Source organism: Mytilus californianus, unplaced genomic scaffold (genome assembly GCF_021869535.1).
Source record: "Mytilus californianus isolate M0D057914Y unplaced genomic scaffold, xbMytCali1.0.p SCAF_2, whole genome shotgun sequence".
NCBI lineage: Eukaryota > Metazoa > Mollusca > Bivalvia > Mytilida > Mytilidae > Mytilus > Mytilus californianus.
In genome coordinates, this window is record NW_026262668.1 from 22,672,303 (window position 1) to 22,804,883 (window position 132,581).

The following is a 132,581-nucleotide window of genomic DNA, read 5'->3' on the forward strand; positions in this document are numbered from 1 at the left end:
GTGGTACTTTGCCTGGAACGAATTTGTCACTTATTTGGCTAACCGCTGCTGGACACCTGTTATTTTTACCTCTTACACTACACCACCACCAGGTCTTTTCATCTTGCTGCCTTTTAACAGTGAAAGAAAAACCATCACTAGAATAAAGCTTATGTTTACCACGTTTGGTACCTTGGTCTAATATCTTGTAAGTAATTGTGGCAGTTGTATCAATGCCCTCCATAGGGTCGTCAACCGAGCTGTCAGACAGAGACCCTTCGTTGACTGGGACCGGAATAACAAACGAGCGATTGTTAATGTCAAATGTATCGTCTGCAGCATGGTCCGAGTCAGAGTTGTCTTCGGTTATGACTCTAGGTGGTGGTCGGCGTCTAACAATATAATGATCTGAATCTGAGTCACTGTCCCTGAAAAGTTTTGGTCTGCCAATAAGTATATCTGGCGAGCTTAACACCGGACCTGTGTCGGAGTCGTTGAAATGGGCTACAGGTATGGCCGGTCTCTGTGAGGCAATATCATGATCTGATTCGAAATCACTGTATGCTACAAGACTTAGTGGTCTAGGTTGTTGCTCAGTTGGTAAGGGTTGGTCCACAATAAGGCAGTTAGAACAACTCCAATCGATATCGGCCTTTGCTTTGGCCGCTTCTCTGTATGCATCTCTGGTAATGCCTGTGTGGCATGTACGATGCTGTTACAAAATATTCTAAATTATTTTTGACTAAAGAATATATCACCATCATGCAAAACTCTGATTCCTTGCCCGAATTTGTATATACTTTGTGTCTTATGGTTTATAAGCTCTTCACTTTTAGCACGTTTTGGATTTAAAATATTTTGGCTTCATTTATTCTCGAGAAACGCATCTGGTGCAGTAAAATTGGTACCGTTAATGTCATTACTATCACTGGGTCAATACCGCTGCTGGTGGACTGTTAATCCTTTATCAGGAAGGAATCACAGTCAAGCCCAGTAGCCAGTACTTCGGTATTGGCATGAAAATACGGATAAAGTGTTTTCAAAATTTGCTGTTGCAAAATTTGGGAAATTATCTAAGATAAAATAATATATCTCCTTCGTGCAAAGCTCTAATTCCTTGCCCGACTTGTCAATTTTTTTTGGGGGGTCATTTTTGCTTTATAACCTCGTTATTGTTTTAAAAACTTTTGGTTTTGCAAATATTTTGGCTTCATTCATTGTCGAAATGTGCATCTGGTGCAGTAAAATTGGTACCGTTAATGTTTTTACTAACACTAGGTCGATACCTCTACTGGTGGACTGTTAGTCCTCGATGGAAACACTATCCCAGTAGCCAGTACTTTGGTAATGTCATGAAAATCATGCAAATACGGATATTTTGTTATAAAAAACATATCAAAGATACCAGGCTAATAATTTTGTACGACAGAGGCGCGTTTTGTCTACAAGACTCATCAATAACGCTCGAAGTTAAAAAGCCAAATTAAGTACGATGCCGAAGAGCTTTGAGGACCCCAAAATTCGAAAGGTTTTGCCAAATACAGCTAAGGTGATCTATTTCTGGGGTCGAAATTTCATAGTATTTCGAACAATTGAAAGTTTTATAAACAGTTAATATATAAATATGACCATATCAATTATATATCATGTCAACACAGAAGTGCTGAATACTTTTATGGTGAAAATTTTAAAATTATTTTGGATTAGGGAATATATCACCCTCATGCAAAGCTTTGATTCATTTCCCGACTTTAGCTATACTATCTGTCTCTAATGGTTAATAATCTCTTCACATTTTGAATAAGTTTGGTTTTTCAAATATTTTGGCCTTGATGATCAAGGAAGAGACATTTATTGTTAGTTCCCGATCGCGAGAGTATCACTAGCCCATGCAGTATCCAGTACTTCAGCACTGGCATGAGAATACGGATATTGTGTTTTTAAAATTTGCAGTCGCAAAATTTTTGATATTATTTAAGATGAAGGTATATATCTCCCACATACAAAGCTCTGATTCCTTGTCGGGCTTTTATATTTTATGTCATTTTTGGTTTATAGGCTGTTCATTTTTTTAATAAGCTTTTGAAATTGAAAGTTTTTGGCTTCGGGCATTACTGAAGACATGCATTGTCGAAATGCGTATCTGGTGTAGTATAATTTGTACCGTTAATGTTGTACTACAACAAAGTCGAAAACTTTGCTGATGGACTGTTAGTCCCCGAGGTTATCACTAACCCAGTAAAAAGTAAAATCACAAAAATACCGAACTTCGGTGAAAATTCAAAACGGAAAGTCCCTAATCAAATGGCAAAATCAAAAGCTCAAACACATCAAACGAATGGATAACAACTGTCATATTCCTGACTTGGTACAGGCATTTTCTAATGTAGAAAATGGTGGATTAAACCTGGTTTTATAGTTAGCTAAACCTCTCATTTGTATGACAGTCTCATAAAATTCCATTATATTGACAATGATGTGTGAACAAAACAAAGAGACATAAAAGGTAAAAATGTCAAAATAGGGGTACAACAGTCAAAATTGTATTATAATCTTAATCACTATGAAAACAAAAAAATATGTAACAAATAAACACAAAAAGACATATAGACAAAGCACATAAGCAAAAATGAAAGACAAGAATACAAAAATTTACCATAGCACAATGACACAATGACGGGATGTATAAGTACCGAGCCACGTCAAATGAATAACCCAAAAAATAGACTAAACAGTAAAAGTAATATTCAAAAAGACAAATACAAGAATACTATAACACGTTATTAAGATGATAAGCAACGTCAGTACCCAGAATCTATACTTCAAGACCATCGTGTTTTATTTGTGAATTTGATACGGAATATTTATCAACAAGGTCTTGGTACCTTCCGATGAACTTTTTAAGAAAAATAACGAGACGTTCTTTGACATACTCCTGGTTCATCAACTTTCTGCTCAGACACTGGTAACGTAAGCCAGTACTTCGGTACTGGCATGAAAATATGGATAATGTGTTATTAAAATTTGTGGTTTTAGTAACAGTAACACACTTTTGGAAATTATTTTAGGAATATACCTCCCTCATGCAAAACTCTGGTTCCTTGTCTGGCTTTGGGTATAAGTTTTGTCTTTTTGTGTATATAAGCTCATAAGTTTTAGATTTTCAAAATATATTGGCCTCAAGCATCACCCAAGGGACATTTATTGAAAAGCACATATGGTGCAGTAAAATTGGTAGCGTTAGAATTCTTTGTAATAATAATTCATGAACTAAAATCTAGACACACCAAGGACCAAGTAAATCTTGAACTAGTTCAGTCGTTTAAGGGGTTAAGGCCTTTGAAACAAAATAAAAAATAAGATAACCGATTTGATCCTTTAAAATATTTTTTACAATCATCAAAAACAACTTTGATTGGCTCATTATCGATGCTCACGATTGTCTCTTTGGTATAGTCTTAAATGGGAAAACAGTAAATGTCTTGTAGACATTTCACAAAATTGTGTTTTGCAGCTTTCTTCACAATCAGGGGAGAAGCGGTGAAAATCTTATAGTTCACCCGTGAGGCATGTATTTGATCTTTAATGAAACCATGTAATGAGTTCTTTGTATATTAAAGGAGAAAGGGAAATAAACGTTGATATCAATACCCAAAAAGCAAATGTTAATAATGCAAATGCAAATGATGTTCTGAACTTTCTGTAACTAATCACATCTTTTATTTTATTATATGCCTAAAATTCAAATTTGTGTCCAATCTTAAAATCACATTTATATGATAAAAGCCAGCATGCTATCATGATGAGATTCCATCTGGACCCAAAGTATTTCGTAAAATGAATATTTGTGTAACCATGACCTTAACCTTTTAACATTTTGACTGGAAATTCAACCAGCTGTATATATAAAAATAAGAAGATGTGGTACGATTGCCAAAGAGACAACTCTCCAATAGAGATCAATAAAATGCTCCGCAGGGCGCAGCTTGATACGACCGCAGAGGTCGAACCCTGAACAGTTGGGCAAGTATGGACACAACATTCAAGCTTGATACAGCTCTGAATTTGGATTGTGATTAAATATTTGACACAGCATAGGTTTCTGACACAGAATGAATGTGGTCTAAGAACTTAAAATTTTAAATTGAACATTCACCTATTATGGTCCAATATCCAAAATCTAAATACATGGTTAGATTCAGCATATCAAAGAACCCCAAGAATTCAATTTTTGATGAAATCAAACAAAGTTTAATTTTGGACCCTTTTCACCTCAATGTGGACAAAGTTGATAATGGGGCCCAAAAATCAAAAATCTAAATACATGGTTAGATTCAGCATATCAAAGAACCCCATATATTCAATTTTTGTTGAAATCAAACAAAGTTTAATTTTGGACCCTGATTTGGACCAACTTGAAAACTGGGCCCATAATCAAAAATCTAAATACATGTTTAGATTCAGCATATCAAAGAACCCTAAGAATTCAATTTTTGTTAAAATCAAACTAAGTTAAATTTTGGACCCTTTGGACCTTAATGTAGACCAATTTGAAAACGGAACTAAAAATTAAGAATCTAAATACACGGTTAGATTCGGCATATCAAAGAACCCCAATATTTCAATTTTTGATGAAATCAAACAAAGTTTAATTTTGGACCCTTTGGACCTCAATGTGGACCAATTTAAAAACGGGGCCCAAAATCCAAAAAACTTAATACACGGTTAGAATCAGCATATTAAAGAACCCCATATATTCAATTTTTGTTGAAATCAAACAAAGTTTAATTTTGGACCCCGATTTGGACCAACTTGAAAACTGGGCCCATAATCAAAAATCTAAATACATGTTTAGATTCAGCATATCAAAGAACCCTAAGAATTCAATTTTTGTTAAAATCAAACTGAGTTAAATTTTGGACCCTTTGGACCTTAATGTAGACCAATTTGAAAACGGAACCAAAAATTACGAATCTAAATACACGGCTAGATTCGGCATATCAAAGAACCCCAATATTTCAATTTTTGATGAAATCAAACAAAGTTTAATTTTGGACCCTTTGGACCTCAATGTGGACCAATTTAAAAACGGGGCCCAAAATCCAAAAACTTAATACACGGTTAGAATCAGCATATTAAAGAACCCAAAGAATTCAAGAATAAAACCCCATTGAAATTGGTCAAGAAATAAGCAATTTATACGAAGTATCTTCTTTTGCACAATACTGTGCAATTGAATATTTCTTGCTATTGCGCAATACTGTACAATTGACAATTTCTTGCTATTGTGCAATATTGTGCTATTGGATATTTCTTGCTATTGCACAATACTGTGCAATTGAAGAGTTCTTGCTATTGCGCAATACTGTGCAATTGAAGATTTCTTGCTATTGTGCAATACTGTGCAATTGAAAATTTCTTGCTATTGCACAATACTTATTATATAATAATTTACACATCCTGTTTGGTGAGTATCTCCTACCATATCATTATTATTTGCTTTTAAATATAAAACAGAAATAACCAACTTAAAATGGAAAATTTAAAAAAAAAAAAAAAAGGAAAAACAGAAAAAAAGGAAAAAAAAAAAAAAAATCCCCCCCCCCAAATTTTTTGAACCCCCTTATGATTCATCACCCCAAAACTCAATCCCAGCCTTCCCTTTGTGGTATGGTACCTTGCAGTACAATTTCAGAGAGATCCATACACTTGAACACAAGTTATTGTCTGGAAACTAGAAAAATGCTTATTTTTTGCCCCTTTTTGGCCCCTTATTCCTAAACATTTGAAGCAATTACCCCCAAACTCAATTCCAGCTTTCCCTTTGTGATATGGAACCTTGTAGTACAATATCAGAAAGATCCATACACTTACACACAAGTTATTATCATGAAACTAGAAAAATGCTTGTTTTTTGCCCCTTTTTTGGCCCCTTATTCCTAATATTTTGAGGCAATTACCCCCAAAATCAATCCCAGCATTCACTGTGTGATATGGAACCTTGTGGTACAATTTCAATGAGATCCATACACTTGAACACAAGTTATTGTCTGGAAACTAGAAAAATGCTTATTTTTTGCCCCTTTTTGGCCCCTTATTCCTAAACGTTTTGGGCAATTACCCCCAAACTCAATTCCAGCTTTCCCTTTGTGATTTGGAACCTTGTAGTACAATTTCAGAAAGATCCATACACTTACACACAAGTTATTGTCATGAAACTAGAAAAATGCTTGTTTTTTGCCCCTTTTTTGGCCCCTAATTCCTAATGATTTGAGGCAATTACCCCCCAAAATCAATCCCAGCATTTCCTGTGTGATATGGAACCTTGTAGTACAATGTCAGAGAGATCCATACACTAACACACAAGTTATGTCTGGAAGTTACAAAAATGCTTATTTTTGGCCCCTTTTTGGCCCCTAATTCCTTAACTGTTGGTACTATAACCCCCAAAATCAATCCCAAACTTCCTTTTGTGGTATTGAACCTTATGGTAAAATTTCATAGAGATCCATTCACTTAAACTAAAGTTAGAGTGCGAAAACCAATGTGTCTTCGGACGACGCCGGACGACGCCAGACGACGACGACGACGACGACGCCAACGTCATACCAATATACGACCGCAAAAATTTTTGCGGTCGTATAAAAATGACATAGAAGTTAACAACTACGGCCTTCAACAATGAGCAAAACCCATACCGCATAGTAAGCTATAAAAGGCCCCTTAATGACAAATGTAAAACAATTCAATTGAGAAAACTAACGGCCTGATTTATGTACAAAACAATGAAGGAAAAACAAATATGATATACAGCAACAAACGACAACCACTGAATTACAGGCTCCTGACTTGGGACAGTCACATACAGAATGTGCCGGGGATAATCTAGTTTGAAAACGCCAACCCTCCCCTAACCTGGGATGGCGGTGTAACAGTACAACATACAACTGTGTCCTTTCATCTATAGGTTTCATTAAATTCCAACAAGTGTACCTATGGTAATTGCAAGGAAAAAGCAAATTGCACTTCTTTTTTTCATATTTTCAGTCTATTTTTTTTTAAAGGACCATTATGAAGAAATGTAAATAATTGAAACATAAAGAATTGTACATATGATATTTAATATTACTAAATATAAATCATTTTATGGTATACTAAAATGAAGTTTCCCTCAAGAAATTTTAAACGACAGATAAAATTGTTTTGTAAAACTATATTAAAGCGATTCACATACATAAGAAATATTGTAAAAATTAACAACTTCTAAAACATAAAACACATACTTAAATCATAAAAATATGAGATGCTGTTTAAAACGTTACATCTTATAAAAACATTTGGATTTATATTATATACAAAATCTTAATCAAAAGCAATAGGTTCACATAGAGTTTAAACAAATAAATAAGAGCTCACAACAAAATGAAAACGATTCTGTGGAAATACATTTACACACGTCAGAATATCTTAGCATATATCTCTAATACATTACTTGACATGTACATTGATAGGATATAAAGAATATTCACCTCTATGTTACTGTACTATGATGTTTGCGATATCAAATGTAAGAGACGAAGCCTTAAAAAATATCGATATAGCACAAGTGACATCAGGGTTTTGATTTGATTTCATGAAACTTTAACCCAAATAATATATTTGTCACTATGTACCCCCAAACTTCATCTATAATCCTTACAAAATATTTCCACTGAATGTTTTAAATTTCCATTTCAAACGTGTATGGTGAATGGTGAACGTTACAGTATATATTGTAATATTTATCTTTACCAAGTGTGAAAGGGTATTGTGTATTATTGTACTTCATGTTAAAATGCCAGATTTTGATTGGTTAATACGAGGGTGACAATTTGTTCTATCCCATGGCAAATACTCTATTACCCTTCACGGAGACACTTGATCAAGTGTGCGCTTTAATTAAATACGGATGATTGTTATGTACACGATGTCATAGTTTATTACTCTGAATTTGAAATTTAATAGACAATAATAACAGAAAATTCAATTTAATAATTAAATTAAACAAGCATTCTGAGAGTATTGCATGGCAATACATAGTCCCCTACAGGTTAAAATTTCATTGTACTGTAACAAAATGCTAACTTGTTCTATAATTTGTCATGGTGTTAACTTTATAACAAATATCGTCAATATCTTCAAGCATGATGAAAAAAAAAGTGTAGAAAACTGATTATTAGTGAATTTTCTATGTCCAAGGACCATAACTCTGCATAAAATCATCAGACCGGAACAAAATTCGAACTTGATCTGTAACTTGTCATGATACAACTATATACCAATTATCAAATCAATATTTTCAAGCATGATGAAAAAAAGAGAGGTGAAAGATACCAAAGGGACATTCAAACTCATAAGTCGAAAATAAACTGACAATGCCATGGCTAAAAAAGACAAGCATTCTGAGAGTATTGCATGGCAATACATAGTCCCCTATCGGGTAAAAATTCATTATACTGGAACAAAATGCTAACTTGTTCTATAACTTGTCATGGTGTAAACAAATAGAAAATATCAAGTCAATATTTTAAAGCATGGCTAAAAACAGTGTGGAAAACTGAATATATGAGAGAATTTTTTCAAGTCCAAGGACCATAACTCTGCACAAAATTATCAGACTGAAACAAAAATTTGAACTTGATCTGTAACTTGTCATGATAAAACTATATACCAATTGTCAATCAATATCTTCAAGCCAGATGAAAAAAGTGTGGAAAACCTATAACACTCTAACATTAGATATGATGTAATACAATGTATATCTATTTTCGAATTACAATCAAATAAAATTAATAGTTCCAAATATTTTTTTTTTCATTTGTCACAAACTAATATAGATTTGTAACTTATCTATAAAATGTCAACAACTTTTATCTACACAAAGTAATGTAATGAAATATATACTTTAATAAAAATAGATTATTATCTAATTTAAGGATTTCACTTAATAAAAAAATATATATATATATATACATGTAGCATTCAGAAAATTAGTTTATACAAAATAACATATAAACCTGCCACAAAATTCCTCAAACAATTTACCAAATTTTAAAAAATGAGTTATCTCCCTTTGTACAGATATATGGTTTAACATAGTACTCTAACATTAGTTATGGAGTTTTTTTATGGACCATAACTCTGGACTAAATCATCAGACCGGAACAAAATTTGAACTTGATCTATAACTTGTCATTATAAAACTATATACTAAATATCAAATCAATGTCTTCAAGAACGAAGAAAAAAAGTGTGGAAAACTGAGTTGCCGGACTGACGGATGGACAGACGGACGGACAGACAGACGGACAGTGGGCAAACCTAAAGTCCCCTTCGACTTCGTCGGTAGGGGACTAATAAATGGGGAATGTGTCCATGGGACACAGATGATGCCCCCGCTTGCATATCATATAAAGTTATAAAGGGACATAACTGAAGAACGGAATAAGTGACGCTACCCAAATTTGTACTTGATCGGAGTTTTGTGTCGATAAGTATTGAGTATAAGTTTCATAACATTTGGTTGAGGCAAACTTAAGTTAGAGAACGGAAATGAAAAATTCAGCAATTTTTCCATTTGTAAAGGGGCATAACTCTAGAACAGTTAAAGGTGTAATACCACCATTGATTTTCCCCTATTAGTCTTTGTTAAATTTGCACTTTTCAAAAAATTGTGCAGAATTTATCTTTGTTTCAAATAAAGAAATACTTGGCATGAGTAAAGTTTGATCCTGTCCAGTACTATAGAAAAAATTTCACATAACATTTCATTGCATATAAGAAAATAACCATCACTGGAAGTTAACCAATCAAATTTTCCCCCTTTTTTAACCTGTGTACAAGCTTTAGTAACCATGTAACCTCAAGTTTCCAAAATATTCTATAGAAACCCTAAATAAAAAAAAAATGGTGCTTTGAAATACCCAATATATATGTTTATGACCAAGAAATGTTTTACTGCAATGAAATGAAGGATCAATTATCTACAACTGTCAAATTCAAGGGAATATTTTTTTTCGACCTATTTTCGACGAATATAGTTCCTTTTAATTAGAGTGTATTTTTTCTTAATTTTTTTTCTTTCCCCTCATTTCTTAGGTTTTTTTGGGTGGAAATAAAAGAAGAGAGATGAAATAATCTTTTGGATGTTGTATTTTAACTGATTTTGATATGGAAAGAGTGATTAGGCCAGGTGCAAAAAGGTGATATTTACAGTTTTCGGAACATCTCTTGACTTGTCCATAGGGGTATGGATGTGTATTGGCTAAATTTGTAAGAGTCATTGGTTCAATCTTTCTGAAATTTGGATATATTTTTGGACTAGTACTATACATTATACACACAAAAGATTTGACAAAAATGCAAGGTGCAATTTTTTTAATGAAACAAAACGTTATAAAGAACTAATAGGGGAATTTAATTGTGGTCTGTGGCCTGTACCTTTTGTGTTTTGTAGCTACAAATAATGGTATCCGGTCGTTCCGTCCCCAAACCGATCCGGCCCCAAGTCGATCCGGCCCACGTCGATCCGTCCCTACGTCGATCCGGCCCCATAATAAAATATGAATAAACTATATTGACTTTGGAGGATTTTGTGACAAATTTTAACAGTATAAATGGAATTTGTAAAAAGTATCGTTGATGGATGAAAACAGGTAAGTTATTGGAGTACCAGTCAAAGAATTATTTTACATCGATACGAAAATGAGTGTGATTGTGTCTGTTTGTAAAGCAGCTTCAACATATTTTAATATGAAGTTATTTTCCATGATAACTTTGAATGTCATGGCGATTTTTATTTTATTTAATTCACACACAGAATAGCTAAATAAATATTTACAGTCCAATGGAACCTATAAAATTTAACTCATCATAATGACTTGTTTAATCAAATCATTAGTCTATAATTGGTTTGTTTATTCAACAATTGTCTAATGAATGTGAACTAAGGTAATGCCACTCGTAATCACTTAATTCAATCAAATCCTGATTGATTAAAGTTACGTAATCAACAAGGTCTTTATAGTTTGATCTTTTGTTTGGTGTTATGTGTTATAATAATTAATTGTATTTTTATTTAAGGTAACATCAGCTAAAGGCTTCTATAATACATGTTTTTTATTTGTAATATCGAATATAGTCAATATATTTTTTTAAAGTTGACAATATTTTGAATAGTTGTGTGTAGATAAAAAAAACAAGTTATATGAGTATCCATTATTCTTTATTGCAAGATAATAACAAAATGATTACACTGAATGCACATTTTCACTCTCTAAAATATAATATCAGCATTACTATAATATAACAATAAATTCATACACACTAACAAACACACTATCTCTGACACTCACATAAATATATATAACTCTTAAATCATTTACACTAACAGTTACACTGTCACTAACATAATATAAAAGGGGTCACACTTGCAGCACTACAATAACATATACAGTAACTATCATACGCAGTACGTATACATATATAATATATATCCATTAATCTTGAAAACTTGTAATGAAAACATAATCAACATAGTTGTTTTAAACTCATCTGAAGAAAATATTTGTCAAAGGCCAATTTTTTTTTACCGCACACCTTTTACATTATAATAAAATTCATAAACATTTATGAATTACAATTAATATATATCTTTAGTTTTATTCCTTATAAATATATTTTTTTATTGGGACGGATCGACTTTAAATATGGGCCGGATCGACGTTGGGCCGGATCGACGTGGGACGGATCGACTTGGGCCGGATCGACGTGGGGCCGGATCGACATGAAAGCCAAATAATTAATGTTGACGAAGTTGGCGAATAGAACATAAAAAAAATAAATGTAGGCGAACTTGGCTAAGTTTGTGAACATTACATATAAAATAATGTTGGTGAATTTGGTGAACAATAATGATTTTGTAAAGGTTGGCGAACTTGGCAAACATTAAGGGACCGTGCAATATTTATCAGGCAGGTAGGACCAGTGCAAATTCTGGTTATGACAAAACACAGTTAATGTCATATACTGATTTGAGCCGTAAAAACTAAATGTCCTATGACATTCATGCAGAAAAAAAGTATTTGGTTGTTTGGTTTTTTACTGTCAAATTTAGGGATTTAATTAATAGGTAAGAAAAAGCTACAATTTTTAGTTTAAATAAATCTTCATGTCCTATGGTCACCAAAGGTGAAAAAGTGGAGACCCTTTGCCTGAAGTGGATGAAAAATATGTTTGTCCAACTATTGTTTAAGCACTAGTCCCACCTGCCTGATAAATATTGCACGGTCCCTAATAATTCGTAAAGGTTGGCGAAGTTGGCGAACAGTAATGATTTCGATAATGTTGGCGAAGTTGGCAATCAGTAATGATTTCGTAAAGGTTGGCGAAGTTGGCAAACTGTAATTATTTCATAAATGTTGTCGAACAGTGGCGAACTTGACGAACAGTAATGATTTCATAAATGTTGGCGAAGTTGGCGAACAGTATAATGAATTCGTAAATGTTTGCAAAGTAAGCGAACTGGGCGAACAGTAAGTGTTGGCGACGTTGGCGAATAGTACTGGTTTCGTAAAGATTGGCAACGTTGGCGACATTGGCGAACAGTAAGGATTTCGTAAAGGTTGGCGACGTTGGCGAACAGTAATGATTTCGTAAAGGTTGGCGACGTTGGCGACGTTGGCAAACAGTAATGATTTCGTACATGTTGGCGAAGTTGGTGACGTTGGCAAACAGTAATGATTTCGTAAATGTTAGCGACGTTGGCGACGTAGGTGAACATTCACATAATCCTGTACCAGAATGCAAATACAGTAACTATTGTTGTTATAAAGTAAATACATTTAAGTGAATGAAAATTACAACAAAGTGTGAATATAAAAATAAGGAGATGTGGTATGATTGCCAATGAGACAGCTATCCACCAAAGTTCAAATGAAGTGGATGTAAGCAATTATAGGCAACCGTACGGCCTTCAACAATGAGAAAAACCCATACCGTATGGTCGGCTAAAAAGGGCCCCGACTTGAAAAATCTGAAACATTTCAATTTGAAAACTAACGTCCTAATTTATAACAAAACAGTTTACGAAAAAAATATGACAGATCTGAAACATTTCAATTTGAAAACTAACGTCCTAATTTATAACAAAACAGTTTACGAAAAAAATATGACAGACATGAACCAACTGCAACCACTGAACCACAGGCTCCTGACTTGGAACAATCACTTAAAAAATGTGGTGGGGTTAACATGTTTGTGAGCGCTCTACCCTCCCCTAACCTGGGACAGTGGTGTAACAGTACAACATAAGAACAAACTACAAAAATCAGTTGAAAAAGGCTTAACTCATCAGATGGATACAAATAGAAATACATCTAACAAAAACACAGAGTGGATGTGGACGGGTACTTATACATCCCAAAAACAAAAAAGACACTAAGTACAGATCTGAGAGTACTCTCAGTTACTGACAGCTTGTTCAAAGCCAATACCAGCTAATGAAAAAAAAAATCTTGTATCTAATACTTGTTTGTCTTGTTCTAAACAAAGCTTATGGTTACAAATACTGGATTATGTAAAACATATCTAAGTTGATTTAGTAATATAAATTTCAGCTTCAAATTGCAAACGTTGAAGACGTTGAATGAATGAATGATTGATATATGGTGAACGTTCAGCGACTAATAATATGTGCATATTAAAGGCAATAAAGTCGAACGAATATGTACAAGAACATTTTACAGGCTGACAATTTAATAGTCCACAGCATCACAGTCTCCAGTTACTTACCCTGAGCAACCAAATTTTTGATTTTTCTCATAACATCATTGGACATAGCGAAAATGAAGAACACATCAATTTCAAAGTACATATTTGGTTTGATCGATCGAGGATCAAACTCACGAACTCCCTAATATTCAAGATGAGCACACAGCTACGCAAATCACAGATGAAGTGTTCAAAACGCTTGAAAAGCCAAAAACAACCAGTGCATAATATTGTTTCCAATGTTTTTTAAAAAGAATGTACAAAACAAACAATAATTCATAAATCGATTAAGTAAATTATGATATGAAAATTAAGCTGGATTTATTTAGGAATAAAGTGGGAAAAATTGTAAATTCGACCACGTAACCATCGTTTTTTTTTAATTCTATTATCAGGGAAAGCGTCTCCCGCGTGATTATGTTGGCGTAAATATAAAAAAAGAGATGAGGGCGGGAGAAGAAGGGAAGCTGAGAGGTAGATGAATCCATGCTTGGTGGTGTTTAATTCATGCAAAACCAATACATTTTGTCATAAATAAAATAAAGATTGCTGACGTGCAATAGTGTAATGTGCTATAGAATTGCCACGTGTTCAATACTCGAAACATGTAGGAATTTTCCAAACAATTCTAGAACTAGGGTGGGAATGATTGGCTAACAATAGATATATGGGAGGAGTAAGCAATCCAAATTACTGTTTTAACAGGTTAAGCGATAAACTTCATCCATCAATCACTTATACTCATTTCAAATAATAAGTTGTTTTGTGCATAGAGGATAAATTGGAAGTGATAAACAATTAAAAATAGCGGTTAACCGATAAAAATAACGGTTAACCGATATATAAATAGCGATTATCCGATAAACATAGTGGTTAACCAATAAAAAGCGGTAAACCGACATATAAATAGCGGTTAACAGATAAAAATAGCGGTTAATCGATAAAAATACCTTTTGAACCAAATGGTACACCATACATCTAAAAACATATGATGTTTAGCGCAGTGAATATGCAAGTATTTCCAAAATTTGGCAACAGCAAATTTTGAAAAGACTTATTTGTATTTCCTTGCCGATATTAAAGTACTGGCTACTGAGCTAGTGATTCCCTCGCGATCGGGACTAACAGTCCACTATCAGTGGTATCGACCCGGTGGAACCATACCAACTACCATTGACTTATCATAAGTGGTTCCCTTTACAATAACCTAAACACAAACTTTAATTTGTAAATGTAACAGTTTCAAAGTTAATGAACCATGCTGAGGGGTGGAGCCATATAACCACCATGGAAAAGAGACTTGCAAATGCTAATACATCTGCACACCAAATACCATTGACTTAAAATTAGTGGTTCATCTAAAACTGATCTAATCACAAACTTAAAATATAAACTGTGCAAAAATTTCAGTCAATAGACCATTACTGAGGAGGCGAAGCCAAATAATTTCCATGGAAATGAGATGTGTCAATGCTAATCTGCATACCAAATATTATTGACCTTCAACTCGTGGTTCCCCTTAAACTCTTAAACTGACATAATCACAAACTAATACATGTAAAGTATGCAAAAAGTTTAAAAGTCAATAGACCATGACTTGGGCGGGGGGGGGGGGGGGGGGGGGGGGGGGATAATCTCAATTGAAATGAGATGTGCAAATGCTAATGCATCTACATAACACACATTATTGACCTACCACCAGTGGATCCTCTTAAACTGACCTTATCACAAACTGATACATGTAAAGTAAGCAAAATGTTCAAAGTCAATAGACCACGATTGAGGAGACGGGGCTAAATAATCTCCATGGAAATGAGATGTTCCAATGCTAATACAACTGCATTCCAAATAGCATTGACCTACCACTAGTGTTCCCCATAAACTGACCTAATCACAAACTATTAAATTGTTGACGCCGTCGGAAACAGCATACATAAGTCTCGCTTTTTTGACTCCATCAAGGCGAGACAAATTCCATATATAGACCTCATTTAGAACCGACAAATGAATGTCTGCACAATAATTATTTGCTATAGATTATTGCCGTTCTTAGTCTTCAGTAATCAAGAAAAGATTTTTAAAGACCAGGGCCAGTATGCATAAAACATCTTATTAAACCTTAAGTGACCCTTAAACTTAGATTTCACAAAGAATTAGATCTTCGCATGTACTCATCCGAGCATATATAATTTCAGAAGTACCGACCCAATGGTAGTAATACCATACACGGTACCAATTTTACTGAACGATATGCGCATTTCGACAATAAATGTCTTCCGTGATGTTTAGGGCCAAAAGTTTTAAAAATCCAAAACTTATTGGAAAGATGAAGAGCATGTAAACCAAAAATGACTGAACATTTGGACAAATTCAGGCAATGAATCAGATATTTGCATGAGGCAGATATATTCCTTTATCTGAAATTATTTCCAAAATTTTGCAACAGCAAATTTTGAAAAGACATTAATTTTGTATTTTCTTGCCAATATCAAAGTACTGGCTACTGAACTAGTGAAAAAGTAATTACAGTAGGTGTAAAGTGATTAAGTAGATTAATGGCACACGACCTATGGCACAGGACCTGAAAAAAATATTATTTTCTCCTTTTTTTTTCACTTTTACATGCAATTGCATAACCCTCCTCCTTTTTTAACCCGGGCTGGTACCTGTTTGGTTTCTGTCCCACTGTTTAGGAAGCAGTTGATGGTAAATAGCTGCTTGAATGGTACCTTTACCACTTTGAAAGTGCCGTCCATATACCAACATTTGGACTTAGACAGTAATTGTAGTTACTGATCTGTGGCTAAGACTATATATCTTTGACCATTCTTTTTGATATCAGCTTTCAGGAAGTTGTCCGGCAGGTAGTATTCTGCAAGATCGAAATCTAGGTGTTTTGGCTCAGGAGGACGATCTTTTTGACGTCTACGATTACATTGTCTTTTTAAATTAGTGATGGCAGGACGACTTGCCTCCGGCAGGTTTACATTAGCATGTGTTGCTAGAATTGTCTTCACAATCTCTGATGATCTAGTAAAAGCATGGGCTGGTAATGCCGCTTGTGCCTTGACAGTTGATGAAATTGTGGCCGCAACCACTGAACCAGGTGTAGAAGGATGATTATGTGGTACTTTGCCTGGAACGAATTTGTCACTTATTTGGCTAACCGCTGCTGGACACCTGTTATTTTTACCTCTTACACTACACCACCACCAGGTCTTTTCATTTTGCTGCCTTTTAACAGTGAAAGAAAAACCATCACTAGAATAAAGCTTATGTTTACCACGTTTGGTACCTTGGTCTAATATCTTGTAAGTAATTGTGGCAGTTGTATCAATGCCCTCCACAGGGTCGTCAACCGAGCTGTCAGACAGAGACCCTTCGTTGACTGGGACCGGAATAACAAACGAGCGATTGTTAATGTCAAATGTATCGTCTGCAGCATGGTCCGAGTCAGAGTTGTCTTCGGTTATGACTCTAGGTGGTGGTCGGCGTCTAACAATATAATGATCTGAATCTGAGTCACTGTCCCTGAAAAGTTTTGGTCTGCCAATAAGTATATCTGGCGAGCTTAACACCGGACCTGTGTCGGAGTCGTTGAAATGGGCTACAGGTATGGCCGGTCTCTGTGAGGCAATATCATGATCTGATTCGAAATCACTGTATGCTACAAGACTTAGTGGTCTAGGTTGTTGCTCAGTTGGTAAGGGTTGGTCCACAATAAGGCAGTTAGAACAACTCCAATCGATATCGGCCTTTGCTTTGGCCGCTTCTCTGTATGCATCTCTGGTAATGCCTGTGTGGCATGTACGATGCTGTTACAAAATATTCTAAATTATTTTTGACTAAAGAATATATCACCATCATGCAAAACTCTGATTCCTTGCCCGAATTTGTATATACTTTGTGTCTTATGGTTTATAAGCTCTTCACTTTTAGCACGTTTTGGATTTAAAATATTTTGGCTTCATTTATTCTCGAGAAACGCATCTGGTGCAGTAAAATTGGTACCGTTAATGTCATTACTATCACTGGGTCAATACCGCTGCTGGTGGACTGTTAATCCTTTATCAGGAAGGAATCACAGTCAAGCCCAGTAGCCAGTACTTCGGTATTGGCATGAAAATACGGATAAAGTGTTTTCAAAATTTGCTGTTGCAAAATTTGGGAAATTATCTAAGATAAAATAATATATCTCCTTCGTGCAAAGCTCTAATTCCTTGCCCGACTTGTCAATTTTTTTTGGGGGGTCATTTTTGCTTTATAACCTCGTTATTGTTTTAAAAACTTTTGGTTTTGCAAATATTTTGGCTTCATTCATTGTCGAAATGTGCATCTGGTGCAGTAAAATTGGTACCGTTAATGTTTTTACTAACACTAGGTCGATACCTCTACTGGTGGACTGTTAGTCCTCGATGGAAACACTATCCCAGTAGCCAGTACTTTGGTAATGTCATGAAAATCATGCAAATACGGATATTTTGTTATAAAAAACATATCAAAGATACCAGGCTAATAATTTTGTACGACAGAGGCGCGTTTTGTCTACAAGACTCATCAATAACGCTCGAAGTTAAAAAGCCAAATTAAGTACGATGCCGAAGAGCTTTGAGGACCCCAAAATTCGAAAGGTTTTGCCAAATACAGCTAAGGTGATCTATTTCTGGGGTCGAAATTTCATAGTATTTCGAACAATTGAAAGTTTTATAAACAGTTAATATATAAATATGACCATATCAATTATATATCATGTCAACACAGAAGTGCTGAATACTTTTATGGTGAAAATTTTAAAATTATTTTGAATTAGGGAATATATCACCCTCATGCAAAGCTTTGATTCATTTCCCGACTTTAGCTATACTATCTGTCTCTAATGGTTAATAATCTCTTCACATTTTGAATAAGTTTGGTTTTTCAAATATTTTGGCCTTGATGATCAAGGAAGAGACATTTATTGTTAGTTCCCGATCGCGAGAGTATCACTAGCCCATGCAGTATCCAGTACTTCAGCACTGGCATGAGAATACGGATATTGTGTTTTTAAAATTTGCAGTCGCAAAATTTTTGATATTATTTAAGATGAAGGTATATATCTCCCACATACAAAGCTCTGATTCCTTGTCGGGCTTTTATATTTTATGTCATTTTTGGTTTATAGGCTGTTCATTTTTTTAATAAGCTTTTGAAATTGAAAGTTTTTGGCTTCGGGCATTACTGAAGACATGCATTGTCGAAATGCGTATCTGGTGTAGTATAATTTGTACCGTTAATGTTGTACTACAACAAAGTCGAAAACTTTGCTGATGGACTGTTAGTTCCCGAGGTTATCACTAACCCAGTAAAAAGTAAAATCACAAAAATACCGAACTTCGGTGAAAATTCAAAACGGAAAGTCCCTAATCAAATGGCAAAATCAAAAGCTCAAACACATCAAACGAATGGATAACAACTGTCATATTCCTGACTTGGTACAGGCATTTTCTAATGTAGAAAATGGTGGATTAAACCTGGTTTTATAGTTAGCTAAACCTCTCATTTGTATGACAGTCTCATAAAATTCCATTATATTGACAATGATGTGTGAACAAAACAAAGAGACATAAAAGGTAAAAATGTCAAAATAGGGGTACAACAGTCAAAATTGTATTATAATCTTAATCACTATGAAAACAAAAAAATATGTAACAAATAAACACAAAAAGACATATAGACAAAGCACATAAGCAAAAATGAAAGACAAGAATACAAAAATTTACCATAGCACAATGACACAATGACGGGATGTATAAGTACCGAGCCACGTCAAATGAATAACCCAAAAAATAGACTAAACAGTAAAAGTAATATTCAAAAAAGACAAATACAAGAATACTATAACACGTTATTAAGATGATAAGCAACGTCAGTACCCAGAATCTATACTTCAAGACCATCGTGTTTTATTTGTGAATTTGATACGGAATATTTATCAACAAGGTCTTGGTACCTTCCGATGAACTTTTTAAGAAAAATAACGAGACGTTCTTTGACATACTCCTGGTTCATCAACTTTCTGCTCAGACACTGGTAACGTAAGCCAGTACTTCGGTACTGGCATGAAAATATGGATAATGTGTTATTAAAATTTGTGGTTTTAGTAACAGTAACACACTTTTGGAAATTATTTTAGGAATATACCTCCCTCATGCAAAACTCTGGTTCCTTGTCTGGCTTTGGGTATAAGTTTTGTCTTTTTGTGTATATAAGCTCATAAGTTTTAGATTTTCAAAATATATTGGCCTCAAGCATCACCCAAGGGACATTTATTGAAAAGCACATATGGTGCAGTAAAATTGGTAGCGTTAGAATTCTTTGTAATAATAATTCATGAACTAAAATCTAGACACACCAAGGACCAAGTAAATCTTGAACTAGTTCAGTCGTTTAAGGGGTTAAGGCCTTTGAAACAAAATAAAAAATAAGATAACCGATTTGATCCTTTAAAATATTTTTTACAATCATCAAAAACAACTTTGATTGGCTCATTATCGATGCTCACGATTGTCTCTTTGGTATAGTCTTAAATGGGAAAACAGTAAATGTCTTGTAGACATTTCACAAAATTGTGTTTTGCAGCTTTCTTCACAATCAGGGGAGAAGCGGTGAAAATCTTATAGTTCACCCGTGAGGCATGTATTTGATCTTTAATGAAACCATGTAATGAGTTCTTTGTATATTAAAGGAGAAAGGGAAATAAACGTTGATATCAATACCCAAAAAGCAAATGTTAATAATGCAAATGCAAATGATGTTCTGAACTTTCTGTAACTAATCACATCTTTTATTTTATTATATGCCTAAAATTCAAATTTGTGTCCAATCTTAAAATCACATTTATATGATAAAAGCCAGCATGCTATCATGATGAGATTCCATCTGGACCCAAAGTATTTCGTAAAATGAATATTTGTGTAACCATGACCTTAACCTTTTAACATTTTGACTGGAAATTCAACCAGCTGTATATATAAAAATAAGAAGATGTGGTACGATTGCCAAAGAGACAACTCTCCACCAGAGATCAATAAAATGCTCCGCAGGGCGCAGCTTGATACGACCGCAGAGGTCGAACCCTGAACAGTTGGGCAAGTATGGACACAACATTCAAGCTTGATACAGCTCTGAATTTGGATTGTGATTAAATATTTGACACAGCATAGGTTTCTGACACAGAATGAATGTGGTCTAAGAACTTAAAATTTTAAATTGAACATTCACCTATTATGGTCCAATATCCAAAATCTAAATACATGGTTAGATTCAGCATATCAAAGAACCCCAAGAATTCAATTTTTGATGAAATCAAACAAAGTTTAATTTTGGACCCTTTTCACCTCAATGTGGACAAAGTTGATAATGGGGCCCAAAAATCAAAAATCTAAATACATGGTTAGATTCAGCATATCAAAGAACCCCATATATTCAATTTTTGTTGAAATCAAACAAAGTTTAATTTTGGACCCTGATTTGGACCAACTTGAAAACTGGGCCCATAATCAAAAATCTAAATACATGTTTAGATTCAGCATATCAAAGAACCCTAAGAATTCAATTTTTGTTAAAATCAAACTAAGTTAAATTTTGGACCCTTTGGACCTTAATGTAGACCAATTTGAAAACGGAACTAAAAATTAAGAATCTAAATACACGGTTAGATTCGGCATATCAAAGAACCCCAATATTTCAATTTTTGATGAAATCAAACAAAGTTTAATTTTGGACCCTTTGGACCTCAATGTGGACCAATTTAAAAACGGGGCCCAAAATCCAAAAAACTTAATACACGGTTAGAATCAGCATATTAAAGAACCCCATATATTCAATTTTTGTTGAAATCAAACAAAGTTTAATTTTGGACCCCGATTTGGACCAACTTGAAAACTGGGCCCATAATCAAAAATCTAAATACATGTTTAGATTCAGCATATCAAAGAACCCTAAGAATTCAATTTTTGTTAAAATCAAACTGAGTTAAATTTTGGACCCTTTGGACCTTAATGTAGACCAATTTGAAAACGGAACCAAAAATTACGAATCTAAATACACGGCTAGATTCGGCATATCAAAGAACCCCAATATTTCAATTTTTGATGAAATCAAACAAAGTTTAATTTTGGACCCTTTGGACCTCAATGTGGACCAATTTAAAAACGGGGCCCAAAATCCAAAAACTTAATACACGGTTAGAATCAGCATATTAAAGAACCCAAAGAATTCAAGAATAAAACCCCATTGAAATTGGTCAAGAAATAAGCAATTTATACGAAGTATCTTCTTTTGCACAATACTGTGCAATTGAATATTTCTTGCTATTGCGCAATACTGTACAATTGACAATTTCTTGCTATTGTGCAATATTGTGCTATTGGATATTTCTTGCTATTGCACAATACTGTGCAATTGAAGAGTTCTTGCTATTGCGCAATACTGTGCAATTGAAGATTTCTTGCTATTGTGCAATACTGTGCAATTGAAAATTTCTTGCTATTGCACAATACTTATTATATAATAATTTACACATCCTGTTTGGTGAGTATCTCCTACCATATCATTATTATTTGCTTTTAAATATAAAACAGAAATAACCAACTTAAAATGGAAAATTTTAAAAGAAAAAAAAAAAGGAAAAACAGAAAAAAAGGAAAAAAAAAAAAAATCCCCCCCCCAAATTTTTTGAACCCCCTTATGATTCATCACCCCAAAACTCAATCCCAGCCTTCCCTTTGTGGTATGGTACCTTGCAGTACAATTTCAGAGAGATCCATACACTGGAACACAAGTTATTGTCTGGAAACTAGAAAAATGCTTATTTTTTGCCCCTTTTTGGCCCCTTATTCCTAAACATTTGAAGCAATTACCCCCAAACTCAATTCCAGCTTTCCCTTTGTGATATGGAACCTTGTAGTACAATATCAGAAAGATCCATACACTTACACACAAGTTATTATCATGAAACTAGAAAAATGCTTGTTTTTTGCCCCTTTTTTGGCCCCTTATTCCTAATATTTTGAGGCAATTACCCCCAAAATCAATCCCAGCATTCACTGTGTGATATGGAACCTTGTGGTACAATTTCAATGAGATCCATACACTTGAACACAAGTTATTGTCTGGAAACTAGAAAAATGCTTATTTTTTGCCCCTTTTTGGCCCCTTATTCCTAAACGTTTTGGGCAATTACCCCCAAACTCAATTCCAGCTTTCCCTTTGTGATTTGGAACCTTGTAGTACAATTTCAGAAAGATCCATACACTTACACACAAGTTATTGTCATGAAACTAGAAAAATGCTTGTTTTTTGCCCCTTTTTTGGCCCCTAATTCCTAATGATTTGAGGCAATTACCCCCCAAAATCAATCCCAGCATTTCCTGTGTGATATGGAACCTTGTAGTACAATGTCAGAGAGATCCATACACTAACACACAAGTTATGTCTGGAAGTTACAAAAATGCTTATTTTTGGCACCTTTTTGGCCCCTAATTCCTTAACTGTTGGTACTATAACCCCCAAAATCAATCCCAAACTTCCTTTTGTGGTATTGAACCTTATGGTAAAATTTCATAGAGATCCATTCACTTAAACTAAAGTTAGAGTGCGAAAACCAATGTGTCTTCGGACGACGCCAGACGACGACGACGACGACGACGCCAACGTCATACCAATATACGACCGCAAAAATTTTTGCGGTCGTATAAAAATGACATAGAAGTTAACAACTACGGCCTTCAACAATGAGCAAAACCCATACCGCATAGTAAGCTATAAAAGGCCCCTTAATGACAAATGTAAAACAATTCAATTGAGAAAACTAACGGCCTGATTTATGTACAAAACAATGAAGGAAAAACAAATATGATATACAGCAACAAACGACAACCACTGAATTACAGGCTCCTGACTTGGGACAGTCACATACAGAATGTGCCGGGGATAATCTAGTTTGAAAACGCCAACCCTCCCCTAACCTGGGATGGCGGTGTAACAGTACAACATACAACTGTGTCCTTTCATCTATAGGTTTCATTAAATTCCAACAAGTGTACCTATGGTAATTGCAAGGAAAAAGCAAATTGCACTTCTTTTTTTCATATTTTCAGTCTATTTTTTTTTAAAGGACCATTATGAAGAAATGTAAATAATTGAAACATAAAGAATTGTACATATGATATTTAATATTACTAAATATAAATCATTTTATGGTATACTAAAATGAAGTTTCCCTCAAGAAATTTTAAACGACAGATAAAATTGTTTTGTAAAACTATATTAAAGCGATTCACATACATAAGAAATATTGTAAAAATTAACAACTTCTAAAACATAAAACACATACTTAAATCATAAAAATATGAGATGCTGTTTAAAACGTTACATCTTATAAAAACATTTGGATTTATATTATATACAAAATCTTAATCAAAAGCAATAGGTTCACATAGAGTTTAAACAAATAAATAAGAGCTCACAACAAAATGAAAACGATTCTGTGGAAATACATTTACACACGTCAGAATATCTTAGCATATATCTCTAATACATTACTTGACATGTACATTGATAGGATATAAAGAATATTCACCTCTATGTTACTGTACTATGATGTTTGCGATATCAAATGTAAGAGACGAAGCCTTAAAAAATATCGATATAGCACAAGTGACATCAGGGTTTTGATTTGATTTCATGAAACTTTAACCCAAATAATATATTTGTCACTATGTACCCCCAAACTTCATCTATAATCCTTACAAAATATTTCCACTGAATGTTTTAAATTTCCATTTCAAACGTGTATGGTGAATGGTGAACGTTACAGTATATATTGTAATATTTATCTTTACCAAGTGTGAAAGGGTATTGTGTATTATTGTACTTCATGTTAAAATGCCAGATTTTGATTGGTTAATACGAGGGTGACAATTTGTTCTATCCCATGGCAAATACTCTATTACCCTTCACGGAGACACTTGATCAAGTGTGCGCTTTAATTAAATACGGATGATTGTTATGTACACGATGTCATAGTTTATTACTCTGAATTTGAAATTTAATAGACAATAATAACAGAAAATTCAATTTAATAATTAAATTAAACAAGCATTCTGAGAGTATTGCATGGCAATACATAGTCCCCTACAGGTTAAAATTTCATTGTACTGTAACAAAATGCTAACTTGTTCTATAATTTGTCATGGTGTTAACTTTATAACAAATATCGTCAATATCTTCAAGCATGATGAAAAAAAAAGTGTAGAAAACTGATTATTAGTGAATTTTCTATGTCCAAGGACCATAACTCTGCATAAAATCATCAGACCGGAACAAAATTCGAACTTGATCTGTAACTTGTCATGATACAACTATATACCAATTATCAAATCAATATTTTCAAGCATGATGAAAAAAAGAGAGGTGAAAGATACCAAAGGGACATTCAAACTCATAAGTCGAAAATAAACTGACAATGCCATGGCTAAAAAAGACAAGCATTCTGAGAGTATTGCATGGCAATACATAGTCCCCTATCGGGTAAAAATTCATTATACTGGAACAAAATGCTAACTTGTTCTATAACTTGTCATGGTGTAAACAAATAGAAAATATCAAGTCAATATTTTAAAGCATGGCCAAAAACAGTGTGGAAAACTGAATATATGAGAGAATTTTTTCAAGTCCAAGGACCATAACTCTGCACAAAATTATCAGACTGAAACAAAAATTTGAACTTGATCTGTAACTTGTCATGATAAAACTATATACCAATTGTCAATCAATATCTTCAAGCCAGATGAAAAAAGTGTGGAAAACCTATAACACTCTAACATTAGATATGATGTAATACAATGTATATCTATTTTCGAATTACAATCAAATAAAATTAATAGTTCCAAATATTTTTTTTTTCATTTGTCACAAACTAATATAGATTTGTAACTTATCTATAAAATGTCAACAACTTTTATCTACACAAAGTAATGTAATGAAATATATACTTTAATAAAAATAGATTATTATCTAATTTAAGGATTTCACTTAATAAAAAAATATATATATATATATACATGTAGCATTCAGAAAATTAGTTTATACAAAATAACATATAAACCTGCCACAAAATTCCTCAAACAATTTACCAAATTTTAAAAAATGAGTTATCTCCCTTTGTACAGATATATGGTTTAACATAGTACTCTAACATTAGTTATGGAGTTTTTTTATGGACCATAACTCTGGACTAAATCATCAGACCGGAACAAAATTTGAACTTGATCTATAACTTGTCATTATAAAACTATATACTAAATATCAAATCAATGTCTTCAAGAACGAAGAAAAAAAGTGTGGAAAACTGAGTTGCCGGACTGACGGATGGACAGACGGACGGACAGACAAACGGACAGTGGGCAAACCTAAAGTCCCCTTCGACTTCGTCGGTAGGGGACTAATAAATGGGGAATGTGTCCATGGGACACAGATGATGCCCCCGCTTGCATATCATATAAAGTTATAAAGGGACATAACTGAAGAACGGAATAAGTGACGCTACCCAAATTTGTACTTGATCGGAGTTTTGTGTCGATAAGTATTGAGTATAAGTTTCATAACATTTGGTTGAGGCAAACTTAAGTTAGAGAACGGAAATGAAAAATTCAGCAATTTTTCCATTTGTAAAGGGGCATAACTCTAGAACAGTTAAAGGTGTAATACCACCATTGATTTTCCCCTATTAGTCTTTGTTAAATTTGCACTTTTCAAAAAATTGTGCAGAATTTATCTTTGTTTCAAATAAAGAAATACTTGGCATGAGTAAAGTTTGATCCTGTCCAGTACTATAGAAAAAATTTCACATAACATTTCATTGCATATAAGAAAATAACCATCACTGGAAGTTAACCAATCAAATTTTCCCCCTTTTTTAACCTGTGTACAAGCTTTAGTAACCATGTAACCTCAAGTTTCCAAAATATTCTATAGAAACCCTAAATAAAAAAAAAATGGTGCTTTGAAATACCCAATATATATGTTTATGACCAAGAAATGTTTTACTGCAATGAAATGAAGGATCAATTATCTACAACTGTCAAATTCAAGGGAATATTTTTTTTCGACCTATTTTCGACGAATATAGTTCCTTTTAATTAGAGTGTATTTTTTCTTAATTTTTTTTCTTTCCCTTCCTCACTCATTTCTTAGGTTTTTTTGGGTGGAAATAAAAGAAGAGAGATGAAATAATCTTTTGGATGTTGTATTTTAACTGATTTTGATATGGAAAGAGTGATTAGGCCAGGTGCAAAAAGGTGATATTTACAGTTTTCGGAACATCTCTTGACTTGTCCATAGGGGTATGGATGTGTATTGGCTAAATTTGTAAGAGTCATTGGTTCAATCTTTCTGAAATTTGGATATATTTTTGGACTAGTACTATACATTATACACACAAAAGATTTGACAAAAATGCAAGGTGCAATTTTTTTAATGAAACAAAACGTTATAAAGAACTAATAGGGGAATTTAATTGTGGTCTGTGGCCTGTACCTTTTGTGTTTTGTAGCTACAAATAATGGTATCCGGTCGTTCCGTCCCCAAACCGATCCGGCCCCAAGTCGATCCGGCCCACGTCGATCCGTCCCTACGTCGATCCGGCCCCATAATAAAATATGAATAAACTATATTGACTTTGGAGGATTTTGTGACAAATTTTAACAGTATAAATGGAATTTGTAAAAAGTATCGTTGATGGATGAAAACAGGTAAGTTATTGGAGTACCAGTCAAAGAATTATTTTACATCGATACGAAAATGAGTGTGATTGTGTCTGTTTGTAAAGCAGCTTCAACATATTTTAATATGAAGTTATTTTCCATGATAACTTTGAATGTCATGGCGATTTTTATTTTATTTAATTCACACACAGAATAGCTAAATAAATATTTACAGTCCAATGGAACCTATAAAATTTAACTCATCATAATGACTTGTTTAATCAAATCATTAGTCTATAATTGGTTTGTTTATTCAACAATTGTCTAATGAATGTGAACTAAGGTAATGCCACTCGTAATCACTTAATTCAATCAAATCCTGATTGATTAAAGTTACGTAATCAACAAGGTCTTTATAGTTTGATCTTTTGTTTGGTGTTATGTGTTATAATAATTAATTGTATTTTTATTTAAGGTAACATCAGCTAAAGGCTTCTATAATACATGTTTTTTATTTGTAATATCGAATATAGTCAATATATTTTTTTAAAGTTGACAATATTTTGAATAGTTGTGTGTAGATAAAAAAAACAAGTTATATGAGTATCCATTATTCTTTATTGCAAGATAATAACAAAATGATTACACTGAATGCACATTTTCACTCTCTAAAATATAATATCAGCATTACTATAATATAACAATAAATTCATACACACTAACAAACACACTATCTCTGACACTCACATAAATATATATAACTCTTAAATCATTTACACTAACAGTTACACTGTCACTAACATAATATAAAAGGGGTCACACTTGCAGCACTACAATAACATATACAGTAACTATCATACGCAGTACGTATACATATATAATATATATCCATTAATCTTGAAAACTTGTAATGAAAACATAATCAACATAGTTGTTTTAAACTCATCTGAAGAAAATATTTGTCAAAGGCCAATTTTTTTTTACCGCACACCTTTTACATTATAATAAAATTCATAAACATTTATGAATTACAATTAATATATATCTTTAGTTTTATTCCTTATAAATATATTTTTTTATTGGGACGGATCGACTTTAAATATGGGCCGGATCGACGTTGGGCCGGATCGACGTGGGACGGATCGACTTGGGCCGGATCGACGTGGGGCCGGATCGACATGAAAGCCAAATAATTAATGTTGACGAAGTTGGCGAATAGAACATAAAAAAAATAAATGTAGGCGAACTTGGCTAAGTTTGTGAACATTACATATAAAATAATGTTGGTGAATTTGGTGAACAATAATGATTTTGTAAAGGTTGGCGAACTTGGCAAACATTAAGGGACCGTGCAATATTTATCAGGCAGGTAGGACCAGTGCAAATTCTGGTTATGACAAAACACAGTTAATGTCATATACTGATTTGAGCCGTAAAAACTAAATGTCCTATGACATTCATGCAGAAAAAAAGTATTTGGTTGTTTGGTTTTTTACTGTCAAATTTAGGGATTTAATTAATAGGTAAGAAAAAGCTACAATTTTTAGTTTAAATAAATCTTCATGTCCTATGGTCACCAAAGGTGAAAAAGTGGAGACCCTTTGCCTGAAGTGGATGAAAAATATGTTTGTCCAACTATTGTTTAAGCACTAGTCCCACCTGCCTGATAAATATTGCACGGTCCCTAATAATTCGTAAAGGTTGGCGAAGTTGGCGAACAGTAATGATTTCGATAATGTTGGCGAAGTTGGCAATCAGTAATGATTTCGTAAAGGTTGGCGAAGTTGGCAAACTGTAATTATTTCATAAATGTTGTCGAACAGTGGCGAACTTGACGAACAGTAATGATTTCATAAATGTTGGCGAAGTTGGCGAACAGTATAATGAATTCGTAAATGTTTGCAAAGTAAGCGAACTGGGCGAACAGTAAGTGTTGGCGACGTTGGCGAATAGTACTGGTTTCGTAAAGATTGGCAACGTTGGCGACATTGGCGAACAGTAAGGATTTCGTAAAGGTTGGCGACGTTGGCGAACAGTAATGATTTCGTAAAGGTTGGCGACGTTGGCGACGTTGGCAAACAGTAATGATTTCGTACATGTTGGCGAAGTTGGTGACGTTGGCAAACAGTAATGATTTCGTAAATGTTAGCGACGTTGGCGACGTAGGTGAACATTCACATAATCCTGTACCAGAATGCAAATACAGTAACTATTGTTGTTATAAAGTAAATACATTTAAGTGAATGAAAATTACAACAAAGTGTGAATATAAAAATAAGGAGATGTGGTATGATTGCCAATGAGACAGCTATCCACCAAAGTTCAAATGAAGTGGATGTAAGCAATTATAGGCAACCGTACGGCCTTCAACAATGAGAAAAACCCATACCGTATGGTCGGCTAAAAAGGGCCCCGACTTGAAAAATCTGAAACATTTCAATTTGAAAACTAACGTCCTAATTTATAACAAAACAGTTTACGAAAAAAATATGACAGATCTGAAACATTTCAATTTGAAAACTAACGTCCTAATTTATAACAAAACAGTTTACGAAAACAATATGACAGACATGAACCAACTGCAACCACTGAACCACAGGCTCCTGACTTGGAACAATCACTTAAAAAATGTGGTGGGGTTAACATGTTTGTGAGCGCTCTACCCTCCCCTAACCTGGGACAGTGGTGTAACAGTACAACATAAGAACAAACTATAAAAATCAGTTGAAAAAGGCTTAACTCATCAGATGGATACAAATAGAAATACATCTAACAAAAACACAGAGTGGATGTGGACGGGTACTTATACATCCCAAAAACAAAAAAGACACTAAGTACAGATCTGAGAGTACTCTCAGTTACTGACAGCTTGTTCAAAGCCAATACCAGCTAATGAAAAAAAAAATCTTGTATCTAATACTTGTTTGTCTTGTTCTAAACAAAGCTTATGGTTACAAATACTGGATTATGTAAAACATATCTAAGTTGATTTAGTAATATAAATTTCAGCTTCAAATTGCAAACGTTGAAGACGTTGAATGAATGAATGATTGATATATGGTGAACGTTCAGCGACTAATAATATGTGCATATTAAAGGCAATAAAGTCGAACGAATATGTACAAGAACATTTTACAGGCTGACAATTTAATAGTCCACAGCATCACAGTCTCCAGTTACTTACCCTGAGCAACCAAATTTTTGATTTTTCTCATAACATCATTGGACATAGCGAAAATGAAGAACACATCAATTTCAAAGTACATATTTGGTTTGATCGATCGAGGATCAAACTCACGAACTCCCTAATATTCAAGATGAGCACACAGCTACGCAAATCACAGATGAAGTGTTCAAAACGCTTGAAAAGCCAAAAACAACCAGTGCATAATATTGTTTCCAATGTTTTTTAAAAAGAATGTACAAAACAAACAATAATTCATAAATCGATTAAGTAAATTATGATATGAAAATTAAGCTGGATTTATTTAGGAATAAAGTGGGAAAAATTGTAAATTCGACCACGTAACCATCGTTTTTTTTTAATTCTATTATCAGGGAAAGCGTCTCCCGCGTGATTATGTTGGCGTAAATATAAAAAAAGAGATGAGGGCGGGAGAAGAAGGGAAGCTGAGAGGTAGATGAATCCATGCTTGGTGGTGTTTAATTCATGCAAAACCAATACATTTTGTCATAAATAAAATAAAGATTGCTGACGTGCAATAGTGTAATGTGCTATAGAATTGCCACGTGTTCAATACTCGAAACATGTAGGAATTTTCCAAACAATTCTAGAACTAGGGTGGGAATGATTGGCTAACAATAGATATATGGGAGGAGTAAGCAATCCAAATTACTGTTTTAACAGGTTAAGCGATAAACTTCATCCATCAATCACTTATACTCATTTCAAATAATAAGTTGTTTTGTGCATAGAGGATAAATTGGAAGTGATAAACAATTAAAAATAGCGGTTAACCGATAAAAATAACGGTTAACCGATATATAAATAGCGATTATCCGATAAACATAGTGGTTAACCAATAAAAAGCGGTAAACCGACATATAAATAGCGGTTAACAGATAAAAATAGCGGTTAATCGATAAAAATACCTTTTGAACCAAATGGTACACCATACATCTAAAAACATATGATGTTTAGCGCAGTGAATATGCAAGTATTTCCAAAATTTGGCAACAGCAAATTTTGAAAAGACTTATTTGTATTTCCTTGCCGATATTAAAGTACTGGCTACTGAGCTAGTGATTCCCTCGCGATCGGGACTAACAGTCCACTATCAGTGGTATCGACCCGGTGGAACCATACCAACTACCATTGACTTATCATAAGTGGTTCCCTTTACAATAACCTAAACACAAACTTTAATTTGTAAATGTAACAGTTTCAAAGTTAATGAACCATGCTGAGGGGTGGAGCCATATAACCACCATGGAAAAGAGACTTGCAAATGCTAATACATCTGCACACCAAATACCATTGACTTAAAATTAGTGGTTCATCTAAAACTGATCTAATCACAAACTTAAAATATAAACTGTGCAAAAATTTCAGTCAATAGACCATTACTGAGGAGGCGAAGCCAAATAATTTCCATGGAAATGAGATGTGTCAATGCTAATCTGCGTACCAAATATTATTGACCTTCAACTCGTGGTTCCCCTTAAACTCTTAAACTGACATAATCACAAACTAATACATGTAAAGTATGCAAAAAGTTTAAAAGTCAATAGACCATGACTTGGGCGGGGGGGGGGGGGATAATCTCAATTGAAATGAGATGTGCAAATGCTAATGCATCTACATAACACACATTATTGACCTACCACCAGTGGATCCTCTTAAACTGACCTTATCACAAACTGATACATGTAAAGTAAGCAAAATGTTCAAAGTCAATAGACCACGATTGAGGAGACGGGGCTAAATAATCTCCATGGAAATGAGATGTTCCAATGCTAATACAACTGCATTCCAAATAGCATTGACCTACCACTAGTGTTCCCCATAAACTGACCTAATCACAAACTATTAAATTGTTGACGCCGTCGGAAACAGCATACATAAGTCTCGCTTTTTTGACTCCATCAAGGCGAGACAAATTCCATATATAGACCTCATTTAGAACCGACAAATGAATGTCTGCACAATAATTATTTGCTATAGATTATTGCCGTTCTTAGTCTTCAGTAATCAAGAAAAGATTTTTAAAGACCAGGGCCAGTATGCATAAAACATCTTATTAAACCTTAAGTGACCCTTAAACTTAGATTTCACAAAGAATTAGATCTTCGCATGTACTCATCCGAGCATATATAATTTCAGAAGTACCGACCCAATGGTAGTAATACCATACACGGTACCAATTTTACTGAACGATATGCGCATTTCGACAATAAATGTCTTCCGTGATGTTTAGGGCCAAAAGTTTTAAAAATCCAAAACTTATTGGAAAGATGAAGAGCATGTAAACCAAAAATGACTGAACATTTGGACAAATTCAGGCAATGAATCAGATATTTGCATGAGGCAGATATATTCCTTTATCTGAAATTATTTCCAAAATTTTGCAACAGCAAATTTTGAAAAGACATTAATTTTGTATTTTCTTGCCAATATCAAAGTACTGGCTACTGAACTAGTGAAAAAGTAATTACAGTAGGTGTAAAGTGATTAAGTAGATTAATGGCACACGACCTATGGCACAGGACCTGAAAAAAATATTATTTTCTCCTTTTTTTTTCACTTTTACATGCAATTGCATAACCCTCCTCCTTTTTTAACCCGGGCTGGTACCTGTTTGGTTTCTGTCCCACTGTTTAGGAAGCACTTGATGGTAAATAGCTGCTTGAATGGTACCTTTACCACTTTGAAAGTGCCGTCCATATACCAACATTTGGACTTAGACAGTAATTGTAGTTACTGATCTGTGGCTAAGACTATATATCTTTGACCATTCTTTTTGATATCAGCTTTCAGGAAGTTGTCCGGCAGGTAGTATTCTGCAAGATCGAAATCTAGGTGTTTTGGCTCAGGAGGACGATCTTTTTGACGTCTACGATTACATTGTCTTTTTAAATTAGTGATGGCAGGACGACTTGCCTCCGGCAGGTTTACATTAGCATGTGTTGCTAGAATTGTCTTCACAATCTCTGATGATCTAGTAAAAGCATGGGCTGGTAATGCCGCTTGTGCCTTGACAGTTGATGAAATTGTGGCCGCAACCACTGAACCAGGTGTAGAAGGATGATTATGTGGTACTTTGCCTGGAACGAATTTGTCACTTATTTGGCTAACCGCTGCTGGACACCTGTTATTTTTACCTCTTACACTACACCACCACCAGGTCTTTTCATCTTGCTGCCTTTTAACAGTGAAAGAAAAACCATCACTAGAATAAAGCTTATGTTTACCACGTTTGGTACCTTGGTCTAATATCTTGTAAGTAATTGTGGCAGTTGTATCAATGCCCTCCATAGGGTCGTCAACCGAGCTGTCAGACAGAGACCCTTCGTTGACTGGGACCGGAATAACAAACGAGCGATTGTTAATGTCAAATGTATCGTCTGCAGCATGGTCCGAGTCAGAGTTGTCTTCGGTTATGACTCTAGGTGGTGGTCGGCGTCTAACAATATAATGATCTGAATCTGAGTCACTGTCCCTGAAAAGTTTTGGTCTGCCAATAAGTATATCTGGCGAGCTTAACACCGGACATGTGTCGGAGTCGTTGAAATGGGCTACAGGTATGGCCGGTCTCTGTGAGGCAATATCATGATCTGATTCGAAATCACTGTATGCTACAAGACTTAGTGGTCTAGGTTGTTGCTCAGTTGGTAAGGGTTGGTCCACAATAAGGCAGTTAGAACAACTCCAATCGATATCGGCCTTTGCTTTGGCCGCTTCTCTGTATGCATCTCTGGTAATGCCTGTGTGGCATGTACGATGCTGTTACAAAATATTCTAAATTATTTTTGACTAAAGAATATATCACCATCATGCAAAACTCTGATTCCTTGCCCGAATTTGTATATACTTTGTGTCTTATGGTTTATAAGCTCTTCACTTTTAGCACGTTTTGGATTTAAAATATTTTGGCTTCATTTATTCTCGAGAAACGCATCTGGTGCAGTAAAATTGGTACCGTTAATGTCATTACTATCACTGGGTCAATACCGCTGCTGGTGGACTGTTAATCCTTTATCAGGAAGGAATCACAGTCAAGCCCAGTAGCCAGTACTTCGGTATTGGCATGAAAATACGGATAAAGTGTTTTCAAAATTTGCTGTTGCAAAATTTGGGAAATTATCTAAGATAAAATAATATATCTCCTTCGTGCAAAGCTCTAATTCCTTGCCCGACTTGTCAATTTTTTTTGGGGGGTCATTTTTGCTTTATAACCTCGTTATTGTTTTAAAAACTTTTGGTTTTGCAAATATTTTGGCTTCATTCATTGTCGAAATGTGCATCTGGTGCAGTAAAATTGGTACCGTTAATGTTTTTACTAACACTAGGTCGATACCTCTACTGGTGGACTGTTAGTCCTCGATGGAAACACTATCCCAGTAGCCAGTACTTTGGTAATGTCATGAAAATCATGCAAATACGGATATTTTGTTATAAAAAACATATCAAAGATACCAGGCTAATAATTTTGTACGACAGAGGCGCGTTTTGTCTACAAGACTCATCAATAACGCTCGAAGTTAAAAAGCCAAATTAAGTACGATGCCGAAGAGCTTTGAGGACCCCAAAATTCGAAAGGTTTTGCCAAATACAGCTAAGGTGATCTATTTCTGGGGTCGAAATTTCATAGTATTTCGAACAATTGAAAGTTTTATAAACAGTTAATATATAAATATGACCATATCAATTATATATCATGTCAACACAGAAGTGCTGAATACTTTTATGGTGAAAATTTTAAAATTATTTTGGATTAGGGAATATATCACCCTCATGCAAAGCTTTGATTCATTTCCCGACTTTAGCTATACTATCTGTCTCTAATGGTTAATAATCTCTTCACATTTTGAATAAGTTTGGTTTTTCAAATATTTTGGCCTTGATGATCAAGGAAGAGACATTTATTGTTAGTTCCCGATCGCGAGAGTATCACTAGCCCATGCAGTATCCAGTACTTCAGCACTGGCATGAGAATACGGATATTGTGTTTTTAAAATTTGCAGTCGCAAAATTTTTGATATTATTTAAGATGAAGGTATATATCTCCCACATACAAAGCTCTGATTCCTTGTCGGGCTTTTATATTTTATGTCATTTTTGGTTTATAGGCTGTTCATTTTTTTAATAAGCTTTTGAAATTGAAAGTTTTTGGCTTCGGGCATTACTGAAGACATGCATTGTCGAAATGCGTATCCGGTGTAGTATAATTTGTACCGTTAATGTTGTACTACAACAAAGTCGAAAACTTTGCTGATGGACTGTTAGTCCCCGAGGTTATCACTAACCCAGTAAAAAGTAAAATCACAAAAATACCGAACTTCGGTGAAAATTCAAAACGGAAAGTCCCTAATCAAATGGCAAAATCAAAAGCTCAAACACATCAAACGAATGGATAACAACTGTCATATTCCTGACTTGGTACAGGCATTTTCTAATGTAGAAAATGGTGGATTAAACCTGGTTTTATAGTTAGCTAAACCTCTCATTTGTATGACAGTCTCATAAAATTCCATTATATTGACAATGATGTGTGAACAAAACAAAGAGACATAAAAGGTAAAAATGTCAAAATAGGGGTACAACAGTCAAAATTGTATTATAATCTTAATCACTATGAAAACAAAAAAATATGTAACAAATAAACACAAAAAGACATATAGACAAAGCACATAAGCAAAAATGAAAGACAAGAATACAAAAATTTACCATAGCACAATGACACAATGACGGGATGTATAAGTACCGAGCCACGTCAAATGAATAACCCAAAAAATAGACTAAACAGTAAAAGTAATATTCAAAAAGACAAATACAAGAATACTATAACACGTTATTAAGATGATAAGCAACGTCAGTACCCAGAATCTATACTTCAAGACCATCGTGTTTTATTTGTGAATTTGATACGGAATATTTATCAACAAGGTCTTGGTACCTTCCGATGAACTTTTTAAGAAAAATAACGAGACGTTCTTTGACATACTCCTGGTTCATCAACTTTCTGCTCAGACACTGGTAACGTAAGCCAGTACTTCGGTACTGGCATGAAAATATGGATAATGTGTTATTAAAATTTGTGGTTTTAGTAACAGTAACACACTTTTGGAAATTATTTTAGGAATATACCTCCCTCATGCAAAACTCTGGTTCCTTGTCTGGCTTTGGGTATAAGTTTTGTCTTTTTGTGTATATAAGCTCATAAGTTTTAGATTTTCAAAATATATTGGCCTCAAGCATCACCCAAGGGACATTTATTGAAAAGCACATATGGTGCAGTAAAATTGGTAGCGTTAGAATTCTTTGTAATAATAATTCATGAACTAAAATCTAGACACACCAAGGACCAAGTAAATCTTGAACTAGTTCAGTCGTTTAAGGGGTTAAGGCCTTTGAAACAAAATAAAAAATAAGATAACCGATTTGATCCTTTAAAATATTTTTTACAATCATCAAAAACAACTTTGATTGGCTCATTATCGATGCTCACGATTGTCTCTTTGGTATAGTCTTAAATGGGAAAACAGTAAATGTCTTGTAGACATTTCACAAAATTGTGTTTTGCAGCTTTCTTCACAATCAGGGGAGAAGCGGTGAAAATCTTATAGTTCACCCGTGAGGCATGTATTTGATCTTTAATGAAACCATGTAATGAGTTCTTTGTATATTAAAGGAGAAAGGGAAATAAACGTTGATATCAATACCCAAAAAGCAAATGTTAATAATGCAAATGCAAATGATGTTCTGAACTTTCTGTAACTAATCACATCTTTTATTTTATTATATGCCTAAAATTCAAATTTGTGTCCAATCTTAAAATCACATTTATATGATAAAAGCCAGCATGCTATCATGATGAGATTCCATCTGGACCCAAAGTATTTCGTAAAATGAATATTTGTGTAACCATGACCTTAACCTTTTAACATTTTGACTGGAAATTCAACCAGCTGTATATATAAAAATAAGAAGATGTGGTACGATTGCCAAAGAGACAACTCTCCACCAGAGATCAATAAAATGCTCCGCAGGGCGCAGCTTGATACGACCGCAGAGGTCGAACCCTGAACAGTTGGGCAAGTATGGACACAACATTCAAGCTTGATACAGCTCTGAATTTGGATTGTGATTAAATATTTGACACAGCATAGGTTTCTGACACAGAATGAATGTGGTCTAAGAACTTAAAATTTTAAATTGAACATTCACCTATTATGGTCCAATATCCAAAATCTAAATACATGGTTAGATTCAGCATATCAAAGAACCCCAAGAATTCAATTTTTGATGAAATCAAACAAAGTTTAATTTTGGACCCTTTTCACCTCAATGTGGACAAAGTTGATAATGGGGCCCAAAAATCAAAAATCTAAATACATGGTTAGATTCAGCATATCAAAGAACCCCATATATTCAATTTTTGTTGAAATCAAACAAAGTTTAATTTTGGACCCTGATTTGGACCAACTTGAAAACTGGGCCCATAATCAAAAATCTAAATACATGTTTAGATTCAGCATATCAAAGAACCCTAAGAATTCAATTTTTGTTAAAATCAAACTAAGTTAAATTTTGGACCCTTTGGACCTTAATGTAGACCAATTTGAAAACGGAACTAAAAATTAAGAATCTAAATACACGGTTAGATTCGGCATATCAAAGAACCCCAATATTTCAATTTTTGATGAAATCAAACAAAGTTTAATTTTGGACCCTTTGGACCTCAATGTGGACCAATTTAAAAACGGGGCCCAAAATCCAAAAAACTTAATACACGGTTAGAATCAGCATATTAAAGAACCCCATATATTCAATTTTTGTTGAAATCAAACAAAGTTTAATTTTGGACCCCGATTTGGACCAACTTGAAAACTGGGCCCATAATCAAAAATCTAAATACATGTTTAGATTCAGCATATCAAAGAACCCTAAGAATTCAATTTTTGTTAAAATCAAACTGAGTTAAATTTTGGACCCTTTGGACCTTAATGTAGACCAATTTGAAAACGGAACCAAAAATTACGAATCTAAATACACGGCTAGATTCGGCATATCAAAGAACCCCAATATTTCAATTTTTGATGAAATCAAACAAAGTTTAATTTTGGACCCTTTGGACCTCAATGTGGACCAATTTAAAAACGGGGCCCAAAATCCAAAAACTTAATACACGGTTAGAATCAGCATATTAAAGAACCCAAAGAATTCAAGAATAAAACCCCATTGAAATTGGTCAAGAAATAAGCAATTTATACGAAGTATCTTCTTTTGCACAATACTGTGCAATTGAATATTTCTTGCTATTGCGCAATACTGTACAATTGACAATTTCTTGCTATTGTGCAATATTGTGCTATTGGATATTTCTTGCTATTGCACAATACTGTGCAATTGAAGAGTTCTTGCTATTGCGCAATACTGTGCAATTGAAGATTTCTTGCTATTGTGCAATACTGTGCAATTGAAAATTTCTTGCTATTGCACAATACTTATTATATAATAATTTACACATCCTGTTTGGTGAGTATCTCCTACCATATCATTATTATTTGCTTTTAAATATAAAACAGAAATAACCAACTTAAAATGGAAAATTTTAAAAGAAAAAAAAAAAGGAAAAACAGAAAAAAAGGAAAAAAAAAAAAAATCCCCCCCCCAAATTTTTTGAACCCCCTTATGATTCATCACCCCAAAACTCAATCCCAGCCTTCCCTTTGTGGTATGGTACCTTGCAGTACAATTTCAGAGAGATCCATACACTTGAACACAAGTTATTGTCTGGAAACTAGAAAAATGCTTATTTTTTGCCCCTTTTTGGCCCCTTATTCCTAAACATTTGAAGCAATTACCCCCAAACTCAATTCCAGCTTTCCCTTTGTGATATGGAACCTTGTAGTACAATATCAGAAAGATCCATACACTTACACACAAGTTATTATCATGAAACTAGAAAAATGCTTGTTTTTTGCCCCTTTTTTGGCCCCTTATTCCTAATATTTTGAGGCAATTACCCCCAAAATCAATCCCAGCATTCACTGTGTGATATGGAACCTTGTGGTACAATTTCAATGAGATCCATACACTTGAACACAAGTTATTGTCTGGAAACTAGAAAAATGCTTATTTTTTGCCCCTTTTTGGCCCCTTATTCCTAAACGTTTTGGGCAATTACCCCCAAACTCAATTCCAGCTTTCCCTTTGTGATTTGGAACCTTGTAGTACAATTTCAGAAAGATCCATACACTTACACACAAGTTATTGTCATGAAACTAGAAAAATGCTTGTTTTTTGCCCCTTTTTTGGCCCCTAATTCCTAATGATTTGAGGCAATTACCCCCCAAAATCAATCCCAGCATTTCCTGTGTGATATGGAACCTTGTAGTACAATGTCAGAGAGATCCATACACTAACACACAAGTTATGTCTGGAAGTTACAAAAATGCTTATTTTTGGCCCCTTTTTGGCCCCTAATTCCTTAACTGTTGGTACTATAACCCCCAAAATCAATCCCAAACTTCCTTTTGTGGTATTGAACCTTATGGTAAAATTTCATAGAGATCCATTCACTTAAACTAAAGTTAGAGTGCGAAAACCAATGTGTCTTCGGACGACGCCGGACGACGCCAGACGACGACGACGACGACGACGCCAACGTCATACCAATATACGACCGCAAAAATTTTTGCGGTCGTATAAAAATGACATAGAAGTTAACAACTACGGCCTTCAACAATGAGCAAAACCCATACCGCATAGTAAGCTATAAAAGGCCCCTTAATGACAAATGTAAAACAATTCAATTGAGAAAACTAACGGCCTGATTTATGTACAAAACAATGAAGGAAAAACAAATATGATATACAGCAACAAACGACAACCACTGAATTACAGGCTCCTGACTTGGGACAGTCACATACAGAATGTGCCGGGGATAATCTAGTTTGAAAACGCCAACCCTCCCCTAACCTGGGATGGCGGTGTAACAGTACAACATACAACTGTGTCCTTTCATCTATAGGTTTCATTAAATTCCAACAAGTGTACCTATGGTAATTGCAAGGAAAAAGCAAATTGCACTTCTTTTTTTCATATTTTCAGTCTATTTTTTTTTAAAGGACCATTATGAAGAAATGTAAATAATTGAAACATAAAGAATTGTACATATGATATTTAATATTACTAAATATAAATCATTTTATGGTATACTAAAATGAAGTTTCCCTCAAGAAATTTTAAACGACAGATAAAATTGTTTTGTAAAACTATATTAAAGCGATTCACATACATAAGAAATATTGTAAAAATTAACAACTTCTAAAACATAAAACACATACTTAAATCATAAAAATATGAGATGCTGTTTAAAACGTTACATCTTATAAAAACATTTGGATTTATATTATATACAAAATCTTAATCAAAAGCAATAGGTTCACATAGAGTTTAAACAAATAAATAAGAGCTCACAACAAAATGAAAACGATTCTGTGGAAATACATTTACACACGTCAGAATATCTTAGCATATATCTCTAATACATTACTTGACATGTACATTGATAGGATATAAAGAATATTCACCTCTATGTTACTGTACTATGATGTTTGCGATATCAAATGTAAGAGACGAAGCCTTAAAAAATATCGATATAGCACAAGTGACATCAGGGTTTTGATTTGATTTCATGAAACTTTAACCCAAATAATATATTTGTCACTATGTACCCCCAAACTTCATCTATAATCCTTACAAAATATTTCCACTGAATGTTTTAAATTTCCATTTCAAACGTGTATGGTGAATGGTGAACGTTACAGTATATATTGTAATATTTATCTTTACCAAGTGTGAAAGGGTATTGTGTATTATTGTACTTCATGTTAAAATGCCAGATTTTGATTGGTTAATACGAGGGTGACAATTTGTTCTATCCCATGGCAAATACTCTATTACCCTTCACGGAGACACTTGATCAAGTGTGCGCTTTAATTAAATACGGATGATTGTTATGTACACGATGTCATAGTTTATTACTCTGAATTTGAAATTTAATAGACAATAATAACAGAAAATTCAATTTAATAATTAAATTAAACAAGCATTCTGAGAGTATTGCATGGCAATACATAGTCCCCTACAGGTTAAAATTTCATTGTACTGTAACAAAATGCTAACTTGTTCTATAATTTGTCATGGTGTTAACTTTATAACAAATATCGTCAATATCTTCAAGCATGATGAAAAAAAAAGTGTAGAAAACTGATTATTAGTGAATTTTCTATGTCCAAGGACCATAACTCTGCATAAAATCATCAGACCGGAACAAAATTCGAACTTGATCTGTAACTTGTCATGATACAACTATATACCAATTATCAAATCAATATTTTCAAGCATGATGAAAAAAAGAGAGGTGAAAGATACCAAAGGGACATTCAAACTCATAAGTCGAAAATAAACTGACAATGCCATGGCTAAAAAAGACAAGCATTCTGAGAGTATTGCATGGCAATACATAGTCCCCTATCGGGTAAAAATTCATTATACTGGAACAAAATGCTAACTTGTTCTATAACTTGTCATGGTGTAAACAAATAGAAAATATCAAGTCAATATTTTAAAGCATGGCTAAAAACAGTGTGGAAAACTGAATATATGAGAGAATTTTTTCAAGTCCAAGGACCATAACTCTGCACAAAATTATCAGACTGAAACAAAAATTTGAACTTGATCTGTAACTTGTCATGATAAAACTATATACCAATTGTCAATCAATATCTTCAAGCCAGATGAAAAAAGTGTGGAAAACCTATAACACTCTAACATTAGATATGATGTAATACAATGTATATCTATTTTCGAATTACAATCAAATAAAATTAATAGTTCCAAATATTTTTTTTTTCATTTGTCACAAACTAATATAGATTTGTAACTTATCTATAAAATGTCAACAACTTTTATCTACACAAAGTAATGTAATGAAATATATACTTTAATAAAAATAGATTATTATCTAATTTAAGGATTTCACTTAATAAAAAAATATATATATATATATACATGTAGCATTCAGAAAATTAGTTTATACAAAATAACATATAAACCTGCCACAAAATTCCTCAAACAATTTACCAAATTTTAAAAAATGAGTTATCTCCCTTTGTACAGATATATGGTTTAACATAGTACTCTAACATTAGTTATGGAGTTTTTTTATGGACCATAACTCTGGACTAAATCATCAGACCGGAACAAAATTTGAACTTGATCTATAACTTGTCATTATAAAACTATATACTAAATATCAAATCAATGTCTTCAAGAACGAAGAAAAAAAGTGTGGAAAACTGAGTTGCCGGACTGACGGATGGACAGACGGACGGACAGACAGACGGACAGTGGGCAAACCTAAAGTCCCCTTCGACTTCGTCGGTAGGGGACTAATAAATGGGGAATGTGTCCATGGGACACAGATGATGCCCCCGCTTGCATATCATATAAAGTTATAAAGGGACATAACTGAAGAACGGAATAAGTGACGCTACCCAAATTTGTACTTGATCGGAGTTTTGTGTCGATAAGTATTGAGTATAAGTTTCATAACATTTGGTTGAGGCAAACTTAAGTTAGAGAACGGAAATGAAAAATTCAGCAATTTTTCCATTTGTAAAGGGGCATAACTCTAGAACAGTTAAAGGTGTAATACCACCATTGATTTTCCCCTATTAGTCTTTGTTAAATTTGCACTTTTCAAAAAATTGTGCAGAATTTATCTTTGTTTCAAATAAAGAAATACTTGGCATGAGTAAAGTTTGATCCTGTCCAGTACTATAGAAAAAATTTCACATAACATTTCATTGCATATAAGAAAATAACCATCACTGGAAGTTAACCAATCAAATTTTCCCCCTTTTTTAACCTGTGTACAAGCTTTAGTAACCATGTAACCTCAAGTTTCCAAAATATTCTATAGAAACCCTAAATAAAAAAAAAATGGTGCTTTGAAATACCCAATATATATGTTTATGACCAAGAAATGTTTTACTGCAATGAAATGAAGGATCAATTATCTACAACTGTCAAATTCAAGGGAATATTTTTTTTCGACCTATTTTCGACGAATATAGTTCCTTTTAATTAGAGTGTATTTTTTCTTAATTTTTTTTCTTTCCCTTCCTCACTCATTTCTTAGGTTTTTTTGGGTGGAAATAAAAGAAGAGAGATGAAATAATCTTTTGGATGTTGTATTTTAACTGATTTTGATATGGAAAGAGTGATTAGGCCAGGTGCAAAAAGGTGATATTTACAGTTTTCGGAACATCTCTTGACTTGTCCATAGGGGTATGGATGTGTATTGGCTAAATTTGTAAGAGTCATTGGTTCAATCTTTCTGAAATTTGGATATATTTTTGGACTAGTACTATACATTATACACACAAAAGATTTGACAAAAATGCAAGGTGCAATTTTTTTAATGAAACAAAACGTTATAAAGAACTAATAGGGGAATTTAATTGTGGTCTGTGGCCTGTACCTTTTGTGTTTTGTAGCTACAAATAATGGTATCCGGTCGTTCCGTCCCCAAACCGATCCGGCCCCAAGTCGATCCGGCCCACGTCGATCCGTCCCTACGTCGATCCGGCCCCATAATAAAATATGAATAAACTATATTGACTTTGGAGGATTTTGTGACAAATTTTAACAGTATAAATGGAATTTGTAAAAAGTATCGTTGATGGATGAAAACAGGTAAGTTATTGGAGTACCAGTCAAAGAATTATTTTACATCGATACGAAAATGAGTGTGATTGTGTCTGTTTGTAAAGCAGCTTCAACATATTTTAATATGAAGTTATTTTCCATGATAACTTTGAATGTCATGGCGATTTTTATTTTATTTAATTCACACACAGAATAGCTAAATAAATATTTACAGTCCAATGGAACCTATAAAATTTAACTCATCATAATGACTTGTTTAATCAAATCATTAGTCTATAATTGGTTTGTTTATTCAACAATTGTCTAATGAATGTGAACTAAGGTAATGCCACTCGTAATCACTTAATTCAATCAAATCCTGATTGATTAAAGTTACGTAATCAACAAGGTCTTTATAGTTTGATCTTTTGTTTGGTGTTATGTGTTATAATAATTAATTGTATTTTTATTTAAGGTAACATCAGCTAAAGGCTTCTATAATACATGTTTTTTATTTGTAATATCGAATATAGTCAATATATTTTTTTAAAGTTGACAATATTTTGAATAGTTGTGTGTAGATAAAAAAAACAAGTTATATGAGTATCCATTATTCTTTATTGCAAGATAATAACAAAATGATTACACTGAATGCACATTTTCACTCTCTAAAATATAATATCAGCATTACTATAATATAACAATAAATTCATACACACTAACAAACACACTATCTCTGACACTCACATAAATATATATAACTCTTAAATCATTTACACTAACAGTTACACTGTCACTAACATAATATAAAAGGGGTCACACTTGCAGCACTACAATAACATATACAGTAACTATCATACGCAGTACGTATACATATATAATATATATCCATTAATCTTGAAAACTTGTAATGAAAACATAATCAACATAGTTGTTTTAAACTCATCTGAAGAAAATATTTGTCAAAGGCCAATTTTTTTTTACCGCACACCTTTTACATTATAATAAAATTCATAAACATTTATGAATTACAATTAATATATATCTTTAGTTTTATTCCTTATAAATATATTTTTTTATTGGGACGGATCGACTTTAAATATGGGCCGGATCGACGTTGGGCCGGATCGACGTGGGACGGATCGACTTGGGCCGGATCGACGTGGGGCCGGATCGACATGAAAGCCAAATAATTAATGTTGACGAAGTTGGCGAATAGAACATAAAAAAAATAAATGTAGGCGAACTTGGCTAAGTTTGTGAACATTACATATAAAATAATGTTGGTGAATTTGGTGAACAATAATGATTTTGTAAAGGTTGGCGAACTTGGCAAACATTAAGGGACCGTGCAATATTTATCAGGCAGGTAGGACCAGTGCAAATTCTGGTTATGACAAAACACAGTTAATGTCATATACTGATTTGAGCCGTAAAAACTAAATGTCCTATGACATTCATGCAGAAAAAAAGTATTTGGTTGTTTGGTTTTTTACTGTCAAATTTAGGGATTTAATTAATAGGTAAGAAAAAGCTACAATTTTTAGTTTAAATAAATCTTCATGTCCTATGGTCACCAAAGGTGAAAAAGTGGAGACCCTTTGCCTGAAGTGGATGAAAAATATGTTTGTCCAACTATTGTTTAAGCACTAGTCCCACCTGCCTGATAAATATTGCACGGTCCCTAATAATTCGTAAAGGTTGGCGAAGTTGGCGAACAGTAATGATTTCGATAATGTTGGCGAAGTTGGCAATCAGTAATGATTTCGTAAAGGTTGGCGAAGTTGGCAAACTGTAATTATTTCATAAATGTTGTCGAACAGTGGCGAACTTGACGAACAGTAATGATTTCATAAATGTTGGCGAAGTTGGCGAACAGTATAATGAATTCGTAAATGTTTGCAAAGTAAGCGAACTGGGCGAACAGTAAGTGTTGGCGACGTTGGCGAATAGTACTGGTTTCGTAAAGATTGGCAACGTTGGCGACATTGGCGAACAGTAAGGATTTCGTAAAGGTTGGCGACGTTGGCGAACAGTAATGATTTCGTAAAGGTTGGCGACGTTGGCGACGTTGGCAAACAGTAATGATTTCGTACATGTTGGCGAAGTTGGTGACGTTGGCAAACAGTAATGATTTCGTAAATGTTAGCGACGTTGGCGACGTAGGTGAACATTCACATAATCCTGTACCAGAATGCAAATACAGTAACTATTGTTGTTATAAAGTAAATACATTTAAGTGAATGAAAATTACAACAAAGTGTGAATATAAAAATAAGGAGATGTGGTATGATTGCCAATGAGACAGCTATCCACCAAAGTTCAAATGAAGTGGATGTAAGCAATTATAGGCAACCGTACGGCCTTCAACAATGAGAAAAACCCATACCGTATGGTCGGCTAAAAAGGGCCCCGACTTGAAAAATCTGAAACATTTCAATTTGAAAACTAACGTCCTAATTTATAACAAAACAGTTTACGAAAAAAATATGACAGATCTGAAACATTTCAATTTGAAAACTAACGTCCTAATTTATAACAAAACAGTTTACGAAAAAAATATGACAGACATGAACCAACTGCAACCACTGAACCACAGGCTCCTGACTTGGAACAATCACTTAAAAAATGTGGTGGGGTTAACATGTTTGTGAGCGCTCTACCCTCCCCTAACCTGGGACAGTGGTGTAACAGTACAACATAAGAACAAACTATAAAAATCAGTTGAAAAAGGCTTAACTCATCAGATGGATACAAATAGAAATACATCTAACAAAAACACAGAGTGGATGTGGACGGGTACTTATACATCCCAAAAACAAAAAAGACACTAAGTACAGATCTGAGAGTACTCTCAGTTACTGACAGCTTGTTCAAAGCCAATACCAGCTAATGAAAAAAAAATCTTGTATCTAATACTTGTTTGTCTTGTTCTAAACAAAGCTTATGGTTACAAATACTGGATTATGTAAAACATATCTAAGTTGATTTAGTAATATAAATTTCAGCTTCAAATTGCAAACGTTGAAGACGTTGAATGAATGAATGATTGATATATGGTGAACGTTCAGCGACTAATAATATGTGCATATTAAAGGCAATAAAGTCGAACGAATATGTACAAGAACATTTTACAGGCTGACAATTTAATAGTCCACAGCATCACAGTCTCCAGTTACTTACCCTGAGCAACCAAATTTTTGATTTTTCTCATAACATCATTGGACATAGCGAAAATGAAGAACACATCAATTTCAAAGTACATATTTGGTTTGATCGATCGAGGATCAAACTCACGAACTCCCTAATATTCAAGATGAGCACACAGCTACGCAAATCACAGATGAAGTGTTCAAAACGCTTGAAAAGCCAAAAACAACCAGTGCATAATATTGTTTCCAATGTTTTTTAAAAAGAATGTACAAAACAAACAATAATTCATAAATCGATTAAGTAAATTATGATATGAAAATTAAGCTGGATTTATTTAGGAATAAAGTGGGAAAAATTGTAAATTCGACCACGTAACCATCGTTTTTTTTTAATTCTATTATCAGGGAAAGCGTCTCCCGCGTGATTATGTTGGCGTAAATATAAAAAAAGAGATGAGGGCGGGAGAAGAAGGGAAGCTGAGAGGTAGATGAATCCATGCTTGGTGGTGTTTAATTCATGCAAAACCAATACATTTTGTCATAAATAAAATAAAGATTGCTGACGTGCAATAGTGTAATGTGCTATAGAATTGCCACGTGTTCAATACTCGAAACATGTAGGAATTTTCCAAACAATTCTAGAACTAGGGTGGGAATGATTGGCTAACAATAGATATATGGGAGGAGTAAGCAATCCAAATTACTGTTTTAACAGGTTAAGCGATAAACTTCATCCATCAATCACTTATACTCATTTCAAATAATAAGTTGTTTTGTGCATAGAGGATAAATTGGAAGTGATAAACAATTAAAAATAGCGGTTAACCGATAAAAATAACGGTTAACCGATATATAAATAGCGATTATCCGATAAACATAGTGGTTAACCAATAAAAAGCGGTAAACCGACATATAAATAGCGGTTAACAGATAAAAATAGCGGTTAATCGATAAAAATACCTTTTGAACCAAATGGTACACCATACATCTAAAAACATATGATGTTTAGCGCAGTGAATATGCAAGTATTTCCAAAATTTGGCAACAGCAAATTTTGAAAAGACTTATTTGTATTTCCTTGCCGATATTAAAGTACTGGCTACTGAGCTAGTGATTCCCTCGCGATCGGGACTAACAGTCCACTATCAGTGGTATCGACCCGGTGGAACCATACCAACTACCATTGACTTATCATAAGTGGTTCCCTTTACAATAACCTAAACACAAACTTTAATTTGTAAATGTAACAGTTTCAAAGTTAATGAACCATGCTGAGGGGTGGAGCCATATAACCACCATGGAAAAGAGACTTGCAAATGCTAATACATCTGCACACCAAATACCATTGACTTAAAATTAGTGGTTCATCTAAAACTGATCTAATCACAAACTTAAAATATAAACTGTGCAAAAATTTCAGTCAATAGACCATTACTGAGGAGGCGAAGCCAAATAATTTCCATGGAAATGAGATGTGTCAATGCTAATCTGCATACCAAATATTATTGACCTTCAACTCGTGGTTCCCCTTAAACTCTTAAACTGACATAATCACAAACTAATACATGTAAAGTATGCAAAAAGTTTAAAAGTCAATAGACCATGACTTGGGCGGGGGGGGGGGGGGGGGGGGGGGATAATCTCAATTGAAATGAGATGTGCAAATGCTAATGCATCTACATAACACACATTATTGACCTACCACCAGTGGATCCTCTTAAACTGACCTTATCACAAACTGATACATGTAAAGTAAGCAAAATGTTCAAAGTCAATAGACCACGATTGAGGAGACGGGGCTAAATAATCTCCATGGAAATGAGATGTTCCAATGCTAATACAACTGCATTCCAAATAGCATTGACCTACCACTAGTGTTCCCCATAAACTGACCTAATCACAAACTATTAAATTGTTGACGCCGTCGGAAACAGCATACATAAGTCTCGCTTTTTTGACTCCATCAAGGCGAGACAAATTCCATATATAGACCTCATTTAGAACCGACAAATGAATGTCTGCACAATAATTATTTGCTATAGATTATTGCCGTTCTTAGTCTTCAGTAATCAAGAAAAGATTTTTAAAGACCAGGGCCAGTATGCATAAAACATCTTATTAAACCTTAAGTGACCCTTAAACTTAGATTTCACAAAGAATTAGATCTTCGCATGTACTCATCCGAGCATATATAATTTCAGAAGTACCGACCCAATGGTAGTAATACCATACACGGTACCAATTTTACTGAACGATATGCGCATTTCGACAATAAATGTCTTCCGTGATGTTTAGGGCCAAAAGTTTTAAAAATCCAAAACTTATTGGAAAGATGAAGAGCATGTAAACCAAAAATGACTGAACATTTGGACAAATTCAGGCAATGAATCAGATATTTGCATGAGGCAGATATATTCCTTTATCTGAAATTATTTCCAAAATTTTGCAACAGCAAATTTTGAAAAGACATTAATTTTGTATTTTCTTGCCAATATCAAAGTACTGGCTACTGAACTAGTGAAAAAGTAATTACAGTAGGTGTAAAGTGATTAAGTAGATTAATGGCACACGACCTATGGCACAGGACCTGAAAAAAATATTATTTTCTCCTTTTTTTTTCACTTTTACATGCAATTGCATAACCCTCCTCCTTTTTTAACCCGGGCTGGTACCTGTTTGGTTTCTGTCCCACTGTTTAGGAAGCAGTTGATGGTAAATAGCTGCTTGAATGGTACCTTTACCACTTTGAAAGTGCCGTCCATATACCAACATTTGGACTTAGACAGTAATTGTAGTTACTGATCTGTGGCTAAGACTATATATCTTTGACCATTCTTTTTGATATCAGCTTTCAGGAAGTTGTCCGGCAGGTAGTATTCTGCAAGATCGAAATCTAGGTGTTTTGGCTCAGGAGGACGATCTTTTTGACGTCTACGATTACATTGTCTTTTTAAATTAGTGATGGCAGGACGACTTGCCTCCGGCAGGTTTACATTAGCATGCGTTGCTAGAATTGTCTTCACAATCTCTGATGATCTAGTAAAAGCATGGGCTGGTAATGCCGCTTGTGCCTTGACAGTTGATGAAATTGTGGCCGCAACCACTGAACCAGGTGTAGAAGGATGATTATGTGGTACTTTGCCTGGAACGAATTTGTCACTTATTTGGCTAACCGCTGCTGGACACCTGTTATTTTTACCTCTTACACTACACCACCACCAGGTCTTTTCATTTTGCTGCCTTTTAACAGTGAAAGAAAAACCATCACTAGAATAAAGCTTATGTTTACCACGTTTGGTACCTTGGTCTAATATCTTGTAAGTAATTGTGGCAGTTGTATCAATGCCCTCCATAGGGTCGTCAACCGAGCTGTCAGACAGAGACCCTTCGTTGACTGGGACCGGAATAACAAACGAGCGATTGTTAATGTCAAATGTATCGTCTGCAGCATGGTCCGAGTCAGAGTTGTCTTCGGTTATGACTCTAGGTGGTGGTCGGCGTCTAACAATATAATGATCTGAATCTGAGTCACTGTCCCTGAAAAGTTTTGGTCTGCCAATAAGTATATCTGGCGAGCTTAACACCGGACCTGTGTCGGAGTCGTTGAAATGGGCTACAGGTATGGCCGGTCTCTGTGAGGCAATATCATGATCTGATTCGAAATCACTGTATGCTACAAGACTTAGTGGTCTAGGTTGTTGCTCAGTTGGTAAGGGTTGGTCCACAATAAGGCAGTTAGAACAACTCCAATCGATATCGGCCTTTGCTTTGGCCGCTTCTCTGTATGCATCTCTGGTAATGCCTGTGTGGCATGTACGATGCTGTTACAAAATATTCTAAATTATTTTTGACTAAAGAATATATCACCATCATGCAAAACTCTGATTCCTTGCCCGAATTTGTATATACTTTGTGTCTTATGGTTTATAAGCTCTTCACTTTTAGCACGTTTTGGATTTAAAATATTTTGGCTTCATTTATTCTCGAGAAACGCATCTGGTGCAGTAAAATTGGTACCGTTAATGTCATTACTATCACTGGGTCAATACCGCTGCTGGTGGACTGTTAATCCTTTATCAGGAAGGAATCACAGTCAAGCCCAGTAGCCAGTACTTCGGTATTGGCATGAAAATACGGATAAAGTGTTTTCAAAATTTGCTGTTGCAAAATTTGGGAAATTATCTAAGATAAAATAATATATCTCCTTCGTGCAAAGCTCTAATTCCTTGCCCGACTTGTCAATTTTTTTTGGGGGGTCATTTTTGCTTTATAACCTCGTTATTGTTTTAAAAACTTTTGGTTTTGCAAATATTTTGGCTTCATTCATTGTCGAAATGTGCATCTGGTGCAGTAAAATTGGTACCGTTAATGTTTTTACTAACACTAGGTCGATACCTCTACTGGTGGACTGTTAGTCCTCGATGGAAACACTATCCCAGTAGCCAGTACTTTGGTAATGTCATGAAAATCATGCAAATACGGATATTTTGTTATAAAAAACATATCAAAGATACCAGGCTAATAATTTTGTACGACAGAGGCGCGTTTTGTCTACAAGACTCATCAATAACGCTCGAAGTTAAAAAGCCAAATTAAGTACGATGCCGAAGAGCTTTGAGGACCCCAAAATTCGAAAGGTTTTGCCAAATACAGCTAAGGTGATCTATTTCTGGGGTCGAAATTTCATAGTATTTCGAACAATTGAAAGTTTTATAAACAGTTAATATATAAATATGACCATATCAATTATATATCATGTCAACACAGAAGTGCTGAATACTTTTATGGTGAAAATTTTAAAATTATTTTGAATTAGGGAATATATCACCCTCATGCAAAGCTTTGATTCATTTCCCGACTTTAGCTATACTATCTGTCTCTAATGGTTAATAATCTCTTCACATTTTGAATAAGTTTGGTTTTTCAAATATTTTGGCCTTGATGATCAAGGAAGAGACATTTATTGTTAGTTCCCGATCGCGAGAGTATCACTAGCCCATGCAGTATCCAGTACTTCAGCACTGGCATGAGAATACGGATATTGTGTTTTTAAAATTTGCAGTCGCAAAATTTTTGATATTATTTAAGATGAAGGTATATATCTCCCACATACAAAGCTCTGATTCCTTGTCGGGCTTTTATATTTTATGTCATTTTTGGTTTATAGGCTGTTCATTTTTTTAATAAGCTTTTGAAATTGAAAGTTTTTGGCTTCGGGCATTACTGAAGACATGCATTGTCGAAATGCGTATCTGGTGTAGTATAATTTGTACCGTTAATGTTGTACTACAACAAAGTCGAAAACTTTGCTGATGGACTGTTAGTCCCCGAGGTTATCACTAACCCAGTAAAAAGTAAAATCACAAAAATACCGAACTTCGGTGAAAATTCAAAACGGAAAGTCCCTAATCAAATGGCAAAATCAAAAGCTCAAACACATCAAACGAATGGATAACAACTGTCATATTCCTGACTTGGTACAGGCATTTTCTAATGTAGAAAATGGTGGATTAAACCTGGTTTTATAGTTAGCTAAACCTCTCATTTGTATGACAGTCTCATAAAATTCCATTATATTGACAATGATGTGTGAACAAAACAAAGAGACATAAAAGGTAAAAATGTCAAAATAGGGGTACAACAGTCAAAATTGTATTATAATCTTAATCACTATGAAAACAAAAAAATATGTAACAAATAAACACAAAAAGACATATAGACAAAGCACATAAGCAAAAATGAAAGACAAGAATACAAAAATTTACCATAGCACAATGACACAATGACGGGATGTATAAGTACCGAGCCACGTCAAATGAATAACCCAAAAAATAGACTAAACAGTAAAAGTAATATTCAAAAAGACAAATACAAGAATACTATAACACGTTATTAAGATGATAAGCAACGTCAGTACCCAGAATCTATACTTCAAGACCATCGTGTTTTATTTGTGAATTTGATACGGAATATTTATCAACAAGGTCTTGGTACCTTCCGATGAACTTTTTAAGAAAAATAACGAGACGTTCTTTGACATACTCCTGGTTCATCAACTTTCTGCTCAGACACTGGTAACGTAAGCCAGTACTTCGGTACTGGCATGAAAATATGGATAATGTGTTATTAAAATTTGTGGTTTTAGTAACAGTAACACACTTTTGGAAATTATTTTAGGAATATACCTCCCTCATGCAAAACTCTGGTTCCTTGTCTGGCTTTGGGTATAAGTTTTGTCTTTTTGTGTATATAAGCTCATAAGTTTTAGATTTTCAAAATATATTGGCCTCAAGCATCACCCAAGGGACATTTATTGAAAAGCACATATGGTGCAGTAAAATTGGTAGCGTTAGAATTCTTTGTAATAATAATTCATGAACTAAAATCTAGACACACCAAGGACCAAGTAAATCTTGAACTAGTTCAGTTGTTTAAGGGGTTAAGGCCTTTGAAACAAAATAAAAAATAAGATAACCGATTTGATCCTTTAAAATATTTTTTACAATCATCAAAAACAACTTTGATTGGCTCATTATCGATGCTCACGATTGTCTCTTTGGTATAGTCTTAAATGGGAAAACAGTAAATGTCTTGTAGACATTTCACAAAATTGTGTTTTGCAGCTTTCTTCACAATCAGGGGAGAAGCGGTGAAAATCTTATAGTTCACCCGTGAGGCATGTATTTGATCTTTAATGAAACCATGTAATGAGTTCTTTGTATATTAAAGGAGAAAGGGAAATAAACGTTGATATCAATACCCAAAAAGCAAATGTTAATAATGCAAATGCAAATGATGTTCTGAACTTTCTGTAACTAATCACATCTTTTATTTTATTATATGCCTAAAATTCAAATTTGTGTCCAATCTTAAAATCACATTTATATGATAAAAGCCAGCATGCTATCATGATGAGATTCCATCTGGACCCAAAGTATTTCGTAAAATGAATATTTGTGTAACCATGACCTTAACCTTTTAACATTTTGACTGGAAATTCAACCAGCTGTATATATAAAAATAAGAAGATGTGGTACGATTGCCAAAGAGACAACTCTCCACCAGAGATCAATAAAATGCTCCGCAGGGCGCAGCTTGATACGACCGCAGAGGTCGAACCCTGAACAGTTGGGCAAGTATGGACACAACATTCAAGCTTGATACAGCTCTGAATTTGGATTGTGATTAAATATTTGACACAGCATAGGTTTCTGACACAGAATGAATGTGGTCTAAGAACTTAAAATTTTAAATTGAACATTCACCTATTATGGTCCAATATCCAAAATCTAAATACATGGTTAGATTCAGCATATCAAAGAACCCCAAGAATTCAATTTTTGATGAAATCAAACAAAGTTTAATTTTGGACCCTTTTCACCTCAATGTGGACAAAGTTGATAATGGGGCCCAAAAATCAAAAATCTAAATACATGGTTAGATTCAGCATATCAAAGAACCCCATATATTCAATTTTTGTTGAAATCAAACAAAGTTTAATTTTGGACCCTGATTTGGACCAACTTGAAAACTGGGCCCATAATCAAAAATCTAAATACATGTTTAGATTCAGCATATCAAAGAACCCTAAGAATTCAATTTTTGTTAAAATCAAACTAAGTTAAATTTTGGACCCTTTGGACCTTAATGTAGACCAATTTGAAAACGGAACTAAAAATTAAGAATCTAAATACACGGTTAGATTCGGCATATCAAAGAACCCCAATATTTCAATTTTTGATGAAATCAAACAAAGTTTAATTTTGGACCCTTTGGACCTCAATGTGGACCAATTTAAAAACGGGGCCCAAAATCCAAAAAACTTAATACACGGTTAGAATCAGCATATTAAAGAACCCCATATATTCAATTTTTGTTGAAATCAAACAAAGTTTAATTTTGGACCCCGATTTGGACCAACTTGAAAACTGGGCCCATAATCAAAAATCTAAATACATGTTTAGATTCAGCATATCAAAGAACCCTAAGAATTCAATTTTTGTTAAAATCAAACTGAGTTAAATTTTGGACCCTTTGGACCTTAATGTAGACCAATTTGAAAACGGAACCAAAAATTACGAATCTAAATACACGGCTAGATTCGGCATATCAAAGAACCCCAATATTTCAATTTTTGATGAAATCAAACAAAGTTTAATTTTGGACCCTTTGGACCTCAATGTGGACCAATTTAAAAACGGGGCCCAAAATCCAAAAACTTAATACACGGTTAGAATCAGCATATTAAAGAACCCAAAGAATTCAAGAATAAAACCCCATTGAAATTGGTCAAGAAATAAGCAATTTATACGAAGTATCTTCTTTTGCACAATACTGTGCAATTGAATATTTCTTGCTATTGCGCAATACTGTACAATTGACAATTTCTTGCTATTGTGCAATATTGTGCTATTGGATATTTCTTGCTATTGCACAATACTGTGCAATTGAAGAGTTCTTGCTATTGCGCAATACTGTGCAATTGAAGATTTCTTGCTATTGTGCAATACTGTGCAATTGAAAATTTCTTGCTATTGCACAATACTTATTATATAATAATTTACACATCCTGTTTGGTGAGTATCTCCTACCATATCATTATTATTTGCTTTTAAATATAAAACAGAAATAACCAACTTAAAATGGAAAATTTTAAAAGAAAAAAAAAAGGAAAAACAGAAAAAAAGGAAAAAAAAAAAAAAAATCCCCCCCCAAATTTTTTGAACCCCCTTATGATTCATCACCCCAAAACTCAATCCCAGCCTTCCCTTTGTGGTATGGTACCTTGCAGTACAATTTCAGAGAGATCCATACACTTGAACACAAGTTATTGTCTGGAAACTAGAAAAATGCTTATTTGTTGCCCCTTTTTGGCCCCTTATTCCTAAACATTTGAAGCAATTACCCCCAAACTCAATTCCAGCTTTCCCTTTGTGATATGGAACCTTGTAGTACAATATCAGAAAGATCCATACACTTACACACAAGTTATTATCATGAAACTAGAAAAATGCTTGTTTTTTGCCCATTTTTTGGCCCCTTATTCCTAATATTTTGAGGCAATTACCCCCAAAATCAATCCCAGCATTCACTGTGTGATATGGAACCTTGTGGTACAATTTCAATGAGATCCATACACTTGAACACAAGTTATTGTCTGGAAACTAGAAAAATGCTTATTTTTTGCCCCTTTTTGGCCCCTTATTCCTAAACGTTTTGGGCAATTACCCCCAAACTCAATTCCAGCTTTCCCTTTGTGATTTGGAACCTTGTAGTACAATTTCAGAAAGATCCATACACTTACACACAAGTTATTGTCATGAAACTAGAAAAATGCTTGTTTTTTGCCCCTTTTTTGGCCCCTAATTCCTAATGATTTGAGGCAATTACCCCCCAAAATCAATCCCAGCATTTCCTGTGTGATATGGAACCTTGTAGTACAATGTCAGAGAGATCCATACACTAACACACAAGTTATGTCTGGAAGTTACAAAAATGCTTATTTTTGGCCCCTTTTTGGCCCCTAATTCCTTAACTGTTGGTACTATAACCCCCAAAATCAATCCCAAACTTCCTTTTGTGGTATTGAACCTTATGGTAAAATTTCATAGAGATCCATTCACTTAAACTAAAGTTAGAGTGCGAAAACCAATGTGTCTTCGGACGACGCCGGACGACGCCAGACGACGACGACGACGACGACGCCAACGTCATACCAATATACGACCGCAAAAATTTTTGCGGTCGTATAAAAATGACATAGAAGTTAACAACTACGGCCTTCAACAATGAGCAAAACCCATACCGCATAGTAAGCTATAAAAGGCCCCTTAATGACAAATGTAAAACAATTCAATTGAGAAAACTAACGGCCTGATTTATGTACAAAACAATGAAGGAAAAACAAATATGATATACAGCAACAAACGACAACCACTGAATTACAGGCTCCTGACTTGGGACAGTCACATACAGAATGTGCCGGGGATAATCTAGTTTGAAAACGCCAACCCTCCCCTAACCTGGGATGGCGGTGTAACAGTACAACATACAACTGTGTCCTTTCATCTATAGGTTTCATTAAATTCCAACAAGTGTACCTATGGTAATTGCAAGGAAAAAGCAAATTGCACTTCTTTTTTTCATATTTTCAGTCTATTTTTTTTTAAAGGACCATTATGAAGAAATGTAAATAATTGAAACATAAAGAATTGTACATATGATATTTAATATTACTAAATATAAATCATTTTATGGTATACTAAAATGAAGTTTCCCTCAAGAAATTTTAAACGACAGATAAAATTGTTTTGTAAAACTATATTAAAGCGATTCACATACATAAGAAATATTGTAAAAATTAACAACTTCTAAAACATAAAACACATACTTAAATCATAAAAATATGAGATGCTGTTTAAAACGTTACATCTTATAAAAACATTTGGATTTATATTATATACAAAATCTTAATCAAAAGCAATAGGTTCACATAGAGTTTAAACAAATAAATAAGAGCTCACAACAAAATGAAAACGATTCTGTGGAAATACATTTACACACGTCAGAATATCTTAGCATATATCTCTAATACATTACTTGACATGTACATTGATAGGATATAAAGAATATTCACCTCTATGTTACTGTACTATGATGTTTGCGATATCAAATGTAAGAGACGAAGCCTTAAAAAATATCGATATAGCACAAGTGACATCAGGGTTTTGATTTGATTTCATGAAACTTTAACCCAAATAATATATTTGTCACTATGTACCCCCAAACTTCATCTATAATCCTTACAAAATATTTCCACTGAATGTTTTAAATTTCCATTTCAAACGTGTATGGTGAATGGTGAACGTTACAGTATATATTGTAATATTTATCTTTACCAAGTGTGAAAGGGTATTGTGTATTATTGTACTTCATGTTAAAATGCCAGATTTTGATTGGTTAATACGAGGGTGACAATTTGTTCTATCCCATGGCAAATACTCTATTACCCTTCACGGAGACACTTGATCAAGTGTGCGCTTTAATTAAATACGGATGATTGTTATGTACACGATGTCATAGTTTATTACTCTGAATTTGAAATTTAATAGACAATAATAACAGAAAATTCAATTTAATAATTAAATTAAACAAGCATTCTGAGAGTATTGCATGGCAATACATAGTCCCCTACAGGTTAAAATTTCATTGTACTGTAACAAAATGCTAACTTGTTCTATAATTTGTCATGGTGTTAACTTTATAACAAATATCGTCAATATCTTCAAGCATGATGAAAAAAAAAGTGTAGAAAACTGATTATTAGTGAATTTTCTATGTCCAAGGACCATAACTCTGCATAAAATCATCAGACCGGAACAAAATTCGAACTTGATCTGTAACTTGTCATGATACAACTATATACCAATTATCAAATCAATATTTTCAAGCATGATGAAAAAAAGAGAGGTGAAAGATACCAAAGGGACATTCAAACTCATAAGTCGAAAATAAACTGACAATGCCATGGCTAAAAAAGACAAGCATTCTGAGAGTATTGCATGGCAATACATAGTCCCCTATCGGGTAACAATTCATTATACTGGAACAAAATGCTAACTTGTTCTATAACTTGTCATGGTGTAAACAAATAGAAAATATCAAGTCAATATTTTAAAGCATGGCTAAAAACAGTGTGGAAAACTGAATATATGAGAGAATTTTTTCAAGTCCAAGGACCATAACTCTGCACAAAATTATCAGACTGAAACAAAAATTTGAACTTGATCTGTAACTTGTCATGATAAAACTATATACCAATTGTCAATCAATATCTTCAAGCCAGATGAAAAAAGTGTGGAAAACCTATAACACTCTAACATTAGATATGATGTAATACAATGTATATCTATTTTCGAATTACAATCAAATAAAATTAATAGTTCCAAATATTTTTTTTTTCATTTGTCACAAACTAATATAGATTTGTAACTTATCTATAAAATGTCAACAACTTTTATCTACACAAAGTAATGTAATGAAATATATACTTTAATAAAAATAGATTATTATCTAATTTAAGGATTTCACTTAATAAAAAAATATATATATATATATACATGTAGCATTCAGAAAATTAGTTTATACAAAATAACATATAAACCTGCCACAAAATTCCTCAAACAATTTACCAAATTTTAAAAAATGAGTTATCTCCCTTTGTACAGATATATGGTTTAACATAGTACTCTAACATTAGTTATGGAGTTTTTTATGGACCATAACTCTGGACTAAATCATCAGACCGGAACAAAATTTGAACTTGATCTATAACTTGTCATTATAAAACTATATACTAAATATCAAATCAATGTCTTCAAGAACGAAGAAAAAAAGTGTGGAAAACTGAGTTGCCGGACTGACGGATGGACAGACGGACGGACAGACAGACGGACAGTGGGCAAACCTAAAGTCCCCTTCGACTTCGTCGGTAGGGGACTAATAAATGGGGAATGTGTCCATGGGACACAGATGATGCCCCCGCTTGCATATCATATAAAGTTATAAAGGGACATAACTGAAGAACGGAATAAGTGACGCTACCCAAATTTGTACTTGATCGGAGTTTTGTGTCGATAAGTATTGAGTATAAGTTTCATAACATTTGGTTGAAGCAAACTTAAGTTAGAGAACGGAAATGAAAAATTCAGCAATTTTTCCATTTGTAAAGGGGCATAACTCTAGAACAGTTAAAGGTGTAATACCACCATTGATTTTCCCCTATTAGTCTTTGTTAAATTTGCACTTTTCAAAAAATTGTGCAGAATTTATCTTTGTTTCAAATAAAGAAATACTTGGCATGAGTAAAGTTTGATCCTGTCCAGTACTATAGAAAAAATTTCACATAACATTTCATTGCATATAAGAAAATAACCATCACTGGAAGTTAACCAATCAAATTTTCCCCCTTTTTTAACCTGTGTACAAGCTTTAGTAACCATGTAACCTCAAGTTTCCAAAATATTCTATAGAAACCCTAAATAAAAAAAAAATGGTGCTTTGAAATACCCAATATATATGTTTATGACCAAGAAATGTTTTACTGCAATGAAATGAAGGATCAATTATCTACAACTGTCAAATTCAAGGGAATATTTTTTTTCGACCTATTTTCGACGAATATAGTTCCTTTTAATTAGAGTGTATTTTTTCTTAATTTTTTTTCTTTCCCTTCCTCACTCATTTCTTAGGTTTTTTTGGGTGGAAATAAAAGAAGAGAGATGAAATAATCTTTTGGATGTTGTATTTTAACTGATTTTGATATGGAAAGAGTGATTAGGCCAGGTGCAAAAAGGTGATATTTACAGTTTTCGGAACATCTCTTGACTTGTCCATAGGGGTATGGATGTGTATTGGCTAAATTTGTAAGAGTCATTGGTTCAATCTTTCTGAAATTTGGATATATTTTTGGACTAGTACTATACATTATACACACAAAAGATTTGACAAAAATGCAAGGTGCAATTTTTTTAATGAAACAAAACGTTATAAAGAACTAATAGGGGAATTTAATTGTGGTCTGTGGCCTGTACCTTTTGTGTTTTGTAGCTACAAATAATGGTATCCGGTCGTTCCGTCCCCAAACCGATCCGGCCCCAAGTCGATCCGGCCCACGTCGATCCGTCCCTACGTCGATCCGGCCCCATAATAAAATATGAATAAACTATATTGACTTTGGAGGATTTTGTGACAAATTTTAACAGTATAAATGGAATTTGTAAAAAGTATCGTTGATGGATGAAAACAGGTAAGTTATTGGAGTACCAGTCAAAGAATTATTTTACATCGATACGAAAATGAGTGTGATTGTGTCTGTTTGTAAAGCAGCTTCAACATATTTTAATATGAAGTTATTTTCCATGATAACTTTGAATGTCATGGCGATTTTTATTTTATTTAATTCACACACAGAATAGCTAAATAAATATTTACAGTCCAATGGAACCTATAAAATTTAACTCATCATAATGACTTGTTTAATCAAATCATTAGTCTATAATTGGTTTGTTTATTCAACAATTGTCTAATGAATGTGAACTAAGGTAATGCCACTCGTAATCACTTAATTCAATCAAATCCTGATTGATTAAAGTTACGTAATCAACAAGGTCTTTATAGTTTGATCTTTTGTTTGGTGTTATGTGTTATAATAATTAATTGTATTTTTATTTAAGGTAACATCAGCTAAAGGCTTCTATAATACATGTTTTTTATTTGTAATATCGAATATAGTCAATATATTTTTTTAAAGTTGACAATATTTTGAATAGTTGTGTGTAGATAAAAAAAACAAGTTATATGAGTATCCATTATTCTTTATTGCAAGATAATAACAAAATGATTACACTGAATGCACATTTTCACTCTCTAAAATATAATATCAGCATTACTATAATATAACAATAAATTCATACACACTAACAAACACACTATCTCTGACACTCACATAAATATATATAACTCTTAAATCATTTACACTAACAGTTACACTGTCACTAACATAATATAAAAGGGGTCACACTTGCAGCACTACAATAACATATACAGTAACTATCATACGCAGTACGTATACATATATAATATATATCCATTAATCTTGAAAACTTGTAATGAAAACATAATCAACATAGTTGTTTTAAACTCATCTGAAGAAAATATTTGTCAAAGGCCAATTTTTTTTTACCGCACACCTTTTACATTATAATAAAATTCATAAACATTTATGAATTACAATTAATATATATCTTTAGTTTTATTCCTTATAAATATATTTTTTTATTGGGACGGATCGACTTTAAATATGGGCCGGATCGACGTTGGGCCGGATCGACGTGGGACGGATCGACTTGGGCCGGATCGACGTGGGGCCGGATCGACATGAAAGCCAAATAATTAATGTTGACGAAGTTGGCGAATAGAACATAAAAAAAATAAATGTAGGCGAACTTGGCTAAGTTTGTGAACATTACATATAAAATAATGTTGGTGAATTTGGTGAACAATAATGATTTTGTAAAGGTTGGCGAACTTGGCAAACATTAAGGGACCGTGCAATATTTATCAGGCAGGTAGGACCAGTGCAAATTCTGGTTATGACAAAACACAGTTAATGTCATATACTGATTTGAGCCGTAAAAACTAAATGTCCTATGACATTCATGCAGAAAAAAAGTATTTGGTTGTTTGGTTTTTTACTGTCAAATTTAGGGATTTAATTAATAGGTAAGAAAAAGCTACAATTTTTAGTTTAAATAAATCTTCATGTCCTATGGTCACCAAAGGTGAAAAAGTGGAGACCCTTTGCCTGAAGTGGATGAAAAATATGTTTGTCCAACTATTGTTTAAGCACTAGTCCCACCTGCCTGATAAATATTGCACGGTCCCTAATAATTCGTAAAGGTTGGCGAAGTTGGCGAACAGTAATGATTTCGATAATGTTGGCGAAGTTGGCAATCAGTAATGATTTCGTAAAGGTTGGCGAAGTTGGCAAACTGTAATTATTTCATAAATGTTGTCGAACAGTGGCGAACTTGACGAACAGTAATGATTTCATAAATGTTGGCGAAGTTGGCGAACAGTATAATGAATTCGTAAATGTTTGCAAAGTAAGCGAACTGGGCGAACAGTAAGTGTTGGCGACGTTGGCGAATAGTACTGGTTTCGTAAAGATTGGCAACGTTGGCGACATTGGCGAACAGTAAGGATTTCGTAAAGGTTGGCGACGTTGGCGAACAGTAATGATTTCGTAAAGGTTGGCGACGTTGGCGACGTTGGCAAACAGTAATGATTTCGTACATGTTGGCGAAGTTGGTGACGTTGGCAAACAGTAATGATTTCGTAAATGTTAGCGACGTTGGCGACGTAGGTGAACATTCACATAATCCTGTACCAGAATGCAAATACAGTAACTATTGTTGTTATAAAGTAAATACATTTAAGTGAATGAAAATTACAACAAAGTGTGAATATAAAAATAAGGAGATGTGGTATGATTGCCAATGAGACAGCTATCCACCAAAGTTCAAATGAAGTGGATGTAAGCAATTATAGGCAACCGTACGGCCTTCAACAATGAGAAAAACCCATACCGTATGGTCGGCTAAAAAGGGCCCCGACTTGAAAAATCTGAAACATTTCAATTTGAAAACTAACGTCCTAATTTATAACAAAACAGTTTACGAAAAAAATATGACAGATCTGAAACATTTCAATTTGAAAACTAACGTCCTAATTTATAACAAAACAGTTTACGAAAAAAATATGACAGACATGAACCAACTGCAACCACTGAACCACAGGCTCCTGACTTGGAACAATCACTTAAAAAATGTGGTGGGGTTAACATGTTTGTGAGCGCTCTACCCTCCCCTAACCTGGGACAGTGGTGTAACAGTACAACATAAGAACAAACTATAAAAATCAGTTGAAAAAGGCTTAACTCATCAGATGGATACAAATAGAAATACATCTAACAAAAACACAGAGTGGATGTGGACGGGTACTTATACATCCCAAAAACAAAAAAGACACTAAGTACAGATCTGAGAGTACTCTCAGTTACTGACAGCTTGTTCAAAGCCAATACCAGCTAATGAAAAAAAAAAATCTTGTATCTAATACTTGTTTGTCTTGTTCTAAACAAAGCTTATGGTTACAAATACTGGATTATGTAAAACATATCTAAGTTGATTTAGTAATATAAATTTCAGCTTCAAATTGCAAACGTTGAAGACGTTGAATGAATGAATGATTGATATATGGTGAACGTTCAGCGACTAATAATATGTGCATATTAAAGGCAATAAAGTCGAACGAATATGTACAAGAACATTTTACAGGCTGACAATTTAATAGTCCACAGCATCACAGTCTCCAGTTACTTACCCTGAGCAACCAAATTTTTGATTTTTCTCATAACATCATTGGACATAGCGAAAATGAAGAACACATCAATTTCAAAGTACATATTTGGTTTGATCGATCGAGGATCAAACTCACGAACTCCCTAATATTCAAGATGAGCACACAGCTACGCAAATCACAGATGAAGTGTTCAAAACGCTTGAAAAGCCAAAAACAACCAGTGCATAATATTGTTTCCAATGTTTTTTAAAAAGAATGTACAAAACAAACAATAATTCATAAATCGATTAAGTAAATTATGATATGAAAATTAAGCTGGATTTATTTAGGAATAAAGTGGGAAAAATTGTAAATTCGACCACGTAACCATCGTTTTTTTTTAATTCTATTATCAGGGAAAGCGTCTCCCGCGTGATTATGTTGGCGTAAATATAAAAAAAGAGATGAGGGCGGGAGAAGAAGGGAAGCTGAGAGGTAGATGAATCCATGCTTGGTGGTGTTTAATTCATGCAAAACCAATACATTTTGTCATAAATAAAATAAAGACTGCTGACGTGCAATAGTGTAATGTGCTATAGAATTGCCACGTGTTCAATACTCGAAACATGTAGGAATTTTCCAAACAATTCTAGAACTAGGGTGGGAATGATTGGCTAACAATAGATATATGGGAGGAGTAAGCAATCCAAATTACTGTTTTAACAGGTTAAGCGATAAACTTCATCCATCAATCACTTATACTCATTTCAAATAATAAGTTGTTTTGTGCATAGAGGATAAATTGGAAGTGATAAACAATTAAAAATAGCGGTTAACCGATAAAAATAACGGTTAACCGATATATAAATAGCGATTATCCGATAAACATAGTGGTTAACCAATAAAAAGCGGTAAACCGACATATAAATAGCGGTTAACAGATAAAAATAGCGGTTAATCGATAAAAATACCTTTTGAACCAAATGGTACACCATACATCTAAAAACATATGATGTTTAGCGCAGTGAATATGCAAGTATTTCCAAAATTTGGCAACAGCAAATTTTGAAAAGACTTATTTGTATTTCCTTGCCGATATTAAAGTACTGGCTACTGAGCTAGTGATTCCCTCGCGATCGGGACTAACAGTCCACTATCAGTGGTATCGACCCGGTGGAACCATACCAACTACCATTGACTTATCATAAGTGGTTCCCTTTACAATAACCTAAACACAAACTTTAATTTGTAAATGTAACAGTTTCAAAGTTAATGAACCATGCTGAGGGGTGGAGCCATATAACCACCATGGAAAAGAGACTTGCAAATGCTAATACATCTGCACACCAAATACCATTGACTTAAAATTAGTGGTTCATCTAAAACTGATCTAATCACAAACTTAAAATATAAACTGTGCAAAAATTTCAGTCAATAGACCATTACTGAGGAGGCGAAGCCAAATAATTTCCATGGAAATGAGATGTGTCAATGCTAATCTGCATACCAAATATTATTGACCTTCAACTCGTGGTTCCCCTTAAACTCTTAAACTGACATAATCACAAACTAATACATGTAAAGTATGCAAAAAGTTTAAAAGTCAATAGACCATGACTTGGGCGGGGGGGGGATAATCTCAATTGAAATGAGATGTGCAAATGCTAATGCATCTACATAACACACATTATTGACCTACCACCAGTGGATCCTCTTAAACTGACCTTATCACAAACTGATACATGTAAAGTAAGCAAAATGTTCAAAGTCAATAGACCACGATTGAGGAGACGGGGCTAAATAATCTCCATGGAAATGAGATGTTCCAATGCTAATACAACTGCATTCCAAATAGCATTGACCTACCACTAGTGTTCCCCATAAACTGACCTAATCACAAACTATTAAATTGTTGACGCCGTCGGAAACAGCATACATAAGTCTCGCTTTTTTGACTCCATCAAGGCGAGACAAATTCCATATATAGACCTCATTTAGAACCGACAAATGAATGTCTGCACAATAATTATTTGCTATAGATTATTGCCGTTCTTAGTCTTCAGTAATCAAGAAAAGATTTTTAAAGACCAGGGCCAGTATGCATAAAACATCTTATTAAACCTTAAGTGACCCTTAAACTTAGATTTCACAAAGAATTAGATCTTCGCATGTACTCATCCGAGCATATATAATTTCAGAAGTACCGACCCAATGGTAGTAATACCATACACGGTACCAATTTTACTGAACGATATGCGCATTTCGACAATAAATGTCTTCCGTGATGTTTAGGGCCAAAAGTTTTAAAAATCCAAAACTTATTGGAAAGATGAAGAGCATGTAAACCAAAAATGACTGAACATTTGGACAAATTCAGGCAATGAATCAGATATTTGCATGAGGCAGATATATTCCTTTATCTGAAATTATTTCCAAAATTTTGCAACAGCAAATTTTGAAAAGACATTAATTTTGTATTTTCTTGCCAATATCAAAGTACTGGCTACTGAACTAGTGAAAAAGTAATTACAGTAGGTGTAAAGTGATTAAGTAGATTAATGGCACACGACCTATGGCACAGGACCTGAAAAAAATATTATTTTCTCCTTTTTTTTTCACTTTTACATGCAATTGCATAACCCTCCTCCTTTTTTAACCCGGGCTGGTACCTGTTTGGTTTCTGTCCCACTGTTTAGGAAGCAGTTGATGGTAAATAGCTGCTTGAATGGTACCTTTACCACTTTGAAAGTGCCGTCCATATACCAACATTTGGACTTAGACAGTAATTGTAGTTACTGATCTGTGGCTAAGACTATATATCTTTGACCATTCTTTTTGATATCAGCTTTCAGGAAGTTGTCCGGCAGGTAGTATTCTGCAAGATCGAAATCTAGGTGTTTTGGCTCAGGAGGACGATCTTTTTGACGTCTACGATTACATTGTCTTTTTAAATTAGTGATGGCAGGACGACTTGCCTCCGGCAGGTTTACATTAGCATGTGTTGCTAGAATTGTCTTCACAATCTCTGATGATCTAGTAAAAGCATGGGCTGGTAATGCCGCTTGTGCCTTGACAGTTGATGAAATTGTGGCCGCAACCACTGAACCAGGTGTAGAAGGATGATTATGTGGTACTTTGCCTGGAACGAATTTGTCACTTATTTGGCTAACCGCTGCTGGACACCTGTTATTTTTACCTCTTACACTACACCACCACCAGGTCTTTTCATTTTGCTGCCTTTTAACAGTGAAAGAAAAATCATCACTAGAATAAAGCTTATGTTTACCACGTTTGGTACCTTGGTCTAATATCTTGTAAGTAATTGTGGCAGTTGTATCAATGCCCTCCATAGGGTCGTCAACCGAGCTGTCAGACAGAGACCCTTCGTTGACTGGGACCGGAATAACAAACGAGCGATTGTTAATGTCAAATGTATCGTCTGCAGCATGGTCCGAGTCAGAGTTGTCTTCGGTTATGACTCTAGGTGGTGGTCGGCGTCTAACAATATAATGATCTGAATCTGAGTCACTGTCCCTGAAAAGTTTTGGTCTGCCAATAAGTATATCTGGCGAGCTTAACACCGGACCTGTGTCGGAGTCGTTGAAATGGGCTACAGGTATGGCCGGTCTCTGTGAGGCAATATCATGATCTGATTCGAAATCACTGTATGCTACAAGACTTAGTGGTCTAGGTTGTTGCTCAGTTGGTAAGGGTTGGTCCACAATAAGGCAGTTAGAACAACTCCAATCGATATCGGCCTTTGCTTTGGCCGCTTCTCTGTATGCATCTCTGGTAATGCCTGTGTGGCATGTACGATGCTGTTACAAAATATTCTAAATTATTTTTGACTAAAGAATATATCACCATCATGCAAAACTCTGATTCCTTGCCCGAATTTGTATATACTTTGTGTCTTATGGTTTATAAGCTCTTCACTTTTAGCACGTTTTGGATTTAAAATATTTTGGCTTCATTTATTCTCGAGAAACGCATCTGGTGCAGTAAAATTGGTACCGTTAATGTCATTACTATCACTGGGTCAATACCGCTGCTGGTGGACTGTTAATCCTTTATCAGGAAGGAATCACAGTCAAGCCCAGTAGCCAGTACTTCGGTATTGGCATGAAAATACGGATAAAGTGTTTTCAAAATTTGCTGTTGCAAAATTTGGGAAATTATCTAAGATAAAATAATATATCTCCTTCGTGCAAAGCTCTAATTCCTTGCCCGACTTGTCAATTTTTTTTGGGGGGTCATTTTTGCTTTATAACCTCGTTATTGTTTTAAAAACTTTTGGTTTTGCAAATATTTTGGCTTCATTCATTGTCGAAATGTGCATCTGGTGCAGTAAAATTGGTACCGTTAATGTTTTTACTAACACTAGGTCGATACCTCTACTGGTGGACTGTTAGTCCTCGATGGAAACACTATCCCAGTAGCCAGTACTTTGGTAATGTCATGAAAATCATGCAAATACGGATATTTTGTTATAAAAAACATATCAAAGATACCAGGCTAATAATTTTGTACGACAGAGGCGCGTTTTGTCTACAAGACTCATCAATAACGCTCGAAGTTAAAAAGCCAAATTAAGTACGATGCCGAAGAGCTTTGAGGACCCCAAAATTCGAAAGGTTTTGCCAAATACAGCTAAGGTGATCTATTTCTGGGGTCGAAATTTCATAGTATTTCGAACAATTGAAAGTTTTATAAACAGTTAATATATAAATATGACCATATCAATTATATATCATGTCAACACAGAAGTGCTGAATACTTTTATGGTGAAAATTTTAAAATTATTTTGGATTAGGGAATATATCACCCTCATGCAAAGCTTTGATTCATTTCCCGACTTTAGCTATACTATCTGTCTCTAATGGTTAATAATCTCTTCACATTTTGAATAAGTTTGGTTTTTCAAATATTTTGGCCTTGATGATCAAGGAAGAGACATTTATTGTTAGTTCCCGATCGCGAGAGTATCACTAGCCCATGCAGTATCCAGTACTTCAGCACTGGCATGAGAATACGGATATTGTGTTTTTAAAATTTGCAGTCGCAAAATTTTTGATATTATTTAAGATGAAGGTATATATCTCCCACATACAAAGCTCTGATTCCTTGTCGGGCTTTTATATTTTATGTCATTTTTGGTTTATAGGCTGTTCATTTTTTTAATAAGCTTTTGAAATTGAAAGTTTTTGGCTTCGGGCATTACTGAAGACATGCATTGTCGAAATGCGTATCTGGTGTAGTATAATTTGTACCGTTAATGTTGTACTACAACAAAGTCGAAAACTTTGCTGATGGACTGTTAGTCCCCGAGGTTATCACTAACCCAGTAAAAAGTAAAATCACAAAAATACCGAACTTCGGTGAAAATTCAAAACGGAAAGTCCCTAATCAAATGGCAAAATCAAAAGCTCAAACACATCAAACGAATGGATAACAACTGTCATATTCCTGACTTGGTACAGGCATTTTCTAATGTAGAAAATGGTGGATTAAACCTGGTTTTATAGTTAGCTAAACCTCTCATTTGTATGACAGTCTCATAAAATTCCATTATATTGACAATGATGTGTGAACAAAACAAAGAGACATAAAAGGTAAAAATGTCAAAATAGGGGTACAACAGTCAAAATTGTATTATAATCTTAATCACTATGAAAACAAAAAAATATGTAACAAATAAACACAAAAAGACATATAGACAAAGCACATAAGCAAAAATGAAAGACAAGAATACAAAAATTTACCATAGCACAATGACACAATGACGGGATGTATAAGTACCGAGCCACGTCAAATGAATAACCCAAAAAATAGACTAAACAGTAAAAGTAATATTCAAAAAGACAAATACAAGAATACTATAACACGTTATTAAGATGATAAGCAACGTCAGTACCCAGAATCTATACTTCAAGACCATCGTGTTTTATTTGTGAATTTGATACGGAATATTTATCAACAAGGTCTTGGTACCTTCCGATGAACTTTTTAAGAAAAATAACGAGACGTTCTTTGACATACTCCTGGTTCATCAACTTTCTGCTCAGACACTGGTAACGTAAGCCAGTACTTCGGTACTGGCATGAAAATATGGATAATGTGTTATTAAAATTTGTGGTTTTAGTAACAGTAACACACTTTTGGAAATTATTTTAGGAATATACCTCCCTCATGCAAAACTCTGGTTCCTTGTCTGGCTTTGGGTATAAGTTTTGTCTTTTTGTGTATATAAGCTCATAAGTTTTAGATTTTCAAAATATATTGGCCTCAAGCATCACCCAAGGGACATTTATTGAAAAGCACATATGGTGCAGTAAAATTGGTAGCGTTAGAATTCTTTGTAATAATAATTCATGAACTAAAATCTAGACACACCAAGGACCAAGTAAATCTTGAACTAGTTCAGTCGTTTAAGGGGTTAAGGCCTTTGAAACAAAATAAAAAATAAGATAACCGATTTGATCCTTTAAAATATTTTTTACAATCATCAAAAACAACTTTGATTGGCTCATTATCGATGCTCACGATTGTCTCTTTGGTATAGTCTTAAATGGGAAAACAGTAAATGTCTTGTAGACATTTCACAAAATTGTGTTTTGCAGCTTTCTTCACAATCAGGGGAGAAGCGGTGAAAATCTTATAGTTCACCCGTGAGGCATGTATTTGATCTTTAATGAAACCATGTAATGAGTTCTTTGTATATTAAAGGAGAAAGGGAAATAAACGTTGATATCAATACCCAAAAAGCAAATGTTAATAATGCAAATGCAAATGATGTTCTGAACTTTCTGTAACTAATCACATCTTTTATTTTATTATATGCCTAAAATTCAAATTTGTGTCCAATCTTAAAATCACATTTATATGATAAAAGCCAGCATGCTATCATGATGAGATTCCATCTGGACCCAAAGTATTTCGTAAAATGAATATTTGTGTAACCATGACCTTAACCTTTTAACATTTTGACTGGAAATTCAACCAGCTGTATATATAAAAATAAGAAGATGTGGTACGATTGCCAAAGAGACAACTCTCCACCAGAGATCAATAAAATGCTCCGCAGGGCGCAGCTTGATACGACCGCAGAGGTCGAACCCTGAACAGTTGGGCAAGTATGGACACAACATTCAAGCTTGATACAGCTCTGAATTTGGATTGTGATTAAATATTTGACACAGCATAGGTTTCTGACACAGAATGAATGTGGTCTAAGAACTTAAAATTTTAAATTGAACATTCACCTATTATGGTCCAATATCCAAAATCTAAATACATGGTTAGATTCAGCATATCAAAGAACCCCAAGAATTCAATTTTTGATGAAATCAAACAAAGTTTAATTTTGGACCCTTTTCACCTCAATGTGGACAAAGTTGATAATGGGGCCCAAAAATCAAAAATCTAAATACATGGTTAGATTCAGCATATCAAAGAACCCCATATATTCAATTTTTGTTGAAATCAAACAAAGTTTAATTTTGGACCCTGATTTGGACCAACTTGAAAACTGGGCCCATAATCAAAAATCTAAATACATGTTTAGATTCAGCATATCAAAGAACCCTAAGAATTCAATTTTTGTTAAAATCAAACTAAGTTAAATTTTGGACCCTTTGGACCTTAATGTAGACCAATTTGAAAACGGAACTAAAAATTAAGAATCTAAATACACGGTTAGATTCGGCATATCAAAGAACCCCAATATTTCAATTTTTGATGAAATCAAACAAAGTTTAATTTTGGACCCTTTGGACCTCAATGTGGACCAATTTAAAAACGGGGCCCAAAATCCAAAAAACTTAATACACGGTTAGAATCAGCATATTAAAGAACCCCATATATTCAATTTTTGTTGAAATCAAACAAAGTTTAATTTTGGACCCCGATTTGGACCAACTTGAAAACTGGGCCCATAATCAAAAATCTAAATACATGTTTAGATTCAGCATATCAAAGAACCCTAAGAATTCAATTTTTGTTAAAATCAAACTGAGTTAAATTTTGGACCCTTTGGACCTTAATGTAGACCAATTTGAAAACGGAACCAAAAATTACGAATCTAAATACACGGCTAGATTCGGCATATCAAAGAACCCCAATATTTCAATTTTTGATGAAATCAAACAAAGTTTAATTTTGGACCCTTTGGACCTCAATGTGGACCAATTTAAAAACGGGGCCCAAAATCCAAAAACTTAATACACGGTTAGAATCAGCATATTAAAGAACCCAAAGAATTCAAGAATAAAACCCCATTGAAATTGGTCAAGAAATAAGCAATTTATACGAAGTATCTTCTTTTGCACAATACTGTGCAATTGAATATTTCTTGCTATTGCGCAATACTGTACAATTGACAATTTCTTGCTATTGTGCAATATTGTGCTATTGGATATTTCTTGCTATTGCACAATACTGTGCAATTGAAGAGTTCTTGCTATTGCGCAATACTGTGCAATTGAAGATTTCTTGCTATTGTGCAATACTGTGCAATTGAAAATTTCTTGCTATTGCACAATACTTATTATATAATAATTTACACATCCTGTTTGGTGAGTATCTCCTACCATATCATTATTATTTGCTTTTAAATATAAAACAGAAATAACCAACTTAAAATGGAAAATTTTAAAAGAAAAAAAAAAAGGAAAAACAGAAAAAAAGGAAAAAAAAAAAAAAATCCCCCCCCCCAAATTTTTTGAACCCCCTTATGATTCATCACCCCAAAACTCAATCCCAGCCTTCCCTTTGTGGTATGGTACCTTGCAGTACAATTTCAGAGAGATCCATACACTTGAACACAAGTTATTGTCTGGAAACTAGAAAAATGCTTATTTTTTGCCCCTTTTTGGCCCCTTATTCCTAAACATTTGAAGCAATTACCCCCAAACTCAATTCCAGCTTTCCCTTTGTGATATGGAACCTTGTAGTACAATATCAGAAAGATCCATACACTTACACACAAGTTATTATCATGAAACTAGAAAAATGCTTGTTTTTTGCCCCTTTTTTGGCCCCTTATTCCTAATATTTTGAGGCAATTACCCCCAAAATCAATCCCAGCATTCACTGTGTGATATGGAACCTTGTGGTACAATTTCAATGAGATCCATACACTTGAACACAAGTTATTGTCTGGAAACTAGAAAAATGCTTATTTTTTGCCCCTTTTTGGCCCCTTATTCCTAAACGTTTTGGGCAATTACCCCCAAACTCAATTCCAGCTTTCCCTTTGTGATTTGGAACCTTGTAGTACAATTTCAGAAAGATCCATACACTTACACACAAGTTATTGTCATGAAACTAGAAAAATGCTTGTTTTTTGCCCCTTTTTTGGCCCCTAATTCCTAATGATTTGAGGCAATTACCCCCCAAAATCAATCCCAGCATTTCCTGTGTGATATGGAACCTTGTAGTACAATGTCAGAGAGATCCATACACTAACACACAAGTTATGTCTGGAAGTTACAAAAATGCTTATTTTTGGCCCCTTTTTGGCCCCTAATTCCTTAACTGTTGGTACTATAACCCCCAAAATCAATCCCAAACTTCCTTTTGTGGTATTGAACCTTATGGTAAAATTTCATAGAGATCCATTCACTTAAACTAAAGTTAGAGTGCGAAAACCAATGTGTCTTCGGACGACGCCGGACGACGCCAGACGACGACGACGACGACGACGCCAACGTCATACCAATATACGACCGCAAAAATTTTTGCGGTCGTATAAAAATGACATAGAAGTTAACAACTACGGCCTTCAACAATGAGCAAAACCCATACCGCATAGTAAGCTATAAAAGGCCCCTTAATGACAAATGTAAAACAATTCAATTGAGAAAACTAACGGCCTGATTTATGTACAAAACAATGAAGGAAAAACAAATATGATATACAGCAACAAACGACAACCACTGAATTACAGGCTCCTGACTTGGGACAGTCACATACAGAATGTGCCGGGGATAATCTAGTTTGAAAACGCCAACCCTCCCCTAACCTGGGATGGCGGTGTAACAGTACAACATACAACTGTGTCCTTTCATCTATAGGTTTCATTAAATTCCAACAAGTGTACCTATGGTAATTGCAAGGAAAAAGCAAATTGCACTTCTTTTTTTCATATTTTCAGTCTATTTTTTTTTAAAGGACCATTATGAAGAAATGTAAATAATTGAAACATAAAGAATTGTACATATGATATTTAATATTACTAAATATAAATCATTTTATGGTATACTAAAATGAAGTTTCCCTCAAGAAATTTTAAACGACAGATAAAATTGTTTTGTAAAACTATATTAAAGCGATTCACATACATAAGAAATATTGTAAAAATTAACAACTTCTAAAACATAAAACACATACTTAAATCATAAAAATATGAGATGCTGTTTAAAACGTTACATCTTATAAAAACATTTGGATTTATATTATATACAAAATCTTAATCAAAAGCAATAGGTTCACATAGAGTTTAAACAAATAAATAAGAGCTCACAACAAAATGAAAACGATTCTGTGGAAATACATTTACACACGTCAGAATATCTTAGCATATATCTCTAATACATTACTTGACATGTACATTGATAGGATATAAAGAATATTCACCTCTATGTTACTGTACTATGATGTTTGCGATATCAAATGTAAGAGACGAAGCCTTAAAAAATATCGATATAGCACAAGTGACATCAGGGTTTTGATTTGATTTCATGAAACTTTAACCCAAATAATATATTTGTCACTATGTACCCCCAAACTTCATCTATAATCCTTACAAAATATTTCCACTGAATGTTTTAAATTTCCATTTCAAACGTGTATGGTGAATGGTGAACGTTACAGTATATATTGTAATATTTATCTTTACCAAGTGTGAAAGGGTATTGTGTATTATTGTACTTCATGTTAAAATGCCAGATTTTGATTGGTTAATACGAGGGTGACAATTTGTTCTATCCCATGGCAAATACTCTATTACCCTTCACGGAGACACTTGATCAAGTGTGCGCTTTAATTAAATACGGATGATTGTTATGTACACGATGTCATAGTTTATTACTCTGAATTTGAAATTTAATAGACAATAATAACAGAAAGCTCAATTTAATAATTAAATTAAACAAGCATTCTGAGAGTATTGCATGGCAATACATAGTCCCCTACAGGTTAAAATTTCATTGTACTGTAACAAAATGCTAACTTGTTCTATAATTTGTCATGGTGTTAACTTTATAACAAATATCGTCAATATCTTCAAGCATGATGAAAAAAAAAGTGTAGAAAACTGATTATTAGTGAATTTTCTATGTCCAAGGACCATAACTCTGCATAAAATCATCAGACCGGAACAAAATTCGAACTTGATCTGTAACTTGTCATGATACAACTATATACCAATTATCAAATCAATATTTTCAAGCATGATGAAAAAAAGAGAGGTGAAAGATACCAAAGGGACATTCAAACTCATAAGTCGAAAATAAACTGACAATGCCATGGCTAAAAAAGACAAGCATTCTGAGAGTATTGCATGGCAATACATAGTCCCCTATCGGGTAAAAATTCATTATACTGGAACAAAATGCTAACTTGTTCTATAACTTGTCATGGTGTAAACAAATAGAAAATATCAAGTCAATATTTTAAAGCATGGCTAAAAACAGTGTGGAAAACTGAATATATGAGAGAATTTTTTCAAGTCCAAGGACCATAACTCTGCACAAAATTATCAGACTGAAACAAAAATTTGAACTTGATCTGTAACTTGTCATGATAAAACTATATACCAATTGTCAATCAATATCTTCAAGCCAGATGAAAAAAGTGTGGAAAACCTATAACACTCTAACATTAGATATGATGTAATACAATGTATATCTATTTTCGAATTACAATCAAATAAAATTAATAGTTCCAAATATTTTTTTTTTCATTTGTCACAAACTAATATAGATTTGTAACTTATCTATAAAATGTCAACAACTTTTATCTACACAAAGTAATGTAATGAAATATATACTTTAATAAAAATAGATTATTATCTAATTTAAGGATTTCACTTAATAAAAAAATATATATATATATATACATGTAGCATTCAGAAAATTAGTTTATACAAAATAACATATAAACCTGCCACAAAATTCCTCAAACAATTTACCAAATTTTAAAAAATGAGTTATCTCCCTTTGTACAGATATATGGTTTAACATAGTACTCTAACATTAGTTATGGAGTTTTTTTATGGACCATAACTCTGGACTAAATCATCAGACCGGAACAAAATTTGAACTTGATCTATAACTTGTCATTATAAAACTATATACTAAATATCAAATCAATGTCTTCAAGAACGAAGAAAAAAAGTGTGGAAAACTGAGTTGCCGGACTGACGGATGGACAGACGGACGGACAGACAGACGGACAGTGGGCAAACCTAAAGTCCCCTTCGACTTCGTCGGTAGGGGACTAATAAATGGGGAATGTGTCCATGGGACACAGATGATGCCCCCGCTTGCATATCATATAAAGTTATAAAGGGACATAACTGAAGAACGGAATAAGTGACGCTACCCAAATTTGTACTTGATCGGAGTTTTGTGTCGATAAGTATTGAGTATAAGTTTCATAACATTTGGTTGAGGCAAACCTAAGTTAGAGAACGGAAATGAAAAATTCAGCAATTTTTCCATTTGTAAAGGGGCATAACTCTAGAACAGTTAAAGGTGTAATACCACCATTGATTTTCCCCTATTAGTCTTTGTTAAATTTGCACTTTTCAAAAAATTGTGCAGAATTTATCTTTGTTTCAAATAAAGAAATACTTGGCATGAGTAAAGTTTGATCCTGTCCAGTACTATAGAAAAAATTTCACATAACATTTCATTGCATATAAGAAAATAACCATCACTGGAAGTTAACCAATCAAATTTTCCCCCTTTTTTAACCTGTGTACAAGCTTTAGTAACCATGTAACCTCAAGTTTCCAAAATATTCTATAGAAACCCTAAATAAAAAAAAAATGGTGCTTTGAAATACCCAATATATATGTTTATGACCAAGAAATGTTTTACTGCAATGAAATGAAGGATCAATTATCTACAACTGTCAAATTCAAGGGAATATTTTTTTTCGACCTATTTTCGTATGCAACCGGATGTGACGTACTATGATTTGGTGGTATTACACCTAAAGTGACGCCACCAAAATTCAAACTTGATCTGTGTTTTGTGGTAATAAGCATTTTGTATAAATTTCATAAAATTTGGTGGAGGCAAACTTAATTTAGAGAATGGAAACCAACTTTGGGACATACGGACTGACAAGTGAGGAAAAATGATTATTTGTGTGAATCTAAGTCCAAGGACCATAACTCTGCACAAAATCATCAGACCGGAACAAAATTCGAACTTGATCTGTAACTTGTCATGATAAACTGTTAACACAGAGATTTGTCTCGTCTATTTGTTATTTTGACAATGCAAATGTTGAAATTAAAATAGCAATACTTTAACATGTAAGTTATGCAAATATTCAAAGTCAATTAACCATGATTGAAGGTACAGGGCTAAACAATCTTCATGGAAATGAGATGTGCCAATGCTAATACAACTGCAAACCAAATATTAGTCTTTTCATAAGTCGTTCCCTTTAAACAAACCTAAACACAAACACTAACTTGTAAACTATGTAAAAGTTTCAAAGTCAATGAACTATTATTAGGGGGTGGGGTTATATAATCTCCATGGAATTGAAACTTGCAAATGCCAATACATTTGCATACCGAATATCATTGACTTAACATTAGTGGTTCATCTTAAACTGACCTAATCACAAACTAATACATGTAAACTAAGCAAAAGTTTCAAAGTCAATAGACCATGACTGAGAGGTAAGGACCCAATATTCTCCATGGAAATGAGATGTGCTAATGCTTATGCAACTGCATACCAATTATCATTGACCTACCACTAAAAGTTCCCCTTAAACTGACCTAATCACAAACTAATACATGAAAACTAAGCAAAAGTTTCAGTCAATAGACCATGAATGAGGGGGCGGGGCCTAATAATCTCCATGGAAATGAGATATGCCAATGCTTATACAACTTCATACCAAATATCATTGACCTACAACACATGGTTCCCCATAAACTGACCTAATCACAAACTAATACATGTAAACTAAGCAAAGTTTCAAAGTCAATAGACCTTGACTGAGGGGGCGGGGCCAAATAATCTCCATGGTAATGAGATGTGCCAATGCTAATACAACTGCATACCAAATATCATTTACCTACCACTAGTGGCTCACCATGAACTAGACCTAATCATAAACTAATACATTGATGACGCCGCCACCGCCGCCGGAAACAGCATACCTATGTCTCGCTTTGTGACTCCGTCAAGGCGAGACAATAAAACTATATACCAATTATCAAATCAATATCTTCAAGGACGAAGAAAAAAAAGTGTGGAAAACCGATTTGCCGGACTGACGGATGGACAGACAGACGGACGGAGTGAAACCTAAAGTTCCCTTCAACTTCGTCGGTAGGGGACTAATAACACATAGCTGAGAGGGTGATAAAGCAGAATGTTACCCCTCGAAAAAACATTGTCAATCTTGGCTTCGCCTTACTTGACAATGTTTTCTCAGGGTAACAAGCTGCTCTATCACCCTCTAAGCTATGTGTTATTTATATAATGATGCATGGTGCATGAAGAATGTTTTCAAATTTGAGTTTGTTTAATCAAAGATGTAAATTGTGAGTAATTTTGAATGGTGCAATTCGTGAATGATTCAAAATGGAAAGGGGAATGGTGTTTGGTGCTTAGTATACTTGGGAATTTATCAACATTCAAGAACTATTGGCAATTTTTATCTTAAGGCTCCCAGAGACATTATATTGACATTTGCTTTTTACGTATTTTGGATAAAATAAATTGTTTGATATTGCTTCACTCAAAACTTTCCAGTTCAGAAACTAGTGGAAAATGGGAAAATAAAATGAGGAATGGTGTTTGGTGCCTAGTATAGGTGAGAATTTATCACCATTCAAGAAATATTGGCAATTTTATCTTAAGTGTCCAGTAGACATTATTTTGACATTTGCTTTTTATCTTTTTGGATAAAATAAATTGTTTTTTCTTGCTTCACTCAAAACTTTCCAGTCTAGAAACTAGTAGAAAATGACACTTAAGGGCAACAACTCCTATTGTAGTCAAATTGCAATTTTCTCCATGGTAAGTTACGACTAACTTATTTGAATATCATATTTTGTTGATAGTTTTTTTGTTGTTAGTCTTTTTGACCGTTTCTCTACTATAATTTCTACAAAAAACACAAAAATTGAGTAAAATTAGTCACTCAAGGGCGTCTTCTATAAGAAGTTGACTAACCATTTCAGGTATATTGAATTATTTGTAGATTTCAATTTGCGAATTTTCTTTGAAATTCACAATTCCTCTGTCTGTACTTATACAAAAATCGTCATTCATAGGCAATAAATAATTTCAGAAGGCCAATGCTATCTGTTATCTGTTGATCTTGTCTTGCTGATATTTTTTATATTTAGTTTCTCACTAACTCATCTCTGGCAATGTGCGTTTGACTATCGATCTTATTTCTCAAGGATAAACAAAAATTGGTAAAATTCTGTTATAAGGGCAATAAGGAGTCGTCTGATAATTTTGGTCAAATTGGACAGAAGGCTTTCTGCCCCTGCAAGATCTATAACGGTTTTCAAGATAAACAATAATTGCATTTATCCCTATGTTTTGTTTATAAGCCTTTATTTTTGATACCCCAAGGCTAATTGTGACAAGGTTTGGTGCAAATAGACTCAGTATTTTCAGAGGAGCTCAAACTAGCACCTTGGGTCAGATTAGCTAAAAAAGAGTCATCATACCAGGTCAAAAACTACAAAAAGTATATTATAGTTTGTTTATATGTCAAAAATACAACTTATTAGTAAATGAAAGTTCCACATTGTGATACAATGAATTTAGGAAAGGTAGAAACTTTCTGAAAATGATTCTTGTATAAGTAAATTCAAACGAAATTGCCCCAAAAAATCTAACATTTTCTAGATTTAATTTTACAATGTACAATGACAGACAATACCCCTTCACATGCAATTGATAAAAAAAGCTCATGTCAGTAAGTTTAATATTGACACACCATACAAATTGGATAGAGGTAAACAATATTTATTGTCCATCAAACAAACATACTAGAAATAATAATTCACACAGTAATCTCAAAGCTAAATAAGTGCATCTTCAACATTGATAAAATGAGATTTTGTATCTATGTTTATGAGACTGTTACGTAACAACACAAAAAAGACAGACAGGTCAGCATGCAGTTTAGAACGAAAAGCAAGCATCTGTTCTATAAGTTAAGCTGCAAATATCCCTTAGCCGAGAATGTTCATCATTAATCTAATGGAAACTTCAGATTTTGATGTTACACTATTTTTATATTCAAAATACACAAAGGCATCATGTAAAAAAAATACAGACAAGAAAAATGTTTGTGACAGTATTTTTCAGGGCTATACTTCCATTCTTAGTACTCAACACTCCCCGTTTACTTCTTTATCCTTTGGCTAACAATCGTATCCTAGCAGTATTTCAAATCACAGAAATACAGATAAAAAAAGACTCGTTGACTTAGAGATTTTTCTCTTATTACATGTGACGATATATCCTAGTAAGTTTGCAAACTCATCTGTTGTATTTAATTTAGCATCTGGAATATGAGTTCAAAATAATATTTGAGCCAGCCGGACATTTTTTGTCTTATCCTGATTTTAATTCCTTAAGACTTATTAACAAAAGGCAATTATGGTAATCAGTTGGGCATCATATAAACAATGATTGACACTTAAACGATATTAAGCTTGACTTTCGATATAAATTCGATGTTCTGACGTAAACTGCTAAATTGACAGGACATCATTCGAAGTGTGCAATATCAGTGTACTAATATCTGCCTTAGACTCTTTATTTGTGCCAAATTATGCTGTCAATAACTTCACTTTTGTTTTTAAAAAGCACATTTTCCTAATACCGGATGCTGACTTGACAATGGTATTTATACTAGCTATACAGGAACACTGGTTATGGTCCTCTGAAAAGTCAAAATTAGAAACTTTCGCTGTAGAACGCGCTTTAAGTACTACTTTTAAAAGTACCGATGAATAGGACCCTATTTATAACAGATTACGAATGCGGCGATGGGGTGACTGTGTGATATTATTGAGATCACTAGTACTCTTAGACCAATTTGTTAAAATTCATTCAGATGGTAATGAACTTAAATGTGTTATAACTATTGACTCGAAGACGAAACAAATTTGTATTGTGGCTGTATATATGCCCTGTACTGGTAGTAAGGAATACGATCAAAAATATGAGCAGTGTTTTGATGAGATCAGTGAATGAACTGTTCAATTTTCAGATCACACCATAATAGTAATAGTGGATTTAATGCCTCATTGATATGTTAACGGAAAACAACAACGGACAAAGTGTTTCAACGTCAATACAGGAAATTAATCTCTGTGTACCGAGGAATTATCCTTTATCTCATACATTTTTTCACCAGAATTATAAAGCTTCGTCACAAAAAGACTATATTTAAGCTTTTAGTGCCAGTCACTGCCACTTTGCACTGTAATTTTCAGGATATTGACAAAACTGATGAAGACAATATTGTTACAATGAATAGAGTTAATTGGGAGAAATGTGATACGTTAAAGTGCCAAAGCATACTTAATGAAAAATTTAAGTCTTTAGACATTACATCTGAAACTTTAGATCATCAATTTCAAAATATGGCTTATATTTTTAAAACTAGTGCAGAGGAATCAGCAGTTGTGGTGAAAAAACGTAGGGTTCGAAAATTGAGGCCTTGGCCTACAAAAATTTGAGAATACTGTGTAATGACAGGGAACAAGCATATACTATTTTCAAACAAGTTTGGGTATAAAATGTGAAAAAAAACAATTTATGGGTGAAAAATGGCAAAAAAGAAAATTCGACAAGCCCAGTGGCAACTGGATGCCAATAATAGGTAAAAACTGTATTATGAAATAATAGACTCTTATACTTCAAATCAATTTTTTTTTAAACTTGTTAATATGCAGAGATCTGGTCAAGCCAAGAAACTATTTAAGTTAGTTTATTTTGATGGCATACATCTCGAGTACTCAGCAGAAATAAGGGACGGTAGGGCTTCATATTTTGAAAATTTAGTTCAAGTTCAACATTTTATGAACATCAGCATCAGATTGTTCAGCGTAATTTCCAAAATATTTTGAAAGTACAAAATTCGGAGAATCCGGGGGTGCAATATGCAACTTTAGATGATTTACAGAAGCTATAGGCAAAATAAAAAATGGAAAGTCACCTGACGAATTAAATTTAATGAGTGAACATTTAAAATTTGGTTGACAATAGTACCTATAATACTAAAAGCTCTTTTTGATCGTATTTTAGAAGAAAAGAGATGTACCTGAAATCTTTCAGTCTGGAATTATTACACCTTTACACAAGAGTCATGGTAAACCCCAAATTCGTACATGCGTATCACTGCTTGCAGTATCATGTAACGAGTGTTTGAGATAGTACATTTATCTAAAATTTCTCTGCAATTGAATAAATGTCAAACTAAATTGCAACGTGACTTTACTAAACGGGTATCCCCTACAAATGCAGCTTAATTATTTACTGAGGCTATTACAGATGCCAAAGACTGTAAGAAGAAAATGTTTGTAGCTTTTATTGATGCTTCTAAAGCTTTTGATGTTGTGTGGCATGACTCGTTGATGTTAAAACTGTTTTAATCAGGAGTTAAGGATGAGGACTGGTTTTTAGTATACAAGTGGTATCAGCAGATGAGATTAAGGGCTAAATGGGGTAGACAGTTTTCAAAATCTTTAAATGGACAACAGGGAGTTAGACAATGTGGTATATTGTCTCCTACATTTGATATCAATCAATTATTAGATTCGCATCAAAACAAGCATTTGAGCTTCCAAATTGGAACAACACATGCCGCCTCACCAGCGTGCGCCGACTCAACCTCTTTTCAGAAAATGTTAAACTTACAAGATAAAGAAAGATACCTTATTAGTGAAACTAAAAGTAAAATTATGACAATTGATAATAGAAGGAATGAGAAATGTTTTGATGAACTGTATTTACATGACAAACATGTGGAACATGTTTCTTCATAAACACATTATGGAAATTGAACGAAATTCAGTTGAAAAATTTATTAGGGACAGAGAGAATAAAATTAGCTAGCTTTAGACGTACTTGCTATGCGCTGAAAGATGCAGGTGTGCACGGATACAACGGAGTCAACCCAAATATAGTTATGAAGATATGGAATACATATGTACGCCCACTTCTGATTTTTAGGCTAGATTGTGTAACGCTCAGTAGAAAGGAAATGGATGAATTGAACTTTTTTCATAAATCACAACTTAAAAATGTAAAATCTGCCAGAACGAACATCTGATGCAGAAATTTATATACTGTTTGGTCAGATGCCAATGGAAGCGTTCTTACATAGTAAAATTTTGTTAACATTGTGAGAAATAATGATATAGAGAAGGATATTTGTATAAAATATGTACTGGAGGATAACACCTTTCATAGCTGGTTTATATCTGTGAATGATATAATTTCATTGTATGTCTTTGAATCAATATTTGACATTTGAAATTCTATACCGAATAAAGAAGGTTGGAAAAATTATGTGAAAACAAGAATGTGTCCATAGTACACGGATGCCCCACTCGCACCATCATTTTCTATGTTTAGTGGACCGTGAAATTGGTGTAAAACTCTAATTTGGCATTCAAATTAGAAAGATCATATCATAGGGAATATGTCTATTAAGTGTCAAGTTGATTGGACTTCAACTTCATCAAAAACTACCTTGACCAAAAACTTTAACCTGAAGCGGAACAGACGGACGGACGAACGAACGGACGCACAGACCGAAAAACATAATGCCCCTCTACTATCGTAGATGGGGCATAAAAAGAACAGAAACTTTTTGGAGACAGAAGATAATGATTATGGCAGAAGGAAAATCTATTTGTCGTTTTTTACATCCAAATTTTGTCAATGAATTGTTGCACTTTTCATAATATATGGGCCAATACAGGACCTTATTCTATTTCTAGTAAGAAAGTTAATGTTAGTGTATACACTGCAATCGAACCGTAGTAGATTTAATAAGTATGGCTGACATTGATAATACTGAACATTTCCTGCTACAGTGTAGCAGTACAGATACTTTGAGGAGACAGTTTATATTTCAAAGCTAAGAAATCTGCTATGTGACATTTATTATGAAATAGAAAATATAGTCTTTTCAAACAAGTCAATGCTATTGAAAGTGATTTTAGATGTGTCAAGTCCACAAAATTCCAATATTAATACAGACTATCTTACGGATGGAGAAAATAGAGGCCATATCAAGAGGAATAGTATATGCCTTACACCATAAAAGATGTTCAAATATGGATTAAGCTAGCAGTTATGGTGGCAATGTCATTGAAAACTATTTAATATGACATAATATTCAAAGTAAATTTATCAAAATAAGACTTAAATAATCAGTCAATTGTTAAGGACAGGCAATGTTGCCCTATTTTTGCAAAACTTATAGTTGAGTTCGTAAGGCTGAAACTTAAAGTTTATGTGAATGGTTAAGTTGTATAATTGAGTAGTATTTGTAGACCACTTAAATAACTCTTTGCAATGGTCTTAAATAAGGTATAAGTTAAACTTTTGATATATCTGACCAATATCTATATATATAAATATATTATGTAACTCTTGCTATGAGCTATGCACAAAGTCTTTGAACGTGAATACTTTTGTTTGTCCCTAATTCAATTTATTGTATCCCTTTTTGAATCAGGATTTATAAGTCTACTGGTGCAGAGTAAGGCGACTTATAAAAAGTACCTATATAAGTCAAAAAACAAAAATACCGAACTCCAAGGGAAATTCCAAACGTAAAGTCCTTTATAAATGGCAAAATCAAAGGCTCAAACACATCTAACAAATGGAAAACAAAGGTGTGTTATTGGCTTAGAATGAACAATAGAAAGTAAGAACCCATATTCTGCATACCCTATTGATGTGTGAATCAAGTAACAGATTGTGACAGTAACATTGATATTTCGGTGACACGTAAGGTGCTTTTAGATTTTGGTAAATGCCACAGTGGTACTCCAGACAGTGGAGGGAAGAATAGAGAAAAAGAAGAATGGTAAAACACGGACCAGCGACGGATACGTAAATCAGTATACGTTTACAAAGCACGATTGAGTTTAGGTAGCTCTTTCCAAGTTATTTCTTCTGAAAAATACTAGAAATAAAAGTCAAATAAAACTATCAATGATAATTTAAGCATTTTTTAAAATTTTGGATGATTAATTAAATCTCACTCCTGCGCACATGGGCACACGTGTACTAGTTCAAACAACGTGATTCTGATGATTTTTCGATTAAAACCTTTATAACTAACTTTTTAAATTTTTCATCAAATCATATGTATATACGTATTTCTGTTACTCTCAATCTTTTTGACTAGATGCAAACCGCCGAAATTTCAGTAAATACCTTTAAATAGACCAATCAATGTCCAGGTACAAAATAGTTGACCTGTCGTCTGAACAGGTAAATTTCAGCTGTCAGACAACTAATTAGCCTTGGTTGTAATGAGGGGGTATTAAAGTAGGGTTTGTTTTGATAGAAATTATTCATCATGTCAGTTTTATGACTGGTCAAATAAATAATTTACCGGTCAAGTCCGGACAATACAACCATTTTGGAAGCCCTGATCTGGAAACTACTTTTATTCACAAATTTCAGTCTATTTTAGTGGCATTCACCTAGTTCTTTGATGAGGTGACCGCAAAATAAATTGATATTTTCCCCTCATTGTATATGTGACCATATATCCAAGTAGAGTTGCAATCCTGTGTGTAGTATATGATTTACATCACTTTTATGCATTAATTTCAGTCTATTTTCAATAACATCTAATTATGACCATAACCTTGGAAGTAGTGACCTCAAAATCAATTTGGATTTTCCCCTTATTATATGCGACCATATAACCAATTTTTGTTTATAATCTCTCATTAATTATTCGATTTAGCATCAATAAAACACTTTTCTGCTTAAATTTCAGTCTATTTTTGTAACTATGATCTTTACCTTGGATGTAATGACCTCAAAATTAATAACTATCTTCCTATTACTATATGTTACCATTTAACCTAGTATGGCTGTAATCCATAATTAAGTATTTGATTTAGCATCTTGAAACCACTTTTTTAGTGAACCAAAAAACAATAGGAATCTCCTCTTATCATATGTGATAATATTTAAGAGATAACTGTATTGTATTTGAAGCTTTGCGGACGTCCATCAGTAGTTTTACTGTCGCAAATTTAGTTTACCTGGCGACGCGTAGCGGAGACAGGTAAACGGGTATTTTGCGACAGTAAAACTACCGATGGACGTCCGCAAAGCTTCAAATACAATACAGTTATCTCTATTCTAATGCAAAACAAGTACACAGTTCAATTTCAATCATTATTTCAGTGTAAAATTTTCATTAAAGAAATTTCCGTGAAAAGATGTTATCTTCTTTGGCCCCTAAACTAGGTGACGTCATAGGTATGCTTCCGGCGTCAAATGTAAACACCGGGAGTTTTCTGGCATCTTGGTCGCTTCAGAATGTAATAAAATTTGATAAAAAGACGATTTCTAGGTGCAACATGTGAGTTTATTTGCTTATTATTGTAGAAATTACATGTCAATACATTCCGCAATTCAAAATGTCGGCTTCCTTAGTTACAGACAAGGAGATAGAGAATTTTACGCTTACTGTCATCCAATCAGAACCATTTATACAAAATAATTGCATTAGAATACATATTCAAGTATGGTTGCAATTTGATATGAAATATTGCAGTATGAAACCGGAAACGAAAATGACTAATGGACATACAAAAGGGAAAGAATGGTCAAACACTATACCCTGCATAACTATAAAACATTGGGTATAATGATGTCATATCAAAGAGTATTCAAATTTCTGACAGTTAATCGAACAATACAAAAGTTATGCTTTCTTATTGTAATATATGTGGCAATGCTAAAATGTTAATCTTATAAGAAAGGACATGAACAGGGCACACGAACAGAATCTGGCCTGGTTTCCTTCAATATCTACATACTGTTTAATGAAATAACTAGAGGCTCTCAAGAGCCTGTGTCGCTCACCTGTATTTACTGATGCTTTGGAAATCATGTAAAATAAGGTTAAAATCATAATTAATAGTATTAGATATTAGATATTATAATGATATCTAAGATAATAACAAAAAACAGCAAAATTTTTGCCAAATTACTAACTCAGGGGCAGCAACCCAACAACGGGTTGTCGGATTCGTCTGAAAATTTCAGGGCAGATAAATCTAAATCTGATGAACATTTTTCCCACCTGTCAGATTTGCTCTAAATGCTTAAGTTTCAGAGATATAAACCAAAAACTGCATTTTACCCCTATTGTCTATTTTTAACCACGTCGGCAATGATGGTTGGAAGGCGGGGTCATCGGACATATTTTTAAAACTAGATACCCTAATAATGATTATGGCCAAGTATGGTTAAATTTGTCTCAGTAGTTTCAGAGAAGAAGATTTTTGTAAAAGATTACAAAAATTTACGAAAAATTGTTAAAAATTGACTATTAAGGGCAATAACTCTCAAAGGGGTCGACTGACAATTTTGGTCATGGATACTTATTTGTAGATCTTACTTTGCTGAACATTATTGCTGTTTACAGTTTATCTCTATCTATAATAATATTCAAGATAATAACCAAAAACTGCAAAATTTCCTTAAAATTACCAATTCAGGGGCAGCAACCCAACAACAGATTGTCAGATTTGTCTGAAAATTTCAGGGCAGATAGATCTTGACCTGATAATCAGTTTTACCCTGTCAGATTTACTCTAAATGCTTTGGTTTCAGAGATATAAGCCAAAATCTACATTTTACCCCTATGTTCTATTTTTAGCCATGGCGGCCATCTTGGTTGGTTGGCGGGGTCATCGGACACATTTTTTAAACTAAATACCCTAATGATGATTGTGGCCAAGTTTGGTTAAATTTGGCCCAGTGGTTTCAGAGGAGAAGATTTTTGTAAAAGTTTACGGACGACGGACGCAAAGTGATGAGAAAAGCTCACTTGACCTTTCAGGTCAGGTGAGCTAAAAAATACATTTCACTTTTGAAAATAATTCATATCAGGTGAGGATTGAGATCTGACAAAAAGTTTACTCCTTTCACACATTTGGTTGGTATCTCAACAATTATGTACAAATAATGTCTAATTTAGCTATATAGCTGCAGTAGCAGCAGCTTTGAACACATCTGCAACACCTGTATTTATTTTAGCTGAGCAACTTACATAGTCATTCATGCCAAGAATGTCTTTCACATCACTAGCTGTTTCATCATTGATTATGTTTTTTTTTTCTTTCTGAAGTTTTTCTATTTTTTTCTTATTTTCCCTTATGTCTATTTTATTTCCTACTAAAATTCTGGGTACTTCTGGATAGTTTGTCTTTAATTCTTTATTCCAAACTGAATTCACATTAGAAAAACTATCTTGATTGTCTACTGCAAAGCACACAATAAATACATCAGCATCATGATAGGCTTTGCTCCTCATGTCGGCAAAATTTTCTTGACCAGGTGTGTCCCTCACTTTAAGTTGGACCTTTGAAAGAGAGAGGAAAAATGTAGATTTTTAATTTAAAATTCTTAATGTGTGTAAGTGTTCTTTTAATGTTTTTCATTTGTATTGTTTGTATAGTAAAACTCTATGAAATTTTTTACACTTAGATTGACATTAAACATTTCGGTACTCACTACTGACATGAAAATAAGAATAATGGGTTATTAAAGTTAGCATTTACAAAATTTTGAAATTATTATAAATTAAGGAATCAAATATCTCCCTCATACAAAGTTCTGATTCTTTACCCAGCTTTGACTATACTCCTTTGTCTTATTTGGTTTAAAAGCTCTCCATTTTCTTAATAAGTTTTGGGTTTTCAAATATTTTGGTTTCAAGCATCACTGAAAAGACATTTATTGTCAAAATGCGCATCTGGTGCAGAAAATAGGTAATGTTAATGTTATTGCACCACTCAGCCTTTTTTCATATATTTTTTATGTAATTTGTATATATTTTCTTACTTTTTTATATGTGTATTTTGATTAAAACATTCATAATTATTGTTTTAATAATCAGATAAAAACATATGTATGCCATCATAAAAACTCATCAAATTATAATTTAGTCAAAAAACTTCATGGAAGTTTATGTAACTTGAACATTTAACTGGTAAATGGACATAATTTTATTGTGAAGTTAATATATAGATACACTCTGTGGCTGATTTTTTTTTTAATACACAAAATTTGTTAAATATTCAGGGAGTTTTACAAAGCATGGACAACAGCTTCAATTTTAGTGGACCTGCTTTAATAAAATAATCAAAATGAACGTATATTCAATACACCATGACGATGAAAGGATTTATGTTGGATTATAAGCTACACTGCATTATAAAAGTTTGTGAGTTATTTGAATGTAAAATTTTGTTAAATGGACTAAATAATGATAGAAATAGGGTATACAAATTTTAATAGAGTTATTTTCTTCGGTCTTTTTAAACTGGTAAAGCAGACACAGACTATATATTTTGTTTTTTGGTGAAGTAGTGTTTTCTTTTAGAATAATTGTACACTGATTGTCCCCATTGTTATGAGATACTGTATAGCTTAATCACTATCCTCAAAATGCTCTTTTAACATACCTCTATTCCTTGAACTGTAATTGAGGAATTGTATGTTTGAAAGCAAGTTGGTATATGATTCTTCTTGAATTCTCCTGTTTTAAACACTTCTATAAGAGATGTTTTTCCACAGGCCCCATCTCCAACTACGACTACACATACTTCTTTGTAATGCTTATTATCTGCAGTATAAGAATATGTATGTTTACAATTGTGATTTTGTTTTATATTTGAGATAACCTTAATTAAAATTGAGAATGGAAATCGGGAATGTGTCAAAGAGACAACAACCCGACCAAAGAGCAGAAAACAGCCGAAGGCCACCAATTGGTCTTCAACACAGCGTGAAAATCCCGCACCGGGAGGCGGGCTTCAGCTGGCCCCTAAACAAAAATGTGTACTAGTTCAGTGAAAACAGACGTCACACTAAACTCCAAAACATATAAATGAACTAAAATTAAAAAACATACAAGACTTACAAAGGCTAGAGGCTCCTGACTTTGGGCAGGCGCTAAAATGCGGCGGGGTTAAATATGTTTTGTGAGATCTCAACCCTCCCCCTATACCTCTAGCCAATGTAGAATAAACAAACACACAGCAATACGCACAGTAAAATTCAGTACAAAAAAAGTCTGAGTTCCATGTCAGAATAGGTAACAAAAGAAACTAAGAACAAGAGGCTGTCAGAGAGACAGCAAACCGGATTTTCCTGCAGAGGTTGAACCCTGAACAGTTGAGCAAGTATGGACACCACATTTAAACTTAAAACAGCTCTGAATTTGGATTGTGATTGAATATTTGACACATCATAGGTTTGTGACACAAAATGAATGTAGTCAAAGAACTGATATATTTGAAATTGGACATTTAAATACCTATTATGGTCCAATATCCAAAATCTAAGTACATATTAGAATCAGCATATCAAAGAACCCCAAGAATTCAATTTTTGATGAAATCAGACAAAAGTTTAATCTGGACCCTTTGGACCTCAATGTAGACCAATTTGATAAAGGAGCCCACAATCCAAAATCTCTCAATACATGGTTAGATTCAGCATTTCAAAGAACCCCATAAATTCAATTTTTTGTTGAATCAAACAAAGTTTAATTTTGGACCCTGATTTGGACCAACTTGAAAACTGAGCCTAAAAATCTAATATTTAAATAGAGTTTAGATTCGGCATTTGAAAGAACCCTATATATATATTTAATTTATGTTGAAACACAGGTTAATTTTATCCATAATATTTTCTGTGCAAATGGAAATAACTCAAACTGGAGAAATAGTTCTCTAAAATAAGATATGATGCAATTTTTCAAATTATAATCAATAATATTATAACAACAACCAGTGATGACTAAGTTCTCTAAAATTAGATATGATTTAACACTCAAACATTGTTAGAATCAGCATATCAAAGAACCAAAGAATCCAATATTTGATGAAATTAAACAAAAGTTTAATTTAGGACCCTTTGGACCTCAATGTGGTATTATCTTATTAATAATGAAAAGCTCAACCGTTTACAAGTTCTTAAACAGGAGGGGGGTGGGATGACCCAAGGGGACTCACCTTATATTTGATTTGATTTGTTGTATTGTCCCATACAAGAATATATATGGTTTTGGGGTAGGGATCTTGACCATTTACAAGTTTTCAAAAAGAAAGGGGGTGGGGGTTACCCCAGGGGACTATCCCTATATTTCATTTGATTTGTTTTATTGTCCCATACAAGAATATATATGGATTAGGGGTGGGGATCTCGACCGTTTACAAGTTCTCAAACAGGAGGGGGTGGGGTGACCCCAGGGGACTCGCCTTTTATTTCATTTGATTTGATTTACTGTCCCATACAAGAATATATATATGGTTTTGGGGTGGGGATCTTGACTGTTTACAAGTTTTCAAAACTAGAGGCTCTCAAGAGCCTGTGTCGCTCACCTGTATTTACTGATGCTTTGGAAATCATGTAAAATAAGGTTAAAATCTTAATTAATAGTATTAGATATTAGATATTATAATGATATCTAAGATAATAACAAAAAACTGCCAAATTTTTGTAAAATTACTAACTCAGGGGCAGCAACCCAACAACGGGTTGTCGGATTCGTCTGAAAATTTCAGGGCAGATAAATCTAAATCTGATAAACATTTTTGCCACCTGTCAGATTTGCTCTAAATGCTTAAGTTTCAGAGATATAAACCAAAAACTGCATTTTACCCCTATGTTCTTTTTTTAACCAAGTCGGCCATGATGGTTGGAAGGCGGGGTCACCGTACACATTTTTTAAACTAGATACCCTAATAATGATTATGGCCAAGTATGGTTAAATTCATTTGTCTCAGTAGTTTCAGAGAAGAAGATTTTTGTAAAAGATTACAAAAATTTACAAAAAATTGTTAAAAATTGACTATTAAGGGCAATAACTCCTCAAGGGGTCGACTGACAATTTTGGTCATGACAACTTATTTGTAGATCTTACTTTGCTGAACATTATTGCTGTTTGCAGTTTATCTCTATCTATAATAATATTCAAGATAATAACCAAAAACTGCAAAATTTCCTTAAAATTACCAATTCAGGGGCAGCAACCCAACAAAAGGATGTCAAATTTGTCTGAAAATTTCAGGGCAGATAGATCTTGACCTGATTATCAGTTTTACCCTATGTCAGATTTACTCTAAATGCTTTGGTTTCAGAGATATAAGCCAAAATCTACATTTTACCCCTATGTTCTATTTTTAGCCATGGTGGCCATCTTGGTTGGTTGGCAGGGTCATCGGACACCTTTTTAAAACTAGATACCCTAATGTTGATTGTGGCCAAGTTTGGTTAAATTTGGCCCAGTGGTTTCAGAGGAGAAGATTTTTGTAAAAAGCTAACGACGACGACTGACGACAGACGCCAAGTGATGAGAAAAGCTCACTTGGCCCTTCGGGCCAGGTGTGCTAAAAAAGGAGGGTGGGAGTGACCCCCCCTGGACTTCCCCTATATTTCATTTGATTTGTTTTATTGTCCCATACAAGAATATATATGGTTTAGGGGTGCGGATCTTGACCGTTTACAAGTTCTCAAACAGGAGGGGGGTGGGGACCCAAGGGGACTCGCCTTATATTTCATTTGATTTGTTTTATTGTCCCATACAAGAAAATATATGGTTTCGGGGTGGGGATCTTGACCGTTAACAAGTTTTCAAAAAAAAAAGAGGGTGGGGGTTTCCCCAGGGGACTTCCCCTCAATTTCATTTGATTTGTTTTATTGTCCCATTCAAGAATATATATGGTTTAGAGGTGGGGATCTTGACCGTTCACAAGTTATCAAAAAGAAGGGGGGTTGGGGTTACCCCCAACGACTTCTTCTATATTTCATTTGATTTGATTTATTGTCCCATACAAGAATATATATGGTTTCGGGGTGGGGATCTTGACCGTTTACAAGTTCTCAATAAAAAGAAGGGGGTGGGGGTGACCCCCATGGACTTCCCCTATTATTATATTTTCATTTGATTTGTGTTTTTGTCCCATACAAGAATATATATGGTTTAGGGGTGGGGATCTCGACCGTTTACAAGTACTCAAACAGGAGGGGGTTAGGGTGACCCCAGGTGACTCCGCCTTTTACTTCATTTGATTAGTTTTATTGTCCCATACAAGAATTTTTATGGTTTCAGGGTGGGGATCTTGACCATTTACAAGTTTTCAAAAAGCAGGGGGTGGGGGTTACCCCAGGGGACTTCCCCTCAACTTCATTTGATTTGTTTTAATGTCCCATTCAAGAATTTATATGGTTCAGGGGTGGGGATCTCGACCGTTTACAAGTTATCAAAAAGAAGGGGGTGGGGGTTACCCCCATGGGCTTCCCCAATATTTCATTTGATTTGTTTTATTGTCCAATTACAATAACAATTACTTTTGATTCAAATCATATACAGTAAAAAATGAAACTTAGTTTATAAAGAGCAGATCTTTACAAAGATAACATTTTTCTTTGCAATACACAAGTTGATATATGTCATGTTAACGCAAGTGCAAGAGTGGGTGTATGTGTGTGTGATTGTTTTCTTTTCCCCTTTTTAGCTCACCTGGCCCAAAGGGCCAAGTGAGCTTTTCTCATCACTTGACGTCCGTCGTCCGTAAACTTTTACAAAAATCTTCTCCTCTGAAACTACTGGGCCAAATTTAACCAAACTTGGCCAATATCATTATTAGGGTATCTAGTTTAAAAAATGTGTCCGGTGACCCGGCCAACTAACCAAGATGGCCGCCATGGCTAAAAATAGAACATAGGGATAAAATGTAGATATTGGCTTATATCTCTGAAACCAAAGCATTGAGAGCAAATCTGACAAAGGGTAAAAATGTTTATTAGCTCAAGATCTATCTGCCCTGAAATTTTCAGATGAATCGGACAACCCGTTGTTAGGTTGCTGCCCCTGAATTAGTAATTTTAAGGAAATTTTGCCTTATTTGGTTATTATCTCAAATATTATTATAGATAGAGATAAACTGTAAACAGCAATAATGTTCAGCAAAGTAAGTTCTACAAATAAGTCAACATGACCAAAATGGTCAGTTGACCCCTTAAGGAGTTATTGCTCTTTTATAGTCAATTTTTAACAATTTTTCGTAAATTTTTGTTATCTTTTACAAAAATCTTCTCCTCTGAAACTACTTAGATGAATTTAACTAAAGTTGTAAACAATCATCATTAGGGTATGTAGTTTAAAAATTGTGTTTGATGACCCCGCCCTCAAACCAAGATGGCCGACATGGCTAATAATAGTACATAGGGTAAAATGCAGTTTTTGGCTCATATATCTAAACCCAAAGCATTTCTAGCAAATCTTTCAAAAACAAAATTGTTCATTAGGTCAAGATCTATCTGCCCTTAAATTTTCAGACCATTCAGGCAACCCGTTGTTGGGTTGCTGCCCCTGAATTGGTAATTTTTAGAAATTTTTTCAGCTTTTGGTTATTATCTTGAATATTATTATAGATAGAGATAAACTGTAAAGAGCAATAATGTACAGCAAAGTAAGACCTACAAATAAGTCACATGACCAAAATGGTCAATTGACCCCTTAAGGAGTTATTGCCCTTTATAATAAATTTTTAACAATTTTCATAAATTTTGTAAATTTTTACAAAATAATTTCCACTGAAACTACAGGGCCAAGTTCATTATAGATAGAGATAATTGTAAGCATCAAGAATGTTCAGTAAAGTAAGATCTACAAACACATCACCATCACCAAAACACAATTTTGTCATGAATCCACCTGTGTCCTTTGTTTAATATGCACATAGACCAAGGTGAGCGACACAGGCTCTTTAGAGCCTCTAGTTATTATAACGTTGATATTCATATAATATATATTCATAGTCATGACAGTAGAAAAAAAATGTAGTCAATTATTAATTTTTTTGTTTCCTGTATCAAACCCCTTAACACCATAGTCAGGTGGTGATGTACAGGGATTGTAAAAGCCTGACTACTGAAAAACAAATAAAAAAAAAAAAAAAAAAAAAAAAGTATCACTTTTCGCTACTTATAGGTCTACAACTCAACAACAATTAAAGCTTAAATCCTGAAAACAAACTTGACCTACATTTTCTCACGGGAAGCAACATATCTAATTTGAAAAGATTTCGCCAAATTGATTTCAAGTAATTACACAGACACTGTTTCGCAGCCAACCGCCCAGCCTTTCCCAAGAGAAAATGAAAACGGGATCCATTGGGATCCAAATGAAATCCCGGTGAAATCGGCGGGACAAGCCGGCATAAGCATCTGAAACTGGGATCCCATTCAGGATAACTGTCTGAAGCCGGGATCCCATTCTAGTTGAAACGGGATAAATATCTGAAACTGGGATCCCATTCGGGATAACTGTCTGAAGCCGGATCCCATTCTAGTTGAAACGGGAAAACATAAACCAGAATTTTGAGTGGAAAAATATGTAAGTGTTTGGTAAACAGAAAGTTGTTGATTGCTGAATCTGAAAACGCATATGGATCTATTCAAATAGCATGATTGTTTTAACAAATATGTTTTTTATCCATTTACAGCCACGTAAGTAGTCCAAATAATTATGACGTCTGGCAAGGCTAGTATTTTAATTTTTTTCTGGGACGCCTTCCTTTTTTGTCAAACATTTTTGAAATACACAATTATTTATGACATAAAGCAAAGCTTATTGGTGTTAATTAACAATGTGTATGACACCAAATTTTTGCTTTGACGCCTTCCTGCGACGATGTAAGGCGTCAAAGAAAAAAAATTTAATAGCCTTTCAAGACGTCTTAATTTATTGGACTTAGTATTTCTAAGTCAGAAAATGCCGAGATTTTCGCGATAAAAATGGCAGGGCGTCCGAGAAACGTCAATGGCTGTTTTGCCAGACAAGTTGGGGCATTTCTGATTTTTTCCAAGTTTACATAAGTGTTACATTAATTGTTGTCCGGCATATGTCAATGATAGGCCAATGATTGACATCGTAACACGTTGGTTTATCCACTTATGTAAAATGTAAACAAGTCATGACCACATGTTTTTTGTTTGTAATTGTACTGAACAGTCCGACCCTAGAAAATACCGTCCTAGATAATGCAGCCACTAGTTCATCCGCATGCAGCCTGTGCCGATTAAATTAGAGTTGTTTTTTTCTTATATTTAAAATCTGGCTAGTAATAAATTATTTTATGCGACACCCTTGATTTATTTTTATAATACCGTTACCGGTATAATATGGGGCGAGATTGTCATATCGACGTTAGTGTACTGGATAAATACGTCATCAAATTCTGATTACGCTGATTATGGAGGAATACGATGCAGATGTTTTCAGATAAATGCATTAACAATTAAAGTTAACTTGTGTATATGTGTATATAATGATTATAAAAAATAATTCATTGAAGAACTAAGATTTTTTTATGGTTTTTATTTGAGCAAATCGACATCAGAAAGTCTGAAAGCATTAACTGAAAATATATCTATTTTTAACATAAAACAATGAATAATCTTGTTGTCACATAACAGACATAACTGGTAGATATGTAAAAATTTAATTGAGTTGTGTGAATGGTTATTTGGTGAAAATAATAAGTCGCTAGTTGTTTATCTTCGGGGGATAAAAAAAGGGGGGGGGGGGGGGTAATTAATTTGATTCCAAATGGCTTCCAATCTACTGTATAAACATGCAATAATATTTCTATTGAATTTATTGCTTCAAAACGTCTTGAACAATTGATTCTTTGTGGATTTTTTTGATACTTTTAGGGGATTTAATGATTTGCTTAAATGGAGCTGCAAGTTTTGACAGTAAACAGATTGCATGCAGATTCCAGTTACCTTTACTCAGCAATACTAGTTGGAAGTACAGAGACAGCAAATTTATTTACAGAAAGGAGGAGAACTTTACATCATGTATCCTTTCGCAACTTGCGCAAAGGTAATAAATAAATAAACCAGGAATCCCAGTGGAGTCAAGAACGTGCATGGAATTCCAGTATATCCTGCTGGGATTTATTTCGAGATCCCCATTTTTTTTCCGGGAATCCCAGTATATTCCAATCAAAATCCCACAATATCCCAGTATATTTCCACTGGGATTTATTTCAGGATCCCGATTTTTTCCGGGAATCCCAGTATATTCCAATCAAAATCCCACAATATCCCAGTATATTTCCACCGGGATTTACATAGGAATCCTGCTTCTTTTGCGGGAATCCCGAAATTTTATCCCAGTGGAATCAGGTGGGATTCCAGATATATTTTCTCTTGGGTTGTACATCACCAAATTAATAATCGATATTTTCCTTTGACAATCTGGTTAAAAATGACGCAAAATTTCAACAGCTATAAAATCTGCATATATATGTTCTCAAAGAGACCACTGAAGAAAAATAACTCTACTGCCCTGGACAATATTAAATGGACACTAATATTTTTCATGAATCCTACTTTCTCTCTAATTGGCAGACTGTTACTGTTTTTTCCCAAATCACTTGTAACTTATTTACCTCTACCATTTCCTACACTTTCTTCTTCTTTTACCTCTTTGCATACTTCTTTAACTTAAAATGAAACATCACATTCTTAGCATAAAATAACAAAATTTATACAGATATAATTAGAAAATTAAATACACAAACACTTTTCAGAAGTTACAACTACTGATTGATAAACATTTTGCAATAGAATGTATAATGATATTTAAATATATATTGTGCCTTGTATTTTTATAAAGAGTTTATCTATCATTACTAACTCCCAACCAAAGACTGCAACCCTTGCTTTAATCAGAGCTAAACCTTATAATAAGGATCATCCAAAGAGGACCTTCCATACACTATTCAGACACAAATTTGGTTAAAATTTGCTTTGTACATTCAGAATACAAAGATGTGAATGAATGGGATCTTTGTGCCACCAATGTCACCATGACGCATGTTTGCAACCAAAATCATCATTTTCAGAGGGTGGTCAAATCTTCTATCCAATGAAGTTTAAAAAAAAGTTTAAAGGCAACACAATTTGGAAAATTAGCCACTCATTCAAACTAGAGGCTCTCAAGAGCCTGTGTCACTCACCTGTATTTACTGATGCTTTGGAAATCATGTAAAATAAGGTTAAAATCATAATTAATAGTATTAGATATTAGATATTATAATGATATCTAAGATAATAACAACAAGAGTGCACACGCTGAAATGTCTCGCCTTCTTTACTAATCATTGATATCATGTTGATAGTCCTAAATATAAAGCTTTATTACAACTGTCACATAAACTTAACATTAACCAAGTAAACTAAACATTGACCAATGAACCATGAAAATGAGGTCAAGGTCAGATGAACCATGCTAGGCAGGCATGTACAGCTAACAATTCTTCCATACAACAAATATAGTTGACCTATTGCTTATAGTTTAAGAAAAACAGACCAAAACACAAAAACTTAACACTGAGCAATGAACCTTGAAAATGAGGTCAAGGTCAAATAAAACCTGCGTGACTGACATATAGATCATAAAATATTTCCATACACCAAATATAGTTCAACTATTGCATATAGTATTAGAAAAAAAGACCAAAACTCAAAAACTTAACTTTGACCACTGAACCATGAAAATGAGGTCAAGGTAAGATGACACCTGCCAGCTAGACATGTACACCTTACAATCATTCCATACACCAAATATAGTAGACCTATTGCATACAGTATAAGAAAAACAGACCAAAACACAAAAACTTAACTATAACCACTGAACCATGAAAATGAGGTCAAGGTCAGATGACACCTGCCAGTTGGACATGTACACCTTACAGTCCTTCCATACACCGAATATACTAGACCTATTGCTTATAGTATCTGAGATATGGACTTGACCACGAAAACTTAACCTTGTTCACTGATCCATGAAATGAGGTCGAGGTCAAGTGAAAACTGTCTGACGGGCATGAGGACCTTGCAAGGTACGCACATACCAAATATAGTTATCCTATTACTTATAATAAGAGAGAATTTAACATTACAAAAAATCTGAACTTTTTTTTCAAGTAGTCACTGAACCATGAAAATGAGGTCAAGGACATTGGACATGTGACTGACGGAAACTTCGTAACATGAGGCATCCATATACAAAGTATGAAGCATCCAGGTCTTCCATCTTCTAAAATATAAAGCTTTTAAGAAGTTAGCTAACGCCGCCGCCGCCGCCGGATCGCTATCCCTATGTCGAGCTTTCTGCAACAAAAGTCGCAGGCTCTACAAAAAACTGCAAAATTTTTGTAAAATTACTAACTCAGGGGCAGCAACCCAACAACGGGTCGTCGGATTTGTCTGAAAGTTTCAGGGCAGATAAATCTAAATCTGATGAACATTTTTGCCACCTGTCAGATTTGCTCTAAATGCTTTAGTTTCAGAGATATAAACCAAAAACTGCATTTTACCCCTATGTTCTATTTTTAACTAAGTTGGCCATGATGGTTGGAAGGCGGGGTCATCGGACAAATTTTTTAAACTATATACCCTAATAATGATTATGGCCAAGTATGGTTAAATTTGTCTCAGTAGTTTCAGAGAAAAAGATTTTTGTAAAAGATTACAAAAATTTACAAAAATTGTTAAAAATTGACTATTAAGGGCAATAACTCCTAAAAGGGTCGACTGACAATTTTGGTCATGACAACTTATTTGTAGATCTTACTTTGCTGAACATTATTGCTGTTTACAGTTTATCTCTATCTATAATAATATTCAAGAAAATAACCAAAAACTGCAAAATTTCCTTAAAATTACCAATTCAGGGGCAGCAACCCAACAACAGGTTGTAAGATTTGTCTGAATATTTCAGGGCAGATAGATCTTGACCTGATAATCAGTTTTACCCTATGTCAGATTTACTCTAAATGCTTTGGTTTCAGAGATATGAGCCAAAATCTACATTTTACCCCTATGTTCTATTTTTAGCCATGGTGGCCATCTTGGTTGGTTGGCGGGGTCATCGGACAAATTTTTTTAAAATACATACCCTAATAATGATTATGGCCAAGTATGGTTAAATTTGTATCAGTAGTTTCAGAGAAGAAGATTTTTGTAAAAGATTACAAAAATTTACGAAAAATTGTTAAAAATTGATTATTAAGTTCAATAACTCCTAAAGGGGTCGACTGACAATTTTGGTCATGACAACTTATTTGTAGATCTTACTTTGCTGAACATTATTGCTGTTTACAGTTTATCTCTATCTATAATAATATTCAAGATAATAACCAAAAACTGCAAAATTTCCTTAAAATTACCAATTCAGGGGCAGCAACCCAACAACAGGTTGTCACATTTGTCTGAAAATTTCAGGGCAGATAGATCTTGACCTAATAATCAGTTTTACCCTATGTCAGATTTCCTCTAAATGCTTTGGTTTCAGAGATATAAGCCAAAATCTACATTTTACCCCTATGTTCTATTTTTAGCCATGGCGGCCATCTTGGTTGGTTGGCGGGGTCATCGGACACATTTTTTAAACTAGATACCCTAATGATGATTGTGGCTAAGTTTGGTTAAATTTGGCCCAGTGGTTTCAGAGGAGAAGATTTTTGTAAAAGTTTACGGACGACGGACGCAAAGTGATGAGAAAAGCTCACTTGACCTTTCAGGTCAGGTGAGCTAAAAAATACATTTCACTTTTGAAAATAATTCATATCAGGTGAGGATTGAGATCTGACAAAAAGTTTACTCCTTTCACACATTTGGTTGGTATCTCAACAATTATGTACAAATAATGTCTAATTTAGCTATAAAGCTGCAGTAGCAGCAGCTTTGAACACATCTGCAACACCTGTATTTATTTTAGCTGAGCAACTTACATAGTCATTCATGCCAAGAATGTCTTTCACATCACTAGCTGTTTCATCATTGATTATGTTTTTTTTTTCTTTCTGAAGTTTTTCTATTTTTTTCTTATTTTCCCTTATGTCTATTTTATTTCCTACTAAAATTCTGGGTACTTCTGGATAGTTTGTCTTTAATTCTTTATTCCATCTTGGTTGGTTGGCGGGGTCATCAGACACATTTTTTAAACTAGATACTTGAATGATGATTGTGTTTAAGTTTGGGTGCATTTGGCCCAGTAGTTTCAGAGGAGAAGATTTTTGTAAAAGTTTACGGACGACGGAAGCAAAGTGATGAGAAAAGCTCACTTGACCTTTCAGGTCAGGTGAGCTAAAAATATAACTAGGAGATATAGATCAGACCAAAACCAAAATAGAAATAAAATAAAAACCAATCTGAACAATATTAAAATCAGATTATAACCATATAAGGAATATCTGTAACAGACCTTTCAAACACCATTCTGATTGATTGATTGGTGTTTAACGCCACTTTCAACACTATTGTGCTATTTCATGGCGGTCAGTTTTTATTGGTGGAGGAAGCCGGAGAGCCTGGAGAGAACCACCGACCTTCGGTAGGAAAACTGACAGTCCTAGTCAATTAAGATTGGAGTCAGGTGCACCAGCCCCGTGCGGGATTCGAACCCAAAAACTCAGTGTTGACAGGCTAGTGATACAGTAGTTCGACTACTTAGACCACTCGACCACCTAGTCCCCAACACCATTCCGACCAAGTTTGGTTAAAGTGATTTAAATAACCCAATAGTTTTGAAAAGTTGATGTAAAAGTTCCACATATATAAATTGGCATATGTGCTCAAAACGGCACTTGAAGGAAAAATAACGCTACTGAATCTGAAATCTCAAGATATCCTTGGACTATATTAAGTGGACACTAGTATTTTTCATCATTTGTACTTTCTTTCTAACTAGCAGATTGTTTTTTTTTTTTTTTTAAATAACTTGTAACTTAGTTACCTTTGTTATTTACTTGAGTTTGCTTCTCTTCTTTAACTTGACCAACTGCTTGATCAATACATGAATCATCAAAAGCTTAATATGAAAAAAGAAAGTTAATTTTATGTAGACAAATCAAGTTACAAATCAAGTTCACAAACAATTATCAGAAATGACAACTATTGATGAATATAACATTTTGAAATACAATCATATTCAGCTTAATTTAAACAAAAAATTCAAATGTATTTAATTCTATTTAAGATCTGAAATTCTATTTACTGAGTTACATACCAAAATCAGTTCAAAATCTGTTGAAATTTTGAAAGTATAAGTCATAAAAAAGAATGGGCAACAAAGACAGCATTATTTGGTTTTAGGTAAAAATAAATCAAACTTTTGTAAAACCGCTCTGATTGAAAAAAAATTCTCTGAAACTGTTAAAGTCACGATACTTGATTTTTTTTTATTGACAAACACATTTGTTTCATTCGGACAAATTTTTCAAAAGAAAATTGGCATTCCTGTGGAACAAACTGAAGGTGCTCCTCTTCCAGTTGACCTCTTCTTTTAGCTTTATGAGGATGACTTTATATGTAAGCTTTGCAAGAAGAATGAAAAGAAGCTAGCATTATCTTTACTGCTGATATCCTCTTACTAACTTATTCAAAGTTTAGTAACTATGTTGAATGCATCTATCACCTCTAACTTGGAATAAAGGATACCACTGATACAATTAGTCTGATTCATATCCAATGAAGTTTCAAAATAGTTTAAGGGGAACACAATTTGGAAAATTGGCCACTCAGTATAAAAAATTAAAAAGATTGAAACCAAAAAAGGAATTAAAAATTATCCTGAAATTATTTGAACAGATCATAACCAAATTAAAGAACCTTAGTGAGCAGGCTCACATACCCCACACCCCCATGGAATTTGAAAAATAAGTCTACTGAATTTGTAATCTCAAGGTATCCTTGGACTATATTAAGTGGACACTAGAATTTTTCATCATTCGTACTTTCTTTCTAACTAGCAGATTGTTTTTGGTTTTTTTCAAATAACTTGTAACTTAGTTACCTTTGTTATTTACTTGAGTTTGTTTCTCATCTTTAACTTGACCAACTGCTTGATCTATACATGAATCATCAAAACCTTAATATAAAAAAAGAAAGTTAATTCTATGTAGACAAATCAAGTTCACAAACAATTATCACAAATTTCTTGTGGATATGCTCATTTACATATTATGTCCTTTTAATCTACAAAGTTTCATGAAATTCTGTTGTGTAGTTTCAGATGAGTTGCGATGACAAACTGTTGCAGTAGTATATAGAGGCCAATAAGTGCAATGGGGCATAACTCCTAGAAAAAAAATTGAATCATAATTTCCTGTCGACATGCACGTCTACATAGTATGTCCTTATTATCTACAAAGTTTCATGAAATTCTGTTGAGTAGTTTCAGAGAAGTTGCGATGACAAACTGTTGCAGTAGTTTATTGAGGCCAATAAGTCCAAAGGGGCATATCTCCTAGAAAAAAAATTGAATCATAATTTCCTGTCGATATGCATGTCTACATAGTATGTCCTTATTATCCACAAACTTTCATGAAATTCTGTTGTGTGGTTTCAGAGGAGTTGCGATTACAAGAACAGGACTGACAGAGTCAGACAGACTGTAGTATATTGAGGCCAATAACTTCAAAGGGGCATAACTCCTAGAAAAAAAATTGAATCATAATTTCCAGTCGATATGCACATCTACATAGTATGTCCTTATTATCTACAAAGCTTCATGAATTCTGTTGTGTAGTTTCAGACGAGTTGCAATGACAAACTGTTGCAGAAGTATATTGATGCCAATAGTGCAAAGGGGCATAACTCCTAGAAAAATAAACTGTTATCACAGAGATATGTCTCGCCATTTTGCAATTTTGTTAATCCAAATGTCGAAATTAAAATTGCAATACTTTAACATGTAAGTTATTCAAATATTCAAAGTCGATGAACCATGACTGAAGGTACATGGCTAAACAATGGAATGAGATGTGCCAATGCTAATACAACTGCATACCAAATACCATTGACTTATTATAAGTCGTACCCTTTAAACAAACCTAAACACAAACATTAACTTGTAAACTATGTAAAAGTTTCAAAGTCAATGAACCATGATCAGGGGTGGGGCTATATAATCTCCATGGAAACGATACTTGCAAATGCCAATAAATTTGCATACCAAATATCAATGACTTAACATTAGCAGTTCATCTTAAACTGATCTAATCACAAACTAATACATGTAAACTAAGCAAAAGTTTCAAAGTAAATAGACCATGACTGAGGGGGTGGGGCCAAATTCTCTCCATGGAAATGAGATGTCCTAATGCTTATTCAACTGAACACTAATTAACATTGACCTACCTTTAATGGTTCCCCTTGAACTGACCTAATCATAAACTAATACATGTAAACTTAGCAAAATTTTCAAAGTCTATAGACCATGACTAAGGGGGCGGAGCCAAAAAATCTCCATGGAAATGAGATATGCCCATGCTTATACAACTGCATACCAAATATCATTGACCTACCACTGGTGGTTCCCCATAAATTGACCTAATCACAAACTAATACATGTTAACTATGAAAAGTTTCAAAGTCAATAGACCTTGACTGAGGGGGTGGGGCCAAATAATCTCCATGGTAATGAGATGTGCCAATGCTAATACAACTGCATACGAAATATCATTGACCTACCACTAGTGGTTCACCATGAACTAGACCTAATCACAAACTAATACATTGTTGACGCCGCCGCCGGAAACAGCATACCTATGTCTCGCTTTTTGACTCCAACAAGGCGAGACAAAAATTGAATCATAATTTCCTGTGGATATGCACATCTTCATAGTATGTAAACTCATTTGTTATATTCGGATAAAGTTTTTTAAAAGAAAATTCCCATGGAACAAACTGAAGGTGCTCCTCTTCCTGTTGACTTCTTCTTTTAGTTTTATGAGGATGACTTCATATGTGAGCTTTGCAAGAAGAATGAAAAGAAGCTAGCATTATCCTTTAACTTCACCATCTGCTAAACAGCTGATATCCTCTCACTAATTTGTTCAAAGTTTTGGAATGCATCTATCACATCAAACTTGAAATAAAGGATACCACCATACAGCTAGTCTGATTCATATCTTTTGACTAACATCTACCATAAGTATATATATTTATTCTTTATACTTTTCCACCCCATTATTCTTTAGTTTTTAAATTTTTTGCTCATTTTTCATTATTTGATATTTTTTTGGCCATTATTCTCTATTCTGTAAACCCCATCTTAGACCTTCATAAGGGTCATGTGCACTTATGTCATTATTTGGCATCCATTGTCATTATTCTCATATGCATTTGTCTGTATTCCAGGGTAAACGTTTGCAAATTGGGGAAAATTTGGGATGTATAAATATGCAGCCTCTGTTGTAATTACTTAAAACTTCCTCAACTTTGAAATTTTAGAATTATACCAGTTCAAATTGTAGTATTATTCATTGCAAATTGAGGATGTATATCTACACAGTCTCTGTTGTAATAACTTAACTTTCATCACCTGTGAATTTTAAGAATTGTACAACATCATTTATTATCATGCTGATGGAGGATATCTGTAATCCGAAATATTTATAGATACTTATATTTTTTGTTTCCTTTTTTTTTAATATTGGTGCTGTTTTGTACACTTTTCAGGCAAATATATATATATATATAAAACATCTAGATATTAGTCAACAAATTTCTTACGAGGGCGCTGGATCGTTATGAAAAACCATACTGTACACAATAAAAAAATTATATATACACCTTAATAAGTGAACAAAACAAAAATCAATCCTAAATGAAGAGCTGTGCCATGAGCGCATGATACGCTCGCCTATTTTCAAAGAATAAAGTTCCATAACTCCTCAATGTAATTTTATAAAAAAACTAAAGGGAGGTTATTCTAATAGATATAAACCAGTCACCAAAGTTTCATGAAAACTGCTCAACGAACTTTTGATTAATTGTCCGATAATTGGAAAATCCCCCTTTTTAATGAGTAAAAACCCCATTAATCAGAAACGTAAAATCTAAAATTAAAAAAAATTAAAAAGGAGCTCACATCAATAGATATAAACAATTCACCAAAGTGTCATGATACTGGGCTATTGCGCAATACTGTGCGATTGAAGATTTCAAAAATTTGAAATTCCAAAAATTTTGAAGAAAAAAAATGAACCCCCCCTCCCCCCCAAAAAAAAAATTGGAAAAACAAATCCCCCAAACTTTTTGACCCCCCCCACCCCCTTTTGGAGTAATAACCCCCAAACTCAATCCCAGCCTTCTCCTTATGGTATGGAACCATGTAGTACAATTTTAGAGAGATCCATACACTTAAACACAAGTTATAACTGTCTGGAAACTAGAAAAATGCTTGTTTTTGGCCCCTTTTTTGCCCCTAATTCCTGAACGTTTGGGGAAATTAACCACAAACTCAATCCCACCCTTCCCTTTGTGATATGGAACCTTGTGGTATAATTTCAGAGAGATCCATACACTTACTCAAAAATTATTGACCAGAAAATACAAAAATGCTTGTTTTTGGCCCCTAATTCCTAAACTGTTGGTACCATCACCCCCAAAATCAATCCCAACCTTCCTTTTGTGTTATTGAACCTTCTGGTAAAAAATCATAGAGATCCATTCACTTAAACTAAAGTTATTGTCCAGAAAACCGCAGAGGTCGAACCCTGAACAGTTGGGGTTAGTATGGACACTACTTTCAACTTGATACAGCTCTGAATTTGGATTGTGATTAAATATTTGACACATCATAGGATTCTGACCCAGAATGAATGTGGTCAAAGAACTGAAAAATTTCAAATTGGATTTTACCTATTATTGTCCAATATCAACAATTTAAATACACGGTTAGATTCATCATATCCATATACACCAAGAATTTTAATTTATTTATTTATAAATGGACCATATTACCTTAGTGCATCAAGAATTCAATTTATTTATTTGTTAATGGACAATATTAACTAAGTTTTTAAAGGGGGTCGCTTCATAAAAAAAAAAAAAAAACCTACCACGAAGTTCTTCAAAAAAATTTACAAAAAATTGAAAAAACAATTTCCAAAATATCATTCATCATTGATACAGTGTCTTTAAAAAATCTATAAAACTTACCTCTTTTCAAAATATCTAATAATGAACAGTAAATTTCAAACGATATTTATACGTAATTTCTAAAATTAAAATATGATGCTATAACTATTTTTAACTAGGACTCAACTTAAATTTTTTATTAATTGTGCAATACAATTCTGATTAAATACTTGATATAGCATAGTTTGTAACATAGAATGAATGATCTAAGTGCCTTTTTTTTTTTTTTTTTTTTTAAATAGATACTTGTTTATTTCAAAAAAATTTCCTGTTTACATTTTCCTCAGTTGCCCAGGATGCAAACTGGGGATTCCCGTTTACATTTAAAACCAACTGTCCGGGAAGCAGGAGGCTGAAAAAAGTGCACGGTATTACCAGAAAAAGTAGTACATGCATAATAATACTTATTATTCTATTATATGACAATGAATGAAAAAGAACATCTTTCTAGAATGTAATACTAGTAATAAATAATATAACATTATAACATAATTGAGTGCACCTCTAAACCATGGATTACCTAATACAAATTAAAGGGACATAAAAGGCAGACCACATAACATCGTGACTGTTATCTCCTACAAGGTTTGTAATTATCATATAAAATTAATTAATGTGTTTATTTTTTCTTTGTCTATTGTATTATTAGATAAATAACAGGGTACAGATTTCAGATGGGTTATCATGTATGATTTCCAAAGATTCAAAATATCTGTAGATGACATTTTTATCCCATCATATTTGATTTTGTTTCTTATTTTCCAAAAGGACCATTTTGTCAAAATAAAAAAGAGATTTACAAGTAAAGTGTGGTTCGATTGACCACTGCTATCTCCCAAAAGCATAAAAATGTTTTAAATTTTCATCATCTAATTGAACATTCCAAAATGTGAAAATATCTTTGATTTTACTAATGATTATTTTGGTTGTATTGCAATCGAAAAATAAATGTTGCAAATTTTCAGTATTATTGACCGTTTGGCAAATATGACATTTTCCGTTTGACAATTGCATTTTTTTAAGTCTACTTTCTGTATATATAATATTGTGAATGCATTTCCATTGAAATTCTTTTATTTTATTGGTGATATTAACTTTTTTCAGATTGTCCCATACTATTTTCCAATTAATATCGTGCCCAAAAATTTCTTGCCATTTGTTTTGACATTTTGGATATATATTCTTATTAATCGTGTCTCGAATATATATGAGTTTCAATTCTTTAGGTTTGATTTTTTGTCATTTCTATCTAATATGAACATTTCATCAGAAAGTTTCAATTCTATGTTTGTTTTTACATTAATTTCATTATCAATTTCTAAAATTTGTAAGAAGTCGATTGGAATTGAACTTTTAACTCTTGAAAATTCCGATATACAGTTTCTTTTATCCACAAGTTTTTCAAATATATAACAACAACTGTAATATTCGTTGGTTTCTTCATTCCATATGTCTTTGATATATTTCATGTTACTTTTTAGAAAGGAAGAAAAAAACAATGGCTTATTTTGGAATAAAATTTTTGAATTACCAAATAGTCTCATATTAAGTACTTCGTGCTTTGTTTTGGGATTATCTCCAATTTTTAGAAAATTAGACCATGTATAGACCATTTTCTGATAAAATAAAGGAATATTTTTAAGATTTAGTCCGTTAATATTTGAACATTTACATACAAAATATTGATCATTATACTTATTGTCAAATTGTCAAAGCCAATACTTGCCAATCGCATTCCAGCTTTCTAATGGTTCATGAAGAATGCGATAAAGAGACTTTATTTGCTTACTTCTAATGAATAATTCTATACTAATCATGCCCATTCCACCCTTTGTTATATCAAGACAACAAACCTGTCTTTCTATTTGGTTAACTTTCCCATCCCATATAAAATTCCAAATAATATTGTTTATTTCTTTTGAATATTTTTCAAGAATTCCCCGTATTTCAATTTCATAACTGCACATGGGCAATATGAAATTTTTTACTATTAAGGTTTTACCACTAAATGAAAGTTTCCTGCTTTTCCACACGTGGACACAGTTTTTAATCTTTTCTATAATGCTTTGCCATATAGCATCATTATCAATTTCATATCCGTGATTTACTCTGAGGGTTTTTACATTACCTGTAATCCATTTAATTTTATTAAATTCTAGTTTTTTCCTTTTAAGAAATCCTATAAGTAAACCTTTGGTTTTATCATAATTAATTTTAGATCCCGAAGCTTTTTCATATAGCGTTAGGACATCAAAAGATTTTTCTACTGATTTCTCATTTTTGTTAAAAAGCTGAGTGTCATCAGCAAACATGCATAATTTAGTTTCTATACTTTTACCCCCCTCACCAGGTATCTGAATCCCTTCAATTTCCTTGTTACCTCGTATTGCACATGCCATTGGTTCTGCTTGCAAAATGTATATAAGGGGTGCTATTGGACAGCCCTGTCTGGCCGAACGAGTTATCGAAAAATATTTTGAAACATGTCCATTTGTTTTTATACAAGTTATTGCATCATAAAGTAACATTTGATCCATTGTCTAAATTTTTCCCCAAAATTAAACTTTTCTAATACAAAATCCACCCAATCCCATTCAACTCTATCAAAGGCTTTTTGTTGATCAAGAAATATTATTATTCCATCTTCGTCTTCGTTGTCAATATAGTCTATTATATCTTGAATTAATCTGTTAGCATCACTAATGTTTCTTCCTTTATCAAATCCTTTTTGATCTGGATGTATTATTTTTAGTAAGACTTTTTTCAATCTCATTGCAAGAAGTTTTGCTATGATTTTATAATTGGTGTTAAGTTCTAAGTGCTTAAAAAATTTAAAATTGGACATTTACCAATTATGGTCCAATATCCAAATTCTAAATACATGGTTGGAATCAGCATATCAAAGAACCCCAAGAATTCAATTTTTGAAGAAATCCAACAAAGTTTAATTTTGGACCCTTTGGACCTCATTGTGGACCAATTTGGTAACAGGACCCAAATTCCAAAATCTAATTGCAAATTTAAATGCAGCATATCGAAGATCCCCATATTTTCAATTTTTGTTAAAATCAAACAGATTAATTTTGGACCCCAATTTGAACCAACTTGAAAACAGTATCCAAAATCAAAAATCTAATTATATGCTTAGAATCAGCATATCAAAAAGAACTCCAAGAATTCAATTTATGTTAACATCAAACTAAGTTTAATTTGGGTACTTTGGACCTTATTGTGGACCAGTTTGAAAACCGAGGCCAAAATCAAAAATCTAAAACACTGTTGGATTGGGCATATCAAAGAACCCCATTATCTCAGAATTCATTTTTTTTCAAATCAAACAAAGTTTAATTTTGGACCCTTTGGACCTTCAGGGGTGTAGCTACTCGGAGGCACGACAGCACGTGCATCCACGTCATATTCACCAAAAAAAAAAACAGAGAGAGAGAGAAAGAGAAAGAGACAGACAAAGTTAACATATAGCAATTGGTCACAAAGTTCAATATCCAATGCAATAGAGACGCCCTCACACAAACTGACTCGTCGACTCCGTCTCCATCTAACCACCCTCCTTATCCAGATATTGGCAATATCTCCATAGAATGTTTACAACAAGACAGTGAAACTAGATTTGCTGACAAAAACATTATGGGAAAATGTTGCAAAATACAATGCATACAGAAAGACGTTCTAGTCGGTATTCTTCACTCATAGAAGTTAAAACATTGTACTTTAATAGTGTTTTTTTGTTGTGGGGATGTGTAAGTACCCAAGTCAGGAGCCTGTAAGTGAGTAGTTGTCAGATTTTGCTGTTTCTCATAATTGTTTTTCGTTTATTGTTGTGCATAGTTTGTTTATATGTTGTGCCGTTACACCACTGTCCCAGGTTAGGGGGAGGGTTTGACGCCAACAAACTAGGTTAACCCCGCCACATTCTGTATGTGCCTGTCCCACCTGTAATTCAGAGGTTGTTGTTTGTTGCTGTGTAACATATTTGTTGTTCGTTCTTGATTTTGTACATAAATTATAGGTCGTTAGGTTTCTCGTTTGAATTGTTTTACATTTGTCATCATTAGGCCTTTTATAGCGGACTATGCAGTACGAGCTTTGCTCGTTGTTGAAGGCCATACAGTGACCAGTAGTTGTTAATTTCTGTGTCATTTGGTCTCTTGTGGAGAGTTGTTTCATTGACAATCATACAATATCTTCTTATTTTAATATTGGGAAATTGACATTGTAATTGATGCATTTGCTGTTACGAAGAAACGTTGTTTGTGGTTCCTTTTTTTCTGATTAGAATTGATATTCTTCAAGTTTGAAATTCAAGATTGATTGTTTTAATATGTTTATGCTAACAGAAACTCCACATATAGTATTGTGTTCATGTTTATTATTTGTTTTTTTATACATCTACTTATGGAACAAATCTTCGTGATTTTAAAAAGCTCTCACCGCGTATAAAATAACGCAAACAACAATGTCTTTATTCGACTCTAAGTTAAACAAATAGTTGACAAAAAAACACAACAAAAATGTACAAGTTTTTTTACGGTTGTGATTGTTTTGAAACGCTATATATGCGGAGCTTCCGTGGGGCTTGGCCCCCTTTCCCCCTACCAGGGCTTTGCCCAGCCCTGGACCAACTGGGGCCTTAGGAGGCCCTCAGACCCCACGCCCTTAAGTCTATGATTCAACTTCATTAAGAAGGTAGCTACGCCCCTGACCTTAATGTGGGCCAATCTGTAGACAGGCCCAAAATTAAAAATCAAAATACACGGTTAGATTCAGCATATCAAAGAACACCAATAATTCAATTTTTGATGAAATCAAACAAAATTTAATTTTGGACCCTTTGGTCCTTAGTATGGATCAATTCAAAAACAGGGCCCAAAATCCAAATTCTAAATACCCACTTAGATTCAGCATATTAAGGAACCACAAGAAATTCAAGAATTATTCCCCATTGAAATTGGTCAAGAAATAAGCAATTTATTTAAAGTATTACAAAAGTATTGTTTTTGGCCCCTTTTTCCTAAACCGTTAGGGTCATAACCCTTAAAATCAATCCCAATTTTCCTTTTATGGTATAACACCTTGTGGCACAATTATATAGCAATCCACAGACTTATACTCAAGTTATTGTCTGGAAACCAGAAAATCCTAGTTTTTTGGCCCCTTTTCGACCCCTAATTCCTTAACGGTTTCAACCATGACCCCTGAAATCAATCCCAACCTTCCTTCTAAAGTTTAAAACCTTGTGGTAAAATTTCATAGAGATCCATACTCTTATACACAAGTTATTGTCCTGAAACAAGAAAAATGCTTGTTTTTGGCCCTTTTTGGCCCCTAATTACTAAATAGCTCAGACAATAACCCCCAAAGTCAATCCCAACCTTTCTATTGTGGTATGGAACCTTGTGCTAAAATATCATAGAGATCCATACACTTATACTTAAGTTATTGTCTGCGAACCAAAATGTCTTCGGACGACGAAGCAGACATCCACATAACATAACATAACATAACATAATTTTGCAGTTGTATAAAAAGAGGCTGCATATTTATGTATCCCAATGAAAATAACAAATCCAGCTGAGGTGGTGAGCACTGCACAATTTGAAGTACACCATTTCATTAATCCAATTTGGTGCCAATGTTTTTAGGTTTCTTATCCGAAATTAAACTTTCCAAGAGTGATTCTCTCCTTCCTTGACCAAGCAGTGTTGTGGTCAATGGTTGTAATAGTCAGTCAATTGAGATCTCCCTAGTGAAGCCAGGGGATCTCAAATGTCCATTGCGAGGAAGGTCTGGCTTACGTTAATTAAAGAACCTGTGTGAGCACATACCCCACCCCCCAAATTGTCACTGGGCAAACAAATCTCACTAGATTTTAAAGGGGCATAACTCCTAGAAAAAATTTGAATCATAATTTTCTGACGATATGCATATCAATATAGCATGTCCTTATTATCTACAAAGTTTCATGACATTCTGTTGTGTAGTTTCAGAGGAGTTACGATGACAAACTGTCATACTGTTGCAGTAGTATATCGAGGCCAAAAAGTGCATGAAGTTTGTTGTGTGGTTTCAGAGGAATTGCGATGACAAGAACAGGACTGACTAACTGTAGTATATTGAGGCCAATAACTTCAAAGGGGCATTACTCCTAGAAAAAAATTGAATCATAATTTCCTGTCAATATGCACATCTACATAGTATGTCCTTATTATCTACAAAGTTTCATGACATTCTGTTGTGTAGTTTCAGAGGAGTTCCGATGACAAACTGTTGCAGTAGTATATTGAGGCCAATAAGTGCATGAAATTCTGTTGTGTGGTTTCAGAGGAGTTGCAATGACAGGACTGACGGACTGGCGGACTGACGGACGGACAGACAGACAGACAGACAGACAGATGGACGGGTCAAAAACATTATACCTGACTCAAAAACTGCGTGGGGTATAATAAGTTACTATAATGGCCGTTCTTACATTTGTGAAATGGCTGTTCTGACTCACCAACATACTGTTCACCACATTTACACTTGGTTCTTAGCATTGTGTATGAGTTTTATAAAATTTGGATGAGGAAAACTAAACTAGAGTGAGGAAATGGAAATTGTACAGACAGAAGAACGGTCAAGGGTAACACTTAATGCCCCCTTCACCTAGCAGCAGGGGCATAAAAAATACAACAAGAGTGCACATGCTGAAATGTCTCTCCTGCTTTACTGAGTCTTAAAGATAAATTTTTTACTACAAGTATCACATAAATTTAACATTTTTAAAGATCCATGACAACGAGGTGATAGTCAGATAAATCCTGTCAGACAGACATGTACACCTAACAGTTATTCCATAAAACAAAAATAATTGACCTATTGCTTATGATAATAGAAAAAAACAGACCAAAACACAAAAACTTAACATTGACCAATGAACCATGAAAATGAGGTTAAGGTCAGATGATACCTGCCAGACGGACATGTACACCTTACAATTATTCCATATACCAAATATATCTGACATATTACTATCAGTAATTGAAAACCTGAGACCAAACACAAACACTTAACATTGACTAATGAACCATGAAAATGAGGTCAAGGTCAGATGATACCTGCCATACAGACATGCACACCTTCCAATTATTCCACACCAAATATAGCTGACCTAGTCATTGCTATTACTATATAAGTATTTGAAAAAAAGACCAAAACACAAAAACTTAACATGGACCAATGAACCATGAAAATGAGATCAAGGTCAGATGATACCGTCTAAGACAGATGTGTTCACCTAACATAATCATTCCATACATCAAATATAGTTGACCTATTGCTTAGAGTACTTAAAAACCAGACCAAAACACAAAATCCTTACATTGACCAATGAGCCATGAAAATGAGGTCAAGGTCAGATGAAACCTGCCAGACTGACCTGTACCCTTTACAATCATTCCATACACCACACATAGTTGACCTACTGCTTATAGTATCAGAGAAACAGACAAAATCACGTAACTTTAACCTTAATCACTAATCCATGAAATGAAGTCGAGGTCAGGTGAACACTATCTGACAGACATGTGGACGTTGCAAGGAACCCATTTACCAAATATAGTTTTCTTTTTACTCATAATAAGTCAGAGATTCACATGACAAAAAAACTATAATTTTTTTAGCAGTTGCTGAACCATAAAAATGAGGTCAAAGACAATGGACATATGACAGACGGAAACTTAGTAACATAAGGTATCTGCATATAACATGTATAAGGTATGAAACATCTAGGTCTTTTACCTTCTGACATATAAAGTTTTATATAAAATAGTTTACACTGCTGTGGCTGAATAGTTTTCCCTATGTCTCGAATACTGCAACTTTCATCGCAGGCGAGACAAAAAATAGAGAATAATGGGGTGCAAAAGTATAAAGAATAAGTGTGGAAAATAAAAGAATTTAAGGTAATACAATACTGATTACAGAAATGAGCAATGTACAGAATAAAGAAATCACCAAATTACATGAAAATTTAATAGTAGTCATTTTCATGAGAATTTCACAAAATAAGCATATAAAGAGAAATGCCCTTAACATTTTAGGAATACAGAAATTAAGGACCCCCATCCAGACCCTCCCTTATGGGGCAGGGGAGCTAAAAATTACTTTTAAATAGTAATCTGTTTTTTATTTGATATGCATTCCATCTAAATGACCTTGAGTTTCGAAGATTAAATGTATATTTTTCTGTTACTTGTACTAAGAGTACTTACAATGTTGTCTATCACATGTGGGTAATTTATCTTCTATAGACATGTATGTTGAAAAAACCAATAACAAAACTGAAAATATAAATATTGATAAATATGAATACATTCTATTTTAATATAAGCATTTTAATATTTTGGATAGACTGATTGATTGGTGTTTAACGCCACTTTCAGCACTATTGCACTTTTTCCTGGTGGTCAGTTTTTATTGGTGAAGGAAATCAGAGTGCCTGGAGAGAATCACCAACCTTTGGTAGGATAAACTGTTTACACAGAGATATGTCTCGCCTATTTGTTATTTTGATAATGCAAATGTTAAAATCAAAATAGCAATACTTTAACATGTAACTTACGCAAATATTCAAAGTCAATGAACCATGACTGAAGGTACAGGGCTAAACAATCTCCAATGAAAGGAGATGTGCCAATGCTAATACAACTGCAAACCAAATACCATTAACTTTTCATAAGTCGTTCCCTTTAAACAAACCTAAACACAAACATTAACTTGTAAACTATGTAAGTTTCAAAGTCAATGAACCATAATTAGGGGGTGGGGTTATGTAATCTCCATGGAGATGAAACTTGCAATACATTTGCATACCGAATATCATTAATATTGACTTAACATTAGTGGTTCATCTTAAATTGACCTAATCACAAACTAATACATGTAAACTAAGCAAAAGTTTCAAAGTCAATAGACCATGACTGAGGGGTAAGGACCAAATATTCTCCATGGAAATGAGATGTGATAATGCTTATACAACTGCATACCAATTATCATTGACCTACTACTAACAGTTCCCCTTAAACTGACCTAATCACAAACTAATACATGAAAACTAAGGAAAAGTTTCAAAGTCAATAGACCATGAATGAGGGGGCAGGGTCAAATAATCTCCATGGAAATGAGATATGCCAATGCTTATACAACTGCATACCAAATATCATTGACCTACCACTATAGTGGTTCCCCATAAACTGACCTAATCACAAACTAATACATGTAAACTAAGCAAAGTTTCAAAGTCAATAGACCTTGACTGAGGGGGGTGGGGCCAAATAATTTTCATGGTAATGAGATGTGCTAATGCTAATACAACTGCATACCAAATATCATTGACCTACCACTAGTGGTTCACCATGAACTAGACCTAATCACAGACTAATACATTGTTGACGCCGCTGCCGCCAGAAACAGCATACCTATGTCTCGCTTTTTGACTCCGTCAAGGCGAGACAAAAACTATCAGTCCTAGTCAATTAATATATTTTTTGGGGGGATAGAAATAAACTGCATTTAACAATATAGAGAAATATTTGAAACTGATATTATAATGTACTGTGAGGGTGCATGTACATAAAGATGAAATGTTTATATGATTTTAGAAGGTTTTTTTTTTCAGTTTAAAATAAAATGCTCGGCTGGGCGCAGCTTGATACAACCGCAGAGGTCGAACCCTGAACAGTTGGGGCAAGTATGGACACAACATTCAAGCTTGATACAGCACTGAATTTGGATTGTGATTAAATATTTGACACAGCACAGGTTTCTGACACAGAATATGAATGTGGTATAAGAACTTAAAATTTTTTAATTTACCTATTCAAACCATATCATTATTATTTGCTTTTATATATAAATCAGAAATAACCAATTTAAAATGGAAAATTTTAAAGAAAAAAAAGGAAAAAAAATCCCCCCCCAAAAAATTTTTTGAACCCCCTTATGATTCATCACCCCCAAACTCAATCCCAGCCTTCTCTTTGTGGTATGGTACCTTGCAGTACAATTTCAGAAAGATCCATACACTTGAACACAAGTTATTGTCTGGAAACTAGAAAAATGCTTGTTTTTTGGCCCCAAATTCATAAACGTTTAGGGCAATTACCCCCAAACTCAAACCCAGCTTTCCCTTTGTGATATGGAACCTTGCAGTACAATTTCATAAAGATCCATACACTTACACACAAGTTATTGTCCTGGAACTAGAAAAATGCTTGTTTTTCTGCCCTTTTATGGCCCCTAATTCCTAAAATTTTGAGGGAATTACCCCCAAAATCAATCCCAGCCTTCCCTTTGTGGTATGATACCTTGCAGTACAATTTCAGAGAGATCCATACACTTGAACACAAGTTATTGTCTAGAAACTAGAAAAATGCTTATTTTTGGTCCCTTTTTGGCCCTTTCTTCCTAAGCTTTTTGGTCAATTACCCCCAAACTCAATTCCAGCTTTCCCTTTGTGATATGGAACCTTGTAGTACAATTTCATAAAGATCCATACACTTACACACAAGTTATTGTCATGAAACTAGAAAAATGCTTGTTTTTTGCCCCTTTTTGGCCCCTAATTCCTAAAATTTGGAGGCAATTAGCCCCAAAATCAATCCCAGCATTCCCTTTGTGATATGGAACCTTGTGATACAGTGTCAGAGAGATCCATACACTTACACACAAGTTATTGTCATGAAACTAGCAAAATGCTTGTTTTTTGCCCCTTTTTGGCCCCTAATTCCTAAAATTTGGAGGCAATTACCCCCAAAAACAATCCCAGCATTCCCTTTGTGATATGGAACCTTGTGGTACAATGTCAGAGAGATCCATACACTTACACACAAGTTATGTCTGGAAGTTACAAAAATGCTTATTTTTGACCCCTTTTTGGCCCCTAATTCCTTAACTGTTGGTACCATAACCACCAAAATCAATCCCCACCTTCCTTTTGTGGTATTGAACCTTATGGTAAAATTTCATTGAGATCCATTCACTTAAACTTAAGTTAGAGTGCGAAAACTAATGTGTCTTCAGACGACGACGACGACGACGACGATGACGACGACGCCAACGTCATACCAATATACGACCACAAAATTTTTTTTGCGCTCGTATAAAAATGAAAAAAATAGAAAAAGGACAATTTTAAATTAATCTTCAGAATAATAGTTTAGATTCTATTAAGTGATCTTCAAGAAGCTTTCATGCATCCAAGTTTTGTAAAATTCAGAGAATGTTTGAAAAGTTATTCAAGTTAATAAACAGCTGAACCTAGAGCGCATGATATATCTTGAGCATATGAAAATGTTTGCAAGAATAAAATGGAGAATTTAGAAGACATATCTATAAACAATGATAAATCAGAAGTCAGTAAAATAGCTCATTAGAAAAATTTGCATGGGGAAGTCATTAGGCATATAATCCTGAATCAAGAAAACCATTATATTTTTTTAATTATGGCACCCTCAACAGAGTTGGGGTGACATATTGTTATTGTTCGTTTCTTTTTTTTCTTATTATTATGGTTCCCTCAACGGAGTTGGGGTGACATATTGTTATTCTACGTTTCTTTTTTTATGGCACCCTCAACTGAGTTGGGGTGATATATTGTTATTGTTCGTTTCTTTTTTTTCTTTTTATTATTATGGCACCCTCAACGGAGTTGGGGTGACATATTGTTATTGTTCGTTTCTTTTTTTCTTATTATGGCACCCTCACCCTCAACGGAGTTGGGGTGACATATTGTTATTCTACGTTTCTTTTTTTTCTTTTTTTATCGCACCCTCAACGGAGTTGGGGTGACATACTGTTATTCTACGTTTCTTTTTTTTCTTGTTATTTTTCTTGCACAAATTTTGTCCGCGCGAGTTCTTGGAATCCAATGGACCAATGTTGATGGAACTCTACTATAATGAGGACCCCCATGTAAAATTGTGCACCTTGCTATGGAATGGTAAAAAATGGCCGCCGTTTCCATGGAAACAGCAAAAATGCGAAAAAAATCAAAGTGTTCCAAACTGGAGGAAACTCCACAGGAATGGTAACTGGCATGTGCTGATTTGCAGTTTGAGATCGGAATTTTCAAAATGGCTGCAGTTACCATGGAAACAGCTAAAATATCAAAAATTCTAACTCTTTCATTATAAGACCCAACTGGATGAAACTTAATGAAAATGTTACCCAGTATGCCAAGATGCCAAGACGATATTTGGATACTCCAAAATGGCTGCCGTTGTCATGGAAACTGGGGGCAAGTTTAACATTGACCCTATGGGAAAATGCATAAAATCAGCATTTTCTTAAAGAGTATTTCACCAAAGTCAATGAAACTGTATTGATATATAACATGACATGTGGCAATGAGATGTCTGCTTTTAGAATTTTGGAATTATCCACTGTAACCATGGCTGCAGCATAAATGTCCAAAATTTCAAAAAAAATCAAAATGCTGCAAACTGGATGAAACTTTACAGAAATGGTAACTGGCATAGGCAGAGTTGCATTTTGAAGTTGGAATTGTCAAAATGGCCGCCGTAACCATGGAAACAGCAAAAATGTCCAAAATTTCAAAATGCTCCAAACTTAATGAAACTTTACAAAAAGGATAATTTGCATGTGTAGATGCACTCTTTGACTTTGGAATCTTCTAAATGGCTGCCTGACTCACCTGGCAATGGGGGAAGGGTGCCATCCTCTATTGCTTGCAATTGCAAATCTAGTTTATTATTATTTTTCTTCGACTATTTTTGTCTGGAGCAGTTCTCAGAATAGAATGGACCAAAGTTGATGGAACTATGGTATAATGTTGACCACCATGCAAAGTTGTCCCTCTGACTTTTGAATGGTCAAGATGGCCCTGTTCCCATGGAAACAGCAAAAATGCGAAAAAAATCAAAGTGTTCCAAACTGGAAGAAACTCCACAGGAATGGTAACTGGCATTTGCTGATTTGCAGTTTGACTTTGAAATTTTCAAAATGGCTGCCGTTACCATGGAAACAGCTAAAATATCAAAAATTGTAACTCTTTCGTTATAAGACGCAACTGGATGAAACTTTATGAAAATGTTACCCAGTCTGCTAAGATGTCAAGAACAATATTTGGATATTCCAAAATGGCCGCCGTTGTCATGGAAACTGGGGGCAAATTTTACATTTACCCTATGGGAAAATCATAAAACCAGCATTTTCTCAAAGAGTATTTCACTAAAGTCAATGAAACTGTAATGATATATAACATGACATGTGGCAATGAGATGTCTGCTTTTAGAATTTTGGAATTATCCACTGTAACCATGGAAACAGCAATAATGTCCAAAATTTCAAAAATAATCAAATTGCTGCAAACTGGATGAAACCTTACAGAAATGGTTACTGGCATGGGCAGAGTTGCATTTTGAAGTTGGAATTTTCAAAATGGCTGCCGTAATTCCTATGGGAAAAAACATCAAAGCAGCTAGTCCGAAAGTACTCCTGACGTCCAACGGCTGTTTTGCCAGACAAGCTGGGGTCGTGGGACGTCAGAGCTCGTCCCATATCAAAAAGGGGATATTTGCACGTCCAAAATAGATGCCCTGCTTCGTCGCTTCTGGTGCCAACGGACGGCCTTGGAATTATATAAATGGGGTATCAAATTGTTCATTTTTCATTTATCTCTTCATTTATGTAAGTTTCACCTACCTGCCACCCTTTATTTTCTCATTTTTAGACAGTTTTCACAGCGACCCATATCGATTCAGACATTTTTACTTTTATTTTCAAATGGACTTCAAGTTATGAGAGATTTTGCGACCTCGAGACTCAAATATGCAAATATTTATACTTTTTTCACCTCCTTTATAGGAGATCGATATTTAACATTTAGTAGCCAACCACCATTTTTCACCTCCTTTACAGGAGATCGGTATTAAGCATTTAGTGCCAACCACGATAACATTCAGAAGCTCTCGGATATTTACATTGCTTGCATCGTAAATGAGCGAGGTGTTAGATTATATATTCATATTGGCCTAGGGTCATATGCATACATCATTTCCCATAGTCCATTTGTGCCTTACTTTTTTCTCGTGATCACATGACAATCTTTCAAAATGAAAGTCAAAATGCCAGAATCGGTGGGTCATTGTGAAAACTGTCTAAATATGAGAAAGTAAAGGGTGCAGGTAGGTGAAACTTACATAAATGAAGAGATAAATGAAAAATGAACAAATTGATACCCGATTTATATAATTCCAAGGACGTCCGTTGGCACCAGAAGCGACGAAGCAGGGCATCTATTTTGGACGGGCAAATATCCACTTTTTGATATGGGACGAGCTCTGACGTCACACGGCCCCAGCTTGTCTGGCAAAACAGCCATTGGACGTCAGAGTAATCTCGGACTACAAAGCAGCATTTTCTTAAGGAATATCAGATCAAAGTGAAACAAGTTTCATGTATATATAACATGGCATAAGTCAATGTTGAAACTGTTGTTGGAACTTTCTAAATGGAAACCGTTACCATGGAAACAGCAAAAATGTCCAAAAAATCAAAATGCTGCAAACTGGATGAAACTTTACAGAAATAGTAACTGGCATGGGCAGAGTTGCATTTTGAAGTTGGATTTTTCAAAATGGCCGCTGTAACCATGGAAACAGCAAAAATGTCCAAGAGTTCAAAATGCTCCAAACTTAATGAAACTTTACAAAAATGATAATTTGCATGTGTAGATGCACTCTTTGACTTTGGAATTTTCTAAATGGCTGCCGCTCACCTGGCAATGGGGGAAGGGTGCCATCCGTTATTGCTAGCTATTACAAATCTGAAGTTATTATGGCACCCTCAACAGAGTTGGGGTGACATATTGTTATTCTACGTTTCTTTTTTTTCTTATTATTTTTCTTGCACAAATTTTGTCCGCGCGAGTTTTTGGAATCCAATGGACCAATGTTGATGGAACTCTACTACAATGAGGACCCCAATGTAAAGTTGTGTACCTTGCTATGGAATGGTAAAAAATAGCCGCCATTTCCATGGAAACAGCAAAAATGCGAAAAAAATCAAAGTGTTCCAAACTGGAAGAAATTCCACAGGAATGGTAACTGGCATGTGCTGATTTGCAGTTTGACTTTGAAATTTTCAAAATGGCTGCCGTTACCATGGAAACAGCTAAAATATCAAAAATTCTAACTCTTTCGTTATAAGACGCAACTGGATGAAACTTTATGAAAATGTTACGCAGTCTGCTAAGATGTCAAGACAATATTTGGATATTCCAAAATGGCCGCCGTTGTCATGGAAACTGGGGGCAAATTTTACATTTACCCTATGGGAAAATCATAAAACCAGCATTTTCTCAAAGAATATTTCACTAAAGTCAATGAAACTGTAATGATATATAACATGACATGTGGCAATGAGATGTCTGCTTTTAGAATTTTGGAATTATCCACTGTAATCATGGAAACAGCAATAATGTCCAAAATTTCAAAAATAATCAAACTGCTGCAAACTGGATGAAACTTTACAGAAATGGTTACTGGCATGGGCAGAGTTGCATTTTGAAGTTGGAATTTTCAAAATGGCCGCCGTAATTCCTATGGGAAAAAACATCAAAGCAGCATTTTCTTAAGGAATATCAGATCAAAGTGAAACAAGTTTCATGTATATATAACATGGCATAAGTCAATGTTGAAACTGTTGTTGGAACTTTCGAAATGGAAACCGTTACCATGGAAACAGCAAAAATGTCCAAATAAATCAAAATGCTGCAAACTGGATGAAACTTTACAGAAATAGTAACTGGCATGGGCAGAGTTGCATTTTGAAGTTGGATTTTTCAAAATGGCCGCTGTAACCATGGAAACAGCAAAAATGTCCAAGAGTTCAAAATGCTCCAAACTTAATGAAACTTTACAAAAATGATAATTTGCATGTGTAGATGCACTCTTTGACTTTGGAATTTTCTAAATGGCTGCCTGACTCACCTGGCAATGGGGGAAGGGTGCCATCTGCTATTGCTAGCAATTACAAATCTAGATATAATGGCACCCTCAACAGAGTTGGGGTGACATATTGTTATTCTAAGTTTCTTTTTTTTCTTATTATTTTTCTTGCACAAATTTTGTCCACGCGAGTTCTTGGAATCCAATGGACCAATGTTGATGGATCTTGACTGCAATGAGGACCCCCACGTAAAGTTGTGTACTTTGCTATGGAATGGTAAAAAATGGCCGCCATTTCCATGGAAACTGCAAAATGTGAAAAAAATCAAAGTGTTCCAAACTGGAAGAAATTCCACAGGAATGGTAACTGGCATGTGCTGATTTACAGTTTGACTTTGGAATTTTCAAAATGGCTGCCGTTACCATGGAAACAGCTAAAATATCAAAAATTCTAACTCTTTCGATATAAGACCCATCTGGATGAAACTTTATGAAAATGTTACCCAGTATGCCAAGATGTCAAGACAATATTTAGATAGTCCAAAATGGCCGCCGTTGTCATGGAAACTGGGGGCAAGTTTTACATTGACCCTATGGGAAAATGCATAAAATCAGCATTTTCTTAAAGAGTATTTCAAGTTAATAAACAGCTGAACCTAGAGCGCATGATATATCTTGAGCATATGAAAATGTTTGCAAGAATAAAATGGAGAATTTAGAAGACATATCTATAAATCAGAAGTCAGTAAAATAGCTCATTAGAAAAATTTGCATGGGGAAGTCATTAGGCATATAATCCTGAATCAAGAAAACCATTATATTTTTTTAATTATGGCACCCTCAACAGAGTTGGGGTGACATATTGTTATTGTTCGTTTCTTTTTTTTCTTATTATTATGGTTCCCTCAACGGAGTTGGGGTGACATATTGTTATTCTACGTTTCTTTTTTATGGCACCCTCAACTGAGTTGGGGTGACATATTGTTATTGTTCGTTTCTTTTTTTTCTTTTTATTATTATGGCACCCTCAATGGAGTTGGGGTGACATATTGTTATTCTACGTTTCTTTTTTTTCTTTTTTTATGGCACCCTCAACGGAGTTTGGGTGACATACTGTTATTCTATGTTTCTTTTTTTATGTCACCCGTACGACAATGTCGGGTGACATATTGCTTTTCCTCCGTTTCTTTACTATTATTATTATTATTATTCCACCTTTTTTGTCCTAGAGTTTTCTCATAGATTAGTGGACCAATGATAATGAATGGGTACCATAATGAGGACCACCAACTCTAGTTATGCAGGACACCTTTGGAATTTTTTTAATGGCCACCGTTTCCATGGAAACTGCAACAATGTGAAAAATTTTCAAAAAGCCAATTCTTTTATTATTAGACCAAACCAAATGAAACTTTATGGAAATGTTGCCTGGTATGTGTGGAAGCACCGACTATATTTAGAAATTCCAAAATGGCTGCCATTGCCATGGAAACTTGGCAAAAGTTTAACATTGACCCTATGGGAAAACATATTAAAGGAGTATTTTCTTAAAGAATATAAGATTAAACCAAATGAAACTGCAATCATATGTAACATGTCATCAGTCAGTGTGGCATATGTCTCTGGAATTTTTGAATTAATAAGCGTTACCATTGCATGAAAAAGCAAAAATTTCAAAAATTTCAAAAAATGCTCCAAATTTTATGAAACTTAATATAAATGTAAACTGGCAAGTATAGATGAGACTCTCCACTTTGGAATTTCCAAAATGGCCACAGTTGCCATGGAAACATCAAAAATGTGAAAAATTTCAAAAAGCCTTTAATGTTCTGAAAATTTGCAGAAGGGTGTATAGCAATGCATATATGTGCATCCACTGTTTAAAATTTTGAAATGGCTGCCGCTTAGTGGCAATGGGGGAAGGGTGACATCCGCTATTGCTTGCAATAGCAATTCTAGTTATTATTATTTTTTTTTCTTACACTTTTTTCGCCCAGCTTATATCTCGGAATTTTATGAACAAATGGTCATGGAACTATACCATAATGTTAACCAGCATGTGCAGATTTGCAATCGGGGTAAAGCATTTTCAAAAAGGCCGCCGTTACCATGCAGAAACAGCAAAAATGTCCAAAATTTCAAAATGCTCCAAACTTAATGAAACTTTACAACAATGTTAATTGGTATGTGTAGATGCGGTCTTTGACTTTGGAATTTTCAAAATGGCTGCCTTTACCCTGGAAATGGGGGGACGAGTTTGCCATATGTTATTGCTCGCAATTACAAATCTAGTTAAGTCGCCAGAACGGAGTTTTGGGGACTTTATGTTTTTGTCCCGTTTCTTATTATTATTATTATTATTATTATGGCACCCTCAACGGAGTTGGGGTGACATATTGTTATTGTACGTTTCTTTTTTTTCTTCTTATTTTTATTATTCTTCCACACATTTTGTCCATGCTGTTTCTCATAATTGAGTGATACAATGTTAATGGAACTATACTATAATGAGGACCCCCATTTGAAGTTGTGCATCTGACTCTGGAATTTTTTAGTATGGCCGCCGTTTCCATGGAAACTGCAAAACAGTGAAAAATTTTCAAAATTCTAAATCTTTCATTATAAGACCTAGCTGAATGAAACTTTATGGTAATGTTCCTTGGTATGCCTTGATGTTGTGACAATATTAGGAAATTCCAAAATGGCCGCCATTGTCATGGAAACAGGGCGAAAGTTTAACATTGACCCTATGGGAAAACACATTGAAGCTGCATTTCCTGCTAGAATGTTAGATCAAACCTTCTAGAACTTAATGGATATGTAACATGGCATATCGCAAAGTGGCACCTGTTTTTGGAATTTCGGAAATTGTACCCGTTACCATGGAAATAGCAAAAAATTTCTAAAATTTCAAAATGCTCCAAAATTGATGAAACTTGTTAATAGACATCTGTAGATGCGCTCTCACTTGACTTTGGAATTTTCAAAATGGCTGCCGCTCACCTGGCAAAGGGGGAAGGGTGCCATCTGTTATTGCTAGCAATTACAAATCTGGTTATTATTATTATTCTTCTTAACCCTAATTTGTCCGACCATTTTCTTCCAAGCCTTAAATGATGGAAACTTGATATTTGGTATGATGTTGGGGTAGTATCCCTAGGGGTGCATTCGCTATTTTTTATTTCAAATAGGGGTCATCTTGGCACTATTTGGGGGCCGGAACATGGGTGGGGTCATTTTTCGACTATGGATTCGCTACTGGTAGAACCTTTAAGTTTTGTGTAATACAAGAGACCGATGTCTAGGTGCCCATTCCACATTTTTTATTTCAGCCCGGGGTCATCTTGGCATTATTTTAGGGAGTGAATTTTCATGGAACATTCTAGAACAATATAGTCATGTGATAGTGTTGAATTATTCATATGTACTTTATATGTTATATAATGATAGATTATTACAGGTAGCACCATATGTAGCTGTAGTTCGACTTTGGAATTTTTAAAATGGCCGCCGTTGCCATGGAAACTGCAAAAATGTGAATTTTTTTTAAAATGCTTCAAATTTGATGAAATTTTACAGAGATGTTAACGAGTATATGTAGATTTGGAATTTGACTTTGGAATTTCCAAAATGGCTGCCGTTGCCATGGAAACTGCAAAAATGTCAAAAAATTCAAAATGCTTCAAACTTAATGAAACTTTACACAAATGTTGACTGTCTTATGTAGATGTGGCATTTGACTTTGGAATTTCCAAAATGGCCGCCGTAACCATGGAAACACTAATGCCTAAATTTGAAAATTGGTCCAATTTTTATGTAACTTGTAATGTAACCTGTCATGTGTAGATGTGCTATCCGACTTTGAAATTTCAAAATGGCTACCGTTACAATGGAAACAGCAGAACAATGGTTGGGGGCCGTTTTGGCGACTTTTGTGTTAGCATCCTAACACAGGATTACTTGTTATTATTATTATTATTATTATTATTATTATTCTTAACCCTAATTTGTCCGACCATTTTCTTCCAAGCCTTAAATGATGGAAACTTTATATTTGGTATGATGTTGGGGTATTATCCCTAGGGGTGCATTCACTATTTTTTATTTCAAATTGGCGTCAACTGGCACTATTTGGGGGCCGGAACATGGATGGGGTCATTTTTCGACTATTTATTCGCTACTGGTAGAACCTTTAAGTTTTGTGTAATACAAGAGACCGATGTCCAGGTGTCCATTCTACATTTTTTATTTCAGCCCGGGGTCATCTTGGCATTATTTTAGGGGGTCAATTTTCATGGAACATTCTAGAACAATAGTCATGTGATGAGTCATGTGATAGTGTTGAATTATTCCTATGTACTTTTTATGTTATATAATGATAGATTATCACAGGTAGCAACATATGTAGCTGTAAATCGACTGTGGAATTTTCAAAATGGCCGCCGTTACCATGGAAACTGCAAAAATGTGAATTTTTTTAAAATGCTTCAAATTTAATGAAATTTTACAGAGATGTTAACGAGTGTATGTAGATTTGGAATTTGACTTTGGAATTTCCAAAATGGCCGCCATTGCCATGGAAACAACAAAAATGCGAAAAATCTAGATTTGGTCCAATCTTTATGAAACTTGACAGTAATGTGACCTGTCATGTGTAGATGTGCAATCCAACTTTGGAATTTTCAAAATGGCTGCCGTTACCATGGAAACTGCAAAAATGTCAAAAAATTCAAAATGCTTCAAACTTAATGAAACTTCACACAAATGTTGACTGTCTTATGTAGATGTGGAATTTGACTTTGGAATTTCCTAAATGGCCACCGTAACCATGGAAACACGAATGCCTAAATTTGAAAATTGGTCCAATTTTTATGAAACTTGTAAGTAATGTGACCTGTCATGTGTAGATGTGCTATCCGACTATGAAATTTCAAAACGGCTGCCGTAACCATGGAAACAGCAGAACAATGGTTGGGGGCCGTTTTGGCGACTTTTGTGTTAGCATCCTAACACAGGATTACTTGTTATTATTATTTTTCTTCCACTATTTTTGTCTGGAGCAGTTCTTGGAATTGAATGGGCCAAAGTTGATGGAACTATGCTATACTGTTGACCACCATGTGAAGTTGTCCCTCTGAGTTTGGAATTTCCAAAATGGCCGCTGCTGCCATGGAAACAGCAAAAAAGTCCAAAATTTCAAAATGCTCCAAACTTAATGAAACTTTACAATAATGTTAATTGGTATGTGTAGATGCCCTCTTTGACTTTGGAATTTTCAAAATGGCTGCCGTTACCCTGGCAATGGGGGAACAAGGGTGCCATCCGTTATTGCTCGCAATTACAAATCTAGTTTCTTATTTTTATTCTTCCACATATTTTGTCCACGGTAGTTCTCGAAATTGAATGGACCAATGTTGATGGAACTATACCATAATGTGAACCACTATGTGAAGTTGTGCAAGAGACATTGGAATGGTTCAAAATGGCGACTGTTACCATGGAAACCGCAAAAATGCCCAAAAATTCAAAATGCACCAAAGTAAATGAAACTTTACACATGTATTAATTAGTATATCCAATGTTGGATTTGACTTTGGAATTTTGGAAATGGCCACTGATGTGGTATTTGGCTACTGTGACCGTGGCAATTGGAAGGGGTGCCATCTGCTATTGCTGGCAATGGCAAATCTAGTTATCTTTGTTGTCTCTTCCTGTGGTCACAATTTTTGAAATTTCGTGTTTTTAGAGGGTACTCCAAATATTGTATTGTACAGGATATCTTTAACACGAAAAATTAATTTATTGTGTTCTTTTTTGATGATTGAAATAGTACTTAGAATATAGTTTATATATAAAATATATATCATATAATGAAAGCACAAAATATCTAAGTAATTTTAGTATTTCACCATTTTAATTAGTACAACTAAAATTTTACCAAAAAACTACATAGATATTTTCTGCTTTCGTTACATGATATTTAATATATAAACTATATTCTAAGTACTATTTGTTATAAATCATATACTAGGAGGCACAACTGCAGAAATATTTCAAAGCTGAATAGGCAAAACCACTCGAACTATTAACCAGAGACCTAATGAAGTTTGAAGTAGTAACTATAGATCAAAGCTCTGCCTACAACAAGAGTGGACACGCTGAAATGTCTCACCTTCTTTACTAACCATTGATATTATGTTGATAGTCCTAAATGAAAGCTTTACTACAACTTTTACATAAACTTAACATGATCCAAGAAAATGAAGTCAAGGTCATATAAACCAAACGAGAAATACATGTACACCTTACAATCATTCAATACACTAAATATAGTTGACCTATTGCTTATAGTTTCTAAGAAACAGACTTAACCAAGAAAACTAAACATTGACCAATGAATCGTGAAAATGAGGTCAAAGTCAGATGAATCATGCCAGGCAGACATGAACAGCTTACAATCCTTCCATACAACAAATATAGCTGACCTATTGCTTATAGTTTAAGAAAAACAGACTGAAACACATAAACTTAACACTGAGCAATGAACCGTGAAAATGAGGTCAAGGTCAAATAAAATCTGTGAGACTGACATGTACATCAAAGAATATTTCCATACACCAAATATAGTTGACTTATTGCATATAGTATAAGAAAAAAGACCAAAACTCAAAAACTTAACTTTGACCACTGAACCATGAAAATGAGGTCAAAGTCAGATGACACCTACCAGTTGGACATGTACACCTTGCAATCATTCCATACACCAAATATAGTAGACCTATTGCATAAAGTATAAGAAAAACGGACCAAAACACAAAAACTTAACTATAACCACTGAACCATGAAAATGAGGTCAAGGTCAGATGACACCTGCCAGCTAGACATGTACACCTTACAATCATTCCATACACCAAATATAGTAGACCTATTGCATACAGTATAAGAAAAACAGACCAAAACACAAAAACTTAACTATAACCACTGAACCATGAAAATGAGGTCAAGGTCAGATGACACCTGCCAGTTGGACATGTACACCTTACAGTCCTTCCATACACCGAATATACTAGACCTATTGCTTATAGTATCTGAGATATGGACTTGACCACCAAAACTTAACCTTGTTCACTGATCCATGAAATGAGGTCGAGGTCAAGTGAAAACTGTCTGACAGGCATGAGGACCTTGCAAGGTACGCACATACTAAATATAGTTATCCTATTACTTATAATAAGAGAGAACTTAACATTACAAAAAATCTGAACTTTTTTTTCAAGTAGTCACTGAACCATGAAAATGAGGTCAAGGACATTGGACATGTGACTGACAGAAAGTTCGTAACATGAGGCATCCATATACAAAGTATGAAGCAACCAGGTCTTCCACCTTCTAAAATATAAAGCTTTTAAGAAGTTAGCTAACGCGGCTGCCGCCGGATCACTATCCCTATGTCGAGCTTTCTGCGACAAAAGTCGCAGGCTCTACAAAAACCATACCATATAGTCAGCTATAAAAGGCCCTGACATTACAAAGTGTGAAACAATTCAAATGAAAAAAAGTAAATACATTTATTCTCTTTACGCATATATGTAGAGGCGACAAGCCATCTTACTGTGACTGGGTTTTCCTGAAATTTGCGTTGACCTTTTGCCCCAATTTATTTTTAAATGTAACTACTAAAACATTGATATTGGATAAGGCTTCTGAGTCCTCCTCTTTCCAATGATATAAAATACAGCAGTGTGATATTCCATTAACCCAAATTGATCAAATTCATGGACTGGGCACCCTATTAAATGGTATGAGTTGTTTTCGCAACCTTGCTTATTATAAGTGTCCAAAATTTGCAGAAAAAAAATCCCTCACATCAGCAAGTCGAAAATGTTGTTCACTTTAGCACGCAAACTCCACTTCTATCATCAATAAATTCATAAATGACAGTAATTATTAAATAGTTTTGATGTAGGGCGGAATAGCTGCACAATGATGTTGCATTACAAATACACTGTAACATAATTTAGTGCCAAACAAGCATTCTGAGAGTAATGCATGGCAGTACATAGCCCCCTTACAGTTAAAAAAATCATTGTACATGTACTGGAACAAAATGCTAATTAAATCTGTAATTTGTTATATTTTCTATATTAAAAAAAAACTAAGTCCAAATGTCTCCTGGCCATGGTCAAATATTGAACACTAAATCTGTTTATATCATAATGTCATGAATGTGAAAAGTTCACTAAAGGAGTTGTACCAAAAAGATTAATAGACAGATAGACAGACAGTGTGATTTCTATTGTTGTTAAAAGTTTAGCATGCAAACATTACAACAGAGAATTGACAAAAAAATGCTGGAAATTGATTACTTGCCTGTAGTTTCTAAGTCCAAGGACCATAACTCTGCAAAACAATCATCTGAGTGGAACAAAATTTGAACCTGATCTATTACTTTTCATGGTTAATAAACATATGACGAATAAAATTTGTAAGGGGTTCTGCAGAACCCTGTGTCTCACCCGTGATTGCTGCCGTCAATGTAAAAGTGTAATGTTGACTTAAAAAGTGAGTTCATTATATCAGTAAAATACAGAATTTATAAAAAA

The 132,581-nt window shown here is 34.0% G+C and overlaps 1 protein-coding gene and 1 long non-coding RNA gene across 6 annotated transcripts; both read right to left on the minus strand.

Moving 5' to 3' along the window:
- Positions 1 to 3,943: 3,943 nt before the first annotated feature.
- LOC127729534 (uncharacterized) lies at positions 3,944 to 119,196 on the minus strand. Of its 5 annotated transcripts, none has more exons than XR_007994675.1 (3): positions 118,858 to 119,196; positions 118,062 to 118,696; positions 3,944 to 5,656 (listed from the first exon to the last, which is right to left on the minus strand). It is a non-coding gene; the product is annotated as an uncharacterized LOC127729534 (long non-coding RNA). The 5 variants fall into 5 exon arrangements; XR_007994674.1 differs by lacking the exon at positions 3,944 to 5,656 and adding an exon at positions 20,859 to 22,567; XR_007994676.1 differs by lacking the exon at positions 3,944 to 5,656 and adding an exon at positions 37,752 to 39,460.
- On the minus strand, positions 87,066 to 116,333 carry LOC127729524 (uncharacterized). The gene is made up of 6 exons (XM_052237361.1): positions 116,281 to 116,333; positions 103,878 to 103,952; positions 102,819 to 102,893; positions 98,467 to 98,520; positions 90,460 to 90,620; positions 87,066 to 89,354 (listed from the first exon to the last, which is right to left on the minus strand). The coding sequence occupies exons 1-6, from the start codon at positions 116,321 to 116,323 to the stop codon at positions 88,971 to 88,973; spliced, it is 792 nt and encodes a 263-aa protein (XP_052093321.1). The 5' UTR covers positions 116,324 to 116,333; the 3' UTR covers positions 87,066 to 88,970.
- Positions 119,197 to 132,581: the final 13,385 nt, after the last annotated feature.

Coding starts and splice junctions, on each gene's coding strand:
- LOC127729524 (XM_052237361.1), bottom strand. CDS start 116,323: ATGTCTATAGAAGATAAATTACCCACATGTGATAGACAACATT. Junction 98,521..102,818: donor AACTCAAGTAAATAACAAAG/GTAACTAAGTTA, acceptor TTTCATTTTAAG/TTAAAGAAGTATGCAAAGAG. Junction 89,355..90,459: donor TTACAGTTCAAGGAATAGAG/GTATGTTAAAAG, acceptor TCTCTTTCAAAG/GTCCAACTTAAAGTGAGGGA.